Raw genomic sequence first — 144,179 nt, forward strand, 5'->3', positions numbered from 1 at the left:
TTACTCTTCGGTTCACAGAATTATCCTACAGATTTCTCATCCGTTGCAAGATCATGAATCCATTGGTGATTGATAACTTCGGAATCTACTCCAACTGATTCCTCAGTCAAGTTTTATGTCTTTATACCATGAGTACCTTACCCACGACGTGCACCCTTCATCAGGCATCTCCAACCAAGTTTGCCTCCCATACTTTTGCAGTTCCTCTGTCATTTTTGATCTGTCCATGCGACAAAAAATCCATGGAATCCCAGATCATCTACGCTCAGATTCTATTCCGCCGATATTTTCGGCAGAATATGGGGGTAAAGTTAGATCTGATAAAATGTTCTTTACTGACGGTTCATTCATAAACGGGTCCACTGGCTTCGGCATCTTCAATGAAAATTCCAGTGCCTCTTTCAAACTCAAAGATCCTTGTTCCGTGTATGTCGCTGAAATGGGTGCGATATACTATGCTCTAGGGATCATTGAAACACTGCCCATCGACCATTATTTTATTTTTTCAGACAGTCTCAGCTCAATAGAGGCAATCCGCTCAATGAAAGTTGATAAACGCTCATCTTATTTCCTAACAAGAATAAGACACATCATAATTGAGTGTTTTGGTCGAAAAATTATTCAAGATTACCTTAGCATGGGTTCCCTCTTATTGCTCGATTCCGGGGAATGAGAAGGCGGACTCGCTAGCTAAGGTGGGTGCTTCAGAAGGCACACTTTTTGAAAGGCAAATTGCTTATAACGAATTTTTTCACATTCCTCGTCAGCACACGCTCGTAAGTTGGCAGCGCATGTGGAGTGAAGATGAGTTCGGTCGTTGGTTACATACGATTATCCCTAAGGTCTCGACGAGTGCATGGTTCAAGGGATTGAATGTAGGTCGTGATTTCATTCGCGTGATATCTCGGCTTATGTCCAATCACTACAACCTAAACGCGCATCTCTATCGCATTGGGCTCGCAGCAAACAATCTTTGTGATTGTGGCGATGGCTACCACGACATCGAGCATGTTGTCTGGTCGTGTATCCGGTTCCATGCTGCTCGCTCTCAGCTCTCTAGAGCACTGAGAGCACAAGGCAGACAATCGGATATCCCCGTCCGGGATATCGTAGGTAGCCGTGATCCTGATCTTCTGCTTCATCTATACCTGTTCCTCAGAAACGCCGATGTCAACGTTTAATGATGTTTCCTTCGTTGTGTCCCCGTTTCATATTCCTCGTATCCGAACGATAAACTTTTACTTAGTCGCGGCAATACATACACACACTCTTTACAGATACACGGGCCAAAGGTTGTGCAGTCCACTGATCATTCAACAAGAGCCAAAGGTTGTACCGCTCATGACAACTCTACACGAACTGATGATTGCGCCGGCTTGTGACCATTCTATCCTGGATTCCTCGAGTCGAGAAAGACGCACCACGCTAGATATGAGGTACAGACTAGGGGGGCGTTGCTGATTAATGGTCAGCTGCATCCCAATAGGAAGTATCCCGTGTCGGGCACACGTACAGAGCATTGGAGACAGCAACATCCCAATTACGAAAACACTTGTAATACTAACCTCGAGCCAACCGCGAGTAATCGGTTACATATTACTAACATAGATAATAAGAAATATTGTCAAAGTATTGGACTCCCGGCCCCGTGAGGCTAACGCCATATGAGCCTTGATAAAAATATATATTTTGGAAAAAAAAAACACTGAAACTACCTGGCATTTCGATTTCACACAAATGTCTAATATGACGCACTGTTTGGAAGCAATTGTCATTTATCTATTGGCGCCAGTATCTAGAAAATTTTCTATTCGCTGGCGTGGCCAATTACTTGTGCGATACTTGCGCAAGTAACTGGAGCCGGGTGTTTACATGGCTCTAATAACTAGACTCCAGTGATTGGATTCTTCTACTAGCGCGTTGACTGGCACCGTCTAAATCAGCCTTAAGTTATCTCTAATCCTCGACATACCGAGGCACTACGCAGTGTCGCATTAGATGTGGTTGGCCTATAATTGGACATTCACGATGATAGTGGTACAATGTCGACGTCTGGTGGCGACTTTCAATCTGGGGCCATACTTTGGGTACCAAACTTGATGTTTACAAAATATCCAATTAGAGATGAAAATGTCCAATTATTTGCGTCCCATTACAGGTCTGTCCAATTATCTAAATGTCGAATTAGAGGTAACTTACTGTACATGCAAGGTTATTAGGCAATACCTAATAACATAATAAGTCTGTTTTCATACGAATATACGATTCATCACTGCCATAAAAAAAATGGCGGAAAATATTAAAGTAAAATATTCGGCCCGGAGAATCACAATTTTTGTATGTATATAGAACCTTTATAAACATTTATGTATGTACAAATAGGAATTAATCAATTGACTTTTGGGGATATAAATGTTTGATATGAATGGTGGCGACGGTTATAAAATTGCTCCGATGGGATTTGAACTCCGGTTGTTTGGATTATCACACCGCAGCTATCTCATACGGCTATCTGAAATATGATTCTAGGGCAGTTAAAGCTCTTACATATGATACGAAAGAGTTGCAATCGGATACATCATTCCTGATTGTTCATTGTGCTTTAGTGGAAATATCGCAAAATTTATATGAGAATGGTTAAATAAAGTTCAGTACTACATGATCCAACCCAGCAAACATTAAATCGCATAACAAGCGTATATATAACATCATATGCCTTAAAATTTGGTTGGCATATAATGCGCCCAACTGGTATATGCATGCAAAAGTGGAGGCTATATACATACATGGCAAATGCTTACCGAATTTGTTTGGATGAATATGCAACTTTGACCGGCTATAATAGCGATTATGTTGAATTGAATTGCGATCTAATGTGAATATATTCATGAATTGTCAAAGCACCAAATACGACTTTTTCCATACTCATATACGATTTATTACAGGCATAGAAAAAAAAATGGTGCAAAATATTTTCGTGAAATGTTTATTATAGCCTCACGAATCGCCATTTTTATATATGAGTATTTATGTTTGTAGAAATAATAATTGTTTGATTGACTTATGTTGGGAGTGGAATATGAATGTTTAAAATAGCACAGATTGATGTTTGGTGAAAACTGCTCCGATGTGGGTTCAAATTCCGGTCGTCTGGATTATCATCCACCAGCTATCTCTCGTGGCTATCTGAAATTTAATTCAATAGCAGTTAAAACTTTCGAGTGCATCAGCATTGACACTTCAATATGATGTAATATGTTCTTTATTAGGATCTAATATGATTTACTGTTTCATGATTTTCTTCAGTATGCAACACGATTTACTACAGTACTGAATCGATTTAAATTATACGCTTATACGACACACAAACTGCATCATACGCATATGATGCGGATTAAATATATTTTACGACAATGTACATCATAAAATTGATGTTTTTTTATACCGAATTGCGACTTAATTTGATAATGGTATATAAAATCGAGTTTTTACATTTTATGCGATTTCAAATATACACGATACATACTTTGATTGATATTATATGCGATTATGATTTATTCGGATTTCTTGTAAGACTTGACACGTGCAAAATTATACGATTTAATGTTTGCTGGGAAGTAATCAAATAACATGAAGTAAAAAAATTCATTCATATTTTAACAATTTAAAACTGCCTTCGGGCCTGCCCAGCAAACATTAAATCGTAAAAAAAATTCGAGAGGTTGTATCCGAGACACGACCGCCTGGAACGTAGGACTACGCAATCTTTTTTCTTTTGAAATTTGATGGTTTATCATTTCGAATATGATTTGCGAATACGTCGAAATTTCATAAATAACTCTTTAGTAAAAAGTTCCGGGGACCCTGAAAAGGTTTAATGGCTTGCGTAGTTTGGTAGAATCATTTCGAGAAGCAACGATAATTTTTTTGCCTTTGCGAGTACAATACACTAATTGTCATATGTCGCAATTCGTTTCATTATATCAATGCACGCATTGCACTGAATATTAACGAGAGGCATCTTCCGTGCATCGCCATCAAAGACGAATGAACTCTCTGAGTTTCAAGTGTCTATAATTCAAAAGAAGAAGAAGAAGAAGAAGAAGTGTGTGGAGGCGATCTGGCGTAGTGGTAACATCCATACCTCTCACGCAGAGATCACGAGTTCAATTCTCACATTCTTCCAAAAATGGAAGCAAATGTGACGAACCAGCCGAAATGTGTTGAAAGTCACTATAATAGAGACAAAAAAAAAGAAAAAGAAGAAGTGCATCGCCATTCAACAAACATCAAACACGCGTCTAACAGATGCACACAGTTGCAGTGCTAAAAATGGAACATCGCGGGAATTACCGTTTATGAAAAATCGTTTCTCGACTCTCGGTCAAAACCGTCAACAAAGTTTCTAAGTTCTAAGTTGTGCGCAACGAAAACAAGCTACACACAAAAAACCAAACACTGATGTTTAGAAGCGAGCTATACTCATTTGTACTCTTCTCTTTTTTCGCCTGCTTTCCCATGACTCAGATGGTTGTGTTAATTGCAATGCCAGATGCACTTCAAGTGAAATATTCGCTAGCGTTCACGGCTCGAGGGGAAACGTTAAACACAAAGCGAGCAGAATAAGCGACCTTTGTTGTTTCGGGCATAGAAAGATTCCTAAAATTTTCCTCAGAGGAGATGCAATACTTATAGGCTAGCGACAGCATACTTACTATGCAATGGTGGAGTTTACTTCGCAAATCTTCTCTTTCCGCTATCCCCTAGCCACTCCATGAGATACCCGTTATTGACAGCTCTGTTCGGGAGAGCACACAAATGGACAAAACAAATGTATGGGAAAATGGGAATGCTTCCAATTTTTATCAATTTCAACCATATACAGACTATGGGATTGTAAAGTATAGCATATCAAACAAAAAAAATCTTAGAAAATTTCCAATTTGATTGGTATCCAAATCGTTTAAATCCGTTCGTAGAAAAAAAAAGTTAATTAACGTTAACTTTATTTCATAAAAACGTGACCGGTTTTCTGATTTGGCACCCGTAATGTAAGACGTAGTCCTACGTCAAAAATCTAAAATTGGAGGCGATATACATACATCCAAGACACATTACTTGTATGATGTGTATAACTGGTATATGCATATGAAATTGGAGGCCATATACATGTATATGGGGTATATGATGTAATATAAACGATAATTATACGATTTAGGTTTTTCTAGGATGTATGCATTGGCTGGCAGGCGCATCATATACATGCAATTTATATTAATCATACTTGTATGTTTGTGAATATAATCCTCAAAATAAAATCATTACACTAAACCTTCGTTTCAAGCAACTTATACAGTAACCAAATCACGCAATAAACATCAAGAATTGCTGGGAATCTCTTATCAATATTTGTTCAAATTTAAAAAGGTGCTTAACTCCAGTTTTGTTGACATCTTTTATGCATTCAATTAAATCGTACGATAAATCATATATAAATATAAACATTCACACCTTTCATCCTTCATTAAACACCTCGTAGTAGAAATCAAGGCGCCTAGAAGTATATCCTAAGGTGGGCCAACTTGCTAAAACCACTCTTCAGCCATCTTGGAAGTCTACTGTGTTTTGTTTGTAAACAAAACACAATACGCTAGTGCCGAAGCTCGCTCGTGATCAGTCTGTCTCTTTCACGCTACAAGCAAATAATTCCCCTTCTGCTTTCTTCCGTACTGTTTTCATATACCGCTCCCCTAACCAACTTAGTGACGAAACGACCTCACCTAGTACCATAGACCCGTCTTGGTAGAAATCAAGGCGCCTAGAAGTATATACTAAGGTGGGCCAACTTGCTAAAACCACTCTTCAGCCATCTTGGAAGTCTACTGTGTTTTGTTTGTAAACAAAACACAATACGCTATTGCCGAAGCTCGCTGGTGATCAGTCTGTCTCTTTCACGCTACAAGCAAATAATTCCCCTTCTACTTTCTTCCGTGCTGTTTTCATATACCGCTCCCCTAACCAACTTAGTGACGAAACGGCCTCACCTAGTACCATAGACCCGTCTTGGTAGAAATCTGTCAGTATGCATACACTCTCCTACGAAACATAGTGAAAAAAAATATATTCGTCGATGTAAACAAGCGGTGAAAAAGGAGACACTTTTCGACGAGTGATTTGTATGAAGTTCCACTGCCGTGCTGAGAGTGCTGCTCGGTCAAACATCCATTATGTATATTCTGAAGATAACGCACATGAACTTGGACCCATCAATTTATTCCAATCGGTAATAGAGGGCCCTTAAATCCGTCAGGATAAAGACACCCAATAACACAAAGAATGTTGGATTTTTTGTAGTATTAAAAATCACGACTTAAGTGCGGGTTGAATTCAGCTTTTGCTCTTGATGACAAAACTGTTAGGTTTTTTTTCGAGAACTCTCAAGGATTTCTGAACATTGAAACGAACAACAAATTCTTCCATGAGTGAACGGGGCGTATCTCTGGAGATCTATTTCTTGCAATGATGTTGTTCTTCATTGATGTCTGGTAATTTTTGTAATACGCTTTTTTTGAGTTGTCTGGAAAGTTCATGCTGCTACTGCTGAATAATTGAAAGAAAAGATTAATCCTTGATGCACATGAATTAGTAGATTCGCTACAGATGTCAAAAATCACCGTTCATGAGAAACGAAACATCACGAAAAACGCTACAATGAATGGACTACCCATATTACGGAACCCGATCGGATTTGACACATCGGAATCCGAACAAAATAAACTTTTGCATTCTGCATTTCAAGGTTGCAACATTTGCTCATCAGGATTTGACTCAATCAGATTAAGGGGGATAGAGACACAAATTTCGGACGTTTCTTCGAGCTCCGAAAAAGAAAAACAAAGAATATTTTTACCATCTATTATATCACTATCTGTTTATCTATCTTTCAACAATAAAACAAAAATTGAACGGAACAAAATATATCCATAATTAGAAGCTGATCAAGTGAGGGTGTTCAAAGAAAAGTTGTGCCATGGCGTACACGATTCCAGTCCTTCTTGTTATCTGGAACAAACTAATCGAACAGATTTTGAATCAGTAAAGAGGCCATTATCGCATGTACCTCGGACAAGTCAAAAACGAGTTTTTGGACAAAATGACGGAAATTTGAAGAAAAAAATACTGCTTAAAACATTTTTTTCAAGTTTCTTGATTTTTTTAAAATAGTAAAGTTACGAAATTATGATTTTTCATAGGTTCATGCGATAGAGAGATGCATACAGATTGTATTCATATAAACATAGATCGGATAAGTAGAACTTGAGATATCGTGTAAGCCAGTTTGAAAAAACATGTTTCGAGAAAACGCGTTTGAAGTTAATTGGTATGGCGGTACTAGATAAGATATCGCATCATTAAAATGGCTATACCTTGGTAAATAATGAGATTTTTGAAAAGTCTCTTCTATGGTATATTCTTAAATGTGTGGATTAGAGAATTTTTATAGAGCTCCCGCTGAATATGAGGCTTATGTGATAGCGTGAAGTGAATATTTGTGAAATGACGTCGAAAAAGACGGATAAAAGTGATATTTCCATGTGCCATTTTCACTCGCCCATGTTCATAGAAACAAACGAAGTTTCATTATTTTACCGTTATGATGTTGATGTTTCGAAGGCTCTCAGTGTCATAATCGCCAATTAATCAAAATTTCACCGAAAATGTTACTGCTTTCGAGAACTAAGCATACGAATGCTCTCTGGATCTTTTTACCTCATGAATAATCGAAATAAGCCACGATATAATAGTCATCTGTTAAAAAAACAACCAGTTGAATGATTTCATGATAATTTTGGCTCAAATTATCATGCAACCGTGAGTATTTTCAACATTGTTTTGTTTCTTCCATATACATTCCATATTGAACGCAAATAATTACGTCACGATATTTGGCTTGCCAATACAGATACACTTCGCCTACTGCTTCACCTCTATATGTACCTCATTGCCAATGGATGGACCAAGACGGGTCTATGGTACTAGGTGAGGCCGTTTTGTCACTAAGTGGGGTATGGGAACGGTATATGAAAATAGTACGGAAGAAAGCAGGAGGGGAATTATTTGCTTGAAGCGTGAAAGAGACAGACTGATCACGAGCGAGCTTGGGCACAAGCGTTCTGTGTTTTGTTTACAAACAAAACACAGTAGATTTCCAATATGGCTGAAAAGTGATTTTAGCAAGTTGGCCCACCTTAGGATATACTTCTACGCGCCTTGGGATGGACATCGTGTACGAAGGGCTCGATGTGTATTACACAGCCTGAGGGCATCCGTATACTAGCACATAGGATTTGACAGCGTCAAACATGTCCGGGTCGCAAATGCAATTTGCGACCACTGTCACTCGCGAGAACTGCCAAACTCTCAAGCTGGTGTAAAACAAGGCACTTAACATACTACCAGGTGGGTCAAAACGTGAAGTGGTTTTCTGCAGCCATTTAAAAAATACACAAAAGTAAATTAAGACGATTGAGCACAATTTGTGGAATATACTGATACTTTATTAAATACTCATTGCTATATTCATTATATTCATTACGTTTTACGCTGCAAGCGTTTCATTTATTGTCTTTACGTTGAAGGCACCATAATGATTTGCGCCATTTGGAAAACGAAATTAAGGACGAAATTAACACACTTCTAGAACAAAAAATAATGAATGAAAATTTACTTTTCTGTATTCAATATGTATTCTATGTAATAGAGTAATACGTTTCCTCGAAAATTGTGAAATAATATGAAACTGAAATTGTGTTTGATGCTGATTTTATATTATAATGGTGAGTTTTTGTGATTATTGTGTTGTAAAATATTTGGACGGCACTAGACACTTCATGATTAAATCGCAAAATTCAACTCAAAATTCAAAAATTTAACACGTCCGTTGTTTTTTTTTAGCTTGTTTTCACTTTTCATCCAAGGCGTATACTTCTAAGCATCTCAATATGGTGGTGGGTCAACATTTCACAACCATACTGTAGCCATTTTTAAAATATACGAATTACCTGTAAACAAAACATAATACACTTGTGCACGGTTTGTGAACTCTATTCAATAGAACGTTTTATTCGGCAAACGCTTCATTTTTTCCGCACGCAAAACGCAAATTTTCGAATAAAGCATGAGCAGCAGCTAAATACAACTGAAATTATTGAAATAATGCAGAATTCATTCAAACCCTTTTATTTCACTTAAATTCTTTCAATTTCTTAAGTTGGTTTACATTATAATATAATACTACATTTCAAGTGATCAACCTAGGGTTCTACGTTTTATATTATCATTCAGACCCTTGTGATCATCATGATCATTACATTTCACATAAATTTTTTTTTCAAAAAACAATTCTTTTTTTAGTTAGCGAATGGGCGCACCTTGTTCCATAGATTTGCCTTGAGTTCGCCGAGTAATTTGATAGGTTTGGCAATGACAGCTAAATTTGTAGCACATCTTGACTCGCGGATCATATCCCCTTGCCCGGGGCTTGGTATTACATTCAATTCTGGGATAGTTTTTCTTCCAGTGTGCAACCATCATTTCGGCGTTGTTTTGTTTACATCTTCCAAATGTGAGGAAAGGAAATTTTGAAGGCTTTGAATCGTTTGATATACAGTTTGTTCTTGTTCCTGATTATGGAAACCAAAAAAGTAAGTTTTGGTTTCAGCAAAGTCACCAAGAAGACCAGCTTGCAAGGCGGACCAGCGGCATTGGCCGGTCGGGCTTACGGTCGGAATGAGGAGGAAAAGATTGAAATTATTGCATGCCTGGAAGGGCAATCCATTAAGATTGTGGGGTGAGAAATTCTCCATCTATATGAGTAAGTGAAAGATTTATTGTAGTTCTTGTTGGTAGGAAAGAGAATGGAAGTGACGAGCAACTGCCCCTGGTGATTCCATTGCGAGATCAGGACAAAACCACAGTTCCCTCGCGGTTAGCAAAATTGAAAGAAATCCAGGAGGACAAAAATAAACAGCAAACAACTGAAACAACTGCCGCACTGAAAGTAGAGACTCTGGAGCAAAAAGCGGCTCGGGAGATTTTGGAAGACCTGAAGGGTCAGCAGGAGCTTGCAGACGCGAAGGATAATCTCGTGGTTGCGCTAAAGCCGGAAGATTTGCCCCTTGAAGGGGCCGTGGAATCTACGATGGATGATTATGAGTCGATGCCGATACAAAAGTTTGGCATGGCTTTGCTACGTGGGATGGGCTGGAAGGAAGATCCGAATGCTCCGAAAAAAGATGACAAACTACCAGATGGTCCTGTGCTGCGGCCCAAAGGCATGGGACTTGGCGCTGAGCGTGTGCCGAAAGATAAAACGAAGCTGCTGATTCCCCCTGCCAAGGATGAAGCTCTGGTGATGCAGAAAGGGGCCTTCGTGAAAGTGCTCGCTGGCAAGCACAAGGATTGCTATGGGACTGTGAGTACCAAGATGAACTTTTATTATGCTGAAACACTTCTTGAAATCCATACAAGTTTTTGTGTTGATATTGTAGTCAAATAATGGAAAGATGACATTTCAAAAGTCTTATTGCTTTTTCTTTTCGTAAACTTTTTTAATATTTTTTTGTAAAAATTTGGAAAAATCAGGCAGTACATACCGCCTGATTTTCAATAATTTCATTTTCAATGCACATACGACACCATAATGCTTGCAGCCTTTGTTTTATGGAATGACTAGCTGATCCGGCAAACGTTGTTTTGTCATGTAAATTATTTTTAGTGAATATTTTGCCTGTTCATTATAAAAATAACTAATGTGTTTAAATTAGTGATGAAACAGATAGTGGTTTTGCCGGATGCCGGATATCCGGCATACTTCAAGGCCGGATAGCCGGATATTCGGCTCTTTATTTGCGAATACGAAGCTGGGAGAAAATTCATGTGCCGTGAAGCAAATAAAGAATAACATTTTAAGGAGCAATGAACACATTTTTACATGAAAATAATGAATTATGATCAAATTTTCCATTTAGAATGAAAATCCCTTAATAAAATTTCAGGTTTTCTGCAAGAAATACTCTTTCTTGTGGATATATTGAAATAATTTCAGTCATTTCAGTTTCTAGTCGAGTAAAGGTAAATGGGCGTTTACTGGACTAGAAACTGAAATGACTGAAATGAACGTTGCTTTTAGCTGACTTGACAGTGAGCAGCTACTGAGCCGGTGAACTCGCTTGACAATCGGTTGACTCGCCTTGTCTGTCCACACATGTAACAGTACAACGAGCGGAGATAGCGGCCCGAAGTTGGGAATATGAATTTTCAAAAAAATCCCACTGAAATCGAGAGCGAAATTGAAGAGGTGAGCATCTTTGGAAGAAGGGGTCAAGTAATGAGATCCCCTCCGGTGTTGAACCAATCTCCAGCACCAAACCCGAGTAGCCACAAACCCAATGATGAGCAGCCACAATATGAAAAATCAAAACTGAGTGAAGCCAAGAGAGCATGCGATGAACTTTACGAGTACATCAAGCCCCGCAGTAACGTTCATGCTGTGATAAGAAGTCTCACGATAAAAATCAAATCTGCAATTGCAGCTGCTGATCGTGAACAGCAAACCTGGAGAGCAAGAGCAGAAAAGGCGGAGAACACGCTGAAAGAGGCTGTACAGAGTAGACCAAAGGAAGTAGTTTCCACCCCCTTGGGAAATTCCAATCCATTAACCGGAAAAAGGAGAAGGCAAACTCCTGAAGAAAAAAGACTAGCAAAGAAACAGAAAGATGCCAACGAAGGTACTAGAGGTGAAAGTAGCGAAAATAACAAAGATCCTAACGGGTGGCAAAAAGTTGAGAAAAAAACAAAAGGGGATAAAACGAAAGAGAGACCGAAAGTCCGGAAAATGAGACAGAAACAGACGCACTAATTGTCACAACAGCGGGCACCACAACGTATGCCGATATCCTGCGAAAAGTGAAAGACGACCCGACTTTGAAAAATCTCGGAGAGAACGTGGCCAGGGTGAGGCGCACTCAGAACGGTGGAATGCTCTTCGAGTTAAAAAGAGACCGGACGGTTAAGAGCTCAGCATATAAAGAGCTGATAGAGAAATCATTAGGGGAAACGGCTAAGGTGATAGCACTATCACAAGAAATCGTAGTCGAATGCAAGAATCTGGACGAGATCACGACGGAAGACGAGCTGAGAGAAGCCCTGAAGGATCAGTTCGAGCTGGAAGATAAATCCTATACAATACGCTTGAGGAAAGCCTTTAGAGGTACACAAATAGCTACGATAAAACTGCCGAGAAACAAAGCAAACAAGGTGTTAGAGGTTGGTAAGATTAAAGTAGGTTGGACAATATGCCCCTTTAGAGTTACTCAACAAATCGTAAGATGCTTTAAGTGCATGTGTTTCGGGCACTATGCGGCAAAATGCAAAGGCCCCGACAGATCGAAGCTCTGCCTAAGATGCGGTGAAAAGGCACACGTCGCTAAAGACTGTACCAAACCACCCAGATGTCTGCTCTGCAAAACTGAAGAAGGGAATGAGCACAGTACGGGAGGCCCAAGATGTCCGGTCTTCAAAGAGGCACTGATTGCAAAAACAAAATGGAAATAATCCAAATCAATCTGAATCACTGTGACACGGCACAACAATTGCTCTGGCAAGCCGTAGTAGAAACGAGGTGCGACCTAGCAATCATTGCCGAGCCGTATAGAGTGCCCCCCAATAACAGAAATTGGTTGACTGATAAGGCGGGACTGTCCGCGATAATGACGGCGGGAAAATATCCCATCCAGGAAACGGTGTCCAGTGCACACGAGGGGTTCGTGATTGCCAAAATAAACGGGGTCTTTGTATGCAGCTGCTATGCACCGCCGAGTTGGACAATAGAACAGTTCGACCTGATGCTCGATAAGTTAACCGAAGAGCTCATTGGTCGGAAGCCCCTCGTCATCGGCGGAGACTTCAACGCCTGGGCAGTAGAGTGGGGAAGTAGACTCACTAATGCGAGAGGATTCAATCTAATCGATGCTTTTGCAAAACTAGAAGTGAAACTAGCCAATGAAGGTACCACCAGCACATTCCGCAGAAACGGTCGAGAATCTATTGTCGACGTCACCTTCTGTAGCCCGACGCTTGCAGTGAACATGAACTGGAGGGTGTGCGACGACTACACCCACAGTGATCATCAAGCTATTCGATACACCCTTGGCAACAAAATGCCATCATCAATTCGAGGGCCAAGCCCAAATGAACGGAGATGGAAAATTAAGACATTCGACAAAGATCTTTTCATCGAAGCACTCCGAACACGAACTCCACCGGAAATGAATGCAAGTGAACTGACAGACGTTGTAACGAGAGCATGTGATACTGCGATGTTACGGAAAATACAACCAAAAAAACGTACGCCGATCAGTTTATTGGTGGAGCGAAGAGATAAACTTTCTACGCGCCAGCTGTCTTCGGGCTAGACGGTGTATGCAGAGGGCTAGGACTGCCATTGTTAGGGAAGAACGCATGGAATTGTTTAGAGCAGCTAAGCAATCACTAAAACGCGCAATCAGGCTCAGCAAAAGACGATGCTTTAGAGAGCTCTGTCGCGACGTTGATGCGAACCCATGGGGAAGCGCGTATAGAGTGGTGATGGCAAAAATCAGAGGCCCATGGACCCCCCACGAACAGTGCCCGGAAAGGCTGAAATACATTATAGAGGGGCTCTTCCCGCGGCACGAACCGACGATCTGGCCAAGTGCACCATACGGTCAAGAGAGAGAGGAAGTCGAGAGAGTAACCACTGAAGAATTATTAGCTGCAGCAAGGAGACTGAAGGGAAATAAAACACCAGGACCTGACGGTATCCCTAACGATGCATTAAAAGCTTCCATACAAGAGAACCCGAATATGTTCAGAGAAACTCTACAAAAGTATTTGGATGAAGGACATTTTCCTGATATATGGAAGAGACAAAAGCTCATTCTTCTGCCAAAGCCAGGGAAAGCAACAGGAGAACCGTCATCATACAGACCAATTTGTCTGCTGGACACACTTGGTAAACTTCTGGAGAGAATAATACTCAACAGACTGATAAAGTGTACAGAGAGTGAATATGGACTCTCAAAGCTGCAGTTTGGGTTCCGGAAGGGGAGATCCACAGTGGATGCTATCCTGCACCTTACAGAAATAGCTGACAAAGCGCTGAAGCAAAAAAGGCGTGGCAATCGATTCTGCGCCGTTGTAACAGTTGACGTTAAAAACGCATTTAATTGTGCCAGCTGGGAAGCGATCGCAGAGGCACTGCACAAAATGATGGTACCGAACTATCTGTGCAGAATCCTGAAGAGTTACTTCGAAAACAGGATCCTGCTCTTCAACACAGCAAAGGGAGAGAAGTCGTTAAATGTAACAGCGGGTGTCCCACAAGGCTCCATCCTTGGCCCAACGCTTTGGAACGGGAATTTGACAGATAACTAATCCCAAATCTACTTCTCTTTTGGCAGTTTTCGTCTCAGGTTTTCAGTCGAATTTATTATTACACAGTTTTACCGCGAAATACACGCTGACCGTAGTTTATACCGTATACAATGATGTCGAAAAAAGCACGAATGGCCGCAGTTCGTACCGTAATAATAGTGATTACTTTAAAATACTTAGTGCTGAATTACTTTGAGCTGAAGATAGTATCCGAAAAAATAGATTAATAGATTTGGGCCAAGAATTGGATGCAAATAAAAGAGCAATAAATACAATATTGAAGGAACTCCGATTTGTGAAGTGAAAATGATAGTAGATTCACAGGTGGAATAAATACGCGTCCAAAATTTAAATTATGAATGAAAATGAACTTTTTCAAACTTATATTTATATACTTATTCTGTTTCGTAGAACAATACTTTTTTTTTGCAAGTGGGGAGTGAATTTTGAACGAAAATTGTGTCTGATAATAATTTTATATTGTAGTTCTGAGTTTAGTGGAAATCCAAAAAAATATATAGAAAAATAGTTAAACGAGGGTCAGAGCCACATGCTTCAAGTAGTCAAATAACATAAAGTATGAAATTTTTCATTCAAATTTTAACAGTTTAAAACTGCCTTCGAACATGCTAATCTGATAGAGAAATCAAAAATGCTCTTTATATTCTTTATATTCCCCACAATCACGGACGCCGCCATTTAATATAAATATTCTACCTTCGATTAGGGATGCCAGGTATCCAGGCAAATATACTCGCACGGCATATGGAGATATCTTCTGATCTCTTCACTCATAAATGTCCAAAAAGAAACATGCTACGCCAGCGTGCAATACAAAATAACAACGATTTTGTTTAGAAACTATTTGTTTTTCCAATAATTTTCAACTCTGTTAATATCTTCGCATATTTTTAAATATCTTCAAAATAAAGACATTTCTATACATTTGGCATCCCTGATTCGAACGTTTAATGTGCGATTCACATAGCACGTTACGGAGAAGAACGTCTACGTTCCGTCAACGTCTCCACCAATTCACACATGCAGTCAATGCTTCCACCAGCACCGTCACGTCATATGCCGAACGAATGATTTATTTAATTTTATTCATGATGTCGCCACCTACAACAATTTTAAATTGCAATGCCCTCTTTCAAATCAGCATGCCTAGAATCAGTTCTAAATTTTGAAAAATTCAATGAGAATCATTGAATTCAATTATTTAAATGCTTAAACCCCGTATTCCGACCCTTATGCAATAATAATAATAATAGTAGTTGGACATTTGCGACTGGTGGCGACTTTCAATGTGGGGCCATAATTTGGGCCCCGAACTCAATGTTTACAAAAATGTCCAACTAGAGGTAAAAATGTCTAATTAAACGTGTTGCATCACAGATCTGTTCAATTATCTTAATGTCGATGTAGATGTAAATTACTGTATAACCAAATCAAAACAAAAGCCGAGACACAAAGCCCAGACAGAAACCAAACGAGCCGTCCGTCTCCGTTAATTATTCTTTTCTACAAACCCTGCCCGTCGTTTTCGTTGAACGTATGCTGACGGGTCGTTACGTTGCTGGTGTATGTGAATGTTTTCATGAGAATTTCATGGTAGAATCATTGACGTATCGTGATGTGACGGGTCGTGAACGTGACGTGTATGTTGTATGTGAATCGCACTTAATGCTGTTTTTGACGTTTTGAGGGATGCGAGTGCGAGTAAAATAAAAAAAACTTTGAAGTAACTCGCACGCTGGATCACACATGACAGTAACTGACATGATGTGTTCACAGTAGTGCGAACTGAATCAAAACGACTGTCAAAAAAGATCCATTTGAAATGTCAAAAAAGATCCAATGATCAGGAGTGTTATTTCTCTTATGATAATCAACACCAGTGCTTGGAAATATCTGTATCACATCAATCTTTTCAGCTGAATTTCCGGCCACATTCGATCATTATACCATTGCATTCGGGATACCGAAAATGAACCAACGCCAAACCTCACAATCATAGCCAGCCACTCGCAGTTGATTCATCCAGTTTTTTCATTCTGTTTTTCGTTCTGTTCTGCGTTCACGGAATGTGAGCAAAAGAAAATATCCCTAGTTTTGTCATTCATTGACATTAACATACCAGTTCATTCACTATCAGCATCGTTCTCCGACACTGACGAAACGGAGAAATTCGTTGAGGAAGATAAGAAAGTACAGAATGCTCATAATAGTGACAAGAAATTAAATTGTTCAAGCATGCAAGTTTTCCGTCTCAGTTAAATTGCTTTCATTTTACATAGTGAATATGCTGTTCCAAATCCACTTGTCAGAAATGCTTCAAAAGAAGAATTCCGATGTAAAAAATACCGTCTTGACTCAAATTTCAAACATTTATTTTTTTTAAAATTCTGAACACATGAACATGAAATGGTGGTGTCCAAGACACGACCGCAATGGGAATATTTCGAGCTTCCTTTTGCAAACGGATCAAACTATGCTATAGGATTAGCGGATGAAATTACCAACATCCAGCTTTGGCTGACAAAGTTTGCATTCGCTGCTTGGGTCGATTCTGCAAAATGCCCCCTCGCCGTCCAAGCAATCCTTAGCTGTGAGTGTGCATGCAGATCTTGCTCTTTTGTTGGCATTTTCGCTTGCGCCACCGTTTGCGTTGCCCTTTCGGAGTAACTTCAAAAACAACTGAATAAGCAAGGCACTGACTCAATGAGAAAATCACACACATATCGGGATATTGAAAATGAAAAGTCACAACATTCCTGACAATTCAATGGCAATGAATAAATGTGAATGAATTCTCGTGACTCGAGCTTTAAGGAAAGCTCAGAGAGCATAGAATGAATATGAATGAACACAGTTGTAAATTTATTTGCCGTCGATTGAATGACAGCAGCATCGACAAGCAAAATAAACGCGTGACACTGATAAAAATATATTTTCAATGTTGCTTAACAAGCTCAATATTTTCAAGCCCTGATCAACACTATGAAAAAGGTATTGTTACCAAAGGCGAAAATAATTAAACTTATAGAATGAACGAACTACATTTTTCCGTCAATTTTTTAATTGACCATTGCATCTCTAAAAGAGCATTTTATATTGCAAGGTATTAGAACCTGACCGAATATAAACAACCTACGAATAACGCTTAGTTCACTCCAAGATTTCAATGTGGGAACAAAATTCAACATCGGCGAATTTCGATACGTACATACATAGCAAAAGTAGAATGTTTTGGAGACGTTTTTTCCTAACGTCGGTGAAAACAGCTTTGCTAGTGAAGCTGACCGAATTAAATACGCTTAATTATGATCCGCTAGTCCTGGTGATGAATATAACGGTAAAGCAATCTGCGCTTCGTGTTGATGATGGACGTAATCTTCTGAGCCAACTACCGGCTTAATTGTGGAGAAGGCATTACGGTTTCTCACGAGGTATCTTTTCCGGTTGGAATGTAACGATGTATTTCTATCAAAATGAACATAAAAGGTTGTATGAAAGGTTTGCTACACTTCTGGTTTTCAATTATTGAAACATCGTACTTACTCCACAGATACGGGAACCCTTATTCGGAACAAGTTTGTCGTCTCCGCAAAAATCTACCCAGCGCGTCTGTAAATATGTTTCCGAGGGTATACGATAAAAGCTAACGCGAACATTTTCACTCGTATTCGGGCGGCCTTTCACTGAGCAACGCCTTTTGAATGTCCACTTTCCCTGATATAATATTTCTCCGAACGAAATAAAAACAAACGAAGTCACAGTCACGTAAATGTTTACTCCTGCGATTTGAAAATATTCGATAAAAAGTGAAAGTTGCCAGATGATTTTTTAAAAAAGTCTGTAAAAATATGTGAAAGTCTGTTAAACATGTGGAAATGTCTGTAAAAGTGTGCGGATCTGTAGAAATGTCTTTTAACGTCAATTTTCATATATTCATTAATATTTTGTACGTCGCGTACACGTAAGATTGTCTTTTGTATATTATTGTATATTTTGTATATAGACAGCCATTTAATTCCAAACCTATATAGTGGTTCTCAGATTTCGATGAAAAGTGGCAGATTGTTTTTATCGCAAAGCATTAAATTCGTATTTTTTTTTATTTTTTCGTTAGAGTGGTCCGAAAAATTATTTTTTCCCAAAACTGATTTTTTTTAAAACTTCGTAACTTCAGAATCACTGAACCGGTTTAGATTATCGACCTATGTAAATGAAGCCAATGAGCTAGCTTTTTATTAAAAAATAATTAACTTCTAAAAAAAAGGATTTTATTTTCGTAATTATCGATCGATTGTATATTGTATTGCTTTGGACTAGAGGGCGCTATATGTTTTATACTTTTCTGGAAAGATGAGCATGTTTTACATAACATATCTTGATTTCAGAGATGCAGAGAACACATGGAATGTCTGTATATATATACTAGCTGACTCGGCGAGCTTCGTCCCGCCCAAAATTATTGTTTTGATATGAATTCTTTAGAACGAATTTCTTAACTTTTTCATTGTTCTATGGGTAGAATACAATAAAATGAAGATAGCTCAAATTGATTAATCGGATTTTGCGATTAGCAACACATTTGGCCTTCCATTTTTACCATTTTTATTTATATAGATAGATAGGTATAAGATATAGGAATGCGTTGTTTTGCCTGGAAATCTATTTCCACTTTCGAACAAAGATTAAGTTCGTTAGCGCAAATATCGAATGGCCTAACAACGATTATCATGATGTAATTTTCGGTCATATGGGAATTCAATATTCCAAATTTTCCGACATTCCTTCGGAATTTTCTGAAAATTTTCCGATTTTGCTCTCCACTATATTGATCTACGGGAGGAGACGAATCTAACAAAATAAAGAAGGCTAAAATCGGGCCGTCCCTTCTTCGGGTTTTCCGCTTACGAACAGATTTGTCTTTCCATTTTTATTCATATAGATAGATACAGGCTAACAGTGCGAGGTTGAAGAGATGCTCATGAACTGGGATAAAACGATCTCCGTTATCGCTTGGATGTAGTCAATCTTAATATTACTCAAAGATGTTCAGTCAGGGCTTTGATAATCAACTCATTGTCGTTTACTCAAAAGAGACCCCTCTAGGAGAGTCATTTTTAAGGAAATTAGCGACGCACATGTCCGTCCGCACGTTTGCTAAAAAATGATTCGCTTTGCGCCGGCAGTCCTAATTCGGTTTACCTCTGTTCTCTCACTGTCATGATATTTCGAAGTGTAGTATAGTAAATGTATAGTATGTATAGTGAATGAATGCAATTTTTCATTCATCGTGAAGAATCGTATCGTCTCTTTCATCTGCAATGATGTCGGGGCAAAAGTACTTATGAAATCATAAAAAAACGTTGAGGTGAACAAGTTATTGTTACCAAACAAAACACCAACAGAATGCAAAAGATATTGAAGTACTGTTGTTGGCCACTGAGCGATACTATGCTCACGACATCACTGCGGTGCGACCTATTTTGCGAACGTAACCACTGTGGTTACGCCGGACGGCAAAGTGTTAATGAATGATTCAAAAAATAGGTCTAACGTCATGTGTATTGATATAAATTAAATATGAAAACTTTTTATGTTTTAAAACTATGGAAAAATGTCATACGGTGAGTCAAATATCTTTGATGTGATGAATAGAGCCTCTCATTTTTCATAAACCTGTGAAATATTGTTATATCCAAAAAGTCTGCAACAAAAATAAAGTATTTCACAGATATGTCTGTGAAATTATAAACATATCTGTAAATCTGGCATCTCTGGTGGGTTGAGAATTTATTACAAGAAATCGCTTGAAAAAAATGCATGAATTTGCTTGAAAATGAAGTGAATTAAGTCCGCACCACTTAGGTTCACACGGTGTGAGTAGCTATACTGCAGTAACTGATTGGGCCGACTCGTATGCTTACTCGCACCGTATAAACTAGGCTTAAGTGTAAGTACTACGAATTCAAATAAGCAGAGAACATCAAACAATTATTTTCATCCAAGAATGATAAAAAGCTTGGAACTATCTTCAAGAATGATAATTTGATAGATCCTCATTACACTTCACTTCACTTACTTCACCACAGTAGTTTTTACTCCTTGCAGTAGTTTTTACAGTGAAAGTCTGTTCTCTGAAGCTTGGTCTGGTGTTCAATATGAAGAATCATCGATCGGTTAAAAAAATCATAATAAAAGTGGTATTGGTAAGGAATTAATGTGATGAGCTCATGTTTTTTATTAAAAAAAATATTTACCTCATGTTAATGAGAAATTATGGATTTTTTTTTCTGATAGTTATCGGATATCCGTTTCATCTTTAGTTTAAATGTTTTAACGATCTATAAAATTAATCGATTTTGATCGAAGAAGGACAGAATCCTCGTGGGTATCGAGCATAAACGTGAAGGCTTTAACGTGTATTGCATTGAACCGTGGGAAAATAGACTTCCCGCACCCTAGTATGATGTGGAGATGGAGATGAGATTTATGACATACAGAGAAATAAAGTGCTTTAGAGATGACCGCCGACAAAAATAATAAAAACACAATTTTTTTTGTTTCAATATATTTTACTGTCGCAACTGACATGCTTGATCTCTGTAATGTTAAATGTAAAGTGGAAAAAGTAATATATTTTTGTTGTAAAATAGAAAAATAAAACAAAAAACAATATTTATTTCGTTAAATTGCTATCCTGTTGATGAAAAACACGCGCTTTCGTTTTGAATATGGATTTTATAAGTGCTAGGAATTGTGAATCCAAGGATACGCCAAACAACTTCATTCCTGATGAACAGGCCAATTTGGTACCTCATCATTTCGTCGTTGTGATTCGATCGAGGAATATTCACATCGGTATTCTAAATTCGATACACATCCATATTGCTTCCTTTTTTCAGGACTTGCAAATGTATTCATTGCTCTTCACCGAACAACAAAGCTTGACATCAATATGAACATTGAACATTCGCTTAGCTGGAGAGAATATGGTACTACTCAACGATTTGGAATGTCAATATCTGCGTTGTTGATATTTGTGAATGCTCATCCACTATTATCAGAATTTCATCGTTGATATATTGGATATCACCATACGATTTTGATCGCGTCGTTGATAAAATCTTTTTGGAAAGCGCCTTTTACATTTTCTATCTGCCATGCAAGGTTATAAAAGATTTAGATCACCACGTGGGCAATGAATCACGTTTGTGGTAACAATATCGAACAGTTACTCATATTCTGGGATCCGATTGCTCCGAATCTCCATCGGGTCTTACGATTCGTCTTTTGCATTCTGAAATCCGTTCGACCTCAATTCATCCGTGCTATAAAATGTGGCAATCTTGCTTTGGCGCAAAATAAACATGAAAGTAATTAATCCTTATTCGTGAAGCAATTTACTCTGATACTCTGATTAGAAGACACGAAAGCAATATTAAATTGCTAAAATTTGAATGAAAATCATTACTCGATGTTGTTTAAATACTTAGAAGACAGTCCTAACTTAACGTTTCTTCTATAAATCTCTTTGCATTTCTGCCTAAACATTATCCGTAATATAAAATCATTATCAGAGGCAATTTCCGTATGAATGTGTTATCTTGTCTTCATCTTTCCTAAGAGTCCTTTTTTCATTTATAATTGTTGTTCTAAAAGCGTGTTCATTTCACCTGAAAATTCATTACCATTTTTGCTTCACAGAAATAGCTCAACATCGAATTGCATGATAGGTTGCCACATTTACACAACTCGATTGACCTTGAGTTGCGATCCGTTAAGGTAATTCTGATTCGATCGGATTTCAGAATACAGGAGAATAGTTAATCATAGGTGGATCTAGAATTTCCGAGGAAATCAATACATCCTTTTGTTCCGTGCGTAATTTTTCGACTAACTAAACTATAAATGTGCGTATAAGGGAATCTTCGCTTTTGTCTTTCAACCGAATGCATCCAGCAACATGTTGGACGGAATGCGTGTAATTTTGTAACAGAGCTCATTAAAGATTTTTCTGTTTGAACACACGTGCTGTCGTTTGAATAGAGGCTGTGTCGGTGTTGCTCATGATAGCGTCTCGTAAGTGAATGTATTCTGTTGATTGTGTCATAGGAATCGTAGTCGTTCGCTCTCTACCTTTGCGTATATGTATTACTGGCACAGTAATTTCGCGTCAATTCATCAAACGACACATATAAAAAATCAACGAGCGCACTCTCTTGTTTGATTCGTCTCCTCCAACCACATGTTTAAATTCAAAATGAGCAATGATGTTCTTAATGATTGAAGTAACTTTGGCCCATTGAATCTGCACACGTGTTCTCCAGCCGGTTTTTTGACGTAGGACTACGTCTAACCGGAAGATATAGGGGGTGAAATGGAAATCTAGGCACTGAACAAGTAGGAAAAAATGCAAGATTTGGAACGCTTATAACTCGAGCATTTCTCAATAGATCGCAAAGGTTTTTGCATCAATTGATAGGAATTATATCTACGCATCTATCATAACGAATAACATTTCATTTTTCTTGAGATAAATAATTGAATAATTGTGAAATATCAAGCATTGTCAAAATGCACTATGTGCCCATTTTTGATTGGTCCATTTTGTGCTCCTCAAATCGTACCGACCAAAACGGGCAACCAGAGCAGCAGCGAAATAGAATGAAGCACGATTGGAAATGAAAAAGAAAAAAAATTAACGAAACATTGGTCGCAGCCTCACACATGCGTAATTCTCGAGCCAGCCAGTCAGCTTAAAAATCCCCGCTCCGCTGCCGCAACGATCATTCTCATCCAAACCGTACACCACATCGGTTCGCATCACAACACATCAACCAACCCAAGCAGCCATGTCTGGACATGGCAAAGGAGGAAAGTGAAGGGAAAGGCAAAATCCGGCAACGGCAACGCGATTCGAGCGCATTGGTCTGGAGTTCCCCGCAAGGGTAGCTAGGCCGAGCGCGTTAGTACCAGTGCACCAGTCCACCTAGCCGGCGTTATATAGTTTAGGCCGCCGAAGTGATCGAGTTAGCTGGCAAAGCTGCTCGCGACGATAAGAAAACCCGCATTCGGAACAGAACACATTCGGTTCGGTGGACATCAAGACAACAGGCAGTTGCAGCGAGTGGCGAGTGGCAAACGCAATCGCAAAACGGCATCAGGTAGCAGAAGAAAAAAGTTTGTTCTTTATACAAACTGCTTTGGTGGCAAATCCAGAACAAGGCGGCATCGAGGGCGTTCGAAATGTTTTTTTTTCAAAACCGAGAGTACTAAGTTTTCTAAATTGGAACCATTCCATAAAACAAGGCGCTTTTCAGGGCCATTAAACCTTCCAAAAAAGAGTTTAGGAAATACAGTTCAATGCTTTCTAAAACATTATCCAAAATAATAGTAAAACACAAATTGATTTTTTCATAATTTGTTTGCCAGGATCTGATGAGTATGTGAATTTGGCAGTTGTTCTGAACTTATTGATAGTTGGGGACTTTCCTGATTATTCAATTTTCACCAATTCTTAAATTGTTTCCAGATTGAAAGTACAGTAATTTAAAATTAGTTCGACATTTAGCTTATTGGACGGACATGTAATGCTTATTTAGTTGGACATTTTTGTAAACATAGAGATCCAAATTATGACCCCACATTGAAAGTCGACACTATACCACTGTCATCGCAAATGTTCAATTACAGGTTAAAATCGCCTCAAATGCGACACTGAGTGGCGCTTCGGCACGTCGCATTGAATGTAATTTACTATACAACATGTCACAAAGCTGGATGGGAAGAAATTTTCCAACTGTGAAAGCTGTGGCGAGTGGCAACAAATCGCTAAACAGGAAGGTTTAGCCGAACAAGATGGGGATATCGAGTGATAACAAAACAATAAACTCTTTAGATTGAAGATAATTTTGTGATCCTGAAAAGGACCCTTTTTAGCCTGCATGTGAATCCAACGAGCGAACAAATCGTAATGAATGTATTTTTTTGCCATCGCTCCCTATTAACGCTCATTCGTTCGTCTCGTTGGACTCGCCCCTCTGGCTGAGTCTGCCGATTTGTCTCTATCCTGTGAGTGTGTACTGCTAGAGTATAAAACACGCGGACCCCAAAAAAATATCTTATTTTCTTGCAAACCGTAAACCCGTGTGGTTGTACGGCATCGGTATCGTGGACGTAACAAAGGAGTTTCGGCCGTCGGAGTGCTCGAGTTGGCTTGCAAAGCTGCTCACGACAATCAGAAAACCCGCATCAAGAACAGAGCAGCTTCGGTTCGGCGCTCATCAAGGCAACAATTAGTTTCAGTGAGTGGCAAACGCAATCGCAAAACGACAGCTGGTAGAAGAAGGTAAAAGTTTGTCTATACAGACTGCTTTGGTGGCAAAAGCAGCCACCATAAACCACGGCGCTTTTCAGGGCCATTAAACCTTTCAAAAAAGAGTTTAGGAAATACAGTTCAATGCTTTCTAAAATAATATCCAAAATAATAATAAAACACAAATTTATTTTTTCATAATTTGTTTGCCAGGATATGATGAGTATGAGAATTTGGCAGTTGTGCTGAGCTTATTGAAGATTGGGGATTTTCCCGATTATTCAATTTTCACCAATTCTTAAATTGCTTCTAGATTGAAAGTACAGTAATTTATATTTAGCTCGACAGTTAGATAATTGGATGGACCTGTAATGCGACATTTTTGTGACCATAGAGTTCGGGGTCCAAATTATGACCCCACATTGAAAGTCGACACTGTACCACTGTCATCGGAAATGTTCAATTACAGGTTAAAATCGCCTCCAATGCGACACTGAGTGTTTCTCCGGCACGTCGCATTAAATGTAATTTACTGAACAACATGTCACAAGCTGGATGGGAAGAAATTTTCCAACTGTGAAAGCTGTAGCGAGTGGCAAACGCAATAGCTTAACAGGAAGGTTTAACCGAACAAGATGGGAATATCGAGTGATAACAAAAACACAACACCAAAGGTTCTTTTTAGAACCATCAACATGTTCATAAAGAGTAAACAGTAAACTAATCCATTTTTCAGGTAGATAGGAAAATAAAACAATATATTTAAAATATATATTTAACAAAAGCTGTCCCCTTTGTATAGTCCTACGTCACTCCGGTTATGTCCCCGACATTACCCACCCGTCTTTTTTTATCAGGATTGACGACAATTGTTTGTTGTTTGTTATTTTACATTCCAAGCATGTTTGTGATTAGAAAAAATTCAATAATTCATTGTGCTCATCCAAAAAGGCCTTCAGCTCGCCGGCGATGCGTCTACCTTTAGTTCCATGAAGAGGACGAAGTGCCATCTGGCATTCAACAACGTAAATAATTCGTCTTGTTTGATAAACGAACGACGGATCATTTATTCGGTCTTATTTATATTAAAATACAAATATCACGTTTAAAAATAGGAGATAGGGGTTGCCATTTTTTATTGCCTGTTAGCCATTTTTTTAAGCCAAATTTGTGCAAAAATACAAAAGCAAAATTATTCAAAATTTTTTTCTCGCATAGGACCACCCTAATCGTAAATATACAGTAATCGGTATCCTAGCGGTATCATATATAGTTTACGACCTATTCTCATTACTACCAAGTTTTTTGAGTATAATTTCATTAAAATCGGTCAAGCCGTTTCGGAGGAGTTCGTCCACGAAAATCGTGACAGGAGATTTTTATATATATAGAGATGATTACCACGATGATGGATAATGATTTATTCTCAAATTATGAAATCTACATCGGCATAATCCTATTCTTCCACCGATTTCCTCCTACAGATAACCGAATCTAATCACATCCCTTAACACGTCACTCATTCGTTTCCTGTACTTGGCTTCCGATTGTTCGTTAATCACGAACGGCATCTCCAACTGTTGAGTTTCTTTGAACTTTTCTGCTTGGGCATCCAAATCGGGAAGGTCTTTGTTTTCGATGCACAACAATGGCACAATAAAGATCGCCATCAGTAGGCCAAACTTGCCGCAAGCCTTCAGCTGGCGGAGCAGTGCCGTAAATGGGAACTGTCTCGTCGCGTCTCCTCCCAGTCTATCGAGTAGTTCCTTCAGTGACCCGTAGTAAATACGAATTAGCTCGTCGTAGTGCTTTCTGCGTAGCTCCCCATCGGTACAGCTGAAAATGAAGTACACCAGGTCGAGCACCGGGGAAACGTAGCGGCAGATTTGCCAGTCCAGCAAAACTATATCCGTGGGAACACCTTTCTGCGAGATAACCCGAAATTGAACTCCACATGATGTAATAAACTTTTTGCACACCTACCTTGTACGCAAACATCAGGTTATTGATCCAGCAATCACCGTGCCCCAAGACGCTATACGGTTCGCCTACTTTGGAGCTTGTCAGATTTGCCATATCCTCGAACATGTGGCTTTTGAGCTTCTCCAACTTCTGACGGACCTTTTCTTCGTTCGGCTCAAGGCTACCTATCGCTCTGTCCATCGACATAGTCATCATTGTCATGAACGCTTCGCTTGATGTCATCGCAGCAGTCATCGGATCAGCCACTTTGAACTGTTCGAAAACATCCGGCCGTTGTTCCTTCAAAGCGAACGACACCGCGTGTAATCTCCCCAGTTGGATCATTAGCAGCCGTGCGTGCTCAAAGTTTACCGGGTTTGATTTGTCCCACATGCGATAGTTCTGCAGCCTCAGGTCATCCATCAAAATTGCTGACTCCTGTTTAGCCATATCGAGATAGGCGAGGTAACACTTTGGTGTATTGAAGAAACCGATTCCTAGTTCTTCAGTGATGCCTTTCTCGCGTTGAAACTCGGTGATCGTGGGCAGAAACAGTGAATATGCTTGCACTTCCCGATCGAATATCGACAATGTATTGAACTGCTCGCGACGCGCGTCATTTGTGGGGGGAATCTTACACAGAATCACCAGCTCGCGATTGCCTTCGACGATCCGGGCCCGGAACATCTCAGCCACAAAACCATCACCTTTGTTGGAGCCCACCTCGAAGCTGACCTCGAACTGGCCCGGTGTGAATCCTTCCTGGGGAGCGATGCGAGCGACGGCATCGTGTAAGTATTGGGGTAACGCACCAAATGATGGTTTTCCTTCGACGCCGTTCGATTGCTTCGACGTGTCCAGGGACGTCATCGCTGCCAGTGGCTCCGTGGGTTCGAGAGGTGCTTCACTACCCATTTGTTGTTATGCTAGCCGAATTTCGACTTCTACTGAGCGCGGGTGAAGGCGCCGATGTTTTTTCATACTTTTCACAACTCTCGGATGTTATCTAATCAAATTCTATTATCTTTTATGTCTTTGCCTGTCGGTATGCAATATATACTGTATGGTGGTGGTTGTCTATCAATCTGGTTATGCTATACTCGAGATATGGATTTATTGTTTCTATTTCTTCCAAATTTTGCTAAATCACGATTGACGCTGTCGCTGAGGAAGAACTTTGTAGCAAAATTACTTTATCGCGAAGATAAATTCAATAGTAGAACGATAACCCTTCCGTCATCTATCGCAATCAAACCGGTCACTTACCTTAAACCCTTTGCTACATCTATCAAATAGATTGTGATTATGTTAGGAAGATTAGATGATTTAATAATTAGCATTGGACATTCATGCAACGATGGATCACCGTTTGTTTGAATTTCATCGTCTTGTGATAACTGTGTTCATCTTCATATAGGGCAGAAGTAACTACACTCTGTCCAGCTTCTATAAGACCAGGTGCTAATCTTGCTGATATGTGTCATTGTAAACAAACAATGCTTCAATTTATATTCTAGTGTGCAGTAATTGGTGACTATCACACACTGCATGATTTACATATGAGTGTGTACAAACAAGCTTAAATCAATGTTGTTGTATTTTTCAAGTGTCAAGTTTGTATAAGACCAGCTACATTTTCCGTTGTATTAATCAATAAATCTGGAAAATACCGAAAGGAAAAGTGCTCACGGAGAGAGAAGGAAGACAAACCGATGCATTTCACCAATGAAATGTTGGTATCAGAAAAATTGCTCATCGGATTGGACGATCCCATCAAGTAGTGCTCAATTATTTGGCGAATCCTCAAGGATACGGTAAGGAGAAGAAATCTCAGCGTAAATGGAAGCTCTCTGACCAGGATAAGCGGGAAATAGCTAGAACAGCTTCGAATACCTCAAAAATATGCAAATAAAGCAATATTTCAATTTAAATGTTACTCGGGGGACAGTTCGTCAAGTTTAGGTAAAAAATCCTCACATAAAAAGGGCTTTAAAGGTTCAAGTTTCTCATCTTACCATCAAGCTCCATCTCACATCAGAAGATGTCTGAGTTTTGCCAAAGCTCACATGAACCGACATTCGGACATGGTATGTTGTGACAAAGAATGTTTCCAAAAGAATACATTTTGTTATATCCCAAAACGAAAAGTTCTTCAATGTACAGGTTATCTTCACTGATGAAAAAAGTTCTATTTTGATGGTCCTGATGGTTTCAACGTGTACTGGCGTGATTTATGGAAAAAGGAACAGTATTTTTCAACCAGGAATTTTGGTGGAGGCTCGCGCATGGTTTGGGCGGGGTTCTATGAAACCGGAAAGCTTTCATATCATTCAAGGATTACATACATGTTCTGAAATCCTATCCTATCGTTTTTGAGTGGATATCGTCACAAAAAAATCACATTCCAGCAAAACAATGCTACTATTCATACCAGCAAGGAAACTAAGCAATGGATCAAGGACCAAAAACTTATTTTTTTGGACTGGCCGGCTCGCTGTCCAGCCTTGAATCCTGTTGAAAATCTTAGGGGGATTCTTGTGCGCAGAATCTACACTGAGGGAAAACGGTACACCACGATTGAACGCTCAGCAGTGTAATGAAGTAGCACTACGCTTGACCGACCGAAGAATATTTGTTTGGTAGACTCTGTTGAAAATTAAATCTTAGGTTAGTGGGTTATTATTAGGATTGGACGATCTTTATAAAAAGATCGAACTTGTCGAATCGATTTTTAAACGGCGTAGGGATCGATCCACTAATAAAATCGGTACCAAAGAATCGATCTTTGCCGAATTGATTTTTGAAAAATTAAAAGCCTTTTTTCGATTTATCTGCTCATTCTACAGGGTGGCGCATAAGTCACGCAACGCTCTCTGAAGGAAAAAAAATAACGATCGCGCTGTAACTATCGAGCGTGTTGGTTCCTATGCGGTTCAGTTGTCAACTTTGTATCGTTTTTTATTCGAAAATAAAGATTTTGTGTCGTGAGACATTTTTTTATACGAAATTAGTTTGTGTAAATCGGTTCGGCATGACTTATGCGCCACCCTGTATATGAATGTCGTGTTTCCTTTGAACAGGGTGTACAATTTTTCATATTTCTATTCAAACTTCTAAAGTATTTTGCTTTGTTCCTCAGGATGAAGGCCCCAGCCACAGGGCATTCATATTTTTCCGTCAGGATGTCGTTTTGTTAAATAAATTAATTGAAAAAGCATTATTAGAAATTCAACAACCGCCCAGAACTCAGCTGACAATGATTCCATAAAAGAACATCCAGGGTATCGACTACCTTGAAAAACCTTGAATATCAGGGAATATCAGGGAATTCAAACAATGTCAGGGAAAATCAGGAAATATCAGGGAATTTCATTACCAATCTGGAAAAAATGGAAATCCGGTACCCGGCATATTCGTCCAATATTTGCTATCCGGCCGGATACCGGATGTTAGAAAGAAAAACAATAATTTCTCTTTGACAGAAGATAAATCATAACAAAATAGTTTCAGAGAACAGTCTTTTGCTGTAAATACTAGGACGGATCGTTTTACTGAACGGCGTAGGGATCGTTTCACTGAACGAGACAACTTTGCTTCGGTTCGCACTTCATGACACACGAACCAACAAACCAAAACCGTCATGTACGATGTCGGTGCAGAATGTTTATTTTCTTCTTTGCCTCTAACTCACTACATGTCGAACCTCTCCATGCATCATGAAACAGCAGAATCATACGGACTACGCAAAGCGAATGATTCATATTCAACTAATGTAGCAGATCCTGAACCATTAGCCTCAGAGAGTGTAAACTATATGATTATTTAGCTATTATGATTATTATTATATATTCTTAAAATATGATATAATATACATTCTGCCCAACTTCTATAAGATCACGCTGATTCTATTTCGTTGCAACACAAACAGTTAGAATTTCAACTAGATACATTCATACATCGTTGAATGCTTAGAATAAAGTATATTTAACGTCAATTTATTTCAAAAGAGTTGTTTGTTTATTTATTGCGCTTAAATATGATAATTTCAGCCGTCCAGTTTCTATAAGACCACTTCAAAATTCATAAGTATTATCAATGAAAAAATCAAAACGATCGACTGATTTACATGTCAATAATCAATAACCTTGCCATTTCGACTAATAACCTTGAAAATTCGTGTTGGAATACTATTTATCAAATTCTGCTGAACGGATTTCTCGATATTTTTCCATTTTTCCGAAATTACGACCTTGAGTTCTTCAATTGTGGTGTACCGTTTTCTCTCAGTGTAGATTCTGCGTACAAGGACCCCCCCCCTAAGATTTTCAACAGGGTTCAAGTCTGGAGAGTGAGCCGGCCAGTCCAAAAAATTAGTTTTTTGGTCATTAATCCATTGCTTAGTTTACTTGCTGGTATGAATAGTAGGATTATTTTGCTGGAATGTGAATTTTTTGTGACCATATCCACTCTAAAACGGTAGGAGAGAAGATTCCAGAACATGTGTGTAATCCTTGAATGATGTGAAAGCTATTTTGAGCTTTCCGGATGCACAGAATCCCGCCCAAACCATGCACGAGCCTCCACCAAAATTCCTGGTTAAAAAATACTGTTCCTTCTTCCGTTAATGACGTCAGTACCCGTTAAAACCATGAGGACAACCCAAATTGTACTTTTTTTCGTCAGTGAAGATAACCTATACATTGAAGAACTTTTCGTTTTGGTATATAGCAATATGTATTCTTTTGGAAACATTCTTTGTCACAACATACCATGTCCTACTGTTGGTTCATATGAGCTTTGACAAAACTTAGACGTCTTCCGATCTGTGATGGTGTAAGATGAGGAGCTTGAACCTTTTAAATCCTTTTTATGTGAGGATTTTCTACCAAAATTTGACGAATTGTAACCCGAGCGGTTGAGTAGTTGAAATATTGCTTTATTTGCACAAGCGATTTTGAGATATTTCTGGCTATTTCCCGTTTATCCCGGTAAGAGAGCTTCGATTTACGTGAAGCTCTCTCCTTACCGTATCCTCGAGGATTTGCCAAATAATTGAGCACTACTTGATGGGATCGTCCAATCTTACCAGAAATTTCTCTGATACCAACATTTTCTTGGTGAAATACGTTGATTTGTCTTTCGTCCCTCTCTGTGAGGATTTTTCCCTTCGGCATTTCCCAGCTGATCAAAACTGATCAAAACAACTAAAACAACGGAAAATGTAACTGGTCTTATAAAAAATTTACAGTTCAAAATAAGAAAATATTCGTTTACGTTCAGCGCTTGCACATACACATATGAAAATCATGCAGTGTATGGTAGTCACCAATACCTGCACACTGGAATATAAATAGAAGCATTGTTTGTTCACAATGACACAAATTAGCAAGATCATTTACCTGGTCTTATAGAAGTTGGACAGAGTGTACATATTATGGTGCCAATGAAAATGGTCATCTCGAATTTCAAAAAGTTAACCCATAAAAAATGTTCACCACCTCGAAAAAACACCCTATGCAAAATATCAGCTCAATCGAACTTAAGGGAGAGTAGCGCAAAGCGGTGAAAGTTTGATTCTTTTAAAAATCGCAAAATCACCCAGGGGGGTAAAGGAAATCGAGGTTTTTGACGTAGGATTACGTCTTTCGGGAACATATTGGGGTACAAATTGAAAATCGAAAATCGAGCCCACCGTGAAAATTGTCCAATTTCAAATGCTTATTGTTGAGTAATTTCATGATGGATTGATGAGATTTTTGCGTCAATCAATTTCGGCACTCCATAACATTTTTTTACATTGAATGAAATAATATATGTCATGAAACTAACTATCGAACAATTGAAAAATCTCAACCCCTATCCTAACAGATATACCCACTTCTGATAGGTCGAAATTGACGACATATGCGGCGGGTCCCAAACAAAACATCAAAACCAAGCTGCCTAGGGGAAATTGGCATTGCAGATACATGAAAGCAGAGATTTCAAATCCATGGTGTCTGGGAGAAATCAGCATGTAAATACCGTCGATAGTTTAACTAACGACGCGCACAAATGGATAGTGCTCATTGTAACTAGCGTGGGCATTGCTGATTGCATACGTGCTGGCGAATAAGTTGGGAGCGATGAACAAGTGTTTTTTCGTTCCAATAAGAATCTTTCGATTGAAGAATGATGTTCCAATGAACTGAATAGAACTTATGCTTGATAGAATATAAATAAAATTTAAATTTGGAACTTTTATGTTGGTTGCTTCGTAAAACTTTTAGCACAACTGTAAGTGTAAAATTGTGTATGGTAGCTATTTTTTTTATTTTTTTATGTTAAAAGGACTTGAAATATGAAACGATTTTTTTTCTCCCATGGAAAGTTCATGCGACGAGGAAAATTAGAAAAATGAAGGAATATTCGAAAAAGTGATTTCACATATGCTCTACATACGTATTGGGTGCTGAGCCCAATTGAAATTCGCATTGAAGCATGTAGCATCGTGTTCCGTTGGGTTTAAAGTGAAAAGGAAATGGGTTCAATAAATACTCAGAAAATAAAAAGTTATGAATGAAATTACTTTTCCATTTCAAATATATTTTCTCTATACTAAAGTAACACTTTTTTCTGGTGAGAAAAATTGGGTTCGATAATGATAATTATCTTATATTGCTTTGATGAGCTTTTCTTTCTTTATTTCATCCATACATAACACAGGCGTCATCTCGTCCAGGACCACAGAGGGCGGCTTTGGTACGTGATACGCACCATCTAATGACTAATCACCATGCTTCTATCATTATCACTCGGTTATGGACACTGGTGGAGTGAACAAACAATACCTAACAACCAGACAAAACGGAGCCAAATCATTATCGAAGAGTTTAACAATGTAATTCTTCAAACATATCCAAAATCAGCGTGCAGCAGATAGCCTAACGGAATCCTACGTCAACTATGCGGTCGTGTCTTGGACACAACCCTCCTGTGACTTTTTGAAAAAAAAATGTCTTAAAATTGCATGAAACGTCGATATTTTTGTCAAAAATCGACACTCTGGGTCTTTTTTTGGGTTTTTTTTTGAATACGAGACGAAACATATGTTTCTAAGTGCCAATAAAAATAGTTATCTCGATTTTTCATTCGTAATTTGCTGCGAAATGTTGATTTGCACGATAATATACCCTATGCAAAATATTAGCTCATTCGAACTTCATTTATTAGACGTTAAAATTTGAGTTTTTTTGAAAACCGAAAAACCACCGAAAATCAGGGTTTTTAAAAAACATAGTTCGACAAATAACAAAACCAAATAAAATACAAAAAATATGTAATTTTTTCTACAATATTACTTTGATTAGAGAACTCAGGTGTTGGCCATTATTCGATTTTTTGCCTTTGGAAACAGCTGATTCATGATCCATTCTTGTTCACAAACACAAGCTGGTCATAAGGTTGCCAATGAAAGTGGTCATCTCTAATTTCAAAAAGTTAACCCATAAATAATGTTCCCCACCTCGAAAAAACACCCTATGCAAAATATCAGCTCAATCGAACTTAAGGAGAGTGGCGCAAAGCGGTCAAAGTTTGACTTTTTTTTAAATCGAAAAATCACCCAAGGGAGTGAAGGAAATCGGGGTTTTCGAATTTTTTTTTATGGCAAATGTCTTAAAATGGCACAAACCGAGATCTAGTGTCATTTAGAAATTTCTTTTTGTCAAAAATCGGCACTCTGGGACTTTTTGTTTTGATTACGAAACGAAAAGTATGGTTTTGGGTGCCAATGAAAATAGTTATCTCGATTTTTCATTCGGAACTTGCCACGAAATGTTGATTTGCTCGATAATATACCCTATGCAAAATATTAGCTCATTAGGACTTCATTTACTGGTGTCACAAAAATTTGAGTTTTTTTGAAGAGGGAAAAATCACCGAAAATCCAGGTTTTAAAAAAAAAATTAATGACAAATGTCTTGAAATTGCATGACACGTTGAGATTTACAGTTATCTAAAAAATTTTTTTTTTTTTGAAAAACGGGAAAACGTTTGGCGGGAAAACGGCCAAGCACAAAAAAAAATTTTTTTTTGACAAAAAATTTTTTTCGAGATAACTGTAAATCTCGACGAGTAATGCAATTTTAAGACATTTGGCATAATTTTTTTTTTTAAACCTGGATTTTTGGTGATTTTTCCCTCTTCAAAAAAACTCAAATTTTAACGTTTGTGACACCAGTAAATGAAGTCCAGATGAGCTAATATTTTGCATAGGGTATATTATCGAGCAAATCAACATTTCGTGGCAAGTTCCGAATGAAAAATCGAGATAACTATATTCATTGGCACCCAAAACCATACTTTTCGTTTCGTAATCCAAAAAAAAAAGTCCCAGAGTGCCGATTTTTGACAAAAAAAAATCAAAATGACACTAGATCTCGTTTTGTGCCATTTTAAGACATTTGCCATAAAAAAAATCGAAAACCCCGATTTCCTTTACTCCCTTGGGTGATTTTTCGATTTTAAAAAAAGTCAAACTTTGACCACTTTGCGCCACTCTCCTTAAGTTCGATTGAGCTGATATTTTGCATAGGGTGTTTTTTCGAGGTGGGGAACATTATTTATGGGTTAACTTTTTGAAATTAGAGATGACCACTTTCATTGGCACCCTTATGACCAGCTTGTGCTTGTGAACGAGAATGGATCATGAATCAGCTGTTTCCAATCAGCAAAAAATCGAACATTGGCCAACACCGGCATTTTTTCTGTAGGTGTTCCTACATCACAATGTGCGTTCTTTTATCAAAGTAATATTGTAGAAAAAATTACATATTTTTTGTATTTATTTGGTTTTGTTATTTGTCAAACTATGTTACTGAAATGCCTTCCGCGCTTAGTTGCTTTGAACCAAATAGATTGCCTACTAAAGTTATACAAAAATGAAATTGATAGTGAAGCCAATAAATTAAGCTGTTAGTTGGTGCAAAAACATTACCACATGATTCACTGGGCATGCAAAATGATCAAAGTTTTCATGCTGGAATATATTTTTTGGGCCTATTTTGACCTCATCTTTAGTCCTTTATTGGTTATCCGCAGTGACTTTACCACTCAATTCCGTAGATAATCGGGGTTCTACTGTAATTATTTTATATTTGTGGTCGAAACACTACGATGACATTAACAATCGTTGATTGCCAACGTTATCGTTCACAAGTAATCACAGCTACAGATAGCCGTACTTGACTGCATCTCGCACAACACCTCCCATACGGCACTGGTAGCGCTGCTGTGCCTCTATCGATTCCGCGAAGGCGCTAGCCGCATCCTCGTGGCTTCGAATGTCCGCTGGGTCCGTACATAGTATGGGTATATCCAAGGCACACATTATCACTGCGAACTTGCCGAACGTTTTCAAATGCCTAAGCAGCGCTGTGAACGGAAAAACTTCCATAGGGTCACTTCCCAGCTCCTCTAGAAGTTCTTTCAACGCAGTGTAGTAAATCCGAACGATCTCATCGAAGTGTTTGTTTCGAAAGGGCTGATCCGTGCAACAGAACAAAAAGTACAACACATCCAATGCCGGTGATCCGTATCGTATCAGTTGCCAGTCCAAGAAGATGATTTCTCGTGGCGTTCCATTCTGCGAATGATTTCCATAATAACTCACAGTCAAGAATATCTAATATTTATTCTCACCTGGTATTGAAACATAAGATTGTTCACCCAGCAATCGCCATGGTTCAGCACGGCATACGGTTCTGCCCGTTGCGGATCCACACTACTCTTGAGCGTTTCGAAGAAGTCATAACGAAGACCTTCCACTTTCCAGCGAGCTTTCTCCTCTTGCGGATCCAGCACATGAATCACCGCTTCCAGTGCGAACTCGACCATATTCATAATTTCTGCGGATTCCTGCATGGCAGGAACGACCGCATCGGGTAGTTTGCAGTGCAGGAATAAATCTGGCCGCTGATCTTTCACTGCTAGCGACAGAGCATGAAATTTTCCCAGCTGCGTCATCACCAAGCGTGTGTGTTCATAATTCATTGGTTCCAACTTGTTCCATGTGCTGAATTTCCGGGCACGTAAATTCTCCAGAAGAATCAATGCTTCCTCGCTACCAGCGTCGAAGTGGGTGAAATAACACCTCGGAACATTGAAAAATCCAGCGTTCATCTCTTCGGTAACGCCTTTCTCACGTTGAAACTCGAACAGTGCTGGCAGCACATTAGCATAAACATTGATTTCTCTTTCGAACAATGCGGTAGAGTTGAGCCGTGCCCTCCGAATCGGATCTAACGGGGGAATCTTGCAAAGAATGCTCAGTTCTCGCGAAATATCCTCCTCCTTCACGACGGCATTGTACAGCTCGCCGATCAATCCTTCACATCCCTTGAGGCCGTCGATTGAGATCGAAAACCTTCCTGGAGTGAACCCTTCCTGCGGAACTACACGGACGATTGATTCCTCAACGTATGCCGGCAAAGGGAGACAGCCGTTATCAATTATGGGCACCGCTTCTCTCAACACGAATGATCCATCGTCGCGGCCTGTGTCGTCCACGATTGGAACCTCTTCCCTGAGCACGAAAGATCCACTGTTACGCCTTGGGCCGTCCAAATCACTGGTGAAATCCATGATGGGCACGGGGATCGCTTCCGACATAGTTGACTTATCGACCGACAAGATACTGTTCGACCCGAAAAATGGTATGTGTCCTTTGAATGAATGATTTGACCTATGATAAAATAAAAAATCTAAAACTTTGTGTATCTTATCTGGGTGTCTTATCGCGAAACGCGATACTGGTCGGCTTTAGAATTAAGAGGTTTTCAAATTTACTTCTTAAATAGGGATGGAGGTTGTTTTGCTTCTGAGGAGTGGGAGTGTGTAGAACTGTTTCTACATACCACAGCGTGTCGTTATCGAATATCTGTTACGTGGTTCGTACCCAGAACTCGAAACAATTTAGTTCTTTCGTGAACTTCAGGGAAGGAAAATGGCTCTCCCGTTGATATACATCTCGGGTTCTCAAATAATTGATGCACTTGATAAAACTCCTGGGGATGTAATCAAGTTTAATACTTTAAAAATTTCAGCGGACCAACTAATTAGCCATATACAAATTGAGGGCAACCAGATCTGTTGGCTCTGATGGAAGCCCGGACAGTGTGTTGAAAAATTCTACTGACTTCTATCCTCTGACTGTTTTATACGAAGCTTCTTTGGACCAATGTAATTTCTCTACTTGTTGGAAATTTTCGATCATGTTCCCAGTGTACAAAAAGATGATAAGGATGACACTGAAAACTATCGTGGTATCACATTACTTTGAGCTTATTGGAAGATATTCAAGATCATCGTAAATGATGCATTGTTTGTCAGCTCTCATCTTCACTGAATAACAAGGATCCATTCTAAAGCGATCGGTCTCAACTAATGTTATACAATTCATCTCCACATGCCTACATGGCATGGATTCAGGAACACAAGTCGACGCTGTCTGTATGAATCTCATAACCGCGTTCGATCGTATTGATAATGGAATATTATTAGCAAGAAGTTAGCAAGAGATTGATGTGTCTCCCGCTCTCGTGACCTGGTTCAGATCCTACCTGTGTGATCGCAATTTTATGAAACATTTTCCAATTTATCCGGATTACCACAGGGAAGCAATTTAGGGCCATTACTATTTGTATTATACACCAAAGAAATCGACAGAATCCTTCCATCTGGATGCCGGTCCTTTTATGCAGACGACGTGAAGATCTACATAACTATTAGTAGTCGACAGGACTGTCGGCGGTGCATCGTTTTGAAATGGGGTGTACTCACAATTTCATGACATTTAGCATTTTTAAATGCAGTGTTACCTTCTTCCATCGAAAGACGAAACCAATTTTTTGACTAAAGGGTGTGTCACATCAAATTGCATCACGGAAAAAACGCTGTAGAAATTTATTTTTAGGAATTATATCTTCAGCTTTCGCTTATAATCAGATAAAAGTGTATAGATCACGTTGGCCATGCTTCACTGTCAATTTTTCGTAAATTTGGAAAAATGTCGTCGAACGAAAAAGAGGGTCGTGAATTAATCCTGCACACTCATTTCGAGAATCCGGAGTTGTCACATCGGGACATCGGTAAGATGCTGGGAATCGTCCAATCCTCGGTCAGCAGAGTACTAAAACGATACTTCGAGAACCTAACCATCGACCGGAAGGTGAAGAACGGCAAAAATGGATGCTCCGTCAGTGAAAAAGATCACAAGCGCGTAGTTAAGCAGTTTAGACGTGATCCGAGAAGTTCGGTCCGGGATGTCGCCAATAAGCTGAATTTTTCAAGTTCATTCGTCCAGCGGACCAAGCAGCGGGAGGGCCTGCGTATATACAAGGTTCAGAAGGCTCCTAACCGCGACGAAAGGCAAAACATGGTGGGGAAAACGCGAGCCCGGAAGCTGTACACCGAAATGCTGACGAAGCCGCATTGCCTGGTAATGGACGACGAAACCTACGTCAAAGCGGACTTTCGTCAGCTGCCGGGCCTGTTGTTATTCTCCGCAGAGGACAAATTCAGCGTTCCGGAGGAGATTCGCAAGCAGAAACTATCCAAGTTTGCCAAAAAGTACATGGTGTGGCGAGCGATCTGCTCTTGCGGAAAGCGGAGCGCCCCCTTCGTGATGACCGGCACGGTAAACGGGCAGGTTTACCTTAAGGAGTGCCTACAGAAGCGCTTACTACCACTATTGAAGCAGCACGAGGGCCCGACCATCTTCTGGCCGGATCTCGCTTCGTGCCACTATTCAAAGGACGTGTTGGAGTGGTACGAAGCTAACGGGGTCACCTTCGTGCCAAAGGAAATGAACCCGCCCAACGCGCCGGAGCTTCGCCCAATAGAGAAATATTGGGCGATTATGAAGCAGGCCCTCCGGAAGAACCCAAAAGTTGTCAAATCGGAGGCGGACTTCAAGAGAAAATGGATTTCTGTTCAAAAAAAACTACAACCTGACGTTGTACAGAACCTTATGGACGGGGTAAAGAGGAAGGTGCGAGCATACGGGCTTGGGCTCGAAGTATGAATAAAAAGAAAATGCCAAAAGTTGTTTAATAGTTTTTATTTTACTGTCTAAAATTTTCAAAAGGATCGGTCTACTGGGCGAATTTCTACAGCGTTTTTTCCGTGATGCAATTTGATGTGACACACCCTTTACTCCATGGCAGGACAGTCTTTGTCAAGAGTAACTGAAGTACGAGACTTGGATGTTATGCTGGATAGTGCCTGGTATACCGAATACGACGAATTTCATGACAACTCGACTGGCCAGATTGCAGTGAAACCTCGTGGGTGTAAAGACATTGTTCATTTAAGCAACTTTGTATACTTTGCTTCAAAAAAATTTCACTCAAAAACTATGAGACTTACAAAATGTTGGTTAGAAAATGAAATGTAGGAAATTATTTATGCTGTCATTAAAAAATATCAAGCAAATTTATAAAACAATATCTTACTGAAAAAATAATATTTTAAGCATGAATTTTTTTCCTCAAAAATATTTTTTTTGTTATTCAAAATTCTGAAGAAAAGTGATATGAATAGCCCCTACAATTACCAATAGGTCATTCATACATCGGAAGATGAGTACTTTTACAGGGAAAGAGTTTTTCCAACAACTTTTTTATGGTTTCTTTGAAAAAATACTATAAATGTTCAACTTGTAACAATTTTATGTACAGAATATCGTGATTTACATGATCTGCAAACTTTTTTCAATTTAGTAACATGACAAGAACATGCCTAACACGAGAATTTACACTCAAAAATGTTACGAGTAAAACATTATTTTTTAAGCAGACTCCATTCCTGAAACTATGAAGGCTAGAAAGTTGACATTTTCGAGAAAAGTTCATATTTTAATAAGATCTAAGAATTTCAACATTTCTCTCCGTCGATTACTTCCTCTGAGGGTACGTGAAGGACCGTTGCTATGTTAATGAGCCACAAAATTCGGAGGAACTTAAAGAAGAAATAACTCGGATTTTCAACAGCATCGAAGTCGTAATATTAGAGTTGTGCATAGAAAATGTCCTAAAAAAGCTTTATTTTTTGTTTATTTTTTAAATAAATCGTTCTTGACAGATCTATTAACATGTGGTTTGGTGTTGTTATGTTGTAAAATTATCTTGTCGTATCTATTGTGTTATCCCGGCCGTTTTTTATAGCTCTGCTCAAACGTATTAATTGCAATGGATGCCATTGACCAGTGATAAGTTATTTCATGTTATTATTGTTTTTAAATTTTGTATCCTCCAAATAAAAATAATTGCTTCTGAATCGTTTAAACCACTTTTCACAAATGATTACCGTTGGATCGTATTCTATAATACGTATTTATAATACTTTCCACAACTGGCGTTTTTCTGTACAAAATTCGTCATTTTAAATACGATATAAATTGATGAGCAAGGACAAATAGCCGGGGTTCAATTTCAGAACTCTGCATTGATTGAGCTTCTAATAAGTTTTTTTTTCAAGACTAAAGGCGAACGAAGTTTGTAGATTAAAGCCTCTCTAGTAGCAAAAATAATCAATCATTCAATCTGATGATACAAGCCAGCTGCAGGGGGACTAGTATCCGAACAAGAGCATATAAAAGGGCTCGAGACAGGAAAGTTAAAGGTATTAGCGCCAAGACCGTTGCACTTTCTCAGTTAACGGCTACTAAATCAGAATTTTTACTATTTTATAGAATAATGTTGAAGTTCGTAACAATTATCGTTACGAACGGATTTTGATGATTCATATACCTATCAAATCTTAAATTCTCTTGTACATCGCGATTCCCTAATTCGTAACCGGCGTAAATGAGCGAAAATTGGAAGCATTTCCGTTTTCCCATCTGCATATTCATGTGCTTTAATACACACGCATGCATTAACGAGTAAGTAATGCATCAGTTTCGTCGGCCGTCTCGTTTCGGTATAAATAAGCCATTCGCGATTTCAAATAACAGTATCAACCCTGCTAGCGAGCAGACAACATTATTTGCTAATGCCGTCACCACACACAGAGGTTCTTGTTATTTGGTCTGGTGAAGAGCGTTTCTGTATTTTTGCATCACACTCATACATTGTTATTTTATGCGTAGTCAAAGGAAGATTGAAGTGTTTTCTATGCCGTTTAATGGAGTGGTTCTTCTGCTTTTGCCCGTAGTATGGAGTGGAAGAAGCGCTAAAACCGGAATAGGTCTCCGTTGACCGATGATGTTCGTCGCAATTAATGCACTGTGTAGTTGGGTTTTTCAATACATTTATTTGTTTGATGTTTGCCTCCACGTGAATTCCAACTGCCGTATTACAATTTTGTTCGGTAGAATCACCGCGTCGATTTTATTGCCGTCTGGTGAAGAGTGCTTATGTATTTCTGTATCACCCGCACACATTGTTGTTTAATGCGTTGCCGGAGGTAGGTTGAAGTGTTTAAGGAATAAGAACTAGTCGTGCTGGTGAAACAAAATATAATCGCCTGTGATCGAACGTGTGTCAACTGCGAAAATGATCGCGGCGATAGCTTCGCGATGAATACGATCAATACATATGACCAAGTTGTCGAGAACAAGAATGAATAATGAATCAATCATCTTCAGCCGCTTTCTCAAATCACGTTCTTTTTAGGACCCACAAAACTTTCTACTAGAGAGTTATTTGTAAAATTTCAATGCATACTGAAGTAATATCCGAAGTAATAAAAAGTGTATGTGAGTGTGTTTGGACTTATTGGTGGTTTTTCCGATAGATCATAAATTTTCGTGAATTCGAGCATTATTTTCTGGTTGAATTTGCATCAAAATGCAGCACAATTGAAGCCCTATGTGAAGAAAGTATTTTTCAGTGATGAGAGCTATGTTCTTTGGTGGAAAACTGAAGATGAAAATATGTTGTACTGAAGGGTTCACTCTGAAATTTATATTATGTTTGTTCTCGCCAACTATAATTTCGTAGTACTACGTTAACAATGCGTCCGTGTCTTGGACATCATCCTTCTAATGTTATTTCGAAAAAAGATGAGGTTGGTGCCAATAAACCAGCAGATCTTGGTGAACTTGAGGCCAACTTAAAATCTTATCATTACTGTCATTCTAGTGGAAATGCATAGCTTCGCTATAACATTAATAACGACTTTGTTATGTTGGGAGAAACCACCCGAAACTGAAAAGGAATTTTGGAAAGAAGGAAGGAGCTTTGAACCTTATATATTACCAATTGTTTTCTTGTATTCTAAATGTACCCTAACCTAAACATATCTCTCAACAAACCATTCATTTGAGTTTGATACTTCAGCTCGGTTCCTCCCGATACCCCCGGCTCATCCTCTCTTGAATCTATTCGGGCGCTGACAATCGTCATCGGTATTTGCAGTACTGCCAGCGTAGCTGCATACTTGGCTTGCGAACGGATTAATCGCATCAGCGTGGTCAATGGAAATCGCTCCGTTGCATTGTGCTCTCCCAAACGTTCCAAGTGGTCCCTCAAAGCGCCATGGTACGTCTGCAGCATGTTGTCGTAGTGAAGGCGCCGAAATGATTCATCTGTGCTGAGAAACATGAAGTGGAGAAAATCCACCGCAGGCGATCCATACTTTGCTAGCTGCCAATCCAGTATCACCATTCGATTGGGGAAACCACTCTGCAATTGACATAACCCTTGAGATTAAGTTTAGTAACATCAATGGAAAAAACTCACGTTGTAGTTATACATAAAATTACTGCCGCTGTAATCTCCGTGGCAAACAACGCAAAATGGCTCGGACTGTTCGCCGTCTCCGATTGCCCTCAGATCCTCCACGAACGAGCGCTTCAACTTGGCCAACTTTTCCTTTTTCGCCGTCTCGTGCACGTTCAGCGTAGCGATAGCCTGGTCAAATGATAGATCCATCACACTCTTGAACTCATCCATCGCTAAAACTTGCTCCTTGGTGACATCTCCCAGTTGTTGAAAACGACCAAACAGTTTGGGATGTTGTTCCTTCAGAGCCAGCGAAACTGCATGCAATCTTCCCAGTTGAACCATTACTAGTCGCCCATGGTCGTAATCGGTGGCCCCAAACCGGCTCCGATCGCCAAACAATCGTCTGCTCACATCCTCCAGTATCAGAATACCTTCCCGGCATTTCGCGTCGTAGTAGGCGTAGTAGCAATTCGGTGCGAAAACAAATTCTTCGGCCGTCTGCTCAATGCCGTGCTCGCGCTGGAATTCTCCAAAAGCCGGTAGAAGCTGCTGGTAGATGTAAACCTCCCGTTCGAACAGAGCTAGCAAAGTGTCATTGGCCCCCGCCAGAGGACCCTTGCAGAGGAGTGTAACTTCACGTGGTTCTTCTCGTAACGTGATGCGGTAGATGATGGAAACACAGCTCGAACTGTTTGCACCACTGCGGAAGTCGTAATCAACGGTGAATTGGGGGCCGAAGTTTAGTTTGGAAGCTGTTTTCCGGATACCATCCTGGACGAAGTGGGGAATGTTGCTTACAGCCGGCTTCATTGCTCCTGTTCGTTCGCGGCGATAAACGGTGAATGGACTGGCCCGATAAGATTCGATAAACCTGAGTGTGTGAGTATGCGTGCGATAAGAGGAATGTCGGCGTCAGGTGGAATGAGTGTTATCTTTGGTGCATTGTTTTTTCTTTGATGATTTATCGATCCATTTTGTGAGATTATGACATTGATAAGCGAAAACTGATATAGAAGATGAAATATTAGAGAAGTGAATTAAAATTAACAAAACTTCCGATCACCAATGGGTTCATAACCTCACACCGGACGAGGAACCGATGAAATAACAAATTGAAGCAGTCTTGCTAATGGTTACCATCTATTTATGGAGACGTATGTGCTGTGTCATTAATGAACATCATAACATGAACAGTCAAAGTACCATCGAACTAAAAATGTCATATGACATTTCGTTTTTTTCCATCTTATTCATTAGCTATTCCTCGTCCCGTAATTAAACAACAGTGTTCACGGGGAACGCTCATCGCTGAAAACGTTCATTCAACACATTCGCACTTGATAGGGGGGAGTTTGTCGGTTGCTTTGATCTAAGCAATTCGTCTAAATATCATCCATCGTGTATGGATGTGTGAGTGAGAAGGTGGATATATGTGTGCAGCTACGCTTGAATGCAGAATAAAGAGAGAATAAGAATGCATACCACTGCAGTTTCAATGCCAAATGACATTAAAACTACGGTCATATAAGCTGGAATTAAAGGATGGTTATGAGCACGAATGGTAGATTTAAAATAGCATATATTCACCGCTCTTCTGGGTACGTTCGACAGAAAGAGAGAATATATAAACGCTCAATTGATGGTCGTGTTTGCGATTGTGCGTTTATTTCTGAGGTGACTGTTGGAACCGAGCAATGCATTCTTGGTCACAATGGCAATACACCCAGGTCTTTTTGCACGTTTTTTTTACAAGGTTTTTTTACGCGGATTTTCCAATTAACACGTTTTTTTACACTGATTTTCCAATTAACGCAGTTTTATTTTACGCGGTACCCGCGTCCCCTCAACTCACATTTTTCTCTCATGTTCCCTCAGAGCACATTACGGTTATTAGTACTTGTAACGGAGCGCTTAGTGCCGCACCTTATCACGATTCTTACGTGGATTTTAGGTGTTGGGTAACGGGGAGCTCGCCGGGCGGTACAACGGGACGGAGTTTTTACGAGCAGCGATCAGAGCTGCAATCCATCACCGTCAATGTCACAAAAAAGCTGACCATAGTCACTCAATTCCTCTCACGGCACGTGAGATCCAAATATTCAGTAGTGATACTCACTATTTTGTTTCTGACACCTAACCAAATGACGGTTGGTTCCAATGCCTCTCACTGCTGATCGCTCTGTTTACAACTTTACGTTACGAGAGCGGTGGTTGTGGCGTATGATGGTAGTAGAAATGTGAGTGATCAGACAGTTCCAATCATTCTTGACAATCGCGACGGTTGTTTAGATTCGTTTGTTGAAGTAGAAGTTGTTGTTGTTGTTAGAGATGTCTAAATTTTTCGTTTATTCGATTATCGATTAATCGTGGGGCCAATATTCGATTCATTCGAACAATTGTCTTTCAGTATTCGATTAATCGAGCGAATATTTATTTCTTGTAGTTAAAATGAACAGACATATATAATAAAAAATATTATGGTGTCATGATTTTAAAAGTTACATTAAATATAATTTTCAAATGAACATGGTGCATCATAATGGTTTTTGAATGAAATGGTATTTAAGTATATTGATAAATTTACCATTTCATAATTGTTTTGCGGATCATGAAAACGATCCGATTGAAAACCGACAATGCGTGTTTTTTTTTTATTTTGTGTTAATCATTACCAGAACTATTGAAGTTTAGTTAATAAACGTGTGATGAACACAAAAATTTAATTTTTTCATAAAACGAAAGAAAATTGCGATCTCAAAGAATCGCTTAAAAATCATCCACTTGCATTGAGGCTTTATTGAGAAACTTCTTATACCGTGCCATTAACTGCGCCACGAACAATTCCAGATGGAATATATGTTTGCTTCCTTGCTGCATCCGGTGTTCATAGTACCCGGCAAAATTCAACGTTTGCGTCTTCAGACTCGTCGCAATTTTTAACCAGATTAGGTACCAATCCACAGATTATAACATTCGATAGAACGCCTTGGGATAGCAGTTCGTATAGCTGTTTCGTCACCACTTCCAGCTTCTGTGGACTTTGTTCGAGGACAATCTGATTGGCGGTTTCTCGAAGGAATATTTGCCTGTCGATTTACGGCACCTTATAGTTGACCGTGAACGGTTACAGTTGTACCTTGCAAGCTTCCAGCATGAGGATAGCGTAATTCTTTTCGTTAGCTCCGAAGGAATGTGCTGAAATGCAAATAGTGTTGTTACATTCAAGAAACAAACAAATGACAATCTTACATAGAAAATTTGAAGAATATCCTCCTAAGATAGAGCCGGCACTCTTACTCAAGCAACGACTCCTAACCGCGGGGATAACCCGCGAAGTAGAATTGGCGCACAAAATCAATCTGCACGTAGACAAATACTTTTCAATGGTTCTTCTCAGCGCATCCTGGGTATCTTTTATCAACTAATCCACTTCGGACAAGACGAGTCTCATATTCCCTCTACCCACTGGGATCAATTTGCTTGATCAAATTCGACACGACCACCCTGTTATATATCACGGCAACCGATGAATTCAACTCGATGTGGTAATTACTGCTGATGCTCCTGATTTCCACCTTCCGGTTCGAGGGCGTTGTGAAATTCATTATCTCATTGCGTAGCCGTTCCGCGCCCGGTTGGTAAAGTTTCCGCAGCAGACACATGATGCGAGTTTTGTTACTGGCCTGGAAGGGCCGTAGAACATGCGGGAAGTCTCCCTGGGAGCAAAGATTGATCAGATGCGTAACTTGCGTTTTGTGGTAGTCCAGTTTGGATAGCTGGCGCGGTCGGTAGCGGTCAACCCAGAGAGCCAGTGTACACAAAAATATTTGATGTATAATGTATACAAAAATACTTGGTGACTTGTTGTTTTCATGTTGGCCTTTGTCAAAGTAAATGTCATCACCTCCAGAGTAAAAAAAGAGTAGAAATGCCATATCACTGCAGCTTGCAACTGAAAATATAAGTCTGCAACAGGATAGGCAGGACATCAAACATCAGTAAAATTGCGAATATGTCTACGAATTTAGCATCGTTGCAACGATGAGAAACAAATTTGGTAAAAAAAATCGAAGTCGAACGTGTTTCAAAATGCATCATTTTGCTAATTTCAAACCCGATCGGGATCCGCAATAGAGGGGATAATCAAGGCGTGTCATTCCACAAACTAAGTACTAATACAAATGACACGTGTGATACTACGTAGAGTCGGCGAAGTGCCACTAAAAACATTAAGGCCATCTGAAAAGATGAAAAGAAAATACATGCCTGAAAATACAATATTCTTCAAATTGTATTTAAAATGAAACTGTATATTCACATCTGGCATCCCTGGCCGTAAAGGACGAACACAAAGAGGCGAATGTTGTGAATATCGCCAAACACTAAACCATCAGCTAGACTTTTGAGTGTCGCACTATTCTGACATTTCAGCAACAGGACACTCACCAAAGAGCTCGAATTTCTACTGTCAAGTAGAAGCTCACCATGTGTTAGTGTTGTGATAATACTCTTCTCACACTATTGAACTGGCTTTGAGATGGTCACCAAATATAATCGTCGTACAAAATTTGTTGATTATCTTTGTGTGAGTACCATCACTTGATTCTCACGACAAATCGCAGCTCTGGCAGCGATTCGTGAATGTTTTTCCCTGTCTACTTAGCTCTGGACTGTCCAACAGTGGTACTGAACGTGCATCGGTAGAAGAGTGTACAAATTACTAGGGAATCTTCTAGCAACAGCAGATGACCTCATTCGTGAGGAAAACCGAACTATAGTTACCAGTAACCAACGAAATTGCAGGATAAAACTACGGGTTTTCGGAAGCGAGCAACACTCAACTTTTTACTTCCGTTCTACGTAAAGATAGTCCCATTTGATATCTATCATTAGGTGACATGGATTTTTTTTACGCGGATTTTTCAATTAACGCGTTTTTTACGCGGATTTTCCAATTAACGTGGATTTTCCATTTAACGCGGTTTTTTACGAGGTACGTATCCCCCGCAAAGAAAAACCTGGGTGTACATATTGAGCCGTGACTCGCGCTAGAGCAGTATGTAATGGTTGAGAGAAATGTCGACCGTTTACAACACTAAATTGAAGTGATTATTCAGTGCTTGCCAAAACCTCGAGACTCATGGTGTGTGTTAAGGGCATACATCACAACGCAGTACGGAGACAATGGTATTAAACTTGCTCAAGTTTAATGAGGTGTGTTTTGGCAGCTGTTTGAAAACAGAAACTGCCATAATTCATCACTGAGAGAATAGTTGTTCGATACACTCAGGTTTTTTTACGCGGGGAATACGTACCTCGTAAAAAACCGTGCTTATTGGAAAAATAGCGTAAAAAACCGCGTGATTTCGAAAACCCATGTAAAAAACCAAGTCACCTAAAATCTACGTAAGAATCGTGATAGGGTTAAGCTGCCCCATCCACCGTGTTCTCCAGATTTGGCCCCGCGACTTTTTTTTGTTTCCAACTTGAAAGAATCACTTGCCCTGCAGAAATTTGAGTCGAATGAGGAGGTCTTTGCCGTCACGAAGGTCTACTTTGCAGATCTCAAGAAAACGTATTTTTCAGATGGATTGAAAAAGTTGGAGCATCGCTGGGTAAAGTGTATCGAGCTAAAAAGAGACTATGTTAAGAAATAAATCGCCACTTTTCCAAAATTTTTGTTTTTTTGTAGGCTAAGTACTTATCGGACTGCCCTCGTGTGTCTTCTTAAAGATTATCGATATACGTGTGGGATTGTCCTTATATCCGTAGATTCTCCTTTTCCTTTTGCTTCGAGAGAAATCGGATCGCAATAAGGTGAAATGTAATTACATAATAGATATAAGAATAGGATAAAGAATTGAGTGTGATGAGTGTGAACATTATTACAGTATCCTTATATCTCCTTTTCCTGAAGAAAATATATCACCCTTCTAAACTCGAGTCGACCGCGAGTAATCGGTTTTCTATCTTATTAACATTATCTTATTAACATTAAAGAAATGTTCCTCAGAAACGCCGATGTCAACGTTTAATGATGTTTCCTTCGTTGTGTCCCCGTTTCATATCCCTCCTATCCGATCGATAAACTTTTACTTAGTCGCGGCAATACATACACACACTCCTTAGGAAAGCACGGGCCGAAGGTTGTGCAGTCCACTGATTATTCAACAAAAGCCAAAGGTTGTACCGCTCATGACAACTCTACACGAGCTGATGATTGCGCCGCCATTCTATCCTGGATTCCTCGAGTCGAGAAAGACGCACCACGCTAGATATGGGGTACAGACTAGGGGGGCGTTGCTGATTAATGGTCAGCTGCATCCCAATAGGAAGTATCCTGTGTCGGGCACACGTACAGAGCATCGAAGACTGCGACATACCAATTATGAGAACACTTGTAATACTAACCTCGAGTCAACCGCGAGTAATCGGTTACATATTACTAACATAGTCTAAGCAAACATTGTCAAAATATTGAACTCCCGGCCCCGTTAGGCTGACGCCATATGAGCCTTAATAAAATATATATTTTGGATAAAAAAAAACATTAAGGAAAAACTTCTATACACTGCGTTTCATAACTATATAATCACTCCATTTTTCTGAATGTTCAAAGATATGTTGGGAATCGGTTCAATTGACGTATATAGTGTAGGATATAATAATAGGGTGTGTCACATCAAATTGCATCACGGAAAAAACGCTGTAGAAATTCGCTCAGTAGACCGATCTTTTTGAAAATTTTAGACAGTAAAATAAAAACTACTAAAACAACTTTTGGCATTTTCTTTTTATTTATACTTCGAGCCCAAGCCCGTATGCTCGCACCTTCCTCTTTACCCCGTCCATAAGGTTCTGTACAACGTCAGGTTGTAGTTTTTTTTGAACAGAAATCCATTTTCTCTTGAAGTCCGCCTCCGATTTGACAACTTTTGGGTTCTTCCGGAGGGCCTGCTTCATAATCGCCCAATATTTCTCCATTGGGCGAAGCTCCGGCGCGTTGGGCGGGTTCATTTCCTTTGGCACGAAGGTGACCCCGTTGGCTTCGTACCACTCCAACACGTCCTTTGAATAGTGGCACGAAGCGAGATCCGGCCAGAAGATGGTCGGGCCCTCGTGCTGCTTCAATAGTGGTAGTAAGCGCTTCTGTAGGCACTCCTTAAGGTAAACCTGCCCGTTTACCGTGCCGGTCATCACGAAGGGGGCGCTCCGCTTTCCGAAAGAGCAGATCGCTTGCCACACCATGTACTTTTTGGCAAACTTGAATAGTTTCTGCTTGCGAATCTCCTCCGGAACGCTGAATTTGTCCTCTGTGGAGAAGAACAACAGGCCCGGCAGCTGACGAAAGTCCGCTTTGACGTAGGTTTCGTCGTCCATTACCAGGCAATGCGGCTTCGTCAGCATTTCGGTGTACAGCTTCCGGGCTCGCGTCTTCCCCACCATGTTTTGCCTTTCGTCGCGGTTAGGAGCCTTCTGAACCTTGTATGTACGCAGGCCCTTCCGCTGCTTGGTCCGCTGAAATGTCCGACGAATGAATTTGACAAATTCAGCTTATTGGCGACTTCCCGGACCGAACTTCTCGGATCACGTCTAAACTGCCTAACTACGCGCTTGTGACCTTTTTCATTGACGGAACATCCATTTTTGCCGTTCTTCACCTTCCGGTCGATGGTTAGGTTCTCGAAGTATCGTTTTAGTACTCTTCTGACCGTGGATTGGACGATTCCCAGCATCTTACCGATGTCCCGATGTGACAACTCCGGATTCTCGAAATGAGTGCACAGGATTAATTCACGACCCTCTTTTTCGTTCGACGACATTTTTCCAAATTTACGAAAAATTGACAGTGAAGCATGGCCAACGTGATCTATACACTCTCATCTGATTATAAGCGAAAGCTGAAGATATAATTCCTAAAAATTAAATTTCTACAGCGTTTTTTCCGTGATGCAATTTGATGTGACACACCCTTTAACTATCTTCATTTAGAAGACTGGTCAATTTAACTTTATTGTTGTGTCCAGGCGCGAAACATTCAAATAACTAAAATTCCAGTGTTTCATAACTATAGAATCAGATGGAAAACTCTCACTACTTCACAAAATAAACGTCAATTTCACATGAATTACAATAACTTTTTAATTCGTAGGTCATCCTTAGTTCTCAATCAGTTTAAATAAGCAATTCGGGTTGGTTTCAACCAAGCTTCGCCATGTTGTAGTGTATATCTCGTTCTACGCAGAGTATACTACTCGTTTAAGCTTTTCAAATCACTAATACTACTTGCAAACTGCATTTACTTTTCATACTATCACTCCTCATAAGTCCTTGATAGGGTTTTGATCTCCAAAATCTGAAGCCTCTATTCATTAAACCATGCTATGATCTTCCGGTTTTTATGAATAGATACCCAATTATCACGGTGTTTTTGATGCAACAACAGAACTAAAGGATTCTGAAGTACTTCGTTGCGTTTCTGACTGTTAATTCGCGTTGATGATAAGCTATCTAAACCGGGCTTTTTTTTATCCTTTTTCTCCCCAAACAAAAAAAATCCCATCTCCAAAGCTGCGGGTCCAAAAACTAATGTAGAAGCTAATCCCATGGGTTTCACTATTTTAGAAGAACATCTCTGATAAGAAGAACTTCAACTTGAATAGAATTTTTTATACTGGAAAGCTATACGGAACGTGTCATGCAATTTTCCAACTTGTAACTTTGCAGGCGGCAGTTTGATGGTTTGAGGAAAATATTTCCAGAAAGGCCTGGTTTAATTGATAGGGGCTTCTGATTCTGGACTAGCCAGCTTGTTTACCAGATCAAAACCCTATCAAGAACTTATGAGGAGTGATCGTACGAATGGTAGATGCAGTTTACAAGTAGTATGAGTGATTTGAAGAGCTGAGACGAGCAGTATCCTCTGCGTAGAACGAGATGCACACTGTAACATGGCGCAGCTTGGTCGAAACCTCTCCGAATGGCTTATTTGAGCTGGTTGAGAACTAAGGATGACATACGGATTAAAAACTTATTGTAATTCATGTGAAATTGACGCTAATTTTATAAAGGAGTGAGAGCTTTTTCATCTGGTCCTATAGTTATGAAACACTGGAATTTTAGTTTTTTTTAATGTTTCGCTCCTGGACACAACAATAAAGTTCAAATGACCTGTCTCATAAATGAAGATGGTTATTATATCCTATACTGTATACTTCAATTCAATAGAAGTAAATTTAGTAAAAAAATACGATCACGATCCGTTTTTTTTTGTGCACAATACTTACCGCAAACTTTGGTCACATGGAAGTAAAATTGTATAAATCATATTGCATTTTCCTCCATCCGCTTTGTCAGTTGTTGCAAAATTCATGTGGAAGGTATTTGAACAACTCTGAAACAATCATTAAGTGTGGAGGCGATCTGGCGTAGTGGTAACATCCATACATCTCACGCTAAAGGTCACGAGTTCAATTCTCACTTCCGACATTCTTCCTAAAAATGGAAGTAAATGTGACGAACCAGCCTAAAGCGTTGAAAGTCACTATAATACTGAAAAAAATCATGGAGTAAAAACTTCACAGTAAATGATACGATCCTCTGTTTTACTCAATTCTAGGTTGAAACCTTGGATGAGGAAACCGGCCGCGTGCTAGTTCGCTTGACACTTAAAGCTAATCAGGAGTTCCTGATGGAATATCTTCTTCAGCTTGTTTCGAAAGCTGAATACAAACAGTACTCTAATGTGTTGAGTGAGTATATTCGTTCTATGGCACCATGAAGTAAATGTATAATTTCTTTATATCAATTTTAGATAACGCAAAATACAACGAATACCTAAATCGTGCAGCAGCTGGCGAATCAACGACTGTCAAAGAAGAAAAACCAGACGTTAGAAAAATAAAACGAGAACCGTCCGATTCGCCACCACCTGCCAGATACCAATTCTCTCGATCGGATCGCCAGGTCAAGAGCGAGCGAAGGGTGCACAAAGATACCCGATCCCCCTCCCGTTCGGATCGTCACAGTCGAAAGGACAGAAACGACCGTCACAGCTCCCCTTCACCTCCACGAGTAAAACGTCACGATCGAGCAGCGGTTGATGGAAAATCCAACCGAACTGAGCGCACGGATCGCGATACACGTCGGGATGCGGAACGAGACGGGAAGAGACGAGAGGAAAAGCACAGTAGTAGCAGGCGTCACAGGCGTGACGATGTTAGCAGCAGCAGCAGTGACGATTCGGAGTCCGAGTCCGATGACCGTGGCCGGAGTCGGCACCAGCACAAATCATCTTCCTATGTAAGGACATCTTCGGGAACGAAGAAAAAATCTCACAAATATAAACAACGCCGGGATCACTCCCGGGACAGAGTGGCTCATTCGTCCGACGAGGACGATCGGCGCCATAAGAAGAAAACAAAGAGGAGCAAGAAGCAGCGCAGCCGATCACGCAGCAGACGGTAGTGAAACGATTTTGTTACAATCATCGATGGGTATCAAATAAAGAAAGCACACATTGCAAAACGACGAAAATATGATTGAAATCATCCGAAAATCCTGTGGAAATGTGTAATAGGAAACTACATCATACAAGTTAGAGGTCTAAACCCATATCTTCGTAATTACTGGATGATCACATCATTGAAAATAGAAAATAGACCTGAATGCGCTCTCTTACACCCGATCCAACACATTGAAACAATTGGCCAAATAGGCGTTAAACTAAAATTTGCGGAAATTCCACGATCGTCCCGCAATCATCTAATCAAGAAATCAAATTGTCTGTTCAGGGTGTTCTTTCTCTGTTCTCACCACAAATAACTAGGTCAATCATCTGGGCTCCGTATCTGTCGCTGCGATGATTGATCCTCGGCGTGGATTTCAAGATCTCGGTGACTGTGGTGACTAAGCTGTGGTGCCTCGTATCGCTTAACGCGATGGCGGGACAGCAGTGATTTGCGCCCTTCGTTTGCCAGCATACAGTAGACACGAACAGCTCGGCTAGCTAGCAGAAACAGCAGCAGAGCAAAGAGCAGAGGTAAGACCTAAATTGAATGTAATTCTCTAATTTAGCTTAAACTAATCTCGGTGAGCCGTTGACAACGGTCAGCGAAGGCACGTGCATATTTTTGATTTTACAAGATCGTTCGTGCTTAGCTCGCGCTAGGTTGTCTCCCTGGACCAGTTGGAGTTTGGCATCGAGACGGATTAGACGTGCGGCTTTGATTTCATGGGAATTCCGACGGATGTGGTTAATGTAGTAGCGGTTCATGTATATGTGTGAGAGAGTGGAATGGTGCAAGTGATCCTTCTAGGAGTAGAAAATATAGTTAACGCTGTATGAGGCCGGAGCAACTACACAAACACTGACAAAATGAATGAATTGGAAGAGATTGTAGAGCACCTGAGGAGATTTTCCTGGCCGGATTATCTGGTGTTCATAATGATGCTGCTGCTGTGTATCTTGATTGGCGTCTACTTTGGGTTCGTTCAGCGGAAACCAAGCACCGAGACCGAGTATTTGATGGGCGGCAGGACAATGATGGTGTTTCCTATTGCTTTGTCGCTCATAGCTAGGTTAGTCGCTGAATGTTTATGAGTGATGCTCGTAATTATGTTGCTGTTAATTTGGATGGAATTTTCTTTTTATACGAAATTCAAGATTGAAATCGCCTTACACTCAACATCTTGGTCATCTATGTGTACATCAGTACAAATCGCCAGTGATAAAGTAACGTTCTAAACGAGTATCAAACCAGGTGCTCCAACCATGATATGTGACATGCTAATAAAAATCTCATTTAATGACAAACTATATTCACGCGGGATAGAAGAGACTGGATTTAATGTTGTCGTTGTTAGAATTGAAAAGGTGTTAAAGTGGCCGTTTCGTCAGCGCAGTTTTTATTGAATTCAATTTGGAATTACCTCCCATAAATTTTTCATGTTTATTTCCAGTTTCTTTTCTTGTCTACTGGAACAGATACATCGCATCCAAAGTTGAAAATTGCGAGCTCTTGCATGTACATTTTTACAATAATAATTGCTGATCGCTAATGCAGATAAAATAGTTTATTGTGTACATGCTTTTTTTTATTAATTCGTTTATTTTTACAGGCTCAGTTACTTAAGTTTAAAGGAGCCGAATTCTTAAATATAATTTTAAAACTATATATATAAACAATTTTTTTACATCTATGGTTAGTAAGGTGGAAAACCGATTACTCGCGGTGTACTCGAGTTTAGGAGGGTGACACATTTTTAGGAGAAGGATGGGATATAAGGGAATTGTAACAATGTTGATGAACACTCATTTCATAAATCTATTCGTATATCTATAGTGTATTTACATTTCAACTTATTCTACTATTTATAGCAAGGGGACGAATTACCCGCAAAGGAAGGAAGTATTGTGTACATGCTTGCTCGCATGAAATCGGGGTTATAAAAAAAAAGCCAAATGTCTTCAAATTGCATGTAACGTCGATATCTACTGTTATCTCGATTTTTTTTTGTCAATAATCGACTCTCTGGGACTTTTTTATTTATTTTTAGATTAGAGTACCAATGAAATTGATCATCTCGATTTTTCATACGGGATCCCCTGTGCTTAATCGGACTTTATTTACTAGTGTCGCAAACGTCAAATTTTTTTTTTTGAAAACCGAAAAATCACTCAAGGGGGGAATACATGACATCGGGGTTTCCAAACACAGCATTATCTTATTCTTGTTCTGACTCTAGAACCGTCGTCTCAAATATTGAAAATGATCTGACTGTTTCATGAAAGTAATTAAGAAGAAAATCTGTTGTTAATTTTGTCGATCTGTCAAATACAAAATATATGGTCTTCAACTCACCTAGGAGAAAAATTTTCGTTTGTTCCGACCCAAATTTGGAATATTTTTGACGTAGGACTACGTCTTCGATTTCTATACGAAAAACATAATGAAAAATTAAGGGATTTGAACTATTTACATATATACACTATATACCGTTAGATAAGGAAATTTATTCAGCATTTTTTTTATTATAACACAAACATTAAAGACAGTGAAACAAATAAACAATTTAGCGAATAAAGTAGGCATATTTTTAGATATAACTCGCGGCTTGCGCTGTGGGGGGGAGGGGAAACAAACAACATGTTTGCATACAATTCGGGCGTTAGTCTTCTTATTCTTCTTTTTGGCTTTAAACTTTGGGGTTTATTCGCCTCTAGGGCGTTTGTTTCCATGGCAGAGATGGGCAAACCGTTCGAACGGCACGAAAAAACTAGTTCGCCAAAAAGATTGAACGAAGGGTCGTACACCATATGAACCGATTCCAAACGAACTTTTTGGGAACTATGCAGCTCCGATTTATCGTTGGGGAAAGGGTTCATGAAACTGGGTTGTTTCCGCACGTCTTATGTACTTGACGGTTGAAGAGCCAAAGAGGAAGAAATAACGTGGGTCGTTACGATGAGCATTGAGAAGTGGGAGAAGTGGGAAAAGTTCATTCGCTCATTTCTCCACACCTAATTATAAATCACTCTTGTATCCAGTGTTGCCAATGTTCCAGTTTAAACTGGATTCTTCCAGTTTTTTTTTCTCGATCCAGTCATCCATTTGAACCCTAAAATCATCCAGTTTTTTGGCAGATCGTCCAGTTTTATCCAGTTTTTTATATGTGTGCTCTAGTTTTATCCATTTTATGTAAAATAAATTAACAATGATAAATATTATCTCTCCCTCTACCTACGTATTCTTTGAGCATTTTTTCTTGACATTTATCGTTCGACCTTGAATCGATCTCTCTTTTCTTACATAGTCAACTCAGTATTGCTTACATTTCCAAATTGAATATGGTTAGCGCGTAGTGCGTGTAGTGGAAATATACTGTTTTTCAGTCATGTTTCATGTACTTCATGGACTTCTGCGACAGGCGAGTTTGTTATTTGGTTCTTCCCATTACGTTCAATTCGTCGGTGTTTTGTCAGAAATGTTAAAACGAAGAACAAACCGAATGCTGGAAACTTATCAAACTACTTCAAAAACAGCTATCACTCAATTTATATCTTATTTAACAGCCTACCCAATGTGTTACACTTTGTTTCAATTTATATAAATTTCAGATGTTGTAGGTCCTCCAAACCATTCTGAAGTTCAGACCAATCGATCTACCATAAGAGATAATATTTAAGGATACCTCATTTTGAGCTTCATACTGAAATTTGGTTTGGATATAAGATGTAAATTACCAATGAATAATACCAAAAAAATGAGAGAAACAGCTTCTCAATACCAAAACTTGATCATTTCAATATCAAAGTAATACTTGAGCAGTGTTGTTTATGCATTGAATGTGCTCATTTGAGTATTGAAATAAAATTATGGGAAGTTGTTTATGGTATTTTTCTTTGGTATTTTACCTCGTATCTTATGCTAATCCGTATCTTTTTGAGGTATCGAACTATTCGCAGTTTTGCGACGATCTTCTATCAGCGATTTTATGGATATGAAGCGATAAATGCGAGACTCTTCAAGTTTTGCCCAAATAAAACCGTCCCTCAAATATCGTTTCACAGTAATTACAGTTACAGTTTTATGAGCTCCATATAATTACTACACGAATCTTCAAACAAAATTTTATTTCTTGAGCATTCAAATTGATAAAAAAAAATAATTTTATATAAATCACAGCCAATCTTCTTAAAATGAAACGGTTCTTCAGGATCCAGTTTTCTTCCAGTTTTGACGTAGGACTACGTCTTTCATTTCTATACCGGGGTGTAAAATCAAAGTTTCGAAAACGAAAGCGTTACGCCGAAGACTGAGATTTTGAGTGTTAATAGCTCCTAAACAACTGAACGAAATGGTATGATAAACACTTCATTCGAAAGATAAAATGTCTACGCGTTCTATACTTGTTACTTTCTGATCCAAAAACTTGTTTCAATAGTCTTAAATTTGCTTTCAAAATAGGCTATTGAAATCACCAATCGGTATATAAGCGAGCGCCGCTCGGAAATCCACTCAGTTCTAATTGAACAGCGATTGGAGCATGTTGTCGCTGTTGTGGTGAATCTCTCGTTTATCATGAAAGCGCGGATGCACGGTGTCACCAAGAGCCTGTTTGTGCACCTTAGGCCAGAAGGGAATCCATCAGGAGGAGAGTGATGCTACAAACGGTTCCCCGGGAAGATCTCGAAGCAGCCGCTACACACACACACACACACACACACATACACGCACGGAATTCTTTCCGTTTGGATCGAGAAAGATCCGGAAAATAATCTGCCAGTTCCTCTAGGAATTTAGAAATACATTCATGTGAAAGAGTTTATTTGAATGTTTTCTATCCATGTAACACTGTGACCAAATATGTTTCAATCAAGTGCTATTAACAGATGGTTATCGAGTTAGCATTAACCACTGGTGGGCTTCCAGTATCGAGGAAAATGTGGAAATATCTAATCGTTACTGAAAATAATCTGCCAGTTCCTCTGGGAATTTAAAATTACATTCATATGAAAGAGTTTATTTTAATGTTTTCTATCCATGTAACACTGTGACCAAATACATTAGGTTTTGTGATTTTTCAATCAATCGCAATCAACAGGATAGCTTCTGAAGATTATTCTTCCCCATCAGTAGGATATTTCCGTATCCAATATTGGATGCATAAAACCTTGTGCCTCCAACGTAACGCTCTCGTTTTCGAAGTTCTCCAAATATTCATTCATTCAGAATGAATTCAGATTCAACTTCATACAAATGATCTCTAAATCAACGATAGTCCTACGTCATACCATAGATATAACCCACTTCCTGTTTTTTTGAGAGCAATCTTCCAGTTTTTTTTAAAAAATTATTGGTAACCCTGCTGGTATCTGCTTGGAATAATCATGGCGAAAAGAATGCAGCAAGCAATCGTGAGATTGCACGATGAATCATTTTTCACTCTCCGACCATCTTCATCCGGGACTGAGAGTGAACATAACAAAACAAAGAGTGGAAAACAACATTCAATAAGTGAATACTCCTTTGGAAGGATCACATGAAACAAAATAACGAGTGAGTCAAAATAGACTCAATCTGCGTGTATGTATGATTTTATTTTCCCTTGTACTTTGTACTAAATCAAAATTTGAGCGCTTTGAGGCACCCCTAAATCGTGTCCGATTGAGCTGAAACTTTGTACAGATCATTTTTTTGGGCCAATAAACAAAATGCACATGGTCGGCTTTTGAAATTTGACATGACCATTTTCGCTGCCACCCTAGGGTACACTTACGCATACTAATTCGCGATATCACGAAGTACTAATGATTCAAATACAACATTACAAATCAAGCTATCCTTTACTCTTTCCTTCCTCTATAAATAAGCAACACCCGTTGGGGTCAGTTTTTCAGGCACAATTTTCACTCAAGATTCTTGATTCATTTGCGAATAACACGTTTCTCCGTTACATGGAATACATGTTTGATATAGAAAAGTAAATTTTCATTCATAATTTTTATTTCCCACCTGAGAATCATTATCGCTTCACACTAACGGAACACGAAGCTCAATTCCGCAGCCGCGAACTAACAACATTGTCATTGTGGAACAAATGGAAATTATTTTTTCCTATGGCAACGAGGAATACAACAAAAAAAAAAGACGGCTTAAATCGCACCATCTCTTTTTCGGGTTTTGCGCTCAGCAACACATTTGGCCTTCCATTTGTTTATATAGATTGAATATTTAGGAGTGCGTTATATCGCCTGAAAATCCACTTTCACCGTTGAAAAAAGATCCATTTCGTTTTTGCAAACATCGAATTGACTAACAACGCTTATTATGATGTAATTTTAAAACATATGAATATTCAATTTTCCGAATTTTTCGACCTTCCTTCAGAGTTTTTCGGGAATTTTCCGATTTTTCTCTTGGCTATATTGATCTATGGGCAGAGAAAAATATAACTAAATAATGACGGCTCAAATCGGATTATTCCTTCTTTGGGTTTTGCGCTTAGCAACACATTTGGCCTTCCATTTTTATTTATATAGATTCACATCGAGAATGTCGAGTTTTTCGTGTTAATATCTATATCAGATATTTATCTGATTTCTCTTTCAATTCGTTTGAAGTTTTGTTCAGTTTAACGAAAAAAAGAAAGATTTTCTAGTGTAACCATTTGGAGTTGTGAATGAGTTAAATTTACGGATTTCTGAGCAGTTACAAAAACTCAATTGAAAAGCAATTATCCTCAAAGTCATACGTCAAGCTTCCGTCCAGACTTTTCTACTTTTTCAATGACGAGGAGAACCATTTCAATTACCTTGTTGTTCATCTATACACAAATTCACAGGATACACAGAATAAATTACAGTCAACTCTTCCTAACTCGATGTTCTGTAACTCGATATTTCTCATAACTCGATGGATTTCATGACACCTTCCATTCATTTTACAAGCATTCTTCTCTCCAAAACTCGATACCTCCCTAACTCGATGGTCCCTTGGGATATCGAGTTAGGGAAAGTTGACTGTATTTTATAAAATCTAATCTTTGTGGTATATTGAACAGAATACGGTCGCAGTCGCAGCGACCGTTCCTATTTTTTTTTATTTTGTATGTATACAATTACTACTGCAATATGGAACAGTAGTTTGAGGACATGCATGTAGAACAAAAATCGAGCAACACCCAATGTTGATCAGCATTCTATTTTATAGACCATCTCGTTTCAATGCTTCGTCACTGGAAATCTTATTATTTTGGATACTTATCTCGTACCTATTTGTTAGTTTAGTCCTGTGAAATTGTTAAATTGTTAGTTTTTTTCATTAAAACATTGGTGCGCATCTCTAGGATTCTCAAATAAGGGTACAGGGAAACTTCGATATAACGTACATTTTACTTTCAAAATTTTACGATGTATCGAGTTGTATGTTATATCGAAGCTTAACAAAAATCTCTGGAACATAACTTATATTACATTTTTGTGTTGCTGTTAAATATGTAAAATATGTAAATAATGATGAAAAAGTTCAACTAGAAGATGAAGCCAACTTTTCTCATGATTATACAGTTAATTAAAGCTTGATTAATTTAGAATCATAAAACCAATTGTATCTCAAGATAGGTTAAAGGTACAAAAATGTTTTTGGTTTTCTGTCCACAGCTGCAAATCAAGAACTTCCTGACAAATTCATCAGCGAAAACGAACTTAAATTTGCTGGGAATGGCTTGCCTACATGCCCTTCTAGAATTTGCATCCATTCTCACGTACATTTCGTCATCCATCGGCATGCATCCTTCGTACTTCGTCAAAATATTGTTGTACAACTTTCGAGTTACAAGTGGTCTTTTGGCCTCCACGTTTAACTTCAGCGTTCTGTTTGTTTGCTTGGAGGCACAGAAATAACGATAACCTTGTCACATATAGATGCTCCTGATATGGACTTTGGTTAAACTTGTGTTTGAGGCGATGTCATAGTCTGAGAGCTTGCGTTAATCATCTCAATACCTTCAACCTCAGCTTCCGATCGTATGTTCCACTAATATCCGTCCTCTGATTCATCGGAACGTTCACGGAAAAGTTTCAGTACATCATATACTGTCGATTTAGCAACCTTCAGCGATTTCGTGATTTGAGTAACTGACAAATCGGATCAACGTAAAATTTTCATCTTCGAAAGACACAGAGTTTCCAAACAATTTACTGTCAAAATATTTGACATACGCCTATTACGACCGTTGGTATAAAATAAACTGGAATTCCGGATTCTAACTGAATAAAAAATATGGAGGGTGAACCCATATTGCAGAACATGTAACGCAGAAATGCAAATTTCATACGAAAGTCCTGATTATTGGCTATGGTTTCAGACATGAGACTATAATCAACTTATTCAGATTACACAATACACAGGTAGATTTTTTTTGTGGGTTTCCATTGCTCTAATTCGGGAAGCTATAACCAGACCACCAAGTGACCTTTGTTGGACCTGTGAGATTGACATGAAACTCTCAGTACCTATTCCGAAAATATATTTCACACATTGAAAATGTGTACGTTATATCGAAGTAAAATGTACGTTATATCGAGGGTACAGGGTACACCCAAACTAGCGTTGGCAGAAAACATGTCATCTTTGGCAGAAAAGATGCCATTTCCTGTGCAAATGCGAAAAAAATGAGCTATTTTAAAAGCTTAAAAATGGTTTGTATGTATGCGAGCAGACATCTCTTTCTGTTTTCTTCTCACATTTCATTTGGGAATGTGCAAAAAAAAAGTCCATACGACGTCAATGGGGATCGAACCAAGGCCGGCTGGAATGCAAAGTTACTTTACTCGACCACGCTATCCATATAGCTGCCAGCGCTATTATAAAGGAGCGTGATAATATTACACCTCATCAAAAATGAAGTTGAAGTTGTTTTCTGAGACGATAAAGAAGAACATGAACGAGAATATACTTTCTCTGTCTGGGCCGTGTACTTGGCAAACTATACGAAAAGCTTTCATATGCTACCATTTAAATGTGTCTCTTGGTTCGCTCCCTCATATTGGCTCTAGCATATATATTATACAAATGATAAACATGTATTGGGGAGTAGAACATTTTATGTTATCTTTCAGCTCATTTATGTAATAAATCGGGATACCAGAACATGTGCTAAAAATTAACTTTGGGTGTACGTTATATCGAAGTTTTCCTGTATCTTTGAGATGGGGAAGAGTGAAGGGAAATAAAACCCCTCGCAGAAATATTCAAACGCTGCTCATACTACATCAATGCTTATAAGATTGAAGAAGTTTCTGGTATTCAACATTACAACCTTGAGGAACGAAACATTAAAATCGAATCTCTTCCCCATCAGTTGGTCATGCCGAAAAACTCCACGAAAAATTTACGAAAGATATCCTTGAAAATTATCAGCCATTCGCCGTCCATTTTCATTCGTATCTTCCGCTGTCATAAATTATTACTGTCGCCTTTGGAATAGATTTTCTCTAACTCAGTAGCCTTTTTTTTTGGATTTAAGAGGCTTTAAACTTCTCAGTTCATCCGCCTCTAGAAACTCAGTAAACTCAGTAGCTCAGTTTAGTTCATACAGTTTTTAACAACTAGTAAATGAATCTTTAAGAAATGTTTAGGTAGAAAGTCCAGTTTTCGTTATATATCGAAGATGTCCGACGATAATTCTTTCCCTTGTAAGTAGCTTCACCCTTACGAAACTGATCAATTATCATATTGTAACTGTCTTTCATCACGTTTTTTCTTTTTTCGTTCATGCCAAGGGGAACTTCTGTGTTGATTTCAAATAATAGCACTAAAGAAAAAAGTGTTAAAAAATTTCCAATCAAAAAAATCTGTACAAGTCTGTACTTTATTACAAAAATATGTAATCTATACTCTACAGAATCTATTGAAATGAAATCATGTTATCGTAAGTTTAATTAATGAGATCGTCTTTTTTCGCGTTTCGGTGTGGTTGTTTAGAAAAATTAGTCAATACAAATTTGGACAAGTTAAAATTATTTCAATCAGAAAACAGAAATTGCTTGACTTTCATAACAATTATGCCAATGCATAATATGTTACACTTTCATCAAAAAAATCTAATATAGGAGAACGATGCTTCCGAGCATCTTTCTGTAATTTGCTCTTACTGACAAATTTCTGTTTATTACACTTTTCAGTTTCATATCGGGTATAACACTCTTAGGGCTACCCACCGAGGTGTATTCCTTTGGAATCCAGTATGTGTACGTTGCGCTGGGAGTCATCGGCATGGGCCTCGTGATGGGTTTCATCTATTTGCCCGTATTCCATCGACTTAACATCACATCAACATATGAGGTGAGCAATTTAAATATGAACAACGAACGTAAACAAACCAATGTGTGCGCACAGACATTATTTAATTGAATTCAATTCGCGGCTTATACTTTTAGTAGGGGATCGTGAAAGTACCCTAAATTTGACAACCATTGCAAGATTCGGCGCGCGCGCCTTGCTGCCACATAACGAATGGTAGACAGGAGGGAATAAAAAGCGGATTCATTCCAGATCAACTAACAACTGAGAGCGAAAGTTGTCGAGCGCGATGAGAACCACGTGTCACACTGCTGTGTACATTCGTGATTACGGGTTGCCATGTTTTTATAGGTTATCCATGTCGCTGCTTTCGTTTCCTATTTGTTTCCAACAATTGCCGTCTATTACGAATGGTTAGGTTGATTGAATTTTACTATCTTGATAACCGGGATATTTGTTTTACGTGTCATTAAATTTCAAGCAGACGCCTAGTCGAATGTGATCATTTTAATGGAGAATGAAACTGTGAACACGATGTAATTTGCTTTATCCTAGTTCCAACTCTAGTTGGGAGTAGAAGTTTATAGACAAATATACATAGCTGGGGTATTAGCAACAACTCAAATTACATTGAAATATCTCGTTCAAACTCATTAAAGTGAGACAACAGTAGGCATGAATTCCAACTTGATCACATAAGCAAATGATAGCGAGTTTTGTTTTATGATTGAAACAACAGTAAGAGGCGATTGAGAAGAACATTACTGCCTTTGGATAATATGCTGAAAAAGATGCTTTCTAATGTTTAATCTTTTGTTGAGATCTTCTATACTAAAGCGGCCAGCCGGGTGCTATGATTGATGCTAGGATCGTTAGCAAATTCTCAAGCAGAACTGTCAGAGGGATACCCCATTCATGTGAAAACAAAGGGCAAAGGTCAGTGGGATACTCGATATGTTGGCTCCTGTCAATTCGATAGTGGTTCTCTAAAGACGTCACCCGGGTGAAAGCGGCCCATAGACGTTCAACATTATTGCTCAATATTTTGGTTTGTACAAAATAATTGTTCGTCTATGGACAATATTGGAAGGTTGTGAAATATATTGTATTATTTCCAAAATTTTGAAAATATATTGGGCAAACGGGATAATATTGTGCCGTCTGTTGGCAATATTGTTCAATATCCTGTCAGTTGGTTACTAGCGGTCTTTTAAACTAAACATCTCATGCGTGCGTTATTATCATGAGCACGCTTAGGTTATTTATATACTGACACACAGTAGGCAATAGCGTCACACATGTCTGGGTCCGGGTCCGGAATACAATTTGCGACCAACGTCAATACTGAGCGAACGATCATGAGCTCATAACTCAGGGCCCCTCAACTGACCATCTTTGTGTGTTATTCTAGCTACTAAGTCTACGCAACAATCATCATGTCACGGTAATCCCACCCCTTTACCGCTCACATTTTCGGTCTGCTGCATCGGTAATTGGCACTATTAATAACACAACAATGGAAGCCTCATATCAACAGTCCCGCTGTGAACAGTCGAACATTCGAACATTCGAATAATAGGAATATTCTTACGCCGAAAAAGGCGACATGTGTTGTGTATCGATAGAATAGGAATACTCTTACGCCTGTACGGCTACTGTGTAATAGATAAAACAAATGTTTATCGATAGATAGGAATATACAATTGAAAAAAAAATACTCTGTTACCGTTTTGACGAGTTTTTGTACTTCTCTTCGGATACCCTCCATCAAAGTTTGGTCTCTCTGTTGGTTGACCTCAGCAGCCATTTTATTGCACGATCTCTTCATGTCTGCGGCATCCCAAGTCACTTTCGAACCCTTCTTCAATTTCCGCTTGAAAATTGCCCAATATTTTACGACTTGGCGGAATTGGGGGTAATTGAGAGAATTAAGCTATTCTTCAAAGTAATCGACCCCATTGTCACGGTACCACTGAAGCATTTCTCGACTGTAGTGACAGCTTGCCAAATCTGATCAAAACTTCACCGGACCTTTGTGAGTCTTAATGGACCTTTGTGAGACGTTTCTTTAGGCACTCTTCCCTATACATTATCAAGTCCATTGTCTTGTTTGTGACAAGAACCTTGGTTTGCTGTCCACGGTTGCTAATCCGTTGCCAAATCAAGAACTTCCTGGCAAATTTATCAGCGAAAACAGGCTTATATTTCTGGGGACATCTCCTCTTGCAGTGTTCTCATTGAATTTCAGGCCTGGGAGTTGCCCAAAATCCATTCTCATGTACGTTTCGTCATCCATCAGCATGTATCCTTCGTACTAAGTCAAAACCTTGTTGTAAAACTTTCGAACGCCTCTTTTGTCCACCAAATTTTGCTTCAACGTCCTATTTGGTTGTTTGCAGGCACGAAAATTATGATAACCTTCTTGCGTACGGATTCTCCGGATATTGCTTTGGTTAGAGTTGTATTTTTCGCCGATGCCGTAGCTCGAGAGTCCGGGTTTGCCTCAATTGTTCTCAATACTCAATTTCAGTGGTTTCGCACAATTTTTCCAAAACAAAACGGATCAACGTGAAATTTTTACCATCGAAAGATACAGGTTTTCCAAAGAATTTGCTGTCAAAAAATATCAGATACGCCTACTACAACATGAATTGACCTCCAAGATCATGCAATTTTAAAACCCTTAAACTATTTTTGCTGGGCAATGTGAAGTCTCTAGTCTACGTCGATATGCCGCATACAAATGATGTTTTAGAAGACAGCATTTACCATATTATCTCTGATAAACGACCTCCATTGCTGAAAAAGTATTGAAGATTGGACTTTTATTCATTTGGATTTCTCGTTTAGTGTTAATTACCAACAAATAAGAATACCAATATACCATATTCTTGCTTGTTCGTCATGGCGCTGTATTTCTTTTGTTTGCCTGTTTGTTTTGGATTCTCATTATGATATTTATTTATTTAAGCGATAAAACTATTCACAAAAAATCTACGATTATTGAGTCATGAACAAAGTGGCGATTGTTACGTGATAGATTACAAAATGGTCGGTTTTATATCATTACAGTATCTTGAGACCCGCTTCGATAGGCGTCTTCGTATGTTCGGTTCAGTGATGTTCACAATCATGAATGTGAGTATCGAATGAGTCTCATGAATTCAACAATTAGGTAACTGTCTATCACGCTTCCAGATCGGCTATCTACCGATAGTGATCTACGTTCCTGCACTAGCGTTCAATCAAGGTATACCCATCCAATCTTTTGTATCCTCAATACACGATGTTGAACTCAATCTTATCCACAGTGACCGGCGTAAACATCCATGTGATTACCCCTATTGTTTGCATTGTGTGCGTGTTTTACACCTGTGTGGTAGGTGCTGCCATTATGTTTGCATGTACGACAACATCCCGCCTGTTACTCGTTGCATGTGTCATAAAATTGTAGTTACTTTACGGGAAAATCGAAATTTCTCGCACGGCTAAGAAAAAATCATTCACAGGGAGGCCTTAAAGCGGTGGTTTGGACCGATGTCGTCCAGACGTTTTCCATGTTTGGTGCACTGGTTCTGGTTGCCGTGAAAGGAACAATAGATTTGGGTGGTTCCAACGTTGTTTTCCGAAGTGCCTGGGACACCGGTCGTCTGGAGAGACCTAAGTATGGTTTTTCCCCGCTACAACATCGATGAGATTCGTAGAGCAATAAGCATCAGTTTTATTTCAGTTTTGACATCAATCCAACCACGAGGCATACCTTATGGTCTCAATTGATTGGAGGCTTCGTGTATTGGCTGCAGACAAATGCGGTGAGTCAAAACATGATTCAGCGATATTTATCATTGCCATCGGTGAAGGCTGGTAGGAGAGCTCTTTGGATTTTTGTATGCGGAGTTTGCGTCCTGATGTCCCTGTGCAGCTATTGCGGGCTGTTAATCTACGCTACTTATCAAAAGTGTGACCCCCTTACGACGAAGGTAACATAAAACGTTGAATATCCTATCTTATCCGGAGATGAATCAACGATTTGTAATCTTTCAGTTAGCGAAGGCGAAGGACCAGCTGCTACCTTTATTCGTGATGGACATTTTGAGAGACTTGCCGGGACTTCCAGGGTTGTTCATAGCGGGAGTATTTAGTGCGGCGCTCAGTTCTCTATCGACCTGTCTGAACTCTATGTCAGCGGTTATTCTCGAGGATTTTGTGAAACCCTTCATTAAGGAACCGTTGTCTCAGAGAGCAGTCAATTGGATCATGCGTTCGGTGGTGGTTGGCGTTGGAGCACTCTGCGCGGCGTTGGTTTTTGTGGTAGAGAAAATGGGAACCGTGTTGCAGTTAACTATGAGTCTGGAAGCTATTACGAACGGACCCCTGCTGGGAACATTCACGTTGGGAATCTTGATCCCTTGGGTTAACGCAACGGTATGTACTTTGCGTGGAAAGTTGTTTATCAATTGAAACCAATATTTATTTGTTTGATTTAGGGTGCCTTGACAGGCGGCATCGTTGGAGTACTTTTCATGTCTTGGCTTAGCCTTAAGGCTCAATATGCTGTCGCTACAGGAGCCATCGTTTTTCCCCACAAACCGATGTCAGTGGAAGAATGCACTTATGAGTTTGACCGTTCCTCGTTGAACGCCACTGTTACCAGCACTATGACTGCAGAGTAAGTACCTGTTTAAAAAGTGTAGCGGTTTCACACCATGTCACGTGTATACATACTTCCAGTGAAATCTTCCCACTGTATCGAATATCGTACATGTGGTACACATTCCTCGGAGCGTCGGTAACGATACTGGTATCGCTGGCGTACACCCTGGTGTTCGGTAGAAATGATCCGAAAACTGTCGCCCCGGAACTGTTGGCGGGCTTTGTGCAGCGATACGTTCACCGGGATGATGAGAAGACATCCGCCAAGAAACATACGACCGATGGACAGGTGGAAATACTGAATAACTTAGCGAGCGATGGGGCATTTAAGGAATCCCAGCTGTAGCATGCGAGATTTCCAAGCATTTGTGTTCCTAATGTTGACAACCAGCGTTGTTGCAACAGATGTGTATGATTAAGGTAATTAGATGAATATAATTCCGGTATTTGATAGTTTAGGCGTAATGTTGTACGCTACGTAGGAAGTATGTCATCCGAAAGCCAAATATCTTTTGAAGTGAATTCCTTATATATGTCGACATATTCAACAAGAAAGTTTGTAGAGTTTTCTCTACTATATTCAACTATATATAGACATAGATCGCTTGCCCTACACAGCGATAGTAAAGTTTTATGCCCTTCCGTAATGAATCCTCGCGAATTCTCACGTGAATTCTCAATGGAAATTTTCTGCTTTGATCGATGCTCTCAACCGTCAATGTCAATGTCAATGAAAAAAATAGAAAAGTTACTCGGAAATGGCCGGTAATTTTTTCCGCGGTTATCTTTTTTATGGGTTTTGTTGATTTATTTGATTTGGTCAGTTGTCAATTTTCTTTTAGGTCCATCTGGTTGAAGCAGCGCTAGAACAAACTCTGTCGTTTCTGCAACTATACTCTGTCCAACTTCTTGAAGACCACCTTGAATATATTTCGTTGTAACACAAAAAGTTAGAATTTCAATAAAATATTTTCATACATTGTTGAATGCTTATTTATTGGGCTTAAATATGATCATTTCAGCTGTCCAGTTTTTATAAGACCACTTAACAATTCAAATTTTATCAATGAAAAATTCAACACAATTGGCAGATTTACATGTCAATAATTGGTAACCTTGCCATTTCGATTAATAACCTGAAAAAATCGTGTTAGCAAATTCTGCAGAACGGATTTCTCGATATTTTCCCATGTCTCCGAATTTGCGGCCTTGAGTTCATCAATCGTGGTGTCATGCTTTACCTCAGCGTAGATTCTGCGTACTAGGATCCCCCAAAGATTTCCAACAGTATTCAAGTCTGGAGAGCGAGCCGGCCAGTCCAATAAGTCAAGTTTTTGTCCTCAATCCATTGCTTAGTTTCCTTGCTGGTATGAATTACGGCATTATCTTTTTTTTTTTTTTTTAATTCGTTTATTTTTACAGGCTCAGTTACTTAAGTTTAAAGGAGCCGAATTCTTAAATATATTTTTAAAACTATATATATATATAGAAACAATTTTCTTACATCTATGGTTAGTAAGGTGGAAAACCGATTACTCGCGGTGTACTCGAGTTTAGAAGGGTGACATATTTTTAGGAGAAGGATGGGATATAAGGAAATTGTAACAATGTTGATGAGCACTCAATTCTTAAATCTATTCGTATATCTATAGTTTATTTACATTTCAACTTATTCTACTATTTATAGCAAGGGGACGAATTACCCGCAAAGGAAGGAAAGGAGGGTATAAGGATGTAGGGACAATCACACACGAAGATATATAGCTTTAAGGAAAACATATATATGGGACATGTAATCAAGGTCTAACCGAGCCAACACATCTTTCACCGGCACATTGGGCTGTCTTCCTCGGGCCCGAAGGGAGTTTTCTAAATTCGATCTGGCGACCAGATACACCTCGCACGACCAAACAATGTGCTCGACCTTGGTCACAAACGCAGAGATTGCTGCTGGCAAGATTGAAACGAAAGAGTAGTGCATCTAACGAACAGTGATTGGACATGAGTCGGGAGAAGGTGCGGATAAAGTCCCGACTCAAGTCTAGACTTTTGAACCACGGTTTGAGGCTAACCTTAGGGATAATCGAGTGAAACCACCGGCCCAATTCATCTTCATTCCACTTGCGTTGCCAGTTAGCGATGGTATTTTTGCGAACTAAAGAATAAAATTCATTGAAGGCGATTTGACGCTGATAAATATCGCCTTCAATTGCACCTACCTTTGCCAATGAATCAGCCCTCTCATTACCCGGAATTGAGCAATGTGAAGGGACCCAGATAAAGGTAATGACATAACAGCGTCTGGATAAAGCACTCAAAATTTCTCGTATTCTCTCAAGGAAGTACGGCGAGTGCTTTTCCGGCCTCACTGAACGGATAGCTTCGACAGAGCTAAGACTATCCGTTACAATGTAATAGTGTTCAACAGGTCGTGAGGCGACGCTGTCCAGCGCCCAGTATATCGCCAATTCAGCAATATATACCGAGCAAGGATTCTGAAGACTGTGTGAGGTGCTAAAAAATACGTTGAACACTCCAAATCCTGTGGAATCATTCATAGAGGACCCATCAGTAAAGTATATATTATCACAATTGATACGCCCATACTTTGCATTGAAGATTGTAGGAACGAACCCCAATCTAAGATAATCTGGATTTTCATGGATTTTCTCCTTCATGAACAGATCGAAATGTACAGAGGAATTGATGTAGTCAGGAAAACAAACACGGTTGGGAATATACGAAGAAGGAACAACCTGCATAGAGGTGAATTCATGATATGAATTCATGAATCCAGAATTTTGCTCAAATTTTCCGATCACCAATGGATTCATAACCTTACACCGGATGAGGAACCGAAGAGATAATAAATTGAAGCGATCTTTTAGTGGGAGTACGCCTGCCAAAACCTCGAGACTCATGGTATGCGTTGAGGGCATACATCCCAACGCAATACGGAGACAAAGATACTGAATTCGCTCGAGTTTAATGAGGTGTGTTTTGGCAGCTGATTGAAAACAGAAACTGCCATACTCCATCACTGAGAGAATAGTTGTTCGATACAACATAATAAGATCTTCGGGATGGGCTCCCCACCAGGTGCCGGTAATTGTACGGAGAAAGTTTATTCTTTGTTGACATTTTTTACTCAGATACCTAATATGGGCCCCCCGAGTACATTTGGAGTCGAACCAGACCCCAAGATACTTGAATGACATAGCATGAGTGATCGGTTTACCCAAAAGTTGAAGCTTTGGTTTTGCTGGTCTATGCTTCCTAGAAAAAACCACCATCTCTGTTTTCTCCGTGGAGAATTCGATCCCTAGCCTAATGGCCCAGGTTGAAAAATTGTTCAAAGTATCTTGTAAGGGTCCTTGCAGGTCGGATTCGTTTGATCCTACGACAGACACCACTCCATCATCTTCAAGTTGTCTTAGGCTGCAATTTTGTGTAAGGCAATTGACGATGTCGCTTACATAGAAGTTGTACAAAAGGGGGCTTAAACATGAGGCCCATGTAAGAGACCCGACTTACTGCCGAATCTCCGTGAGAAAAGTTCAAATGTTTCTCACAAAGCAAGTTATATAACATATTATTCAATAGAGGCGGCAGACCCCGAGAGTGTAATTTGTCTGACAAAACCTCTATTGAAACAGAATCAAAGGCCCCCTTTATGTCCAAGAATACTGAAGCCATTTGTTTTTTCTCGGCGTAAGCCATTTGAATTTCTGAAGAAAGCAACGCAAGACAATCATTCGTCCCCTTGCCCCTGCGGAACCCATATTGTGTATCTGAGAGTAGGCCATTCGTTTCAACCCATCGATCAAGGCGAAACAAGATCATTTTCTCCAACAATTTCCGTATACAAGACAGCATTGCTATTGGGCGGTACGAATTGAAGTCGGACGCGGGTTTTCCGGGTTTTTGAATAGCTATAACTCGTACTTGTCTCCAATCATCTGGAACAATATTATGCTCCAGAAACCGATTGAATAAGTTCAACAAGCGATGTTTCGCCACATCAGGGAGATTTTTCAGCAAGTTGAACTTAATTCTATCCGATCCCGGAGCAGAATTGTTACATGAAAGGAGAGCAAGAGAGAATTCTACCATCGAAAACTCGGAATCAAGATCGCACCTATCTTGTGGTATATCTCGAACAATTTTTTGCACAGGAGCGGAATCAGGACAAACCTTCCGTGCAAAATTCAAAATCCATCGATGTGAATATTCTTCGCTTTCATTGTTGAAGAGCGATTTCTCATGTTTCGAGCCACTTTCCATAATTTTTTCATTGACGTTTCTCGTGACAAACCACCCACGAAATTTCGCCAATAAGCACGTTTTTTCCCTTTGATCAAGTTTTTAAATTGATTTTCAAGGTCCAAATACGTCTGAAAATTTTCAGGGGTTCCACGTTTCCGAAAAGCTTTAAATGCATTCGATTTTTCTACATAAAGCTTGGAACATATGCTATCCCACCATAGATTGGGAGGCCTTCGACGAATAGTGGAACCTGGGATGGGTTTCGTTTGAGCGCGAACCGCGCTGTCATAGATCAAACGAGAAAGGAAGTTATACTCCTCCAATGGAGGTAAACCATCTCTGGAATTGATGGCTAGAGCAACCGCGTCCGCATATTTTTTCCAGTCAATGTGTCTTGTGAGGTCATATGCCATGTTTATAGATTCAGAAGAATTCGACCCAATGGTGATGGAAATTTTGATTGGCAAGTGATCACTACCGTTGGGGTCCTGGATTACATTCCACTTGCAATCTAACGATAGCGAATTCGAGCAAAGCGAGAGGTCAAGAACACTTGGGTTAGCAGGAGGTTTAGGCACACGTGTTGTTTCGCCAGTGTTCAAAACGGTCATATTGAAGTTGTTACAAAGGTCATATATCAACAATGAACGATTGTCGTCGTACTGTTCCCCCCAGGCAGTTCCATGAGAGTTGAAGTCTCCCAAGATCAATCGTGGCTCAGGAAGGAGTGAGCACATGTCATCAAGTTGTTTGCGGCTAACCGCAGCTCTCGGAGGCCAATACAAGCTGACAATACAGAGGTCTTTGCCTCTGATGTTTGCATGACAAGCAACAGCTTCGATCCCTCCAATAGGTGGAAGGTCAATTCGAAAAAATGAGTGGCACTTATTGATCCCCAAAAGCACCCCTCCGTATCTATCATCACGGTCCAAGCGTATAATATTAAAATCATGGAAAGAGATATCATCTCGCGAAGAAAGCCAAGTTTCGGACAGAGCAAAAACATTACAATTGAAGTTATGAATTAAAAATTTGAATGTATCCAATTTAGGGATAAGACTACGACAATTCCACTGAAAAACAGTGATATCTCCGACCTCTCTATCTAAATTAGACATCAAGAGAGATAATCATTGCAAGGAGGGGCCATGTTTGCATCAATTGCTGTAAAATTGTCTTTAATACTGGAAGCATTGAGATGACAAGGGTTCTGATGGAGTCGGAAACATTAAAACACTTGAAGATTTGATCCAAAAGGTCAGACAACTTTATAAATCCCGATTGGGAAGTTGAACTGGACGGAATAACAGGGACAGTTGGGGTTTTTGATGTCCCCTCGAGTGCTGGGTCGTTCGAAGGTGAACTATTTCCACGGAAGCCAGGAGGAACCTGATTTTGCTTGTCCGCTGCACTCGGTTTTTTAGGCAAGCTAACTGGGGGTATCACCGGGGGGACTTGTTCTTGAACTTTGGGAGTGGTCACATTTTTGCGCCGGGGATTCCCTTTGAAAATAAACGGTGTGCCCCCGCTAGCTGTGTCCGCTTCCATTTCATCAACTGGCAACGTGGAAAAGATATTGTGTGTTGAAATTGGTTGTTGTTGTTGTTGGGCCAGTGGAGAAGCGCCCTTTAAAATTTCCGCAAAAGTGCGCTTCGAGCGTTCCTTTAAAGAGCGCTTCTGTTTCTCCCAGCGACTCTTGTAAGTTTCACAAGCTGAGAGCGCGTGTGGGGATCCTCCGCAATATGGACACTTATGCTCAGTCGCACTGCAGGATTTCCCCTCATGTTGCTCTCCGCAAGTGGCACAGCGCTCCTTGTTGGCACAATAATCCGAAGTGTGACCAACTGACTTGCATTTGTTGCAAGTCATGGGCTTTGGCACGAAGAGTCGCACAGGTAGTCTCAATTTGTCCACCATAACGTAGTCAGGGAGGGCGGCACCAGCAAAGGTGACTCGAAACGAGTCTGACGGGGTAAATTTAGTTTGGTCCCCATCATGGGAGAGTTTCCCGAGTTGGCGACAGTCCAAGATCTTTACTTCCATTGAGGGAAGCTTCTTGAACTTGCCTTTTCCTTCTTTTTTTATTTGTTCGCTCGTCAGACCCGTTTCAGTTATCACCCCCTCAATTTCTACGTTATGGGAGGGTATAAATGTTCTATATTCGAGAGTAAAGTGTTGGTCAGCAACAATCTCGTTTGCGTTTTTCCGTTCATTCACGACAACCCGCAATTTGTTCGGTCTAACCCTGCGAATTTCAGATACAGAAGTGTATCTGGCCAGATCTTTCATGATCTGAATCACGTTAAGGCTTTTTCCTTTTGGTTTTGGCCGGAGGAAAACAACCCAAGGGCCAGTTCCAGGTGCATCTTCTGGATAAACTCTGACACGTGGAGCGGAGACAACAGAGGGAGAAGACGAGGACAAGGACGAGGACGAGGATTGGGTTGGATCGGAAACATCAGAAGGGGGAAGCGAAATCGATGATGGGAGAGGGGGAGTGGAAGTAACAGTGGGTTCAGATGGGAGGCTTGCTATTTTCTTAGAGGGGGGCTTGGAAGGATGAGCAGATTCGTCCCCAGAAGAATTATCTTCTTTTTGAGGGACTCGTTTATGTTTTTTCCCAGATCTTGAATGGGATTCATTATCGGAGATCTCCATCTCTGGAGATCCTCCACTATTCTCCATTTTACAAAAATTTTTGTCTTATTTCTAATCTATTATTGATTTTAACAATAATCTCAAAAAAAAAAAAAAATAACAAAACAAACAAACAAAAAATTATGATGATAATATTAAGCAATGAACATATTAGTTGAACAATAATATTAATATTAAATATGTGTACCTTAATATAAAAGTTGTTCCGATACTGCGCTCTACTGCCCTAACCAGGGAGAGACAGAGGCTACGCGCTATGGATCAACACAATAGCGCAAGAATAGCTCACACGGTCACGTGATGATAATTTTTCCGTTAACGACAGCCACACGATGGCGATCCCGTTATGCCAATGTTCAACAGCCGCCAAGGGCTGCAAGCTGCAAGAGCGCTGCTTCCTTTGTTCCACTTCACAAAAGGTCAATTCGAAAGCGGACAGCAATGACCTTCACTCGTACACTATACCAATCGCACAATAGTAAAAGTGGCAACGCACAATAACGACACTGAACTTTACTCGTCAAGAGTTGGATAGCGAATGCGGCATTATCTTGTTGGAATGTGATTTTTTTGCAAAGATATCTACGGAAAAACGGTAAGAGAGAGGACACCAGAACATGTATGTAATCCTTGCTATTCATTTTTAAGGGTGTGAAAGCTGTCTTGAGGCTCGTTAAAAATACTGTTGAAATCATCTGGAAATTTCACTTTCTCGGTGAAATGCATCGATTTGCCCATTTTCTCTCTCTGTGTGTGCACTTTTTCTCTTCAGCATTTTCTAGATTTATTGATCAAACAATTAGAACAATGGAGGGTGCACCCGTGGCCGAGTGGTTAGTGTCTCACATTATCATGCCGGTTCGGGTTCGGGTTCGATTCCCGTTCTGGGCAGGGGATTTTTCGTCAAAGAAATTTCCTTCGACTTGTACTGTGGTCACGCGTATTCTAGAGCTTGCCCCTCGGAATACATTTAAGGCGTGTTATTTGGCTAAAGAAATCTCAACTAAGTATTACTAAACGACGCTAGTTAATGCATACGTTGAGACGGTAAAAGTTCCACAGAGAACGTGAACGCCAGAGATGCCACATTCGCACATATGTTTACGAATTTGCAAACATTTTATATGTGTCATAACCTTTTATTCCTGCTGCATGCACTATAAAATAATGCCAAAACATTATTGGTTGAAACCAATCATCGAAGCTGGCCAGTTTTGTAGACATTAGCACATATACCTCAGATTTTTATCGCATATATTTGAGAAAAAACAACTGGCATCCCAGAGTTTTATTTGTTTCGCTCAGAGCTAAGGGTGGGTTTAGACTAGTGATATATTCATGTGAAGAAATATGATGAGATTTATAGAAATCGCATCAACCGTTTACACTAGCGTGAACTTCTGTAATGAATATATTAATTTTCGGTGAATTTATTCACCTGAAGTAGAACTGCATCCAACTTCAGTGATTTCTCACCAGTGAGAAATTCACAAGCGTTTACATATGCTGAATTTATTCAAGTTATATATACCTCGAATAAGTGTATCATATTTATTCTCACCCGTTTACACCTATTTTCACGTGAATAAATCCATCTAGAGCTATAGATCTCCCTAATGTAAACCCGCCATAAGATATGATGAGACAACTGGCTTCTTACTCTACTTCGTCGTCCAAAAACGAAGAAACGAATAACATGAAGATGCCAGTGTTGCCAAATATTATAAAATTTAGGATTGTTTTTCGTATTTTATGAATCGTAACATTTGGTTGGTGCGATTTTAATGATTTTGCATATTTTCAATTAGGCAATCTCAAAAATATGTTTTAAAAAGATAAAATAAGTATTTTAAATACCCATATCTATAATATAATAATGATATCCATAACAACTCGTCTAAGATTGTGTGGAGAGTCTTTTCTCCGTGCAAAACAACGGCGCTCAACTCCATTGCTACTCAGGAAAAACTTGAAAATTGTGACTCTTTCGCAACACATGACCGTAGTATCGAATGCTTCGTATACAACCGATACACAAGAACATCTTGTTGGCTAGAAGAATGTTCAGCCCAGAAATTGATGAACAGTGAAGCAGTGTCGACATCATATCGAATTTCAGCTTCATCTAATTTTAGTGATAATGTGCATGACATGAATATTGAACTCGACTATGAGCGTCGATGAAGCGAAAACTTTCCTCGACAGAACAGAACAAAATTCGTTGTTCTATATATCTCTTTACATCATAAAATTAAGTCAGCGGGAAGGAACATGTCAGCAGTGAGAAATTCACAAGCGTTTACATATGCTGAATTTATTCAAGTTTTATATACCTCGAATAAGTGTATCATATTTATTCTCACCCGTTTCTCGACAGCTCCATCCACCGAATTGCACTGGTGTTGAACAACTGTGGATGTCCTTCAATCTACAATCAAAATCTGTATTCATCTGTGTAGTATATCTGCCTCCCGACCGAGTAAGAGATTCTGAATTGATAAATCAACACATAAATTCTCTCTTCTGGATTGTATCGAAGATGAGTTCAAACGACGACATTCTTGTTATTGGTGATTTCAATCTATCTTCACTCAAATGGTGTGCAAACGATGCCGGATACCTCTATACTCAATCCAGTTGCTCAAACATTGGACCCTTAGCGGCTGCCCTTCTGGACAGTTATAGTACTGCAGGTCTCCGTCAACTGAATAGTGTATCCAATGCGAATCATAGACTGCTCGATCTATGTTTTCTCAGTCAGGAGCTAATTTCCAACTGCTCAATTTTTGAGGCACCTGAGCCACTAGTGAAACATTGCATCCACCACCCACCTCTACAAGTATCGCTAAAATTGTGCCAGGCTTTTCCTTACCGAAACGCCACAGGAAGCATCTCATAGCGTTAGAATGATCGCTTTTCTCGACAACATTAAATGGGATGAAGAAATGCGAGGTTGTGACGTGAATGTTGCATCGAATATATTTACAAGTATAGTTGGTTACGCAATCGACCAGCTCGTACCAAAGAAAATTTCGCTCTCACTAATTCACCCTCCATGGTCCAGTCATCGTTTGAAGCGCCTAAAAACCTCTAAGCGGGCTGCTCTGAAGAAGTTTTGCAAACTGCGAACAGAAGAATCGAGAAAGAAATACATACGAATCAACAAACAGTATAAGGCGCTCAACAAACATCTCTATCGCAATCATCAGTATCGTCTTCAACATAAGCTTAGATCTAATCCCAAAAGTTTCTGGAATCACGTGAAAGATCAACGTAAGGAATCCGGCCTTCCTTCCACGATGTCCAATGGAGATCGGGAAATGTCTACCGTTGATGGAATCGCCGATTTGTTCATGGCACATTTTCGCAGTGTTTTCGTTAGCGAAGTGGTTTCTGATGAACTCGTTTCAAATGCTGCAAGAGAAGTTCCCATGCACTTAGCCATTGAACCCCTTCCACATTTATCGATAGATGACGTCCGTAAAGCTGGTCTTCGTTTGAAAAACTCCACCTGCATTGGTCCTGATGGAATCCCCGCCTTGGTGATTAAATACTGTATAGACGTCCTGAGTACACCACTTGCAGCCATATTCAACCTCTCATCAGAAATCACCCATCTGCTTCACATACTCTCTTCGTGGGCAGTCACTAAACCGAGAGTCTATTGTGAAGGATTTGGGAGTAATGCTTGACTCTCATCTCACCTTTAAACAGCATGTGTCATATGTCGCCAGCAAAGCATCTTCTCTGCTTGGATTTATCTTTCGCTATGCAAAGGATTTCAGAGACATTGCATGTTTGAAAACCTTGTACTGTTCAATAGTCCGCTCAACTTTAGAATACTGTTCAGTAATTTGTGCGCCGTTCTACAATAATGCAGTCAATCGTATTGAGTCCATACAGAGAAGATTTGTACGCTTTGCTCTTCGAAAACTACCCTGGAGGGATCCCGTTAACCTGCCAAGTTACGAAAGTCGATGTAATTTGTTGAGCCTGCAACTTCTAAATGTGCGTCGAGACCTGTCTAAGGCAATGTTTATTGCTGATCTATTACGGTCAGATATAGACTGCGTTGCACTTCTCCAACAGTTAAATATACACATAAGACGAATAAATTTACGTTCCCACCCGTTTCTGAATATTCCGGCATCTCGTACAAACTATGGTGCAAATGAACCTCTGACCAGCATGTGTAAAATATTCAACAAATGTTATCATATATTTGACTTTAATCATTCTCGTGCTAGTCTTAAGTTTTTGTTTTACAATATTTTATCACCATGACTATTGAATGTATAACTTGTTTGTAATAATGTAATAATGTTAGTGTTATGTATAAGATAGTTTAAGTAAGTTGTATCTGTTGGTTTGAATGTAATCTGTTGATACTTACCTTGTGCAAATAAATAAATAAAATAAAAAGCAGTGTAACAATTGGTAGTCAGCAAAACACAACCTGGAAGGTATCAACCATCTCTTTTTCATATTTACGAGCTAGAGCTAACAATACTCCCATCTGCATAGTGAATGATGAGACTTTCCATTTCTTCTTAGCAATGGAAATTATATTCCGAAGTGTGAAATCGCATTAGTGACCTTACGATGCTAAATTGACAAATGAATGTTTTGCCGCTCACTTTATTCCATTGTGAAAAAACTCATACATGTCCTTCATATAATTCCTTCACATTTCCTTTAAATATCGTAATATTCATTAAATTCACTATTTCTGAATTCAATACAAATCCAACGCTATTTATTTTTATTGGCAACACTGAAAAAATCGACTTTGTTTACAAAATTTATCGAAATCGACCGTTCAGAAATCAGAACGACTGACAAAAATTTGGTCCGTAAAAGACCCCCTATTGTCTGATCTTATCTTAGGCCAGATATTTGTTTTGCTACAGCGTCGTAGCTGCTGCTGCTCTCTGCGCTTTCAGTTGTTGCTCTGGTTCCGGCTCCAGCGTTTACCACGGCTTCTGGAATGGATATGTAGTTCGGTGGTGATGACTCGCGGGTAGATAGATGAAATACAAGATTACAAGTAATAGATATATTTTAGAGAAAATAAAATGATTTTCAGAATTATTTCCGGAGTGCTTATTCGTCAGATCGAGGCATAATTTTTTTCCCTACCGCTTTCCCAAGAAATTTAAACTATTTGCAATTCGTCACTCGCACTGTGAAAATTGAAGAAAAGTTTGATTTTATCGATACATATAATACCATTACTATCGATTTTTTAGACCAAAAAACGACGCTTACTATTTCTCTTCTATTTTTATTCGTTATTATGCGCTGTCGACACCTCGAAACATATTGACGATTGTCACCTAGAAATCCCAGTTCATGTGACAATCGTCACGTAGATTTGAGAGCGGGATTACGGTGAGAGTTCATTCAGGTGAGATTTCTGACGGCATACGCCTGGTGGAATCGCGTGGCATACGTGACAATTTTCATCTCACCTCACACGCCACGCAGCCTCAGGCAGATTGTTATACAGCGTGAGTGAATTGAGTGAATATCGCCCCATATATCCATGCCAAACCGATATAGTGGTTCTCAGATTTTCGTGAAAAGTGGTAGTTTTGTTCTTCATCGCAAAACATTAGACCCGATTTTTTTCATTTTTTCAGTAGGGAAAGCATTTTTATTTTAAGGTTGTCCAAAAAATCAACTTTTTCCTCTTTTTACAAAAAGGAAAAATTCATAGCTTTTGAACTACTACACCGATTCAGATACTCGACATAGCAAATTAAAGCCAATCACCTGGTCTTTTTTTTAAATAATACTATAACCGCAGACAATTTGAATTCTGCTCTATTATTGATTGTATTCGTTTTTTATTGTTTTCATGGTCTCGGGACCAAAGGCGCTATACTTTTTTATTTTTCCTGGAAAGCTAACGATTTTTCACATAACATATGTCGAAACCAGAGAGGCGTTTTTTTTTTCGTTTTTGAGTTATGATTTTTCAAAGTTAACATGTTTTCAGTTTTCGTTCAATATTTCTATGCGATTAGACTGGATCTATGTGGCTATAATCCAATTAATTGGCAAGTGTGTTATTCTTTCAAGAAAGGCTAGCTAGTAGGCTTTAATTTGATATGTCGATCATCTTAATCGGTCCAGTAGTTCAAAAGTCATGATTTTTTGAAACATGGCTTTTTTGGGGAAAAAGGGAAAAAATGATTCTTTGAACCATCGGGTAACTTTGAAAAATCATAACTCGAGAACGAAAAAAAACCCCTCCCTGGTTTCAAGATATGTTATGTGAAAAATCCTCAGCTTTCCATAAAAAATGTAAAAAAATATAGCGTCCTTGGTCCCATGACCATGAAAACTATAGAAAAACAAATACAATCAATAATGACAAAACAAAAACCTGAACTTTTTGCAAGCGTAGCATTTGACTAGCTTATAAGCTTTAATTTGATATGTCGACCGTCTAAATCGGTTTAGTAGTTCACAAGTTATGAATTTTCGAAAAATGTCATTTTTGGAAAAATGGGGAAAAATATATTTCGATATTTCGAATCACCCTAAAATAAAAATGGGCACCCTAACAAAAAAAAAAAAAAATAAAAAATACGGGTCTGATAGTTTGCGATAAAGAATGAAACTACCACTTTTTACGAAAATCTGAGAACTACTATATCGGTTTGACATGGAATGGCTGTATATGTGTGTAATGGACGACTAATTTGGATTTCTAAAAATAACTCAAATTATGTTTTTCAGCTTAGAAGTTTTGGTTGAAACTCAAACCATATCCATAAAACTAATTATTGAAACGGTGTGTAATCGGAGAACCTTCGATTTATGAAGTGGTCGTAAAAAAAGCGAGTGAATGACACTGAGACGAAAGCCATACTTCTTCTAACGATATTTCCGACCAAAGGTAGGTATTTTATGGAAATAATATCTCCCAAAAATCAACAAACGCTATCATATTGAATGTCTCCACATACTTCATAATGTCTTCAAAATGTCTTCACAAAATCTTCACAGTAGATTGGGCGATCTCGGATCGATTCTTAGAAAATCGATCTTTTCCATTTCGATTTCCGATTTTTTGGATCGATCTTTTCTACTCCAGAAAATCGAGAAAATCGATTTTTATGGCTTTCGATCTTTTCGATCTTTTTGTAGATTTGTTTTTAAGTAAAGGGCGAACACGAAATTATTGCGACACCGAAAATGTCATGCCAATTTTCTTATAACGTTTAGAATCAAACCAAAATTTTAGGGTAGTTTTATACATATATTTACTTCAAAAATCAAAAGAAAAGTTAATCGATGGAGCCTTGAGTGTAAAATTGAACGCATTTTCGCTTGATGGCCTCCATCAAAGTCTTTACAGTGTCATCCGGTACTAGTTTCTCAGTTTTTTTTCCATTTTCTTAACATGTCCTTCTCGTCTTTGACTGTCTTCTTGCTCTTCCGAAGTCCCCGCTTCATTATTGCCCAGTACTGCTCCACCGGGCGCAGCTCCGGACAGTTTGGCGGGTTCATGTCCTTTGGAACAAAATGGACAGAATTGGCCTCATACCACTCCAGGACACTTTTAGAATAGTGACATGATGCCAAATCTGGCGAAAATAGCGGAGCTTCGTCGTGCTGTTGCAAGAACGGCAAAAGGCGCTTCTCGAGGCACTCAGATTTGTAGATCTCGCCATTTGCCCTTTGTCACGAAAGGCTCACTCCTCAGTCCGCAAGAGCAGATCGCCTGCCAAACGAGATATTTGGAGGCGAACTTCGACATTTTCTTCTTCTTGAATTTGTCGTCCACATCGAACTTGCTCTTGCCGATGAAAAACTCCAACCCCGGAATTTGCTTAAAATCGGCTTTTATATGCGTTTCGTCGTCCATCACACAGCAGCCATATTTTGTCAGCATCTTCTTGTAGAGCTTCCGTGCCCGAGGTTTAGCCGTCGATTATTGCCGCTCATCGCGGCAATGAATGTTTCCCAACTGCCGGTGCGACAGGTCAGGAAATTCAAGGGGGTTTTGAAAGAATTTGTTCTCTCAACTCGCGTTGATTCACCTCCATTTTCGTTGAATCGAAAAACACGACTTCGAGTTTGACAGCATGTAGACAATACACATCAATGAGAAAGTGTGCAGAATTTGGTTGATTTTTACCCAATGGTAAAAAAGTTGGCACCAAAATCAAGAATCGTCTTCGACTAAATGACAGATGTATGGCACGATTGGCTTTTATGGGATCATTGTCAGCCGAGTTCTGGGCGGTTGTTGAATTACTATTAATGGGTTTTCAATTAATTTATTGAATAAAACCGACTACCTAATGACACTATTAATTTTTCAAAGATCGATTCTTTGGTATCGATTGATTCAGTGGATCGATCCCTACGCCGTTTGGGAAACACAGTAAGTCAAATGTCTCCAAAATGAAGACATTCATCCAAACCTGGCATTTCTGTTATCGCGTAATATGTACGAATAATTCGAATTGCAAAAATTGACTAATCATTGGTAGCATTAAAAAATAAAATTCGTTTCCCAAAAAATTCGTCATACAAATATCAATATTTTGGGAGATTATACCCTGAGAGAGAGGAGCCAGCTGAATGACAGATAGATTGTTTTCTTCTTATTCTTCTTACGCATCATCATCAAGAAAATTCCAATCTGACAATTTCAATCAAGCAAGTTGTTGTCATTCATTTGTGAGAAAAGTGTTCAAACTTGACGTGAACCTTTGTTTGTGAGTACTTTTGTGCGTTTTTATCCCCGATTTGATTTTTGACGTAGGACTGTGTCTAACAGGAATATATGGGGGGTATAAAAAGGATCATGTAGAAAATAATAAAAGATGTACCAGATCAGCCCACATCATGGCTTCCATCAGCATCGGCCCATTCCAACATTTTTTTTTTACTTTTGATAATTTCGATATAGTTGTTCTATAGAATTATTTCGATGATTACTAAAACAATATCCGAAATAAGAAGCAAACTGTTTTTTATGATTTGTTTGTCGGTGGAGATCTTTTGTGAATTTATGGGTGTTTTGTGCTCATTTGTGACTTTTTCCGATCTTTCATTCAGTTTTCGCGAATTCTTTCATTCTTTCATTCATTCTTTCACTGGTTCCAGTTTGATTTATTGCTGCAAGCTCAGTGAATCGATTTTTGCAATGTGGGCGATGATTGTATATTCTCCGATGCAATTTGAATATGCAACATATGTGGAATATATAAAATAAGTGCTAATCTTCCAATTAAAAGAGTTAACATTGATTTCTCTCAGGTGCATTTTGAGGGAATTTTGTTTGTGTCCGATGAAAATAATAATAGGTTTACTAAAAAGGATGCTGTGTCTGCAATTTTAACAGGCAGTGATCACGATTCGGATGAAGATGAGAATTATCTTACCAGTCCCTCGTCATCTTTGCCATGATATTCCTGCCCATCACTGATGGACCATTCATATGCAAATTTTAAATTTGACATGCAGGTCGCTAATCAAGGCAATAGTATCACTGAAGATCCAATCGAATTGACCGATAGTGAAGGTGAACCAATTGGTCTTGTCCACAAAACTAAAAGGGTCAAGATTCTTTCTCCCCTTTATGTGTGATTTAATCTGTATACCATTTCCCATAGACAACATAACTGTCGCTTTCAAACAGTCGACATAAATGCAGCGCTCACTCTGCTCTCCCTCACAACACCCACTTCCCTTTTGTGACATTGATGAGTGAACATTGTTTGTGTGAGTGTCGAGCCGGAATGAATTGTCTTTCTCAAGATTCATTGTACCCCTAATAAGTGCTCGAAAGATGTAATCTTACGTTGATCGAATAAATTACAAAAATAATGTATTTGGCCGCGGTATTTTATAAACTCTTTCTGAAAAGAACTGGATTTGATTTGCTGAAAACACTATCTTGTTTTCTCTCGTGTTGTGCGTTATGTGTGGCTATGGTAGTTTTTTTCGAAGCTGCTACTGATTTCTATGACTTCGGCGTTATCGGCTTGCATGCAGCGATTTTTGAAGATTTGTTTGACTTTTGCTTTCGGGCAGCCACACCAGCAGTATCAGCAGCTTTCTTCTTGCTGGTCGCCTTCTTCACAGTAGCAAGTTTGTTTTTTTTTGCATCAGTAACTGTTCCAAAATGATCTAACCGCTGTACAATTATAATTGAGTGGATTTCCTAGCTGGCACCTTATATACCTTATATACAGATTTTTGTGATTTCGATAGCTTGCTTTCAAAGCAATTTTTTAGCTATTGAAACAAGTGTTTGGATCAATAAGTAACACACATATAACGCGTAGACATTTTATGCTTCGAATGAAGCGCTTATCATTACATTTATTTCAACCGGCGAAGAGGTTTCATTGCTCAAAATCTTGTTTCCCCAATGTAACACTCTTGTGTTCGAAGCTTTGAACTTACACCCCAGTATAGAAATGAAAGATGTAGTCCGACGTCAAAATTATTTTCACATAAAATGTCTTGCAAAAAAATGTCATGTTGAAATTTTCTACATATTTCAATACTTCCCCTTGGTTCACTGTGACTGGTTCGCGCTGACATAAGGGTGATCACAACAAAAGTGAGCTGGCTCCTCTCTCTCAGATTATACCCAAGACGGGTCTATGGTACTAGGTGAGGCCATTTCGTCACTAAGTTGGTTAGGGGAGCGGTATATGAAAACAGTACGGAAGAAAGCAGAAGGGGAATTATTTCCTTGAAGCGTGAAAGAGACAGACTGATCACGAGCGAGCTTGGGCACAAGCGTAATGTGTTTTGTTTACAAACAAAACACAGTAGACTTCCAAGATGGCTGAAGAGTGGTTTTAGCAAGTTGGCCCACCTTAGGATATACTTCTACGCGCCTTGATTATACCCTCAATTTTTGTTCGTCGGAGTTGGGATGTCACCCCCTTGGTCAAAACCGGTACGCAAGGCGCCTAGAAGTATATCCTAAGGTGGGCCAACTTGCTAAAACGACTCTTCACGAATTTTTTTCTTTGAAGTCTACTGTGTTTTGTTTGTAAATAATACACAATACACTAGTGGCGAAGCTCACTCGTGATCAGTCTATCTCTTTCATGCTACAAGCAAATAATTCCCCTTCTACTTTCTTCCGTACTGTTTTCATATACCGCTCCTCTAACCAACTTAGTGACGAAACGGCCTCACCTAGTACCATAGATCCGTCTTGCCGGTACGCTCAGCGAATGATGTGCATGTCAGGGCGTCACACTCATTTCGGCTCGTGATGTTGACCAAGATGCTAAACTATAGGTGTTTCGTTCTTGACACTTTCATGACAATACGTGAGACGAGTTGCGAGACGTAGCTTTCTGCATTGTTTACTTTTTGTTTGGTTGTGTCGTTATGGTTTCATATCAACTCGCTGAGGAAAACAGCTGAAGAAAGAAATAAGCAAATATATATTCGTGAAAAATAGTTGTCGTATCCGGACATCATATTTGCTGTCTGGTTACGATTTTCCTTCCGCCGATTGAAAAGTACTCCGCTGCTGCTGCTGCTCGATGTGTGCTCCGCTGATGCTGTCCCAAAAGTACGCTCCGCTACTATACGACTGAACTCTGCTGCTGCTGCCCGATGCGCACTCCGCTGCTGTCCAAAAGGTTGGATCCTCTGCTGCTGTTGTCCGATGTGTGCTCCGCTACTGTCCAAATGGTCGGTTCCTCTGTTGCTGCTGCTGTGCCCGTGGATAATGTCCGAAAAGTTGGTTTTGCTGCTTTCCACTGTGTGCTCTTCTGCATCCAAGTTAAGAATGAGCTCGCTCGAAATTGCGCGGCCGTTTATATAGCGGCGTTCATTATGTTTCCCTCCCGACGATATTCTTTCGTTTCACCCGCCCATCGAAATACAAGGGGAGATATTAGGGGTATATTTTTCTTCTTTTTCTTTACGCTTATTATTAAGTACTCAATCCGGTGAATGTTTATTTATTTTTATTTGTACCACATCTCTTTCCTACAATACCACGCACCTGTACTCTCTAATCAAAAATGCTGTATAAAACCATATCGTTGAAACGAGAAGGTTTCTTCATTGTACGTTTAAACCTATTAGAATCTACCACATTATTATTTGTACACATTTCTGAAAATTGCATCTCACCAGTATCCAATAATTCTGTGTTATCTATCTCTTGTAAAAAAATTGGTACTTTCTTCACATCTTGAACATTTCTCGAATATTGTACACCTCTGCTGCTTTGCAGAATAACTTTTGGTCCATCTCTTGCTAGAACTGTGAAACGATCCTTCAAGAATGTTGGGTCCCCTTTTTGCTTATTATTTTGTGCTAAAAATACTTTATCTCCAACTATTATCTCCGATTCTTTTGCTCCTCTAACTGTGTCAGCATACGTTTTACTACATAGTTTAGACGAAGCGTCTTTCTCGCGTACATCCGTTCGATCAAGCTGGTCAGGATCGATTGTTTCCCACAAGCACGGAAATGTTCCTCTAAATTTCCATCCGACAAGTAGTTCAAACGGCGTAACACCGAGCCGCGAGAGTGGACGTACCTTGTTATGCATGTGCAAATATTTTTCAAGAGCAACTTTCCAATTAATTCCATCAATCTTCGCGGCGGCTAAAGCGTCTTTAATTCCCTTATTTTGGCGCTCAACAGCTCCATTTGATTGAGCACTCAATGGAATTGATTTTCGAATTTTCACACCTCTTTCCTCCCAAATCCTAACAAATTTTTCACTTTGGAATGGAGGCCCATTATCACTGAGAATTGACAGCGGATATCCCCACAGTTGAAAAATTTTGCCCAGCGCATCATTCGTACTCTCTGCGTCTATGTTTTTCATTTCTATGACGTGAAGATAACGCGAGTAGGTATCTACAACTACTAAAAATTCTCCGGATCCACAATCTTTGAATGAAAAAAAATCAATTTGAAGAAATTCCCATGGCCCTTCCGGCAACTCACGACTCGTCAAAGGTACAGGTGGATTTTTCCGTGAAAGTCTGACGCATGTTTCACAACTCTCTACAAATTTTTCTACTTGCTTAGCCATTCCTGGCCACCAGAAGTAATTTCGTAGAATCTTTTTCATAGAAACCATTCCCATGTGTCCTTCGTGTGCTGATTGGAGTGCTCTGTTCCGAAGAGTACTGGGCAAAATCACTCGATCTCGAATAAAAACTAATGCTCCCATAGCTCTTAAATTCTTTGTTTCTGATTCATATCTTCTTAATGTCTTATCCCATCGACCACTTTTCAATGCTTCACGTACTAAAATCAGTTCAACATCTTTCTCGGCCTCAACCTCAATATCATTCCATGTAAAACTCCATTGTACCTGTGTCCAGAAAATACAACATATGTTTCTCTGTAGTATCGTCGAAAGGTTCAGCAAACTGTGACTCCGTGACCAATCGGGATAACGCATCAGCTACATTCTCATGTCCTGGAACTCGTTCAACTCTAAAGTTGTGCGGTTGCAATCGTAGTGCCCATGCTTCAGCCCTTGAAACAGCTCGTTTTCCTATTCTGTGTAAACCGCCGAAAATATACTCGTTCGATTCCGCGTCCGTTCTGATTGTGAAATATATGTTTAGCAGGTACATATGGAAGCGCTCCACACCCCATACCATTGCCAATGCCTCTTTCTGAGTTTGGGGATATTTTTTTTCAGTCGGTGTCAACGTCTTTGATGCACATGAAATTATGCGTGGATTATAATCCGCATCATACTGAACTAAAATGGCTCCTAGGCCATGAGGCGATGCATCTACATACAACTCTGTTACATCTTCACGACAAAAATATCCCAATTCTTTTATCTGTGTACAGGCTGTGCTCTTCAAGTAGTTCATTCTCCAAGTCCTGATTCCAGTAGAAGTCGTTAGCACTCGCCAATTCTCGTAAATAACGAGTTTTATCTGCACGCTGAGGAATGAATCGTTCAATGAAGGTAATTAAGCCTAGGAAACTTTTGACCTCTGCTTGTGATTCAGGTTTTCGGAAGTTTTTGATTGCACCTATTTTCTCTACATCAACTTGCCATCCTCTATTCGACAATTTGAAACCCAAAAATTTTGTTTCTTGTTGCGCAAAAGAACATTTCTCATGGTTTATTTTTACGTTATGCTCTTCCAGCCTTTTGAGAACTTTCTGCAGGTTTTGATCATGTTCATCCTTCGTTCGTCCGACCACCAAAATATCATCCAAATAGTTAACAGTTCCTTCGCATCCGGCAAGTATTATGGTTTGCATAACCTCCTGAAAGATATCAGGGGCATTTGTAAGTCCGAAAGGCAATCGGCAACATCTGTAGAGCGCTTCACCCGCAAAAAAATTTGTAAGATGTCGTGATTCTTCGTCCAGGACAATGTGAAAAAAAGCGTTGGTTAAATCTATCGTGGAGAAGTAATTCGCTCCGTGCAATTCAAATAAAATTGCTTCAAATGTTGGCATCTTGAATGGCATTCTATAAATGCATTTGTTTGGTCCACGCAAATCAATGACAAGACGAATATCTGATTTACCTTTTGGAATAACCAACAATGAAGAGCAAAAACTTTTATTCATATCCGTTGTTACTTTTTCTATAATACCGGACTCTCGCAGTTCCATTAATTTTTGTTTAGTTAACTCCTTGAATGCTACTGGAATATGCGTGTAGACATTTCTGGAAGGCGGCATGGAATCATCATAACGTAATTTAACTGCCGGTACGTTGAATTTCGGAAATTCTGCGACGTGAGCCCCTAGAATGCTGTGTACTGTAGCAAATTCGCATCGCCAGTCTGATTCCGCAGTTCCAGCCACTGGTACATTTATGCCCACCACCAACAAACTGTATCTTGCAGCAGTATTGAGCCCGAGGAGGGCTCTCGATTCACGAACGACATAAAATTTTTCAATAGTCACTGGTCTTTCTTTCGAAACAAACAGCTCAGCCGAAAACGTAGCCACTACATGAATATTTCCTTGTGAAGCATAAGCCCTGAGCGTTTTGTCCGAATCGTAACTTAGTTCATGAATACTCTGTCTAGCGTTTTTATCTCGAAGAATAGTATCGAACGACTCTGAAGTAATAGTATTAACTTGTGCACCCGAATCTATGAAAAATAGAACTTTTATTCCTGCAACATATGCCGCAACGTATCCAGTCTCATCGTTTGGGACACAAAAGTCGATTTTACTTATATCGGTTATTTTCTTTTCAGATGGCTGTAATACCTGTAATGGTTGCATTTATGAAAAAAGAAAACCGTTTTAATTCATTTTGAAATAGTTTTATTCTTTAGTTCATGTTATTTCTCTGTTCACGAAAATATAATTCAACATCTAAAAATTATTTTTATGTTTCAGTGTCAACTTCTTTTACCTTTTTTTGCTCATTATCTTCTTCCGCTTTCTGGACAACTGCTACCTTGCTCGAAGGACCTGCTTCTTCACCTGCCCATCGTCGTTTCTGAGACTCCTGCTTTGTTTCACAAGCTCGTTCCAAATGTCCGCGACGGTCGCACTTGCGACAAACTTTATCGATATGGAAGCAATTATCCGGAGTGTGATAAGCACTTAAACATCTCCAACAAGATTGGCTGACCCTTTGATTTCTCACGGGACCGTGAAGAAAACCTCCTCTGCCGCGACCACCGCTGTATCCCCTCAAAGAATTGTTCTGAACCCGACGTCGTTGACCATAATCATTTGGTTGGTGTGAAACTGCTGCCACTCTGGCCGAACTCGGTTGATGGAGTCTACGATAATCATCTTCATTATCCAGTTCAACTTCACGATTTCGTACTTTGTCAATCAATTCATTCAGCGTCCCACCATCAGTTAGGACCCGAAAAGCTAACGTTCTGACACGGCTGTCAGTTGATCCTCTAGTTATCGTACGAGAAATTGCTTCGAATATTTCATCTGTTTTGTAATTGCACAGTTTCGAGGCCGCTGCCACTCTGTTCACGTATTCGATGTTAAGTTCGTTCGTCTTTTGTACCATATTGGCCAACTTGCTGCGTTGCGACAAAATATATGCTCTTGAACCAAAATAGGCATCCAATCGAGCAATCGCGTTCGAGTATGGAAGAAGAATTTCATCTGGCATTCCTGGTTGCGTGGCAGTTCCTTCAAACAGTTCTAGAAGTGATGGACCTGCTTTTATACGAAATAAATCCATTTTGGTTGGTTCATCGATGGCTTGAATCAAATTCATAGAGGCGTTCAGCACGTTTTTCCAGTGATCGTATGATCTCTTATTAATTTCCGTATCTCCTGCTGTGGGGGCGCATATCGGGATGCTGAGACTGCTCAATGATATGTTGTTCATTGTAGTAAGCAGTGTCTCGTTACCGTTGTTCTGTTCGTCACGTATCGTGCTTGATCTTGCCTCGAGGAAATTATCATTCTGCTCAATGGAAGCCAGCGTATGACTTAATTGCTCGTTTTCCATACGTGTTCTTTCCAATTCTGCTTTCATTTCTAAAATCTTCATCTTCAGCTTCCGAGACTTTTTTTCTTTTTTTGTTTCTGTAAATATAACACTAAATTACTTTACGTACAGATCATATTTCATCAAAACAACATTCACATTTGATGTTTCAAATTTCTCTTTTTTTTCAACTATACCTTTCCAATCATAGATCGTTTGCGTGAAAAAATATTCCGCTAGTAAAATAGAACTCTTTACTTATAAGAATTTTATAATTATATTCCTCCATTTTAGTTACTCTAAAAAAAAAAAAAAACTATATCTTCTCCATTATAGTTTTCGAATAAAAGAGTCCTCCGCCATTTCAATCGGAGTCTCTACTATGCCTTTCCAATCATAGTTCCATTTTTTTTTTCACAGGTACTCCGCCTTTACAATCGGAGTCTTTACATATAGAAATTCTATGGTTAAGACACTTTCCTAAAATTTTGATATTTCAGAGAACTCACTTTTATCAGTAGGTTCTTCATTCCTATCTGCTGCGCCATTGTCGTATCCGGACATCATATTTGCTGTCTGGTTACGATTTTCCTTCCGCCGATTGAAAAGTACTCCGCTGCTGCTGCTGCTCGATGTGTGCTCCGCTGATGCTGTCCCAAAAGTACGCTCCGCTACTATACGACTGAACTCTGCTGCTGCTGCCCGATGCGCACTCCGCTGCTGTCCAAAAGGTTGGATCCTCTGCTGCTGTTGTCCGATGTGTGCTCCGCTACTGTCCAAATGGTCGGTTCCTCTGTTGCTGCTGCTGTGCCCGTGGATAATGTCCGAAAAGTTGGTTTTGCTGCTTTCCACTGTGTGCTCTTCTGCATCCAAGTTAAGAATGAGCTCGCTCGAAATTGCGCGGCCGTTTATATAGCGGCGTTCATTATGTTTCCCTCCCGACGATATTCTTTCGTTTCACCCGCCCATCGAAATACAAGGGGAGATATTAGGGGTATATTTTTCTTCTTTTTCTTTACGCTTATTATTAAGTACTCAATCCGGTGAATGTTTATTTATTTTTATTTGTACCACATCTCTTTCCTACAATAGTGTACTAGAGCTGCAATAAGGTATTTATATTACATATTATTCAATAGTTTTGGGGGACAGTGAGGATTTGAAGAGCTTGTGAGTGTGATTAAAGTGCTATAAGTCTAAGAAATCTGTTGTCCAACTCCTCCACAGATAATCGTTCATCTCGCGGTTCTCTATCATGCCAAAATTATATTGTGAATATCTTATTTTCTTCAGATGCCGTATTATTGTGCAGTAAAAGGATGCGGAAACAAGGTCCGCATAACGAAAAACAACCCGGACATTGTTTACCACACTTTCCCCCGAGATGGAGATAGACTTCATAAATGGATACTTTTCTGTGGCCAATCGAAGGATTGGAAGCCTCAGAAAAATCAAGGTATATGCTCACGTCATTTCCATAGCAGCAGCTACGATGACCGACATCAAATGCGCCATGAACTTAATGGTACGAGGAAATATAGGATGTTGAATTCGAAAGTTAAACCTTTTTTTCTGTCTCATATGTATCAGTATTATTTCCATGTCGAACCGATATAGTGGTTCTCCGATTTTCGTGGAAAGTGGTAGATTTGTTCTTTATTATAAAATATTAGACCCGTCTTTTCTTGTTTTTATTTTATTAGGGCTATGTGGTATACGTTGCAAATCGTGAATATTGTCACCGGATTAAGGGCATTGTAGTGATGTAGAACGTTGAACTTTTGACTAGTCTGAAATCGATCCACCGCCGCAACAATAAGAAATTTCTCACCGTGCAATTTTTCGAAATGACTGGTATACTCATCGGCAGTGCGGAAATACTCTCGGCATACAAAGCAGCAGCGCAAAGAGGGGTCCAAATTGTGTTTCAGCATACGTTCCACCGTAGTCACATAACGAATTTCCGATAGAAGTCGATTCGCCGCTACCATCTCTTTAATTTCCTTCAAAACTTTGTCGTTTTTAAAATTGCATTCAGCATACGCAGGAATTTGTTTTGCTTTTTGGAAGTCAACTCTGAAAAATCAACAAATATAATCATTCTTTAGCGGAATAAATATATCAAACCGACCTACCAGCGTGATTGTTCTGTTCATGCTGCTCCAGTAGGTTTCGCAACCGCTCCATGTTCAATTCAAAATGATTTGGTCGATTACCATTGGCATGAATTGGCTCATTACGTGTTATCAAATCGTGGTTCATCAGCACCCAGCCCAACTCGTCCATTTTGACACGAGTGTTGCGGCGCAGTTTTATCTCTTCGAAAAGTTTTTCGCGTAGTTTCCGTTTGATGATGCCTCCGTCCTTGATCAGATTGTGCCGATAAATTCTACCACGTACGATTCTATTTCATGCTTTTGCCCTGGTGATAAAACAAAAAAAAATTAACAATCTCTTTTAAATTCTCAATAAAACCACATACGAAAAACGCTGCTTGCTTGGAAAGAAAAGCATTGATTGCGCGGCTAGAAGGTAAAATATATTCAAAACATCCTTCTGCACTGTTTTTAATTCGACCGCTGATTGTAGATATCTGAAAAAGTAGAAGCAATTATGAGAAATTCTTATACGAAAAAATCCAGAAAATTACCTGCCTACAGTGAAGCTCGAGCAGCTATTTTGCCAACGAATGCATTGGTGACAAAAGATATGATTTGCTTTGTAAACAAATTTGTTTTTTCACGAGCAATGGCCGAACAGCAATTTTGACATTGCGGTCCACCTATAGTATAACGCCTTGATGTTGACGTTCGGCTAGCTCTCGTCGTACATGTAAACCAAGGCGCGTAGAAGTATATCCTAAGGTGGGCCAACTTGCTAAAACCACTCTTCAGCCATATTGGAAGTCTACTGTGTTTTGTTTGTAAACAAAACACAATACGCTAGTGCCGAAGCTCGCTCCTGATCAGTCTGTCTCTTTCACGCTTCAAGGAAATAATTCCCCTTCTGCTTTCTTCCGTACTGTTTTCATATACCGCTCCCCTAACCAACTTAGTTACGAAACGGCCTCACCTAGTACCATAGACCCGTCTTGATGTAAACAAAACAAAAGGATCGTCCGAAAGTATATTTTCGCGAACAGCAAGGAACGTTAGTGGAATAATAGATGCTGTAGAAACTGGTTGAATTAGAGAAAAAACAATCTGCCCGCAATCGAAATGCTTTGCTACGAGGGCAAGCTGAGCCTGTATTGCTTCACGAGTGCAATATTTGGGCTTGTGCTGTTGTGGATATTTTTCGACCTGGGAGTGTTTTCATATCCGATCGGATTCTGGACCAAAACAATACTGCTGGGCGTGTACTACTCGGTACTGAATGTCATTATCCGGTTTAAGTTTACCAACAAAGACTATCAGGTAAGTTTGAATCACTTCAATTGTTTTGTTGGATTGTTTTTTTCTCTCCTTTTTTCTTTGAGCATGATTCACCCCAAACACTCGTTCGGGAAAAGAAAATGCGTTCTTCCATCGGATGATCTCATGGTAAATACAAGAAACGGGTGGTCTTTCACAAAAAAATGTTTTCATCCCATCTTTGTTTGTGTCTGATTCAGCCGTATCCACGAAAACAGTGCGTCTGATCATCGAGAGGCTAATCGGAAGGAAGAAAATAGTAACAGCTGTGCAGTGTGTTTATATTTAGATCTTCGATTGGCAGAATGCATTCTGCTTTGTGGCATATTATGGTTCAATAATGGTTTGCTTTCTCCAACAGGTCGCCGTGCGTGCAACATTCCTGGGTATCCTGTTCGCGCTGGGTGTCATCATCTTCCAGACATGTGACGAACAGTACAAACCATTCGGCACGTACGCCACTCTGATGGCCGTGTTCCACTATTCCGAGTATCTCGGGATAGCGTTTTGCAATCCGAAAACGCTATCGCCGGATTCGTTTATCCTGAATCATTCGGTGCACTATGCGCTGGCGGCGGCCGCCAGCTGGGTGGAATTTTTCGTAGAGGTTTACTTCTATCCAGGTGGGATGCAGAAAGATAAGGCGATTCGAAATTCGATGGGTGCGATCTTGTTATTTTATTTTAGAGTTAAAAACTTACCGATTGCTGTGGCTACTGGGGCTTCTGTTGTGCCTGGGAGGGGAAGCCCTGCGGAAGCTGGCAATGATTACTGCGAGCAAAAACTTCAGTCATATTGTGAGCGAAACAGCTGGATTGGTGGCTCAAGTCGGGTTTAATTAATCGATGCTTTTGTTTTAGGTACAATTCGAAAGACACCAAGGTCATGAGCTGGTCACATTTGGTGTGTACAGTTTAATGCGACATCCTTCGTATGTTGGATGGTTCTGGTGGTCGATTGGAACGCAGGTGGGTTCAAATGGAATCATCTTCTCATTCGTGGTATCAAGAATGTCATTTTTGAATAGGTGGTCCTCGCCAACCCGGTCTGCTTTATAATCTACACGGTGGCTAGTTGGAAGTTCTTCCACGATCGAATTTTCATGGAGGAAATTACGTTGTTGAACTTCTTCGGAGACGAATACTACAAATACCAGCAGCGAGTGCCAACGGGTTTGCCCTTCATACGTGGCTTCAAAGTGGAACTGTGATATATCGATAAGGATCATCCTGACGAGGACGGGAACGGGACGCCCAACAGTGGGAACGACGAATCAGTTGATGAGAGTGGCGACAAAGGTGGCGGAAAGGATAGGTGGGCAAACGCTAGGGATAATACGAGACTTGCTTTGGATGACGAGGACACAGATGATGATCCGAGAAATATGACGGGAAGTTTTTACCACGGACGCAATCAACGCTATTCAGGTAGCTACGATAATGTTTACGACGAATCAACGATAGTTTAGAGTGGTTTGGGAGGAAGTAATGTGGTGTACAGAGGAATGAGTCGAGTATGAATGCGTGTGTGATTATCTGTTTAATTTTTTTATACTCACGTTTCTGTTCCGCCAACAAAGATTGAATTGCGCGAAAACGTTTAAAGTTCTTTACCGATTATAACTATAAGATTGACACGACTGGTATGACCGCTTGAGTTTCGTTCTATGGGTTCTAATTTTCCGCGTGATATTTCATTTACGATTGAAGATGAACGATAAACTTTCCGCAGTACGAACATCTAGTCAAGTTTGGCTTTCCAATTAAAAGTCAAATTTAAATTCACGTCAAATTTAGTGAACATGCTAACGCATAATCATCCTCCAGTTGGCATCGATTATCTAGAGCGAAGTTTCAATAAATGATGCAATCTAATTGTGTTAGGAAACGTTAATCTATATTCTCATGATAATCTGACAAATAGTGCTTAGTGAAAGACTTACTAACTTATTCTGGTAGCCACTAGTGAAAAGCTGGAATATTCTGTGCCAGACTAACACATTTCCAGCGAAAACGAGAGAAAATAATCTAACGCGCAATGATTACACACCATAAGCATAAATTTCAAGTCATGAAGCCGATGATTATTATAGCCAAGATCACGTTTAGTCAACCCAAATATATATATACATTTAATCTCAACTACAAACCCGTTCAGCCTCTCTCGATCCGAATTTTGGCCGACTCCTTAACGTTGAAATTCGGTACCCGGTCCTTCTTCCCGAGGATTTTCGTGGTCGGTTCGACGTAGTTGACGTTGCTGATCATGTTGGCCACCCGGCGCTCGATGATACCGAGGAACAGTTTGGCGTTGTTGAGCGTAACGTTGCTTTCGTTGTTGAGCAAATTCAGTATCGGTGCCTCGTCGCAGTGGAGCAGTCTGATAAAAGAAAACAATTAAACCAGTGAACCACTGGAACTGATTTTTGATTTACTTGTAGATCCTTTCAGCGGTACGCAACAGCTCGTCAAGTTTGACGTCCCACACTTGCTTAATCTCGAAAGCGGCATCGGCATTCTGCTTACAGTTTTGCTCCTCCTGACGGAGGGCATCGATGTTATCGTCCTGCGAGTGCTCCTTGGACTCGTTGATGGCGATTTGTTCGGCTGAGGAAAAGTGCAATAATTGGGGCGGTAATTTTTCTTTTATCAAAATTATATACACACAATACGAAAGCTAAAACTTGCGATGCTCAACAACAAATCAGAAATACAGCGGACATCGGTTTTATGCTACGTTTTTAGGCAATCTCCATTTGGCTCACCGCAACCATGCTCTTAAAGTTTCATGAAAAATATAGCAAATATTTTTCGTCTCGTTTTTGTATGCAAAGAAAATCAAATCTTGCATACAACCGTAGAGAGGTTATGTGCAATTCATTCGTATGATCCGTCCAGGCTTGTAAAATGCTGGGACCGACAATGATGTTGTACAAGCGCCTTTTATGCGAGTTGAATGGAAAGCGTAGCAAGAATAATTCGGGGCTAAACGTGTCAATACATATTGTCAACGGAAACTGACAATATGTATTGACACGTTTAGTCCCGAATTATTCTTGCTACGATTTCCATTCAACCCGCATAAAAGGCGCTTGTACAACATCAGTGTCGGTCCCAGCTCCCAAGGATATTTGAATCGTTAGTTTGAGAAACCCCATAAGTCCATTTGAAACTGAACACTCTATCACACTCTGAACACTCCATAACAATTCATCACAATGAATAAAATAATATATTATACGGAACTAACTATCAAACTAAATCTCCAAATAGAAGTGCCTAACTAAATCTCCAAATAGAAGTACCTCGTTCTGATTGGTCAAAATTGAAGATACGGAGAAAGCCGTTAAATTCGTCCTAAAATTTCTCAATTTCGACCAAAAACAGCATCGCATAAACATTGCTAATGAGCTGTTGGACTCTGTCTGCGACGACCAACATTTGCTCCAGAGGGTCATAACTGGTGACGAATCGTGGGTTTGTGGTTATGACGTGGAAACCAAAGCTCAACCATCTCAATCGAAGCTGTCGCACGAACCAAGACCGTAAAAAGCGCACCAAGTTCGGTCGAATGTGAAAGTTTTGCTTACAGTTTTCTTCGATTGCAGGGGCGTGGTGCATCATGAGTTCTTGCCACAGGGTAGAACGGTCAATAAGGAATATTACCTGCAAGTTATGCGCAATTTGCGAGAAGCAATCCGCCAGAAACGCCCGGATTTGTGGAAGAACAAAAATTGGCTTTTGCACCACGATAACTCCCCTGCTCACACATCGTTGCTTGTACGCGACTTTTGGCCAAAAACTACACACTAATGATGCCGCAGCCACCGTATTCTCCAGATCTGGCCTCCTGTGATTTTTTTTCGTTCCCGAATCTGGAAGGACATGAAAGGACTACGCTACGATTGACGAGATGAATACGGCATCGAAGGAGGTGCTGAACAAGATAAAAAAAATTGTAAGGGGTTGTATCTAGGACACGACCGCATATTTTCGACGTAGAACTACGCAATTATATTATGCAACCCACTTGTTTACCACTTCGAATATTATTTTAGAATGCATCAAATTTTTTGTGATTGTCATACATTATGTTCTTCTTTACAAATAAATTTGATGAACGTCCCTTCACGTTTGATATGATGCCTAGGACTACCAAATATGTGAACAGACGAATTGTCAAAAGATCATTGTATTTTACATTTTCCTCTGAAAATAAAGGGTGTGTCACATCAAATTGCATCACGGAAAAAACGCTGTAGAAATTCGCCCAGTAGACCGATCCTTTTGAAAATTTTAGACAGTAAAATAAAAACTATTAAACAACTTTTGGCATTTTCTTTTTATTCATACTTCGAGCCCAAGCCCGTATGCTCGCTTCTTCTTCTTCTTGAATGGCGTTAACGTTCCCTGTGGAACTTTTGCCGTCTCAACGTATGCATTAACTAGCGTCATTTATTAATACTTAGTTGAGATTTCTTAAGCCAAATAACACGCCTTGAATGTATTCCGAGGGGCAAGCTCTAGAATACGCGTGACCACAGTGCAAGTCGAAAGAATTTTCTTTGACGAAAAATCCCCCGCCCAGAACGGGAATCGAACCCGAACACCCGGCATGATAATGTGAGACGCTAACCACTCGGCCACGGGTGCACGTATGCTCGCACCTTCCTCTTTACCCCGTCCATAAGGTTCTGTACATCGTCAGGTTCCGATTTGACAACTTTTGGGTTCTTCCGGAGGGCCTGCTTCATAATCGCCCAATATTTCTCTATTGGGCGAAGCTCCGGCGCGTTGGGCGGGTTCATTTCCTTTGGCACGAAGGTGACCCCGTTGGCTTCGTACCACTCCAACACGTCTTTTGAATAGTGGCACGAAGCGAGATCCGGCCAGAAGATGGTCGGGCCCTCGTGCTGCTTCAATAGTGGTAGTAAGCGCTTTTGTAGGCACTCCTTAAGGTAAACCTGCCCGTTTACCGTGCCGGTTATCACGAAGGGGGCGCTCCGCTTTCCGCAAGAGCAGATCGCTTGCCACACCATGTACTTTTTGGCAAACTTGGATAGTTTCTGCTTGCGAATCTCCTCCGGAACGCGGAGAAGAACAACAGGCCCGGCAGCTGACGAAAGTCCGCTTTGACGTAGGTTTCGTCGTCCATTACCAGGCAATGCGGCTTCGTCAGCATTTCGGTGTACAGCTTCCGGGCTCGCGTCTTCCCCACCATGGTTTGCCTTTCGTCGCGGTTAGGAGCCTTCTGAACCTTGTATGTATGCAGGCCCTCCCGCTGCTTGGTCCGCTGGACGAATTAACTTCTTAACCGAACTTCTCGGATCACGTCTAAACTGCTTAACTACGCGCTTGTGATCTTTTCACTGACGGAGCATCCATTTTTGCCGTTCTTCACCTTCCGGTCGATGGTTTGGTTCTCGAAGTATCGTTTTAGTACTCTGCTGACCGTGGATTGGACGATTCCCAGCATCTTACCGATGTCCCGATGTGACAACTCCGGATTCTCGAAATGAGTGCGCAGGATTAATTCACGACGCTCTTTTTCGTTCGACGACATTTTTCCAAATTTACGAAAAATTGACAGTGAAGCATGGCCAACGTGATCTATACACTCTTATCTGATTATAAGCGAAAGCTGAAGATATAATTCCTAAAAATTAAATTTCTACAGCGTTTTTTCCGTGATGCAATTTGATGTGACACACCCTTTATTGCACATCTAATGTTTACGTAGTTCTCGAACCGCGAAAGTTCATTCACCTCTAGTATCTGAAATGATGATTTTCCCAGACTTCTCATTACAAAAGTACGTTTTAGGGAAACATATTCCGGTCTGCACAACGCCAAGTGAGTAAAAAAGTACTCAACACCAAAAAAACACCCCCGACTTGCATGTATTTGCAAAGCGGATTCTCCCAGGCACATTAATTTTGATGTCCGTGTTAGGGAAACACAACTCGGTGGGAACAAAAATACCCCCAACTTGTATGTATATTTGCAATGGTACATCGATTTTGAAGTCTGTGCTGGGGAAACCATAAATCGGGTCAATCAAAACTTGGCAGTTAGGGCGTTTAAATAACGCTTGACCTTTTACAGTTATATAATTGTTCATCTCATGAAAAATAATATTTTATTAATTGTGATAGACGCGTGGAAATATTTCCTATCAATTTGATGCAAACATCTTTCCGATCTATTAAGAAATGTTCGAGTTTTAAGCATTCGAAATGCGGGTAGGGTCAGCACACAAATCGGCAGAACAAATGTATGGGAAAAAAGGAAGTTCTTCAAGTTTTCATGAATTTAAACCGTTTTGAGATTAGCGAATTGTAATGTATAGCATATTAAACAAATCTTAGAGAATTTCCGATTGGTATCCAAATCGTGAGAATTCGTTCACAGTGAAAATAGTAATTAACGTTAACTTTATTTCATAAAAACGACCTGTTTTCTGATTTGGCACCCTTCCTGAAAGACGTCAAAAAATTTTTTTTGGAGTGCTTCGAAAATTGGAAAAAAAACTTGGCACAAGTGTATAATATCTCAGATTTCTAAATCAAGGTGCCTGGGGAAATCGGTATCGCAAATATATGCAAGTCGGGGCATTTTTATATTGCAAGTAAGATGAGTGATAAGATTAATTCTAGCAAATAAAATTTAAATCTGAACATTAATGTTGGTTGCGTCGTGAAATTCCATATCAATGATCGTGTATTGTGAAAAATTTAGCACAAGTGTAAGTATAAAATAGTATATAGTAGCAGTTGTGTTAAAAATGTTGTGTTGAAATATGAAACGATTTATTCCAATTTTCATGAATAAAAAACCAATGTGTGTTCTCTCTCGAGAACGGATGGTCCGGCTTAAGCTATCTGTTTTGTTGTGTTCATTGTCACCCAAAGAAAGCGCATACGGCTAGAAAAATTGGAAAAAATGTAGGAATATTCGAAAAAGTGATTTCCCATATATAGTATCAGTACTATATAGTATAAGGTGCTGTCAGTCCAATTAAAATTCGCATTGAGGCATATAGCATCGTGTTACGAATTGTGTATGAAAATAAATTTATATAATAATATAAATTTATTTTCATACACAATTTTTTCTCAAGATTGAAATCGAAATAGACAAATGAGAAAACATGAGTATTTTTGATTCGAATGAAAGTGTGTATTCCGTTTGGGTTAGAGGAAATATGAGTTTTCCACAGCAATTGGGAATTTTTTGACTCAAGCGTAACTTTTGAAAAGGGCGTATCGATTTGAGTAAGAGAAATCTTTGATAATTTATATCTCAAAAACTATGAGTCATACCGAAATACTGACTTAGAAAGAGTTATAGAGTATTGATGGTTGAATATGAAAAAAATGTACACTGAGAAAAAAAAATAGTACTCTTTTTTTTATTTACAAAATAAAAATTCAATTTGCAATATCCAAAATACATATTTTTTAATTTTTTTATGGTTTCATACAAGAAAGAAGTCACGCAGAAGATTTAAAAAATGGACCCAAAATGGTAAAACTATTTTTGATGAACTTTGTGGAACATCGAATTTTTAGGAATTCTCGAAACTTTTTTTTTTCGAATTTTTGTATGTTAACAATCATTTTTAGCCACAAATTATGAATCCTGATGTGATTTAAAACAAAAAAGGTTATTATCAATCTCCTTCTAAATGTAGCCATTCTCGAGATATTTAAAAAAATATTTGTAATTTATTGCTTTTTTTTATAGTAAACTAGCTAACCCGGCAAACTTCGTCCTGCCCATTTACTTGATTAATTCTCGAGTAATGCAGAAATTTGTGTTTTATTTGTATGGCAGCCACCCCTAAGAGAGGGGGGAGGGGTATCTAACCACCATAGAAACATTCATTGCACCCTAAAGTTTCCATATGCCTAATTTGGTTTAATTTGCTTGATTAATTCTCGGGTAATGCAAAAATTTGTGTTTCATTTGTACGGCAGCCCCCTCTAAGAGAGGGGGAAGGAGTATCTCATCACCATAGAAACATTTAGTGCATCCTAAAACCTCCATATGCCAAATTTGGTTTCATTTGCTTGATTAATTCTCGAGTAATGCAGAAATTTGTGTTTCATTTGTATGGCAGCCCCCTCTAAGAGAGGGGGAAGGAGTATCTTAACACCATAGAAACATTTATTGCATCCTAAAACCTTCATATGCCAAATTTGGTTTCATTTGCTTGATTAATTCTCGAGTAATGCAGAAATTTGTGTTTCATTTGTATGGCAGCCCCCCCTTTGAGTGGGGGAAGGACTGTCTAACCGTCATAGAAACATTTATTGCACCCTAAAACTTTCACATGCCAACTTTGGTTTCGTTTGCTTGGTTAATTTCCGAGTAATGCAGAAATTTGTGTTTCATTTGTATGGCAGCCCCCTCTAAGAGAGGGGGAAGGAGTATCTTAACACCATAGAAACATTTATTGCATCCTAAAACCTCCATATGCCAAATTTGGTTCCATTTGCTTGATTAATTCTCGAGTAATGCAGAAATTTGTGTTTCATTTGTATGGCAGCCCCCCCTTTGAGTGGGGGAAGGACTGTCTAACCATCATAGAAACATTTATTGCACCCTAAAACTTTCACATGCCAACTTTGGTTTCGTTTGCTTGGTTAATTTCCGAGTAATGCAGAAATTTGTGTTTCATTTGTATGGCAGCCCCCTCTAAGAGAGGGGGAAGGAGTATCTTAACACCATAGAAACATTTATTGCATCCTAAAACCTCCATATGCCAAATTTGGTTTCATTTGCTTGATTAATTCTCGAGTAATGCAGAAATTTGTGTTTAATTTGTATGGCAGCCCCCCCTTTGAGTGGGGGAAGGACTGTCTAACCATCATAGAAACATTTATTGCACCCTAAAACTTTCACATGCCAACTTTGGTTTCGTTTGATTGATTAATTTCCGAGTAATGCAAAAAATTGTGTTTCATTTGTATGGCAGCCCCCTCTAAGAGAGGGGGAAGGAGTATCTTATCACCATAGAAACATTTATTGCATCCTAAAACCTCCACATGCCAAATTTGGTATCATTTGCTTGATTAATTCTCGAGTAATGCAGAAATATGTGTTTCATTTGTATGGCAGCCCCCCCTTTGAGTGGGGGAAGGACTGTCTAACCATCATAGAAACATTTATTGCACCCTAAAACTTTCACATGCCAACTTTGGTTTCGTTTGCTTGGTTAATTTCCGAGTAATGCAGAAATTTATGTTTCATTTGTATGGCAGCCCCCCCTTAGAGAGGGGGGAGGGGTCTCAAAATATCACTAAAACCTTCCCCGGCCCCAAAAACCCCTACATACCAATTTTCATGTCAATCGGTTCAGTAGTTTCCGAGTCTATAAGAATCAGACAGACGTCTCCATTTTTACTCCATTTTTATATATATAGATAATCCCTTTTAATATGTTTGTATAACGCGCCGTCATATTCATGAAATTTTATGAATTTTCTTATAATTTCCAACAATTTTTATGATTGATTGAACTTTGTATTAAGATAAAAAAGATTTTTTAGTTTCGCTACGTTTTGTATTAACCCACATGTCTTCGAATGTTTCGTAACGTAACTCCTAAACATATGTCTTTACCATAACGATGTATTTGGGAATGTATTTGGAAAAGTTGTTGGAAATTATAAGCGAATTCATAAAATCTCATGAACATGATGGTATAACACGACAAACATATTTAAAGGGCCTATTTACTATTAAAAAGACAATAAATTACAAATATTTTTTTAAATATCTCGAGAATGGCTACATTTAGAAGGAGATTGATAATAACCTTTTTTGTTTTAAATCACATCAGGATTCATAATTTGTGGCTAAAAATGATTGTTAACATACAAAAATTCGAAGTTTTAAAAATTCCTAAAAATTCGATGTTCCACAAATTTCGTCAAAAATAGTTTTACCATCTTGGGTCCATTTTTTAAATTTTCTACATGACTTCTATTTTATATGAAAAAATTGAAAAAAATATAAAAAAATACATATTTTTTTATATCGCAAATTAAAATTTTATTTTGTAAATAAAAAAAAGGGTACTAATTTTTCTTCTCAGTGTATATATTTTTTAAAGAGCCAATGTCAATGTCGGATAATTACTTCCCCAAGTGTGCTCTAAGTTTAGGAATCGCTGCGAATAACATTCGTGGATAAGCCAAACAAATATAACTTAGCTCAATAACCTGAATGAAAATAAATCGAGTATACAAAAAATGACATTTGAAAACAACAAAACAAAAAATTGCATTAATCATCGGGGCATCCTGTAGTTCACAACGCAAGTATCTTGGTCTCGCGGTTGCGATAATCGGTTGCGAAAAACGTCCCACAAATTATTGGCTTCTTTATCTAACTTGCCGACTGGAAACGTGCAAATAGCGTTAATTCATTTACATTTTACGAACAATATGGTCCCCCTAAGAACGAAACGTCCTAAATCATGTAGGAAAATTTATAAATTATTCTGCATGTTGAAACCTCACGGTTTCAAACCTTATTGATCGATGTACATTGTTTGAATATGCTTCAAAAAACTTCATGTGGAAAAATTCATAAATTGTCGTATATTAGGGTAAGGGTCCCAATGATGGTATGAATTTGAATTTTTGATTCATTCCCTTAAGGTGAAAAAACACCTTTCTCATATAAACATTTTTTTTTTAAGATTCTCTTCTCTGTAGCCTCAAATTGATTCTACATTGAAAATACGCTACGTAAACCGATTTTGTTGCTTTCATTTGAAATATGAGAAAATTTAGTACAGGATATAGTAGTGGAACATCCAAATTAGTGGATTAAAATAATATTTTGAAAGTGGAAAATTGTAAAGTTATTTTTTTTTTCAATTTGTAATTATTAATTTTATTCCAAAAATTCATACTAATTTTGATTGTTTCTAGCAATCAACTTAAAGCTCTCTAACCCCTCTACAATTTGTTCTTTGACGCCCAACTTCTATCTCTCTTAATTTTGCTGCAATATCGATATAAGCAATTCCTGATGAAAGCCCAATCAAATTCTTCAAAAATCGTGATTTTTAACCCACTGTACTTATAAAGGCCACTTGAATTTCACTTTAATGTTGAAAGGTTATTTTTTTTCTTGAAATTATTCATATTTGAATTATAATTTTTTTTTCAAACTGTATACAATCTGTATGATTAAGTATGTTATTCAAACTAAATTGTAACGATTACGCAGGAACTGTTCTATCACAAAGAAACGCTCGAATAGTTTCACAGGAACATTTTCAGCTGATTTCAATATTCCGGACATATTCTTCAGGGTTGATTTAACGTTCGAAGATGTAATTTCGACACAATCATCTGAACCTTCCTGAATATTCTCCATCTCAATAGTACTACTACAGTGGTAGACATTCGTTTAGCCGCACCCTATTTTTCCTCAATATTTTTAAAAATAAGTCAATTATTAGTACAGTTTTGCTCATAAAAGACGATTATTGTTTATTTTCATCGAATTCATTCTAAAAAAAAGTATTGATTCACTTTTTGTTTTCTAAGTAATTCAAATATGTGGAATCAAGGTGGACATTCGTTTAGCCGCATCCTAAAATTTCAATAAAAGAAAATTTGTGCGGCAAATTTCGAGTCCAATCGGTAGCTAATATTTAGTATGTCCACCTCCATTTCGGATCACTTTGAAAACTCGATTTGGCATCGAGTCAGACAGCTTTTAAAGTCATATTGATTATAGCCCAACACTCTTGAATTACTGCCTTGAGACTGGAAATGTTGTCAAATTATCATCCGTTTGCATAGACCATCTCGGCCGAGATTCTCCATAGGTTCTTTATGGGATTGCAATCGACTGCCAGCAGGTCATTCAAGAAGCGGAATGTCCTTCTCGGAAAACCATGCCTTCGATTGCTTGGAAACGTGGATCTATGCATAATCCTGCTGAAAAAACGACATCCTCGGTAGCGTTATTCTTAATATGGCCAATCAAAACGTCCTCCAGTAATTCAAGATACTTTTCGGAGTTCATTCGGAGAAAAATGAAACAAATGAGAAGCTTGCTGTGATAGGAAACGGCTCCCCACACTGTCAAACTTCCGCCCCAAAGTTTCGCTTCGATCTCACGACATGCCGTTGACCTCAATTGTACCAATAGCAACTGTAACAGTCCGGACCATCCAAATTGAACTTTTTTCGCCGGAAAATACAACATTTCTCCATTCTAGTTTCCATTCCATGTATTGCCGGGCGAAAATGAGATGGTTCTGCTTATGGGTGGCGGTCAGTTTCGGCTTCCCTTGAAGTTTCTTCCACATGGTGACTGTTTGGTGACTCATTCAAGGTGCGCGCAATATGCCTCTTCAATACTGGAACAACCGATTCTGCCTTAATGCATGATCAGAACATCGTTTTCTGGTTGCCTCGTGTCTTATTCGACTTTTAAGATGCAAAGTAACTTTGGTGTTCTCATTTGTTGGTCGTTATATCCCATATTTCTGGCACTATTTAAAGAAATTCCGTACCACTTTCTCAGATAGACCAATTTTTGTTACGATCGAGCGATTAGAAAAATTTTGTTCACTGAATATCTTTATTATTTTCCGCCCCTCTTCCGTCAATAGAATACCTTTCGCCATTCCTTTAAATTCTACGTAAATCACTAATCTGACCAACTTCTTACGATGCACTCCTAATATTTATCTTGTAAATTGAACATTCCCAAGTTTTTTTTCAAAAAGCACAGATAAAGGCTTGGTGGTTATGCGAAAACTCGATTTTTATGCCCTGCGGCTAAACGTATGTCTCGGGAAAAAAACGACGTTTGAATGTTTATATCCACCGATGCCGCCTTGTGTGTGTGTGATTGTGACGCACGTCCTTTCAATAAAAGTGACTTAAATATACTATCACTTCAGCAAATAAGTATCCCGATAAATAGAACATTCCTAGTTGTTTTGTAAGTGTTTCAAGTTTTTTTTTTCAAGTGCGGCTAAACGAATGTCTATCACTGTATCTTCAACTTTTTCCTCAGCTTTTTCAACACTTTTCAGTATATCGGTATCTGGCACCAGATCACAGCAAATCACATTTTGGTCCTTTTCGCACTAATCATCATAGAACGTTGAGCAATCGAACGGTACTGTACTGTCGACATCAGCAAGCTCACGACGCATTAATTATGCCAGCGGAATACCACCATCATCATTGAAGGAAAATTCGCCTTCCTGAAGCAATTTTAAATCAGATTTAACCTTATTGATTTTAGAGGTTGAAAGTATTTCAATTGCTGAAAAAAAATCCAATACCAGTATATCTGAAGGGTCCTAGAAAGCATCAAAATACAGTAAGAATGCTGAATAACATGAAGGTTGAATGAAGGGTATCCTCTATTTCTTACAGTCTTCGTTCAACTAATCGAACTGATTAATCGAAGATGGCGATAGTACTGATTCAGGTTCTTGATTATGTTCAGCTGCTGAGCTACGTAAGTAAAGATTTGTGGAAACATTCTAAACTTATCGATTTGAGCTTTGATCGGAGAGATTTTGGGTGCACTGTATAGTTATCAACAAACATGACCACCTTTGAGAAGAAATAGATATCATTACCATTACACATAACTCCAGAAACAATACTTTCTATTTACATTGGAAAATTTTTCGTCAAATTGCATGATCCATTCCTCAAAATGTATTAAGGCCATCCAGACCTTGGTGTTGCTCTCGTATATCACTGCTAATGACTTCTTCTTATTGAACATCGTGGGTTTTTACTCTTTCCATTGGTCAGCAACGGTAGTTTATCGCTCCCGTCATTGTTGCTTGTGCTTTAAAGTTGGGAATTTCCTGTTTCTGCTTTTATGTCTAGATTCTAGATGTGGGTCTAGATTCAATTTTCCATTCCGATTCCATTTTTACTTTAGTTTGAATAGTGTGGATACCGTACTTTGTGCAATACTGAAATTATTTGCAGCTTCGGATCCCTTCCGTCCATATTTTTCGACCTGCTCTATGATGCTCAAACGTTGCACAATGGCTAGCGGTTTAATCGTTCGCTTGAAAGGTTTTTCGTGGTTTTCCATACTTGAAAAGAAATTACTTGATGACACGAACACTCCGTCTTCACTTCACAAGAGCTATTGAAATCAGAGGTAATAACGCACAAAAACATGTACGCGAAAATCAATCGAGTTAGGGAGGTGAAAATCCATGCAAAAATGAAAAATGGAGTAAAGAATACTTGTGAAATCGAAGGTGCCATGAAATCCATCGAGTTAGGAAAAACCAAGATGGTGGATTTAACAGGTGGCTCGTAATTTACACTATTTAGAAAAGACGTATGAGGAATGGCAAGACGAAAAGTTTGGATTTGTTCATGTTATTACTTACGTTGGTATGGTTACATTTGATTTCGTCGAAAGTATTTAAAGCAGTATAATAAATAAACAGTTGTCGTTGAAAATAGTAACCTAGTAACCTTTATGCATATGCTTCCGCCAGCTGGCTCGGCTAATGTGATATGATTTCTTCAAGGAATGCTTTGATCGTGGTAACGCCACTGGCGCATAATTTGCAGCTTTGTTTTTTGTGCTGGTTCATAACGGCAATCAACCGTGCCGGTGAAACTGTAGTCAATGTTTAGTGTTGTTTGGATACCATCTATGTAAATAAATTCAAACTTACGGGATTGGTCCGAACGGCAATTCTGACATTACGTTTTACCTTCCACTTCACTTTCCTTGGGGAAAACGAGATACAGAACATCCAGTTAGGGAGAGTTGACTGTATTTCCAAATATGTTTACAAATTTTGACAGCTGTGTTTACGGGTTATGTTGAAAAAATACCTGGTGATACTGCCCCACGCAGGTATGCCCATTTCGCCCCGTACTTTTACGCTCAACAAAAATGAACTGATCTTTTACATGAAACGGCAAAGCAGCGCAATAAACCAGTGAAAATGTTCAGAAATAATACCAGTACGAATTGATATGAAGAGCAGAGTCATGAATTTCTGTATGAAACGTACAGAGCTTATTTTGTTCACTGCTTTTTTATATGTTTTTCGTTACAATCAGTCAGTGTAAGATTTCTTTCAATATCTTTATAAAACAATTGAATTTGAATATGGTTTTCACGGAGATACTTAATAAAAGTATTTCTAACGCAATTGTTGGAAAATAAGTGTTATTGGTTCAATAACAAGTCCAAACGAAGGGTGGCCCATTTCGCCCCGCCTGGTCATATTGCCCCTATCTACCCCATATGTATGTTTAGTCTACTGCATTTCACTCATAGTCCGCACATTGTCGTTTCTTTTTGAACCGTAAGATATCTTTGTTGTACTAAGCTTTAAAATCATCTAACTCGGTGGCTTTTTTCCGTTTGGAGAAATTATACGGGAATAGATAACAGTTAAAATATAACACTTGTTCACGGATCGAGGTTATTATGGAGGAATGTTATGAAATTGAACTAAAATATATCTGAAACATACTCACTTATTTTATCCTGTAAAATCTGTACGCTCTCCGTTAGCGTCTCCACTTCATGGCTCAACTCGTTCACGTAGTTGAATAGCGCAAAATTCTCCTCTTCTTTCTTGATAAACTTCGCCACCAGTCGATCGATATCATCCTCCCCCGAGAAAGCCATTATCCGGGTCATAATCTGCTCGTATTCCGTGTACTGTTTCTCCAGATTCTCCAACATCTTAAGCCTCTTCTGTGCCTCCCTTTCCTCCAACTCCGCGTTGGACCTACGCTGACCCTTGATACCCAGAAACTCCTGCAACTTTGCATCGTGATCCAGTTTTCGCTGCAGTTCTCTCATTTCCTGGATGTGACCTATCTTTTCGCTTTGGCCCTTGTCTTTCAGAATCTGCAGCTTGGTACACAGTTCCTCCCGAGTGTCGTAGGCCGACGTTGCCTGATCGATCAGATCCATCATGTAGCGCTTTCCCTCGTTCAACTTACCGACCAGTTTTTCCCACATAATATTAAACGTTGCGCGCTCCGTTAGCATGTGATCGATCGTTTGTCTCAGCTGGGCGTTTTCCGCCATCGCCACGCCCGCCTTTTTGTTGACCACGTCCAACCGATTCTCCAACTTCCGCACAGAACGCTGAGCCTTCGCGATAGTTTCGTTGTACCGAATGTCGGTCACTTCGTTCCTCCGAATTTCGGCTATTTCTCGGTGAATTTTCTTGATGTGACCCTCCAGTTCCCAGAGTGCGTCCTTTTTCGCCTTCAAATGGTGGTTCGCTTTCTCCTGCTTTTCGTAGGTCGATTCCAGTACCGATTCCAGCTCGGTTTCCCGCTTCGAATGGACACCGTTCTCTTCGCAGTCCAGCTGCAGCTGGAGCTGTTGTTTCTCCCGTTCCAGCAGCCGGATGTTGGCACGAAACTTTCGCAAGGCTTTGTTCTTCGAATCGAGAAAGGTTTCCCGTTCGATCCGAAGCGTGCGGATAAGTTTCAAAAGTCGGTTGGTCTCCGCATCGGCAAGCTGTTCCATTTCGTACTGCTCGGCGGCACCCATCTCGGAGGACATTTTCTGCTGGCTGGACATTTTGGCAGTGATGGACGGACTGAAATAAAAGCACACAAAAACTTTTACTTTTCCGCTATCGCGAATGGGTTTCCCACAGGGCGTGGGCTGATACTGTATTAAATTTGCTCATTGTCACCAATCTACATCGCAAATGGATCACCACCCTCGAGGAGACAATGGCCCATCGTATCGTCGTCGCCTGCTGAGAGGCAGTTTTTCGCACACACAACAATAAGCTTTTCCTGCTATCGCTTATCAAAGAAAGCCTTGCCGCGGGGAAACGCATCTTTTTGTTCATACTTTTGCTTTCTGTTCGCTTGATTGGGGGGAGTTTTTCACGCGCTAAGAAGACAATCGAAATTGTTATTATTTACCTTGCAAATGGAGCTCACGTTCCGCTTTTTTTTCGCTTAAATATTTTGCTTGCTCTCCTCGAGCTTGTTGTTTCTCTATCTCGATAAGTGTGGAACTGTTTGAATTGTTTAATTCAATTTGCACTTTCGTTTTTCACCGTCTCGTCTCGCGGTTCTCGCAATGGAGTTATTATGAGATGCAATCGCTTTTACGGCGCAAACGGTAATGGTTGAGATGTAGGGAAATTTTTGCGGCGCGGTTGCGGCGGCATTGGTTGCGAGAATTGTTTGATCGATGAGGCCGGGTGTCTTGGAATGCAATGCCTGGATGTTTTGCTATGGCCTTTTGGTATAGCATCATTTTGCCGTGGAGAATAATGAAACGCAGTTTCTTAAACTGTTTTCAAATAGAAGATGTTACCTGTTTGCAGTGCGCTAAAAACAAAGAAATGAAGGTTTGTGAATAGAATACATAGACTATAAAATGTGTGTCTATTTATGCCACAGACATAAGGGCCGCAAATGACTGTATGAATCTTTAAGAGATAACGTTTGATAATGTGCGCCTAAAAGCGTAGTTATGCTGGAATTTCAAGAACACGTCTATGCAACTGAGTCTTGTAAAGAGCGACAATTACTCTGTGTAGTACATTGCTTTATTGACGGTTGACATGAACTAGTTATCTCAATCATTGAATATTCGATAACATGTTTCACCCTCAGTTAGCTATATCCGTTCTTGACGCACGGTGCCACATATGCTTAGCCCTTAAATGCATGATGATGTATATGTACATCAGTATTTTCATCCTTAAATAATTTCTAAACGGTAATTCAAACACAGTATTTTTTTTACTTTTAATAGAAGCTAAAAACATCTATCTTAGTTTTTGAGTTAGCCGCACTTGGAAAAATATTTGAAACACTTACAAAACAACTAGGAATGTTTTTTTTATCGGGATCAGGGCGCAGCATAGTCATAGTCAACTGGGGATAGCCGGCTGACTAACCGACTGACTATATTCATAGTCAGTCGGTAAATGACTTTTGGCTCTTCACGCAGTTTCTCCGCCAAAACGACTGAACAGTCAGTCGGGCGTTTAGTCGCTACTCCCTCTACCGACTCAACTATATCATTCCATTCTTCCCAGTCAAATTGTCCTCATTGCATCTGGAGTGACTTCCCCCAAAACGAATTCGTTCCTCTCTCTCTCTCTCTCTCTCTCTCTCTCTCTCTCTACCATGCACGTTTGCATGCATCGATGTTTGAGTTCACCGAGGTTTGACAAATGCTACAGGTGAGCTAGATTTTTTTTTAGCTTACACGAAAACTACTCACACGTATAAAATGGCGTGCAGTGTGTGTGCGCTATCCTGCACGCTCAATACTAACTAATACTAATGCGAGGACCTTTATAGCATACTTAATAAATGTCTAAAATCGTTGGTTCGAGTTCACGATGGATAGAAAAAAAACCGTCCATTGATGGGGTAACAACTTTTTTGCATCAGGAATCAAGTTTTCGTTCCTCTTTATATGGACGTACAATAAGATTGCATACGGGGGTACAAAATTAGTATCGGGGGGAAATGGAAATGTGGATTGAAGTCAGTTGAATGAAGAGGCAGATTTGTATTCATTAGTCGAGTCAGTTAAAATAACCACTGACTGGACTAGTTCACCAGTCATCCTCGCTAGTCAACGCTAGTCAATTAATTTTCTAGTCAAGTCATTTTTTGTTGGCGGCGACTGCCGAAGCAGTTCTAGTCGAAGCGAAGCTACTGGGAGTAGAGTCGGTCCTCATTATTCACCTTTGAAGATTTCGGGCCCAGATCGGGATACTTATTTGCTGTAGTGGTAGTATATTTAAGTCAATTTTATTGTAAGGACGTGCGTCACAATCACACACATACACACAAGGCGGCATCGGTGGATATAAACATTCAAACGTCGTTTTTTTCCCGAGACATACATTTAGCCGCAGGGCATAAAAATCGAGTTTTCGCATAATCACCAAGCCTTGATCTGTGTTTTTTGAAAAAATACTTGGTAATATTCAATTTACAAGATAAATATTAGATGTGCAACGTAAGAAGTTGGTCAGATTAGTGATTTACGTAGAATTTAAAGGAATGGCGGAAAATAATAAAGATATTCAGTGAACAACATTTTTCTAATCGCTCGATCGTAACAAAAATTGGTCTATCTGAGAAAGTGGTACGGAATTTCTCTAAATAGTGCCAGAAATATGGGATATAACGAACACCAAAGTTACTTTGCGTCTCAAAGCTCGAATAAGACACGAAGCAACCAGAAAACGATGTCCTGCTCATACATTAAGGCAGAATCGGTTGTTCCAGTATCGAAGAGGCATATTGCGCGCAGCTTGAATGAGTCACCAAACATCATGTGGAAGAAACTTCAAGAGAAGCCGAAACTGACCGCCACCCATAAGGCGAACCATCTCATTTTCGCCCGGCAATACATGGAATAGAAACTAGAATGGAGAAATGTTGTATTTTCCGGCGGAAAAAGTTCAATTTGGATGGTCCGGAATGTTACAGATACTATTGGTACAATTTAAGTCAACGGCAGGTCGTGAGATCGAAGCGAAACTTTGGGGGCGGAAGTTTGACAGTGTGGGGAGCCGTTTCCTATCACAGCAAGCTTCTCATTTGTTTCATTTTCACCCGAATGAACTCCGAAAAGTATCTTGAATTACTGGAGGACGTTTTGATTGGCCATATTAAGAATAACGCTACCGAGGATGTCGTTTTTTCAGCAGGATTATGCATAGATCCACGTTTCCAAGCAATCGAAGGCATGGTTTGCCGAAGGGACATTCCGCTTCTTGAATGACCTGCTGGCAGTCGATTGCAATCCCATAGAGAACCTATGGAGAATCTTGGCCGAGATGGTCTATGCAAACGGATGACAATTTGACAACATTTCCAGTCTCAAGGCAGTAATTCAAGAGTGTTGGGCTATAATCAATATGACTTTAAAAGCTGTCTGACTCGATGCCAAATCGAGTTTTCAAAGTGATCCGAAATGGAGGTGGACATACTAAATATTAGCTACCGAATAGACACGAAATTTGCCGCACAAATTTTCTTTATTTAAATCTTAGGATGCGGTTAAACGAATGTCCACCCTGATTCCACATATTTGAATTACTTAGAAAACAAAAAGTGAATTTATACTTTTTTTTAGAATGAATTCGATTAAAATAAACAATAATCGTCTTTTATGAGCAAAACTGTACTAATAATTGACTTATTTTTAAAAATATTGTGAAAAAATAGGGTGCGGCTAAACGAATGTCTACCACTGTATACAGTTTTTGATTTCTTTTCATTGTATATAATCGAATCCTGTATATACAGCGCGGACTCGATTATATACAGTTTTTGATTTCTTTTCACTGTATATAATCGAATCCTGTATATAATCGAGTAAAAAAATAATTTTTTTATTGGTTTTTTCGGATTTTTTGGATTTTTCGTTTTTTGAATATAAAAGAGGGATTTGATTTTTGATTCATTCCCTTAAAGTCAGAAAACGCCTTTCTCAGATGGAAAAAAAAATTTATCAAAATTCTCTCAGGAAGTGATAGACGATCAAATTTGATGAAAAAAAACCTTCTACGCGTATGTTCGAATTTCAACAAGAGTTCAATAGAACTTTTTTTTTGTTTCGGACTTTGTTGCCTCAAACTGGCTCTATATTACAAAGTACGCTACGGATTCTGTTGCTTTCATTTGAAAGATGAGAAAATTTAGTACACGATATAGTAGTGGAACATCTAAATTAGTTCATTTTAATAACATTTTGGAAGTGAAAAACTTAAAAGTAGTAATTTTTAATGTGTTATTATTAATTTCATCGTAAAAATTTATATCAAACTAGATTGTATCTATTAATTAAATTAAAGCTCTCTAACCGCCCTACATTTTTTTCTTTGACACCCAACTTCTATCTTTCTTAATTTGGCTGCAATATCGATATAAACATTTCTTGGTGAAAATTCAAGTAAAATCTTCAAAAAACACGATTTTTACCCCACTGTACATGTAATAGCCACTTAAATTACATTTCAACGTTGAAAGGTTACATTTCTTCTTGAAATAAGTCATATTTGAAATATTAAAAAAAAAATCTCTCCAAACTGTATATAATCGAGTCCAAAATTGTATATAATCGAATTACATATAATTGAGTTACGAAGTTTGGGCTCCCGCTAATTGACCGGGGCTGATCAAATCTATTGACGTAGGACTACGTCTAACCGGAAGATATAGGGGGTGAAATGGAAATCTAGGTACTGAACAAGTAGGAAAAAATGCAAGATTTGGAACGCTTATAACTCGAGCATTTCTCAATAGATCGCAAAGGTTTTTGCATCAATTGATAGGAAATATATCTACGCATCTATCAAAACGAATAATATTTCATTTTTCTTGAGATAAATAATTGAATAATTGTGAAATATCAAGCATTGTCAAAATGCACTATGTGCCCATTTTTGATTGGTCCATTTTGTGCTCCTCAAATCGTACTGACCAAAACGGGCAACCAGAGCAGCAGCGAAATAGAATGAAGCACGATCGGAAAGGAAAAAGAAAAAAATGAACGAAACATTGGTCGCAGTCTCACACATGCGTAATTCTCGAGCCAGCCAGTCAGCTTAAAAATACCCGCTCCGCTGCCGTAACGATCATTCTTTGTGTGGACACCGACTGGACAACATCGTTGCTGGACGAGCTGGACGACGAGGGATCGAGTGCCTTTCTCAAGGCAAGAGGGCGGAGGTGGTAGCGCTGGAGTAGAATAGAGTAGAGTTTTCAAAGGGCCTTTCTCAAGGCTAGAGACGAATGAACTGCAAAAGTTTAAAGTCTCTATAATACAATACCTTCCTTCCTTCCGTAACGATCATTCTCATTCAAACCGTACACCACATCGGTTCGCATCACAACACATCAACAAACCAACCCAAGCAGCCATGTCTGGACATGGTAAAGGAGGAAAAGTGAAGGGAAAGGCAAAATCCCGCTCGAACCGTGTTGATCTGGAGTTCCCCGCAAAGATAGCTAGGCCGAGCGCGTTAGTACCAGTGCACCAGTCCACCTAGCCGGCGTTATATAGTTTCGGCCGCCGAAGTGATCGAGTTAGCTGGCAAAGTTGCTCGCGACGATAAGAAAACCCGCATTCGGAACAGAACACATTCGGTTCGGTGGACATCAAGACAACAGGCAGTTGCAGCGAGTGGCGAGTGGCAAACGCAATCGCAAAACGGCATCAGGTAGCAGAAGAAAAAAGTTTGTTCTTTATACAAACTGCTTTGGTGGCAAATCCAGAACAAGGCGGCATCGAGGGCGTTCGAAATGTTTTTTTTTCAAAACCACGAGTACGTTTTCTAGTAAGTTTTCTAAATTGGAACCATTCCATAAAACAAGGCACTTTTCAGGGCCATTAAACCTTCCAAAAAAGAGTTTACGAAATACAATTCAATGCTTTCTAAAACATTATTATCCAAAATAATAATAAAACACAAATTGATTTTTTCATAATTTGTTTGCCAGGATCTGATGAGTATGTGAATTTGGCAGTTGTTCTGAGCTTATTGATAGTTGGGGACTTTCCTGATTATTCAATTTTCACCAATTCTTAAATTGTTTCCAGACTGAAAGTACAGTAATTTACAATTAGTTCGACATTTAGCTAATTGGACGGACATGTAATGCGACATATTTAGTTGGACATTTTTGTAAACATAGAGTTCGGGGTCCAAATTATGACCCCACATTGAAAGTCGACACTGTACCACTGTCATCGCAAATGTTCAATTACAGGTTAAAATCGCCTCCAATCCGACACTGAGTGGCGCTTCGACACGTCGCATTGAATGTAATTTACTGTACAACATGTCACAAAGCTGGCAAACGCAATCGCTAAACAGAGCCGTGCAGGTCTCCAGTTCCCTGTTGGTCGCATTCACTGATTGCTCCGCAAGGGTAACTAGGCCGAACGGATTGGTGCCGGAGCACCAATATACCTAACAGCGATTATAGAGTTTCGGCCGTCGGAGTGCTCGAGTTGGCTTGCAAAGCTGCTCACGACAATCAGAAAACCCGCATCAAGAACAGAGCAGCTTCGGTTCGGCGCTCATCGAGGCAACAATTAGTTTCAGTGAGTGGCAAAGTGTTTTTCCGGCACGTCGCATTAAATGTAATTTACTGAACAACATGTCACAAGCTGGATGGGAAGAAATTTTCCAACTGTGAAAGCTGTGGCGAGTGGCAAACGCAATAGCTAAACAGGAAGGTTTAACCGAACAAGATGGGAATATCGAGTGATAACAAGAACACAACACCAAAGGTTCTTTTCAGAACCATCAACATATTCATAAAGAGTAAACAGTAAACTAATCCATTTTTCAGTTAGATAGGTAGGTATTCACGTAGGAGAAGAAAATAAAACAATATATTTAAAATATATATTCAACAAAAGCTGTCCCCTTTGTATAGTCCTACGTCACTCCGGTTATGTCTCCGACATTACCCACCCGTCTTTTATTTTATCGCACACGTGTTACAAGCTGGATGTCTTCAAAGCACTGAAACTATGAATGTCTGTAAAATAATACATAAATATTGAAAAAAATGTCTTTTAGTTTTGGTACCCAAGCACCCAGTTCACTTTGGCAGAATGAAAATTAAACAATATAGTTTTCAGTTCAGTGTGGTTGGATGTATTTTTAGTCTGAATCATTACTAAAATAATACTATTGAAATGGATGAGAAAAACTTAACGTTCTTCGTCGCTGATCGGATCGTAATCAATGTCAACGTTGTTTTGATAATCGGGCTCTGATAAACTAGCTTCATGAAGAATTCATGGTTTACAGGAGGTACATATTTCATCAGATGTTGAATGTCGTTGAACTTCGCACGAGGAATGCTGCGCTCATTTGAATGTAAAAGTTTCATTTTGGTTTAACCAATAAAGGTGAAGGGCCTCCTAATCTCTTCCTCAAGTCTAACTCAAAGAATGGATCATTTGGGCCGTGGCTACACTTAAACATAAGTATTTCGGGTTTCGATTTTACCACAAAAATTACTTTCATGCTCAGCCAGTTGACATTGTCTTTGTTTTTATTCTTTTTTCTGTTGACAATTTACTTTTACACCGTTTCAGTGGAGTAAAAATCGTCGCTTGTTATTTTAGTGCCAGCAAATTTTTCCTTGTTTTGCTTACAAGATGAGACAACTTCTACCACTAATCTGGATCGGAAATCCTCCTCCTTTGAACTATCGAAACACGAGTTGATTTGGTGATAAATGCTGTTTGTGTTTCCCACGATGCTTTTTCGTAAAACAATTTTTTGGACAACCACGTAATCGGCTTGAATCTTCTTAGTAAATTACCACTCCTCGTATGTTGATGTATGATTTGCCTGCATTTCTATTACGCTTACGTGTTTTTTTTTTCAAAATTGTGATTTAGAATGCTTACGTTTTTTGAGACACGGTGACGAATCTTCGTTCTCCCGATGAAAGTCCGAGATTTGTTCATTTGTTTCATTTCTTACTTGTTCTTAAACGTTATGATCGAACATAATTAAAAAAAAAGTTCAGCCAGAGTGAACCAAGTCAAAAAATGTAACCTAGGGTATTATTGCCTCTTAAATTCTCTGTCCTCCATAACCAAGTCTTTTTCAATAACATCCTCCCTTTCATACTGTGAACCCACATCACACGCAAAACTTCATTATCTTTGCAACCAGAGCGAACCAAGCACATGCTAACTATCAATGTAATATTCTCACACAACACATTAGTATTTTATAACGGCTCTTGAGTAATTTGATAAGTAGTATATATATATTGACCCACTTTTGCTGTTTTTGACAAAATAATATTTTTATAGATGAAAATAAATTAAATTAAAAAAAGTATTATACTTGGTTCGTTATGGCTGAACGCACTTTCGAAAAATGCAGATCAGCCTTCTTAACACGATTCTACACTTCACGGTAGCCCTCTGACTATCTTACTCACCAGATCTCGACGACAACTGTTCCCAATAGCTGTCCGCAACAGAAAAATCTGATAAAGATTCGGATAAATAGGAAAAACTGCCTTTTTGAGGAAAACGATCACTATCCTCCGATGTCATGATGTTGGTTTATGGTTCGTTCTGGTTGAATGCAATTTCGTCTTTTAGCTTTTACCTGCTAGATAGAATTCTCACTTTGGAGCCGTTGTCAACTGTCCGAATGACACGGGTAATTATTAATGAATGAAAAATTGCCCCTTCGTCTTTGGTGATAAATTATTCAATAAACAACCATCGCACCGCAAATCGGATGGCAAACTACAATAAATTCTGCAAAAGGATATTTTTTTTACTTTGCAAAAGAAAAACTATTTTAATTAGAACTTACTGTGATTCTGCAGACAGTTCTGCAAATTTCTGCATAACTCGAAAACTAATCAAGCAAATTGAATTGGTCGATGAACCTGATGAAATAAAACAGCCGGTTGATAGTAATTGTAGATTTGAAAGATTTCACCCAATTACATTAAATGAACTTAGAACTATTTGCTTTTCTTTAGGAAAAACGGCTGGAGTGGATAATGTTAATGCTAGAGTTATTCAAGATTGTAATTGTAATTGATGATGAGACCATTGATCGCGTTCGGGAGATTAAATATCTTGGCGTGATTATTGATGACAAACTCAAGTTCAATACTCACATTGACAATGTCATCAAGAAAATTGCCAAGAAGTATGGAATCTTATGCCGATTGGAAAACGATTTAACTATTTGCAGCAAAATACAGCTATACAAATCAATCATCTCTCCTCATTTAGACTTTTGTTCTTCCATATTATTTTTAGCCAACGATACACAAATATCGAGATTACAGCGTTTGCAGAATAAAATAATGCGGTTGATTCTAAAATGTAATAGATTCACTTCCTCGTCTTTGATGCTGGACGCTCTAAAATGGTTATCCGTGAAGCAAAGAATTGTCTATTTAACTATGGTGTTCATTTTTAATGTAGTTAACGGTTTGCTGTTTCGATATTTGTGTGATCGAGTTGAAAGAGGAAGTGATTTCCATAGATATAACACTAGAAACGCGAATGAATTAAGAACACCAAATTTCTTGTCATGTGCTTCACAAAATTCGTTGTACTTCAAAGGAATAAATGTCTTCAACTCGATTCCAAGACATATTAAATGCGCAACAACACTTACAGAATTTAAGAGGCACTGTATTTCACACGTGGAAGCTGTCTTTAATTAACAGTCGAACGATTTTTTTAAAAATTTTATGATGAAGATTTTTATTGGCGAAGTTTTATACGAACGGATAATTAATGTGGACAATTTTTTGTAGTTTGTTTCAATATTTTCAATTAACCTGACGAAGTTTTTTAACGGATTATATTATGTAGACTATTTAATTTCTTTCAATTATCTTTTTTTTAATTTGTATTGATCTCTATTATGTCTGTCATGATCTGGTGATGATGGACTATTTTTATTTTTATTTTGTTGTTTTTATAGTTGTATTAGTTGAAAAGAAATAAAAGTAGTCTACAAAAGTTTGAGCGTCGCGTGCATGGCACAGATATAAAGGATATTAAATTGAAAGATTTTTAAGTGCCGGTCTAGGAATTTTTCGTAAAGGAAATTTTCTCGATTCCTCTGAATGAGGATGTTCATAGTCAATCCAAAACAAGGCTGGCGGTTGGACTTGTGCTCTGATGGACCACTTGGCTGCAAGGGCCTCGTCGGGACCGTATCGGCTCTGTGGCGGACATGACTGAGTATTGGCATGTCTTTTGACATTGCAATTTTTTTGAACTTATATCTGTGAATAAAATCAGTGCGTTTTTTTTTGTGTTTGCTATACTGATCTCAATGTCTTTTAGATAACTCGTCTTGCTCAAACCTCTGTAGGGGAAGGAGGCGGGACCAAAAAAAAAGTGGAGCCAAATTTGGCATGTGAATATTTTTGGGGCACAAAACGTTTTTATGGTGTATAGACACTCCTCCCCCCTCTCTAAGGTGAGAAGAGGGGAGGGGTGTGTCTTTATCCTATCATATTTTCTGTATCAAACATTTATTCCATGTAACGGAGAAACATGTTATCTGCGAGTGGTTGAAAAATCTTGAACGAGAATTGTGTCTGAAAATAATTTGATATTCTAATGATGAGTTTTGGTAGAAGTACTAGGATTTTTTTTAGTAAAAGGTAAATTCAACGGGGTCGATTAGAAGATCAATCAATGAACAGTTCTGCGATTGGACTCATGAACTTGCGCTTAGTAAGAAAACGTGAATTTTTTAAGGTATTGATAACAAAAAACAAATTTTGGGCGGGACGAAGTTTGCCGGGTCAGCTAGTAAAGGACTAAAAATGTGGTGCAAACACAAAAAAAAATATTTCGGTCTGAAAACTATGCTGTTAATCATTATACTATACAGAAATCAATAAACTAAACCTTAAACCATCTATCCATGTACCCTAGTGACCAGATAAAGGGCGAACACGAAATTATTGCGACACATTCAACAGAACATAACTTTTTTACCATTGGGTAAAAATCAACCAAATTTTGCACACTTTCTTATTGATATGTATTGTCTACATGCTGTCAAACTCGAAGTCGTGTTTTTCGATTCAACGAAAATGGAGGTGAACCAACGCGAGTCGAGAGAACTAATTCTTTCCAAACACCTGGAATTTCCTGACCTGTCGCACCGGTAGTTGGGAAAAATGTTGAACATTCACCATTCAACCGTCTCCAGAGTGTTGAAGCGGTTCCAGGAGCGGCTGACGTTGGACCACGGCAAAGGAACTGGAAGAAACCCGGAACCGGGGAACAAAAAGACGGAGGGAAAGGTGAAGCGGATGATTAAAGCAAATCCCAACGTCTCAAGCCGTGATTTGGCTAAAAAGATTGGCATGTCGCAGAGCTACGTCCAGAATGCAAAGAAGAGAGCTGGACTACATACATACAAGGTACAGAACTTCCCAAACCGCGATGAGCGGCAACAATCGACGGCTAAAACTCGGGCACGGAAGCTCTACGAGAAGATGCTGACAAAATATGGCTGCTGTGTGATGGACGACGAAACGTATATAAAGGCCGATTTCAAGCAAATTCCGGGGTTGGAGTTTTTCACCGGCAAGAGCAAGTTCGATGTGGACGACAAATTTAAGAAGGAGAAAATGTCGAAGTTCGCCTCCAAATATCTCGTTTGGCAGCCATCTGCTCTTGCGGACTGAGGAGTGAGCCTTTCGTGACAAAGGGTACAGTAAATGGCGAGATCTACAAATCTGAGTGCCTCGAGAAGTGCCTTTTGCCGTTCTTCCAGCAGCACGACGAAGCTCTGCTATTTTGGCCAGTGGTATGGTATGAGGCCAATTCTGTCCATTTTGTCCCAAAGGACATGAACCCGCCACACTGTCCGGAGCTGCGCCCGGTGGAGCAGTACTGGGCAATAATGAAGCGGGAACTTCGGAAGAGCAAGAAGACAGTCAAAGACGAGAAGGACATGCGAGTAATCCGCACCGCGAATCATCCGCTTGCGGATAATCGGAGGTCCACTGTAGTCGGTCCTTTCGTCGGTTTTCCGTTTTCGTCGTCTGAAACAATAAAATCATCACTTTTGTAACACCGAAACCATTGTTCAGTCGCATCTTGTCGCAGTTTCCTACATACGAAACAAAACAAAAATAATGCTGTCCGTGAATGCTCTTATATTGGGTTGGGGAAATAGAAATGTTGTATATTGTCAATATATGGCAACACTTAAACATATATTGTATTGTACTTATCGCAACGGGTCATACTATACGGCTATTTAAAGACGACAATCTGTGCTACAAGTGTCGTTTTGACAGTGTTGTGATTGTCCTTTACAGTCTCAAATTATAACGCGTGAAAGATGGAGTCCACCAAGCAAGAAATTCGCCATATTTTACGTTTTTACTACCTGCGAGGTAAAACTGCAACGAAGGCGGTCGAAAAAATTCACGTAGTTTATGGACCCGATACTGTAATGATTCGCACAGCACAGTGGCTGACGAAGATACACCCCGTACTGATAGGCCAATCGTCGTGGAAACCGATAAAATCGTTGAAATCATCATCAGAACCATTTGCAGAAGATTGGATTCCAAAAAATGCTGAATGTATGGATGCCACACGAGTTGACGCAAAAAAACATTTAGACCGAATCAACGCCTGCGATGCACTCGACCCATTTTTGAAGAAGATGGTGACTGGTGATGAAAAGTGGATCACGTACGACAATCTAAAGCGAAAAAAGTCGTGGTCGAAGCGCGGTGAGCCGGCCCAAACCATCGCCAAGTCCGGATTGACGACCAGGAAGGTTTTGCTGTGTGTTTGGTGGGATTGGAAGGGAATCATCCACTATGAGCTGTTCAACTATGGCCAGACCCTCAACTCGGTTCTCTACTGTGAGCAGCTTGACCGTTTGAAGCAGGCGATTGACCAGAAGCGGCCAGAAATAATCAATAGAAATGGTGTTGTTTTCCACCAGGACAACGATCGGCCTCACACATCTTTGATGATCCGCCAGAAGCTACGGGAGCTCGGATGGGATGTTCTATTGCACCCACCGTATAGTCCGGACCTGACTCCAAATGATTATCATCTCTTCTGGTCCATGCAAAACGCTCTTGGTGATACTAAGTTGGCCTCAAAAGTGGCTTGCGAAAACTGGCTGTCTGAGTTTTTTGCAAATAAGGAGGGGGGCTAATGAAGTTGCCTTCTAAATGGCAACAAGTTTGCGAACAAAACGGCGCATATTTGACTTAAATTGGATAATTTTAAGTATGTTAAAAAAAGCGTCAAATTTCGATCAGAAATACGACATTTCTTTTTCCCCAACCCAATATGATGTAAATTTAAATAATGAACACATCAACACGGTTTCTGGCAAATATATCATTTCAATTTATCACGCACGTGCGTTTGACTCTGGTTGATGACACATCAAAACGATTTAAATCCCAAATTTTCATACGGCACACTGTCATTCGTTCACAATCATCTTCCCGGGCATAACTAATGCATTTGCACAATATTCGTATGGAATAACGGAAAGTAATTGCTCAAAAGATCCTTTGAACTAAAAGTAAACACGCCGGTACATTGTTCTAATCAGTTATCCGGGTTCACGTGAGTTCGATCAGGGGAACAGTGCTTGAACATATTCGGATTGCATTTAGCTTTGTAGAACGTTACGAGCTCTCCATGGTTAACTGTTCACATATCTTTGAATATAATCAATCAAGTCGTTTCAACGGAACTGAACACATCAATTCGGAAGTAAAAATTCTTCAATTGAAACATAATAACTCAAAACAAAACGGAAACGTTTACGCTGGGAAAAATGTAGGATCCAGGCTTAACGCGGGCTGCTTAGCAAAAGCCTCATTTGCGAAAAAAAAAAACAATAAGCGGCGAGCAACCGGTGCGAAGGCTACATTTATTAAATTCCAAAAAAGCGCACGTTTCGCTCCGAACACACCATCGTCATCCCTCGTTTACATGACTATATTTCACATTAATGTTATGTTTCGCAATTATGCAATTAAAAAAGCTGTCCGAAGCGCGCGCGCTCGCTTCGACAATTAGCAACAATTTTGTGTGTTTGCGCACATATACGCAAATGTCTACACTAAAAATGAGAGTGGTGGTCACCGCAGATAAATGTATAGATCGATTCAACCGGCCGTTGATGGGATGTTGAAATGCGAGTTAGGATCGGGTGGATTTTGCAATAAAATACAATACAACAACAACAACAACAACAACAACAGTAGCAAAACGATCACACAGCAATCCATGCTTTGTTGAGTGGATCCACTTCAAGGCTCTCATCATAGTGCCGAGGCATTTTGTTCGGTCAATTGTTTTCACTCGTTTAAATCAAGAAACTCTCCAAACCGGGTTAATATTTTTTTTCCTCTAATTGATTACATATTCTGCAGATTGGAACGTCGAAGCCCAGCGGAAGGCCCAAACAATCCGGTAGTATTCCTCTGCAGCGGAAGCGTGTCAGATAGCGTGAGCAATGTTGCATTTCATTAGCCCATCGTGAGCTGTGGAAAGCGCCGCCGTCGCGGAATTTGTTTCTCACAGCGTCGCGCATTGTGCGCTACAGTAATTCCCGCTCCCTCCCCTCACCAGCGGAAGCTGCTGAAAGGAAGATATCTTCTTCGGGAAGTGTTTGTTTTGTGACAGACAAACAACAAAGCCCACTGCGGGGCGGGGGAGAAATCGTCAGATTTTGTTATAGTGTCTAAGAATTACAGCTTTTTTTTATGTTATTTCCGAGCCAATTAGAGCGTCTTGCTAAAAATAAACAATGTCTACACAAAGGATAGATCTAATGACTGGAGATAGAAGGCGAGTAGATTTATGTGCGCGTCGAGAAACAAAGCGGTGAAATTTAGTGTTTGAATCACGGCACATTAACCCAGATATAATTGTGCGTGTCGTGTGAACCGACTGCGAGGAGGGAAAGACGAACTGTCGTGGGAGTTACGCCTGGAAAGATTCGATTCGTGAATACTGATGATCGCCATGACTCATGCCACAACGAAATGAGGGAGAGAGAGAGCGAGAGATGTTTTTTTGTGCGCGTCATTTCGATAGCTTCCTGTTAATTCCGTTCGAGGGAAGACTTGAACGAGCCAACGCGAGGTGAACTTCATTGGCAGAAGAAATAAAAAAAAGTATTTCACGGTCAATAGGTTTGAAAGGTTCGTCGTTGTGAAGCTGTTTTCTTCTGCTCGTTGCCTCTTCGGGGTGTTTGTGTGGGTTTGGGTTCCGTGGCTTATGATAAAAGTGCAAGTAAGTCTGAATGTCTGTAAACATTGATGGATAGTTTAAACAATGTATGGTAAACTGGAGTGAATCAGTGCATGGTCTAGGGAAATAGAAAGTCATTTTGGGTAGCAGACCATGGAAGCATAATGTTTCTGACAGATTTGGTATAAACAACCAAATCAACCACTGTTAAGTTAAATCTTTGGAACACACGTTTCGTTCTCATATCAACAAAATGTCGATTCATTTCAATTTTTGAACTTAAAATAACCACTATATGATTTAGCATCGGAGGAAACAGGAAAAGCCCACGGTTATTCGCGCAAAGGGCGTAACGTGGACTGCAAAAAAAGTTCATAAATCAGCGCTTGTTATCTTTCGTAACACTTTCCACCAAGAAATTGCATCTTTAAATCTTAATGGTCTATTACCTCATGGCAGGAATCATCAGACAGTATCTGAACTGAGCATAAAAAACACAACAATAATTACGCAATTTTATTGGTGCCTTGATAAGACACATTTTATCATAACTTCCGACACATTTCCGCTCATACAAATCATTCTCTCTTGCGACAATTTTCAATGCAACTCCATTCACAGTGCTATGATAGTTAGGGGCTGTCCACCTACCACGTGGACAAATTTAGGGCGGGTTTACATTAGGGAGATCTATAGCTATAGATGGATTTATTCACGTGAAAATAGGTGTAAACGGGTGAGAATAAATATGATACACTTATTCGAGGTATATATAACTTGAATAAATTCAGCATATGTAAACGCTTGTGAATTTCTCACTGGTGAGAAATCACTAAAGTTGGATGCAGTTCTACTTTAGGTAAATAAATTCACCGAAAATATGAATGTATTCATTATAGAAGTTCACGCTAGTGTAAACGGTTGATGCGATTTCTATAAATCTCATCATATTTCTTCACATGAATATATCCCTAGTCTAAACCCACCCTTAGGGCGGGAGGGGGCTTAGATAATGTCCACGTGGAATCGGTAAATATTTTTCATGTAAAATATTCATGTTTATAGTCAAAATTGAATGAAATCTGTTCTGTATTTACAAGATTTTTAAAACTGTGCACCCACCCTGAGAATTCTGTATTCATAAAAAAATACTAAGTTGCCTGAGAGTGCTGCCTGGTCAAACATCCATATTTTTTCATATAACTGAACTTGTTCCTTGAAATATATATTCTGAAAGAAATGCACATGAACTTGGATCGAATAATTTATTCCAATCGGTAATAGAGGCCCATGGATTCCGTCAGGACAAAGACTCCCAAAGATACAAAATATGTTGGAGTCTTTGTAGTATCGAAAATCACGACTTAAGTGCGGGTTTCGATCCAGCTCCCGCTCTTGATGGCAAAACTGCTTCGTTTCTATTTTTCGAAATCTCTACAGGTTTTCTGAAATTGAAACGAACAAAAAAAATCTTCCATATTTGCAGTGGCCTAGTGTACGTAGTGTAGATTTAAAGAACATATCCGATGTTTGGAAAAATGGAAGACAAACCACAAAATATCAAATATCGCAAGTATCTAATCTCTCTCTAGAGATGCAAAACGAGTTCATTGAAATCCTGATGGGTCATGTAAAGTAGGAAATAGTTTTGGATAAGAGATCATCAAAACAATGTGGGATTATGATCGACAGTACTCCTGGTTGCATCGCACAATTTTTGAAATATTTGAATATTTGAAATTGTCCCACACGTCGAGATTGAAAATGGTATGGTCTATGTGAATCAATTTTTGTTTAGATGGGAAATTAGACTGCTGATTCGGGTAACGACCTCCTTCATCAATTGTCGTTTTTTGCGTCTTCTTCAAGATCCACTTGACGGGAACCCACTATCTCTCTATGGAGCTCTGAGGTTTTGTGACGATTGTAATCTTCGAGCACCACAATCACGTTCTCTACGGCATACAATTCCATCGACTGCAATTCACGATTCAGCCGCAAAGACCATTCAACGATTATGGGTTTGCTGCTGAAAGGAAAATTTGTCATCAGATAAACAAGCTAGGCGGAAGAACAAGACTAAAAATTATTTTAAAAAATGAATGCGTGAATGCTGGAGTACTTCTTCGTTTTCATCGAAAATACAAGAGCGGCCAAAATCGTCCAAAGAAGTAGCCGAAATTTTTGAAGCAATTCAAGCTCGGCGCATGTTATTAACATCTGACAGTGAACTAAAAACGTCGATTCTGCAACTGCAAAATTAATACGACGAAGTTTCGGAAAGTGAGTTTTGGTTAGAGATACCAATATTTCGTAGGTATTTGAATGCCCCTGAAATTAACGTGGACGATACCAATCATTGGACTAGTAAAAATCATAATGAAATCTTTCAACAAACGCTGCCTATAGTTTTTAAAAACAAAAAAAAAAATTGATAACAAGGGTTGATTGGTCACGCTACGCCACTGCATAGGTGCACGGACCGTATCTCTGGAGATCTATTTCTTGCAATGATGTTTTTTATTAATATCCGGTCATTTTTATAATATCACTCTATTAGGTTGTATGAAAAGTTCATGTTGCTACTGATGACAATCAAATCGAGACACTTATCAAGATTAATCCTCGATACATGACACATGTATTAGTAGATTTGTTATAGTTTTCTAAAACCACCGTTCATGAACACCTGATGAAGCATGGGTAAGAAAAGCGCTTCAATGTATTCCGGATCCCGATCGGATTTAACATATCGCAATCCGAACGAGATCAACTTTTGCATTCTACAATCCAATGTGCAATTCGTTTCATAAACGCAACGAAAATACATATTTGTAGCGAATTGTGAAGGGCAAATCAATCACAATTATGTTGAGTTAAAGAAATCTTGGGCATGTTAATTGAACCCCAAAGCAGGTTTTGGATAATATGAATAAAACATGGAATAGAAAGTAGAGTCAAACTTGAAATAAAATTTGAGCGAAAAAATGGATTTAAAAATAAAAAAATTCCAAAAACTGTAGGAATGTCCACGAGGACAACAGGGGGAGGGGTATAAGAAATGTCCATGCTTGAGGGGGGTGTCTAAAATCATGCTTTTTCTGTGTATTAGACCCGTATTTTTTTATTTTTCCGTTAGGGTGGCCATTTCTATTTTAGGGTGGTCCGAAAAATCAACCGTCCGCACTTTTTCCCAAAAATGACTTTTTGAAAATTAATAACTTTTTAACCACTGAACCGATTTAGATGATCGTAATTATTGATTGTAACCGTTTTTATTGTTTTCATGGCTTTGGACTAAAGGGTGCTATATTTTTTATATTTTTTCTTGAAAGTTGTAGATTTTTTACATAACATATCTCGATATCAGAGATGCAATTTTTTTCGTTTTGCGATATGATTTTTCAAAGTTAACCGATGGTCCGAAAAATAATGTTTCCCCTTTTATCCAAAAATGACGTTTGAACTTCTGAACCGATTCAGATAAATAATATATCAAATTGAAGCCAATGAGCTGAACTTCTTCGAAAAAATATTTTGCGGGAAAATTGGATTCTGGTCGCATAGGTCTAGGCTTGTCACATAGAGCCATCCAAAATATAATTCTCGAAAGAGACGTAATCACTCCGAAGTTCTTTGATGGGAAACAATCTAAACGGTACGGTGTGGGTAAAAAGCAACGCAATACAGATTATCTTTTGTGGATCACGTTTCCTCAAGATACTCAACTCAAGCAAACTGAATCCACTCCGCTAAAACAGCTGTTAGTTTCCCTAGACATCTGAATTCAACAAAAACTTAGCTCAGACAATCCACGATGGTTAGTTACTTTGTCAAAACTGATTTTGTAAAATCAGACAATTTGATATGCTTAAAAGAAAACAGCATTGATAACGACATGGGCCGTTATGTAGTCCGATCAAATTTTGAAGCACTCGATGAACAAGGTTTTGATTCTTTTGAAACTTTGGTTATAGATCGTAAATATTGTCAAATATCATATAAGGTATAAGGTATAATATAAGTCTAAGGTCTCGACGAGTGCATGGTTCAAGGGATTGAATGTAGGTTGTGATTTCATTCGCGTGATATCTCGGCTTATGTCCAATCACTACAACCTAAACGCGCATCTCTATCGCATTGGGCTCGCAGCAAACAATCTTTGTGATTGTGGCGATGGCTACCACGACATCGAGCATGTTGTCTGGTCGTGTATCCGGTTCCATGCTGCTCGCTCTCAGCTCTCTAGAGCACTGAGAGCACAAGGCAGACAATCGGATATCCCCGTCCGGGATATCTTAGGTAGCCGTGATCCTGATCTTCTGCTTCATCTATCCCTGTTCCTCAGAAACGCCGATGTCAACGTTTAATGATGTTTCCTTCGTTGTGTCCCCGTTTCATATCCCTCCTATCCAAACGATAAACTTTTACTTAGTCGCGGCAATACATACACACACTCTTTACAGATCCACGGGCCAAAGGTTGTGCAGTCCACTGATGATTCAACAAGAGCCAAAGGTTGTACCGCTTATGACAACTCTACACGAGCTGATGATTGCGCTGGCTAGTGACCATTCTATCCTGGATTCCTCGAGTCGAGAAAGACGCACCATGCTAGATATGGGGTACAGACTAGGGGGGCGTTGCTGATCAATGGTCAGCTGCATCCCAATAGGAGGTATCCCGTGTCGGGCACACGTACAGAGCATCGAAGACTGCAACATACCAATTATGAGAACACTTGTAATACTAACCTCGAGCCAACCGCGAGTAATCGGTTACATATTACTAACATGGTTGTAAGCAAACATTGTCGAAATATTGAACTCCCGGCCCCGTTAGGCTGACGCCATATGAGCCTTAATAAAAATATATATTTTGGATTAAAAAAAAAAAATATAAGGTGTAAACGAATTTTTTTTTTGCTTTTGACGACATCCTATGCGAAGGAGCAATTTTGTATGACGATGATATAAAGGGTGTGTCACATCAAATTGCATCACGGAAAAAACGCTGTAGAAATTCGCCCAGTAGACCGATCCTTTTGAAAATTTTAGACAGTAAAATAAAAACTATTAAACAACTTTTGGCATTTTCTTTTTAATCATACTTCGAGCCCAAGCCCGTATGCTCGCATCTTCCTCTTTACCCCGTCCATAAGGTTCTGTACAACGTCAGGTTGTAGTTTTTTTTTGAACAGAAATCCATTTTCTCTTGAAGTCCGCCTCCGATTTGACAACTTTTGGGTTCTTCCGGAGGGCCTGCTTCATAATCGCCCAATATTTCTCTATTGGGCGAAGCTCCGGCGCGTTGGGCGGGTTCATTTCCTTTGGCACGAAGGTGACCCCGTTGGCTTCGTACCACTCCAACACGTCCTTTGAATAGTGGCACGAAGCGAGATTCGGCTAGAAGATGGTCGGGCCCTCGTGCTGCTTCAATAGTGGTAGTAAGCGCTTCTGTAGGCACTCCTTAAGGTAAACCTGCCCGTTTACCGTGCCGTTCGTCACGAAGGGGGCGCTCCGCTTTCCGCAAGAGCAGATCGCTTGCCACACCATGTACTTTTTGGCAAACTTGGATAGTTTCTGCTTGCGAATCTCCTCCGGAACGCTGAATTTGTCCTCTGCGGAGAAGAACAACAGGCCCGGCAGCTGACGAAAGTCCACTTTGACGTAGGTTTCGTCGTCCATTACCAGGCAATGCGGCTTCGTCAGCATATCGGTGTACAGCTTCCGGGCTCGCGTCTACCCCACCATGTTTTGCCTTTCGTCGCGGTTAGGAGCCTTCTGAACCTTGTATGTACGCAGGCCCTCCCGCTGCTTGGTCCGCTGGACGAATGAACTTGACAAATTCAGCTTATTGGCGACATCCCGGACCGAACAACTCGGATCACGTCTAAACTGCTTAACTACACGCTTGTGATTTTTTTCACTGACGGAGCATCCATTTTTGCCGTTCTTCACCTTCCGGTCGATGGTTAGGTTCCCGAAGTATCGTTTTAGTACTCTGCTGACCGTGGATTGGACGATTCCCAGCATCTTACCGATGTCCCGATGTGACAACTCCGGATTCTCGAAATGAGTGTACAGGATTAATTCACGACGCTCTTTTTCGTTCGACGACATTTTTCCAAATTTACGAAAAATTGACAGTAAATGGCCATGGCCAACGTGATCTATACACTCTTATCTGATTATAAAACCAAAGCTGAAGATATAATTCCTAAAAATTAAATTTCTACAGCGTTTTTTCCGTGATGCAATTTGATGTGACACACCCTTTAATAAAAAGCATTTCAAGAGCAATCATCTATAGATAACAATGATGATGAAACTCATTCAATGTCTGAAAAATACTGTTCCTTCTTCCGTAAATCACGCCAGTACCCGTTGAAACCATCAAGACCATCCTAATTGAACTTTTTTTCGTCAGTGAAGATAACCTATACATTGAAGAACTTTTCGTTATAGTACATAGTAAATTGTATTCTTTTGGAAACATTCTTTGTCACAACATACCATGTCCCACTGTCGGTTCACGTGAGCTTTGGCAAAACTCAGACGTCTTCCTATGTGAGATGGTGTAAGATAAGGAGCTTTAACCTTTTAAACCCCTTTTATGTGATTTTTTTTCACCAAAACTTGACGAATTGTCACCCGAGTAACATTTAAATCGAAATATTGCTTTATTTGCATAAGCGATTTTGAAGTATTCGAAGCTGTTCTAGCTGTTGCCCGCTTATCCCGGTCAGAAAGCTTCAGTTTATGTGGAACTCTCTCCTTACCGTATCCTTGAGGATTCGCCAAATAATTGAGCACTATTTGATTGGATCGTCCAATCCGACGAGTAATTTCTCTGATACCAACATTTTCTTGATTAAATGCATCGAGTTGACTTCCTTCTCTCTCCGTAAGCACTTTTCCCTTCGGCATTTTGCAGATTTATTGATCAAAATAACTAAAACAACGGAAAATGTAACTGGTCTTAAAGAAACTTGACACTTGAATATACAAAAACATTCGTTTACGCTCAGCGCTTGCACACACACACACACACACACACACACACACATATGAAAATCATGCAGTGTTTTGTAGTCACCAATAGACAAGAGTGTGTAGACAAAGTAACCTGGTGATTATAGGAGAAGTGTGTAATACGCACCCCCTAAGCGAGAATGGATTTACGTAGATTAGTTTACCCTCAGTCATCTGTACTCGTTCTGTATTTTAGAAACTGTGCTACGAATTTTATTTTGTAAGGCGCCCAAATTCAAAATTTCCAATCATACGGTGTTAAATGGCCCAGCAGAAGTATAATATGCCCATGAGTTGTTCCTCTCAGAGACTATAAAGCTCAGAGAAACAGCTTGTATGAATGAGAGATTCCATCAATCTATTCCCTTCATGCCCACCAGCGAAGAGAAAAAACTGCTCCTCCGGTGAGCGTGTTCTCCCAGTATTCGTGCATTAATTCTCCAGGCCGCCCTCTTGTTTTCCTGCATTCTCTGAGCACATAATATAGATGCCAGATGTGAAGACATTTGTGAAGACATGTTCATTATGATTACATTTGAAGACATTTATTCGTGCCATGCAGAGATATTTGAAAAAATCATCTGGCATCCCTCACAAACAAGCTATTTCTCTCGTGAGAATGTTTACGACCGAAAGCGAGCAAATTGCCCCGATCGAGGGTATGCCATACTGCCCGATGGTAAGCTGATGCGGAAAATATCAAATTGAGGAAGAAAAGAATCCTTTCTTACCCACAGTTATCGCCTCTGAATCGGTTTCAAGCAACAAAAATCTCATAGAAATTATGTAGAAAATTACATCGGAAATTGATTCCAAAGAAAATTATTTTTCTTATTTTTTAAAAGCATGTTACAAATGTAAAACTTGCATGGTAGGATTCTATCATTGACTAGTACGATTGCCTGTATCCATGGCATTTCTATTCTTGCTGATTTACGAGAAAATCAGGCGGGTCAAATTGGCCGGAAGGCGCGTATTAGGCACATCTCCTCTACGTCTAGCTATACGTTTATTGAAACGATTGATTGTCCGCATAAATAAACGCATAAATAAAATAAAAAAAGTGTTTTCCAAATGAAAAAAAAATTAATCCACAAAATCCCCTAGGCCCTCTTTTGGCTGATAATATTCTTCAACTGGACAGATTATTTCATTGGGAATTTGCATGGTTATGCTTGTAGGCCGAAAAAACAACAGAAATGCGTTTTTCCAACACTAATGGTGTTGGTGATTACGTCTCCTATGCAAACATGGGCAGTATAGGTCCACCCTCTCAAAACCAGCTAAAAGATGCTTTCCAAACTATTTATGCTGGTATATCAACTAAAACAAATTTACCGAAGGACAACATTTCAACTTATTTATTTAGGGGGGTATTCTAGTGTAGAGACACGAATTTCGGACGTTTTTTCGAACTCCGTAAAAATAAAACAAAGAATATTTTTACTATCCATTATATCATTATTCGTTTATCTATCTTTCAACAATAAAACAAAAATAGGACGGAAAAAAAATATTCATAATTAGAATAGTTACATGCTGGTGAAGTGAGGGTGTTCAAAAAAAAGTTGTGCCATGGCGTACACGATTCCAGTCCTTCTGGTTATCTGAAACAAAAAAATCGAACAGATTCTGAATCAGTAAAGATGTCGCTATGGCATGAACCTCGGACAAGTCAAAAACATGGGTTTTAACAAAATGGCGGCCGTTTGAAAACAAAAATGCTGTTTAAAACGTTTTTTTTTTGCGTTTACCGATTTTTTAAAAATAGTAAAATTAAAAAGTTATAATTTTTTATTGGTTCAGAGATGTATGCAGATTATTTTCATATAAATTTGACATAAATCGGTTCAGTAGAACTTGAGATATCGTGTACGCCAGTTAGAAAAAAACTAGTTCCGAGAGAAACGCGTTTGAAGTTCATTGTGATGGCCGTAACAGGTTAGATACCACATCACTAAGATGGCTCTAACTAGGTAAATAATAGGATTTTCGATAAGTCCTTTCTAGAGTATATTCTTGAATGCCTAAATTACAGAAATATGGTAAAAAAAAAATTTCGATTTTTTCAGATTTCTAGACTAGAAAACCCCCTTAAAGAAAAATTTGTTAGAGGACAAATGTGCTGAATTTTGTATCTATTGTTCAATGTTTTGTTTCAAGATAATATAGTTTAACTGTTTCGTGTGAACTCGAGCGTTTCTCTCTCTGTAACGACATTCGAATTCTCTATAGCGACAGTTCTTTATAGTGACAATTCTCTATAACGACGGTCCCTTGCGATGTCGCTATAGAGAGCTTTCACTGTATTAACAATTTTTTTTTAGATTGTTTGAAATATAGAGAAAAGCATCGTTATTTCCAAACGAAAACGAGATTTCTAAACGAAATGTTTAATATCACGAAACATGTCAAATGTAAAAAGCTATTTGACATGTTTCGTGTTATTTGAAAACATTTGGTAGGATCGTACCATTTTATATCGATAGTATTTGAAAAAAAACACCAACTGATGTAAGTTCTCTAATCTGAACTGTAACTGAATAAAATGAATAGAAAGTAAATTCAATCGTTAAATCCTGCAATCCACTAAGTCATCGAACCAAGTCATCGATTTGTTATAGTAAATGGACATTACTTAACTTATAGATCATTTTCGAAACCACATTCATAACTGCTGCATCATCCAAGTTGCAATTCGCTTAAAATCAGGTGAGCACCAATTGGAAAGACTAAAAGATTCCTCCCAGAACTAATATATAATTACGAGCTGCAAAGTGTACGATGCAAACCAAGCATCTTATCGTACATCATACCTTGATCGATTAACAGAGAACCATATTACTTCGCCTCATTAACGCGTGGCATTTTCAAATGACGCCATTGCGTGCATGCATGCGTCACGTCCCAGAAGCCTCCAGCAATTTCATTAGAGCTCTGATGATCGGAGACATCATTAAGCTGGGTGGCATGATTTCATCACACCATTTGGGATCCGCGGGGGGTTGTTTGTTTACCACCGGTCGATTTTCCGACCCTCCGGGCGTACACCGTCACTGTTGCTGCTGCTGCTGCTGCTAACTGGAACGCGGTGTGATTTACGCGTTCCGTTTGAGAAATGAGCTCGGAAAAAGAACGGTTTGGTTCCATTTGCACAATCGGTTCCAAGTAGGTGATGTGAATGGCACTGGTGACCGACCGCGATAACTGTTCCGAAGCCTACTTTGACGTTCTCGCATTGTAATGCTGACTGTTTGCTCGTCAGCGTGATGGGAGAGGACTGTCAAAAATGTCTTTGTGTAGAGTCCCGAAAAATGAACAAAAAGTGTAACAAAATATGGGTTGTGTTCATAATTTTAAAACGCATTTTGTTTGTTCATATAAAGAACTTTTGTCGTAGTTGCATATTTATCAGTCATCGGAAATGATTGAAAATTTGTGATAATCAGGCTTTTATGCCTCATCGGGTATTTGGACGAAATCAAGTGAAGCGGAAAATGATATGTTGAACTTGGTTTGTCTTGCCCATGGCTACCAGATTCACAATGACCGGTAAGTTCAATCATTCAATCCGTTCGGTTTGTTGATTTATTGAACTTCGGTTGTCGTTCAATTCGTTATGCGAACTGAAGTTTATTGCCTAAGCTGGTCTGTACAATTCTAGAACCTCCCGTCATAATGATACAGTATAAATTATATTGATAATTTGTGGTTAGCCGAATTGCAGTGTGTTGACTCAGGTGTCATACATTGATGGTGAAAATAAAACACCGTGTCCAATATTCTCTCTACAAATTCAAACTTCGAAAATTTTACATAAGATATTCAGATTTTATTGGTTATTTTTTTGAATGAAAAGAAATATTTTGTTGATTATTTACTGCATATAGTTACGACGCATCAGGATGCAGACTCATTAATTTAGTGCACCCAAAGTGCAATGTCAACAGTTTACGCCACATCAGGTGACGAACATCGAACCAATGAGCATGAGCCACGCAACATAATTCGAAATTACTTAGTCAACAATTATTAGTAGTTAAAAGACCTTCAATCACATGTAACCAGTTATTATTTTATCTTCAGACAATAAGCAAGTATGTTCAGTTTTAAGTGAGTGAATTCTTTTTTGAAAAGACGATCACGGCCTCATACATGAGATTATAAGTTACGGAATAACACCGCCTTTAAGCTTTTTGGCCAGCTACAAACGTTTTTCAAACCCATCGAAGGCAGCACAGACCATTTCCATTTCATCCCAAATCCATAGGAACACGGCCTTGAACTGAGCCGAAGTAAACACCTTTTGCTCCTTTACCTCTGACAGTATGTATGACCATACAAAGCAATCCAAACCATTCTTATTTGGCCTAAATGTCGGTCAAATTTTCTCAACACAAGAAGGCGCTCTGTGCTATTGAAACACGTATAGATCATTCAAGTACAATCTTTCCATGCTTGGCTTTACGACATTCCGCAAAACATCCATTTTCAAATATAATGTGTTAATTTTAACACCATTCTCAATAGAAATGTGATGGTTTGCCATGTTTGCAAATACCTCCCCAAACCATCACTTCAGAACCATGGAATGTTTTTGTCACTATCGAACTATCTGGGATGTTCCTCAAACTGTAGGCCTACAAACTATCGTTTTGAAGATGTAGAATGAATATCTTAAAACATAACATGTAAGAAATAATGAAAGAAACGAAACGCCTATAACTCTATTTCTATTTCTTGACAAATTTCTACGCTTCACGATAAAAAAAAAATATTTAAGAACAATTATACAGGTAAACTTCGATATAAAGTACATTTCACTTTCAAAATTGTACGTTGTATCGAATTATACGTTATATCGAAGCATAATAAAGTACTCACAAACGTAGTCTATAATACATTATTGTGTTGCTATTTTAGTACAGTTAATGAAAAGCTTCAATCAGAAGACGAACCCAGCCTTTCTCATGATGTTTCCCTTCGTACTGTTAAAAAGCTTGATTCATTTAGAAATTTTTTCCTTTACACTTTGGAAATGTGTACGTTATATCGAGGTAAAATGTATGTTATATCGAGTGACGTTATATCGAGGGTACGTTCTAACGAGGGTACGTTATATCGAAGTTTCCCTGTATATGTTTTTAAACAAATAATTATAATTAAATATTTAATTAATAATTAATATTTGTGCTCCTTAAATTTTACCAAAAGTAGCGACTAGTGTAACAGCGAAATACAATTTGAATATATCAATAACGCTGTGAAAAAACCATAGCTATTCACCGCGCATATTATTCTGTCCAAGGCAAATAAGAAACATAAGAAAACGAGGCCAATCGGGGATAACGCAATAAAGGACTAAAAAGTGAGTGCAAACGCAAAAAAATATACATATATTTCAGCATTAAAACTATGTTTTATCAGAAATCATTAAACCGTCCATCTGTAAGGACGTGTACCACAGTGTTCAGATTATGTAAAAGCCATGACAAATGAACAAGAGCCTACAACTCACTGGAAATTTTCGAGAAGGCCTATACAATAACTATGGAAGTTGTTTTCGTGGATAATCGAGGTTCCACCGTATTGGCTTCAGTCAAGTCTCGCACTAGCTAGCGAGCAGATAATAGTGTTTCCTAATTTCCTTTCAAGCAGGGCCCGAAATTTTCGAAGGTGAAAAATGAAGACCGACTCTACTCTCAGTAGCTTCGCTTCGACTAGAACTGCTTCGGCAGTCGCCCACAACAAAAAGTGACTTGACTTGAAAATGATTTGACTAGCGTTGACTAGCGAGGATGACTGATAAACTAGTTCAGTCAGTGGTTATTTTGACTGACGCTACTAATGAATACAAATCTGCCTCTTCATTCAACTGACTTCAATCCAAACTTCCATTTCCCCCTGACGCCAATTTTATACCCGCGTACGCAATCTTATTTTACGTCCATATAAAGAGGAATGAAAACTTGATTTCTAATGCAAAAAAGTAGTTACCCCATCAATAGACGTTTTATTGTCTATTCATCGTAAACTCAAACCAACGAACGTAGACAGTTATTAAGTATGCTATAAAGGTCCTTGCGTTAATATTAGTAAATAGCGTGCAAAATAGCGCTATTTTTAATTGCACGCTATTTTATATGTGTGAATAATTTTCGTGTACGATACAAAAAACTCTAGCTATTCAACCACGTTGAACTTAAACATCGATGCATGCACAAGTATATGGGAGAGAGAAAGAGAGGAACGAATTCGTTTTGGGGGAAGTCACTTCAAAATGCAATGAGAACAAATTGACTGGGAAGAATGAAATGATATAGTCGAGTCGGTAGAGGGAGATAGCGACTAAACGTCCGACTGACTGTTCAGTCGTTTTGGTGGAGAAACTGCGTGAAGAAGCCAAAAGTCATTACTAACTGAATACGGATATAGTTAGTCAGATAGTCAGTTGACTATGACTATGCATAGCCCTGCTTTCAAGGTTGTCAATTTAGAGATCGTAGGTTTAGGAGAAGCAGTTTTGTAAGTTTGGTCATTACAAAAAACAAAAAGTGGGTTACATCTGTGATATAACCGCAAGGTAGACGTAGGACTATCGTTGGCTCGGTAATCATTTATTTGAAATTTCATCTGAATTAATTCTTAATGAATGAATGAATGAATATTTTGAAAGATGACTGAAAGTTTTTCTTGTTAGTGTGTGTGAATGAGTATAAGTATCGAATTGTCATTAACATAAAATTCAACTCTTTCGAACTTGTTGGTGGCCCCGAAACGAACCCGATGGAATTCGAGTGGCCTTGTAAAAGCAACTGAAGATGTTTGATACATGATTTATTTTTGTTTTATTTTTGTTTGTGAGAATAACACGAGATTTTTCATGACCACTCCATGCGCAGAATAAAAACTGAGGGCGTCACTTCACGGTGAGAACGAAATAAAGTCTATAACTTTGCATAAAATTCCTTTCGTTTTTTCGTGATGTGGCAATTTTTCATGTCTGTTCCATGGAACTTCCATGCGGAAGCAGAACATAAACTGATGCTTTTGGATTGCATCACGGAAACACCAAGTCGAATGCGTAAATGGGTGCGAATATTCTTTCGCTCGGACGCATTCACACGCAAACAATTTTTCATGACTGTTCCATGCGAAAGCAAAACAGAAACTGATGCGAGTAAAAGTACTCACGCCTTGCATGTGTCTGCAAGCCATCAAGCGGAAATGTCAAGACACTAATGCAAGCAAGCAAAAGAAACCACAGCATGCTAGTATTCGTTATGACGGTTTCTCCAGGTGCCTAGATTTTGCGTCCGTGTTCCGGAACACATTGCGATCACCAATCATCATCAATGAGCTAGATTGTTATGATTTCAATAGCTTGATTCCAAAGTAATTTTTAAGCTATTGAAACGATTTTTTGGACCAATAAGTGACAAACTTATAATTCGTTGACATTTTATCTTTCGAATGAAGTGATTACTATACCACTCCATTCAGCCAGTAAAGAGATATTATCGTTCAAAAACTTGCATTTCAGCGTCACTCTCTCGTTTTCGAAACTTTGAACTTACACCCCGGTACAGAAATGAAAGACGTAGTCCTACGTCAACAAGTGGTCCTAAGTTATATTTACAACATCACATGCACTAGGTTGACAGCTGAAATTATGACGAAATTGGATGGTGACATCAGGTTCAGCTGTAGCATTCTTTTCTAGAACTGGGATTATTACAAAGTTGTTTTTCACCTTAATGCTGAGAATCAAAATAAAATGCCTTTGATGTTTGAACAGTTTATTCCATGTTTCAAGAAAAGACAACACTTATTTAGATGAAGTAAATAAATTGAGAAAAAAGGCATTCGATTTTTCAAAGATCGATTTTTTGGTACCGATTTAATCAGTGAATCGATCTCTACGCCGTTCAGTAAATCGATCCGTCAAGATCGACCTTTTTTCTAAAGATTGTCCAATCCTAGTGTAAATGAAGGTGCTTATATAAATGTATAACATGTGAAGCAACATCATCACTTCAATAAGAAGGGGATTGAGGTTTGTAGAGTGGGGGTTGTTTGTTTTGTTATTGCTCGGATACGCCATTTTTGCATTTTCACATGCGAGAGTAGTGGATGAACTGGATGAGAATGAAATTCTACAAAATCATCCCTTCTTTTTCACATAAATTCGCGAAAGCCGAACACAGTAGGCATCGTTCGAATAAGCGTCGTAGCAGTTCGTAGAGAACCGACGGCAGCGATCTGATGATTTTCCTGCTCCGACCGGATAGAGATTTTCACCAGAGCTGTATGTAAACAATACCGACAGCAGTTCCAATATGGCTGGAAAAGCATTTCATAGGATTGTTTAACCTGGTATATATAGGCGCCTTAGTGTAAACCAAGGCGTTATACTATAGGTGGACCGCAATGTCAAAATTGCTGTTCGGCCATTGCTCGTGAAAAAACAAATTTGTTTACAAAGCAAATCATATCTTTTGGTGACAAATGCATTCGTTGGCAAAATAGCTGCTCGCGCTTCACTGTAGGCAGGTAATTTTCTGGATTTTTTTGTATAACAATTTCTCATAATTGCTTCTACTTTTTCAGATATCTACAATCAGCGGTCGAATTAAAAACAGTGCAGAAGGATGTTTTGAGTATATTTTACCTTCTAGCCGCACAATCAATGCTTTTCTTTCCAAGCAAGCAGCGTTTTTCGTATGTGGTTTTATTGAGCATTTAAAAGAGAGTGTTATTTTTTTTGTTTTATCACCAGGGCAAAAGCATGAAATAGAATCCTACGTGGTACGAATTTATCGGCACAATCTGATCAAGGACGGAGGCATCATCAAACGGAAACTACGCGAAAAACTTTTCGAAGAGATCAAACTGCGCCGCAACACTCGTGTGAAAATGGACGAGTTGGGCTGGGTGCTGATGAACCACAATTTGATAACACGTAATGAGCCAATCCAACAGCATGCCAATGGCAATCGACCAAATCATTTTAAATTGAACATGGAGCGGTTGTGAAACCTACTGGAGCAGCAAGAACAGAACAATCACGCTGGTAGGTCGGTTTGATATATTTATTACGCTAAAGAATGATTATATTTGTTGATTTTTCAGAGTTGACTTCCAAAAAGCAAAACAAATTCCTGCGTATGCTGGATGCAATTTTACAAAACGACATAGTTTTGAAGGAAATTAAAGAGATGGTAGCGGCGAATCGACTTCTATCGGAAATTCGTTATGTGACTACGGTGGAACGTATGCTGAAACACAATTTGGACCCCTCTTTGCGCTGCTGCTTTGTATGCCGAGAGTATTTCCGCACTGCCGATGAGTATACTAGTCATTTCGAAAAATTGCACGGTGAGAAATTTCTTATTGTTGCGGCGGTGGATCGATTTCAGACTAGTCAAAAGTTCAACGTTCTACATCACTACAATGCCCTTCATCCGGTGACAATATTCACGATTTGCAACGTATACCACACAGCCCTAATAAAAAAAAAACAAGAAAAGACGGGTCTAATATTTTACAATAAAGTCTACAATCTACCACTTTCCACGAAAATCGGAGAACCACTATATCGGTTAGACATGGAATGGCTGATACATATAAGGCAGAAAAAATGTTTAACT

The 144,179-nt window shown here is 39.2% G+C and overlaps 6 protein-coding genes and 1 long non-coding RNA gene across 14 annotated transcripts; 4 read left to right on the plus strand and 3 right to left on the minus strand.

Annotated features, from left to right (window-relative positions):
- The first annotated feature begins 9,565 nt into the window (after positions 1–9,565).
- Positions 9,566–54,015, plus strand: LOC129775362 (G-patch domain and KOW motifs-containing protein). Its single transcript, XM_055780038.1, has 4 exons — positions 9,566–9,850; positions 9,910–10,474; positions 53,099–53,231; positions 53,294–54,015. The coding sequence occupies exons 1-4, from the start codon at positions 9,690–9,692 to the stop codon at positions 53,944–53,946; spliced, it is 1,512 nt and encodes a 503-aa protein (XP_055636013.1). The 5' UTR covers positions 9,566–9,689; the 3' UTR covers positions 53,947–54,015.
- On the minus strand, positions 26,206–27,742 carry LOC129775364 (uncharacterized). The gene is made up of 2 exons (XM_055780043.1): positions 26,792–27,742; positions 26,206–26,733 (listed from the first exon to the last, which is right to left on the minus strand). The coding sequence occupies exons 1-2, from the start codon at positions 27,683–27,685 to the stop codon at positions 26,287–26,289; spliced, it is 1,341 nt and encodes a 446-aa protein (XP_055636018.1). The 5' UTR covers positions 27,686–27,742; the 3' UTR covers positions 26,206–26,286.
- On the minus strand, positions 35,354–58,970 carry LOC129775363 (uncharacterized oxidoreductase dhs-27-like). Of its 3 annotated transcripts, none has more exons than XM_055780042.1 (4): positions 54,295–58,970; positions 43,495–44,350; positions 43,068–43,437; positions 37,144–37,493 (listed from the first exon to the last, which is right to left on the minus strand). In XM_055780042.1, exons 2-4 carry the CDS (start codon positions 44,287–44,289, stop codon positions 37,279–37,281), a joined length of 1,380 nt encoding a protein of 459 aa, XP_055636017.1. In that variant the 5' UTR covers positions 44,290–44,350; positions 54,295–58,970; the 3' UTR covers positions 37,144–37,278. The 3 variants fall into 3 exon arrangements, with proteins under 3 accessions (XP_055636015.1, XP_055636017.1, XP_055636016.1); XM_055780041.1 differs by lacking the exon at positions 54,295–58,970 and adding an exon at positions 46,729–49,813 and having other exon boundaries at positions 43,495–46,674; XM_055780040.1 differs by lacking the exons at positions 43,495–44,350; positions 54,295–58,970 and adding an exon at positions 35,354–36,395 and having other exon boundaries at positions 36,452–37,493; positions 43,068–43,194.
- Positions 54,652–69,799, plus strand: LOC129775361 (sodium-coupled monocarboxylate transporter 1). Of its 2 annotated transcripts, XR_008742942.1 has the most exons (11): positions 54,652–55,059; positions 64,169–64,328; positions 67,359–67,424; positions 67,485–67,536; positions 67,598–67,665; positions 67,796–67,950; positions 68,017–68,266; positions 68,331–68,711; positions 68,774–68,955; positions 69,018–69,359; positions 69,782–69,799. XR_008742942.1 is itself a non-coding variant. In XM_055780037.1 (10 exons), the coding sequence occupies exons 1-10, from the start codon at positions 54,857–54,859 to the stop codon at positions 69,283–69,285; spliced, it is 1,785 nt and encodes a 594-aa protein (XP_055636012.1). In that variant the 5' UTR covers positions 54,652–54,856; the 3' UTR covers positions 69,286–69,397. The 2 variants fall into 2 exon arrangements, 1 of the variants encoding a protein (XP_055636012.1); XM_055780037.1 differs by lacking the exon at positions 69,782–69,799 and having other exon boundaries at positions 69,018–69,397.
- A 10,952-nt stretch (positions 69,800–80,751) lies between these two features.
- Positions 80,752–112,836, minus strand: LOC129777820 (coiled-coil domain-containing protein 63). Of its 2 annotated transcripts, XM_055784335.1 has the most exons (5): positions 112,648–112,836; positions 111,226–112,310; positions 98,137–98,308; positions 97,852–98,081; positions 80,752–80,845 (listed from the first exon to the last, which is right to left on the minus strand). In XM_055784335.1, the coding sequence occupies exons 2-4, from the start codon at positions 112,289–112,291 to the stop codon at positions 97,856–97,858; spliced, it is 1,464 nt and encodes a 487-aa protein (XP_055640310.1). In that variant the 5' UTR covers positions 112,292–112,310; positions 112,648–112,836; the 3' UTR covers positions 80,752–80,845; positions 97,852–97,855. The 2 variants fall into 2 exon arrangements, with proteins under 2 accessions (XP_055640310.1, XP_055640309.1); XM_055784334.1 differs by lacking the exon at positions 80,752–80,845 and having other exon boundaries at positions 96,477–98,081.
- LOC129777821 (protein-S-isoprenylcysteine O-methyltransferase) lies at positions 95,239–97,850 on the plus strand. Of its 3 annotated transcripts, XM_055784340.1 has the most exons (6): positions 95,758–95,831; positions 95,903–95,975; positions 96,064–96,325; positions 96,390–96,499; positions 96,563–96,670; positions 96,730–97,850. In XM_055784340.1, the coding sequence occupies exons 1-6, from the start codon at positions 95,821–95,823 to the stop codon at positions 96,910–96,912; spliced, it is 747 nt and encodes a 248-aa protein (XP_055640315.1). In that variant the 5' UTR covers positions 95,758–95,820; the 3' UTR covers positions 96,913–97,850. The 3 variants fall into 3 exon arrangements, with proteins under 3 accessions (XP_055640313.1, XP_055640314.1, XP_055640315.1); XM_055784338.1 differs by lacking the exon at positions 95,903–95,975 and having other exon boundaries at positions 95,239–95,831; XM_055784339.1 differs by lacking the exons at positions 95,758–95,831; positions 95,903–95,975 and adding an exon at positions 95,243–95,705.
- A 30,113-nt stretch (positions 112,837–142,949) lies between the features above and the next one.
- Positions 142,950–143,870, plus strand: LOC129780376 (uncharacterized). 2 transcript variants are annotated; one of them, XR_008743902.1, is made up of 4 exons: positions 142,950–143,082; positions 143,140–143,250; positions 143,309–143,602; positions 143,662–143,870. It is a non-coding gene; the product is annotated as an uncharacterized LOC129780376 (long non-coding RNA). The 2 variants fall into 2 exon arrangements; XR_008743901.1 differs by having other exon boundaries at positions 142,950–143,250.
- The last annotated feature ends 309 nt before the right edge of the window (positions 143,871–144,179 follow it).

The sequence above is a fragment of the Toxorhynchites rutilus genome, chromosome 3 (assembly GCF_029784135.1).
Source record: "Toxorhynchites rutilus septentrionalis strain SRP chromosome 3, ASM2978413v1, whole genome shotgun sequence".
NCBI lineage: Eukaryota > Metazoa > Arthropoda > Insecta > Diptera > Culicidae > Toxorhynchites > Toxorhynchites rutilus.

Bases quoted from the DNA above. Each gene is read 5' to 3' on its own strand.
- LOC129775362 (XM_055780038.1), top strand. From the start codon at position 9,690: ATGGAAACCAAAAAAGTAAGTTTTGGTTTCAGCAAAGTCACCAAGAAG. The intron at 10,475-53,098 runs GTGAGTACCAAG...ACTCAATTCTAG, and splicing joins ACAAGGATTGCTATGGGACT to GTTGAAACCTTGGATGAGGA. The intron at 53,232-53,293 runs GTGAGTATATTC...TATCAATTTTAG, and splicing joins ACAGTACTCTAATGTGTTGA to ATAACGCAAAATACAACGAA.
- LOC129775364 (XM_055780043.1), bottom strand. From the start codon at position 27,685: ATGGGTAGTGAAGCACCTCTCGAACCCACGGAGCCACTGGCAGCGATG. The intron at 26,734-26,791 runs GTAGGTGTGCAA...GTTATCTCGCAG, and splicing joins ACCTGATGTTTGCGTACAAG to AAAGGTGTTCCCACGGATAT.
- LOC129775363 (XM_055780040.1), bottom strand. From the start codon at position 37,420: ATGTCGGAAGCGATCCCCGTGCCCATCATGGATTTCACCAGTGATTTG. The intron at 36,396-36,451 runs GTGAGAATAAAT...AATCATTCGCAG, and splicing joins ATCTTATGTTTCAATACCAG to AATGGAACGCCACGAGAAAT.
- LOC129775361 (XM_055780037.1), top strand. From the start codon at position 54,857: ATGAATGAATTGGAAGAGATTGTAGAGCACCTGAGGAGATTTTCCTGG. The intron at 55,060-64,168 runs GTTAGTCGCTGA...TACACTTTTCAG, and splicing joins GCTTTGTCGCTCATAGCTAG to TTTCATATCGGGTATAACAC. The intron at 67,666-67,795 runs GTAGGTGCTGCC...AATCATTCACAG, and splicing joins GCGTGTTTTACACCTGTGTG to GGAGGCCTTAAAGCGGTGGT.
- LOC129777821 (XM_055784338.1), top strand. From the start codon at position 95,508: ATGCTTTGCTACGAGGGCAAGCTGAGCCTGTATTGCTTCACGAGTGCA. The intron at 95,832-96,063 runs GTAAATACAAGA...TTTCTCCAACAG, and splicing joins TTCCATCGGATGATCTCATG to GTCGCCGTGCGTGCAACATT. The intron at 96,500-96,562 runs GTGAGCGAAACA...CTTTTGTTTTAG, and splicing joins GCAAAAACTTCAGTCATATT to GTACAATTCGAAAGACACCA.
- LOC129777820 (XM_055784335.1), bottom strand. From the start codon at position 112,291: ATGTCCAGCCAGCAGAAAATGTCCTCCGAGATGGGTGCCGCCGAGCAG. The intron at 98,309-111,225 runs GTGAGTATGTTT...ACTTTTCCTCAG, and splicing joins GATTTTACAGGATAAAATAA to CCGAACAAATCGCCATCAAC. The intron at 98,082-98,136 runs GTAAATCAAAAA...TTCTTTTATCAG, and splicing joins ACCGCTGAAAGGATCTACAA to ACTGCTCCACTGCGACGAGG.